Source organism: Nyctibius grandis, chromosome 8 (genome assembly GCF_013368605.1).
Source record: "Nyctibius grandis isolate bNycGra1 chromosome 8, bNycGra1.pri, whole genome shotgun sequence".
NCBI lineage: Eukaryota > Metazoa > Chordata > Aves > Nyctibiiformes > Nyctibiidae > Nyctibius > Nyctibius grandis.
The window spans coordinates 40,328,787-40,465,698 of NC_090665.1; the positions used below are offsets into that span (position 1 = coordinate 40,328,787).

Consider the following 136,912-nt stretch of genomic DNA (forward strand, 5'->3'; position numbering starts at 1 on the left):
TACAGTCCAGCGGTGCTGTGTGATGTTGCAGTCTCTCAGAGCAGTGCTTTTACAGCTGAAGTCCATCCAGCCCATGTGTTGGGCAGAGGTGGCCCATTTGTTCCTCACTTCACGCAGGTGGATGAACAGCTTCCAAACCTGATTTGGCTGAGGACACACAGAGCTCAGCTAGAGCCTCAGCCTAGCTACCTCTCACCTCCTCCCTCCTATGGCTTCGTCCACCTGGGCATGGGTGACTGCGAGTACTTTCACTCACTGCTGGGGTGTACAGGACTTCGAAGAAAGTAGAAAATATGTACAGGTTGTTAACAAGTCACCTCCATCCACAGGTTTCTGGAAGCAGGTGAAAGGGTGAGCAGGAGCAGCAGGCAATAGGGCTGCCGGCCAAGCTGACTCATTGTTTACCGTGGTGTTCCTGCTGCTATAAATTGCTGCCAGCAGTGCTTCACCAGGCTCAGCTCCAGCAGAGCAGGAGGGAGAGGATTTTTACCTGCACCTAGCTCCCCAACAGGCACAGACGCGGGAGGAGCAGAAGAGAAGCAGGCAGGAGAAGGCAGCGTCAGGCATCCTGGACGCAGGGCCAGCATGGTGTCTCTGCTGGACAACATAGCCAGACCTTCTGCTGTCGTTCTGCAGCTGTCTGTGGTGCTTGGTATAATCTTCATGCTGCTGAAGGTGGCCCAGTTCTACCAAGAGAGAAAGAAACTCATCAAAGCTCTGGAGGCATTCCCTGGTCCTCCGAAACACTGGCTTTACGGCCACAGTCACCTGGTAAGGAGGGAGCTTGGCTCAGTCAGGATGGGTTTGTCCCAACAACTGTGCAAGATATCAGTCAGGATGAGACAAAGCACTGGGTGGGATGTGCATGTCCCCTGCTCATGTCCCTTCCTACAGGAGAGGACCTCTGCACAGGGAGTGCCAAGACTTCTGCAGGGCAGGCAGAAAGGGTGCCTAGATATGAGATGTGCATGATTTGCTTGGTGAAAAACAGAGCCATGATGCTCTTGGTCATGTGCTTAAACATGGAGTTAGGTGATTTCCAGGACTTTCATGAAGTTATTTAAATGTGAGCAACCGTAAAATGTCTCTCTTCTGCATTAAACCTTCTACCAATAAGAGTTTCTCCCCCTACAGCCACTTAAGAAGACATGGCCACAAAAGCAGGGTGTTTTACTGCAGCCTTTGTCATCCTTCTATAGTGAAGATATTTTTGCTTTCACGTTGCATGCCCACCTTGCACTGATGAATTTAGAGAACAGGGGTGTACAGCCTTGGTCCTCCTGGCTTGTTCACCAGGCATCCTGGCATTGCCCATGCCAGCTGTAGCTTCTGAGTCTGACACCAAGCCGCTCTGAGCCCAGGCTGTCCTAACACAGCTCGACTGCAGCTGGACCCCAGCTAGGGACTCTCCACAGAGCTGCCTTGTGCTGCAGGGATGTGGCGGCTCAGGCAGCTTTGCCACCTGTGCATGGTCCCTTTGCCATGCCCAGCATCTCCTCCACCTGCAGCATGGAAAGCCTCTCTGTGGCAAGTCCGCCCACTCTCTGCCCATTTCCCAGGAGAGGTTACCTTGCGTGTGCTTTCCCCGAGAGGGCAAGTTTAGCCTCTGCTCTCCCCGGCATGTCCCTCTTTTTCTGCCTGAATTCAGTCCCTGCTTCACTGTCATTTCAGATAACTGCTGATAAAATATTAAATCAGGTTGTGTCATGGGGAGAAGAATACCCCTATGCCTTTCCCAGATGGCTTGGACCAGTCCTGCCTTCTCTAGTAATCCACCATCCTGAATATGCCAAGACCATATTTGGCCGAACGGGTAAGTCTCTATGTCTGGTTTTGGGAAGTCACGTCCTTGACACTTCCCTACCAAGAAAATCATGGGAAACTTGCGTAGAGTCACCCCCTCTGCCAGCTTCCTTCACAGATATTGCAATTCCTCCTTTGCTCCCCTTTGCAAGTTCCCAGCCTGCCCCAGGTTTCATGGAGCAGTTTGTATTCTCATGCAAAACAGTGACCACGCGCCTGTTCCTCCCAGTCCACTGTCTCCATTATCATCGGTCTTACTATCTTCTACGACATCTACCACCACAATATCTGTTTCCCAGTAAACCCAGCAATGTGGGTGAGCTGGCATGACAATGGCTCTCAGAAGACATCTCAAGTCTTCTGCTCTGCTCCTTTCTGTGGAGCATGACGCCAGTGTGTGGTACACACATGGGCGTCTTCAGTAACTCCCATCTATTGTTCTGAACTTTGAGATTTGCCATGGCCATTTCTTCCACACACAATTTTCATTACGCCTTTTGCTGATTTTCTCAAGTCCACTAAGGTCATATTTGTAGAAGACCACTTTTAAACTCTACCTCTAGTGTTAGAGTATTTTACATATTGAAATGAGACTAACTCTACATTGTGATTTAGAGGATTAACTTTAATGTCAATTTATCCTGAGTTTTCTTTTTTGTTATGTTGAATTCATTAATCATTCATACTTTTCTGGTACCTCTTTTGTTTTACAGATCCCAAGTCCGATATACCCTACAAATTCTTGCTTCCCTGGATCGGTAGGTCATTCTCTTCCATTATCCCTTTCAGCCATATTGCACATTTCAGAGGCTTCTCTCTTGTCTTCCTTTATTTTGCTTTCTTCCGTTCTAAAACCAGAGCTTGCAAATGAGAGGCGTTGTTTGAGTGTGAGCATTAGTACCGGTGGTGCCCACCTAGTCATGGAGCACATCAGGTGGCTTTGCCTTGGATCGCAAAGCCTTCACAAAGCAACCTTCCATTTGTTCAGGGACTGAATGCTACCGCGGATAACTGGGTGAGACACACCAAGGACAGGGAGGTTCATGGCTTGCACACAGCTTTGAGGTATCCCTCCAGGGTCCTGCTAACAACTGTCAGCATGTGCTGCAAAAGGCACCCAAGTATTTCATTTAGGGCAGAACAACCCATCTGAGAAAGCGAGTCCTGTGCCACTGCCATCAAGGCTTTGGTTTCAGGATAGATTAAGCATGCACAGACGGTTGCAGTGAAGAACACATGAGCATGCTTCTCCATCCAAAAAAAGCACTGCTGTGAACAGCCTCAGAGAGGCTGGAGAAAAGGCTCCACTGCCAACTCCTCCCACCCCCAGACCCTACACATTAGTCTGTGCTTGGCCAAAAGCAGCAGTGAGGCTCTCAGAGGTATGATCAGACTCTGGAGGAGCTGATTGCCCCTTTTCTGTTTGTGTCTCCAGGGAAGGGGCTGTTGACTTTGGAAGGGACCAAATGGTTCCAGCATCGGAAGCTGCTCACCCCAGCCTTTCATTACGATGTGCTGAAATCTTATGTGGCCCTGATGTCAGACTCGGTCAAAGTGATGTTGGTAAGAGTCACCATTCCTGCTACTTTTACCTTTCAGCTGTGCACCAGTGAAATTAATCACATCTGGGAATGGCTGAGGGAAAGAGACTGGGCTTAGATGATGCCTAGAGTTTCATTGAACTTTTTGTGTAGTTCTGAAGTTTTGAAATTTCTCCCCTCACCTTCCTCTGGCCATTCCACTTGTTCTCTCTTTCATCTACTTTCCAATAAAATCAACCACTGATAGAATACCCTTTCCTAGCCCGGTAATGGTAAACCTGGAAAAAGAAATGCACAGAAGAGTTTGATTAGATTCACAGGATATATAGTGAAGTAGGGGCTCTGCTTGCAGAAAATAATTAGCAGTGTGAACCTGGGAAGAGGGACAGGAAAATATGACCTGATCATAGATGGTAGTTTGTCCCTCCTTACACCTGTCTCCACCACTAGGATAAATGGGAAAAGAAGAACACAGAGAGGAAGTCAGTGGAGCTTTTTCAAGATGTCAGCTTGATGACACTAGACAGCATCATGAAATGTGCCTTCAGTTATAACACCAACTGTCAGACTCAGAGGTCAGCGCCTGAACTTTCAAATCCTGGGAAAGTGAGTATATCTCTTTCTCCCACTCGTGTTGCTAACACCAGCTTTAACCTTGGTCTCCTTACAGCAACTCAGACTATTATATCAGAGCTGTTTATGACCTGAGCTACCTCGTGAGCAATAGATTCCAGACTTTTTCTTACAAGGATGTCTTCTATGACTTGACTCGCAAAGGCCGTGAGTTTCAGGATGTCTGCAAGCTGGCCCACACCCACACAGGTATTTCTCCCCCTTTCTCCCCAGCCCTGTCTCCCAGCTGAACCTCTCCCCGACTTGCATCTGGAGCAGCTCAGAGGAGGATTGCAGCATGCACTGGCCACAGGGTTACACATTAAACACAGTCTAAGCTGCTGACCGAGCAGACAAGTACATGAGGTCTCTGGAGGGGCAGGACACTTCTAACTGATCATTCTTCTGTGCAGATAAGGTAATAAAAGAAAGAAAGATGTTGCTCTCCAGTGAGAAGGAACTTGACAAGATCCAGAAGAAGAAGCACCTGGATTTTCTGGACATTCTTCTTTGTACCAAGGTGAGTGTTTGAAATAATTTTACCAAATGCCAAAGAACATACCTGTGTGCCACCAGGGATGCATCAGCAGGGAACTCACCCCCGCTGGCTTCAGTTGCTGGCAACAGCTTCCCCACTCCAGATTTCCTAGCTCGGGGAAAGGTGGATTGAAAGGGAAGGAAATACAAATGTGTGAGATGCAGAGATTGAACATAAATAGCCCAGGCAGACTTTCATCTTCCTTGTTCATTTTCATTGAGCACATTAATAGTTTAAAATAAGTGAGCTGTCAGAAACCAGAGAAGAATGAGATCCTTGGAAAGGTTACAAGGGGGCCACCTTGCCTGTAGTCCTCTCAAGAGATTTTGTTTCTTACCTTCTGTAGTTTTACCTTCACAGACATCTTCAGATACTCTGGACAGAAGCTGCCATTTGGTGTTCAGGAAGGAGATACACTCTGTGCTCCCTCTGTCATTCTGGAGCCTCTGCTTTCTTTTGTGTCTCGATCTGAAACAAAAGCTGTCCAAACCAAACTGCTGAAAAATGTAACAGGGACCCTTGGTAGGGGATCAAACAGGGTGTCCTTCTGAAGGACTGGGATCTGGTATCCCACCAAAGCCCAACTCCATAGCTCTCTTGACTGCAGAGATGGCAACCAGCAGGTCTGACTCTTCTCACATATGTTGCATATCTTTTCTACTGGCTTACTTCCTAACGTGCAGGGAGATACAAGAGACATCAAATCAGGCCGTTCTTATTGTCGTCCAGGGTTATTTTTATACCCAAAGGAGCAAGTCCAATTAATGTGCGCTTAAGAAGTGTATACTCTTCTCTTTGTTAGGATGCAAATGGAGTTGGACTAACCGATGAGGACCTGCGTGCCGAGGTGGACACGTTCATGTTTGCGGGTCATGACACTACGGCCAGTGGGATCTCCTGGCTCTTCTACTGCCTGTCATTATATCCAGAGTACCAGCAACGGTGCAGGGAGGAGATCCAGGGGATCTTGGGAGACCGAGATACCATTGAGTGGTGAGCTAGGACTTCTTATTCCTTTACTTTGAACTCTTTGACCATCGTAAGAAGGAAACTTCATCCGCCTTATAGTGCATATGCACTGGGGTGTTCTGCTTTTCACGTAGCAATGCTGGCAGCAAAGGGAGGACTAGGAGAAGGAGAAACCCCAACAGGAGACAGGAGACACGGTGGTCCAACCCACCCAGTCCCCATTGCTGGTGTCCTTATTGCTGCCACTCAAACACTTTGCTTTCAGGGAAGACCTTGGGAAGATGACTTACACCACAATGTGCATCAAAGAGAGCTTGCGCCTATTCCCACCAGTTCCTTCCGTGTCCAGATACCTCTCTAAACCTGTCACATTTTCCGATGGACGCAGTTTGCCAGCAGGTCTGTTGAGTTTGTTCATCCTTCATGCTGTTTTGTGTGACAAGCGGGGCATCCTTGCTAGACCTGCTGTGCAGAGGGGCTAGTGGGGCTTCCAGCTTCTCTTCTCTCTCCAAAGGGCTGTACAGGGCCACCACATGTCACCATCACAGCTCTTCTGGAAGGGTGGCTGGAGAGTGTCCAGGGACATGCTCCAGGGCACTGAGGTGTTCACAGAGCTCAAAGGGGACTTGCAGAGTGTTGATACTAGCCAAAAGTAAAAGTTCACCCCCTGGTACCAAAATTGGTCTCAGCTTCTGAGGCCCTTGTTTCTTCCATGTGAGGTTTTCAGGAGGTGACCTGTCTGGACAGGATGGGCATCGTTCCTGCCAGATCTCCTACAACAACCCCTGCAGAGCCCAGGGAGGGAGAGCATTCCACAAATACTTCTCCTGGGTCTTCACTCTGAGGTGTCACGAGCTTTTTCTCACTTTTCTTTTACAGGCTGCCAGGTTGGACTGAACATATTTGCTATTCACAGGAATCGTGATGTGTGGGAGGACCCTGAGGTATTTCACCTTTATAACAAGAAGGGATAGATAGTCTCTGAGCCCGGACATCCAGTCCCCTTGAACAAGGCAGCCTATGCCTCCCTGCCATGTTTTTTTTTCCCCTCTTATTCCAACAGTCCATATCTAAATGCAAAGTTCAAAGAAGTTACGAAACAACCCAAAGGCTTTGAACATGACAAAGTGCTGGGAAAGGGTGTTGAATAGTCTTCATGCATGGTGACACAGAAATACTCAGATTGCTTTCAGCTGCCCTGGATAGACTTAGGTCCCAGCGTGGTATGAGAAGTCCCAAGCCCTCCAGGCAGCGTGTGATTCAAAGCTGATATCTTAAAGGGTTCAATGAAAGAAATAGCTGGGAAACTTGAAGGAGGGTGCACAGCTGCCTCTCTCCAGTGGCTGCCTGGAGAGTCAGCATCAGGCATCTCTGGACTGGAGGGAGTCTGACTTGTTCATTGCTTCCATGGATGATGAAACATCTGAAGGCATCTTAGGCACTGCAGTGGGTGATCTGGATACCTCCAAAGGGAAGATCTGCACAGCCACCAGCACCCTCTTCTCATGCACCCAGTAGCTTTGTAGAGAGATGCCTGTCAGCTGCAGCTCCCCCAGGAACAGCAGAAGCCACATCCAGCAGTACCTTGGGGACCAGGGAAGAACTTGGTGCTGCTCATATCAGATCAAACACTGACCAAACGGCCTTTGTTGCTCCCACAGGTGTATGATCCCCTGAGATTTTCTCCGGAGAACTCAGCACAGAGGCACTCCCATGCTTTCCTGCCTTTCTCTGCTGGATCCAGGTGGGAGTTCCTTCATCCCTCTCCTTCCCTGTAGTCTGCCTTGCATGGGAGACCTACCTCAGAGCGGAGGTCCTGAAGCTAATCCTCCCTCAGTGCCCACGAGCCAAATTGGCTTGGCCAACTCAAGCAGGCTTTCCATGACAGGATCTTCACCATGCTCCATCGTCTCCAGAGCACTTCCCACAACCCAAGCTCTGTGGTCACTGTAGTGTTTCACACACTTTTCTGTGGATTTGTGGAGATGTTTACATTTTCTATTGCCTGCATTGGGAACAAAGACTGCCTTGTTTAGGGGTGAATACCTAGTGCACCTCAAAGCCAATGTGGGTCCAATTCTCTGTGGTTTCCATGCTGTATCAATAGACAGATGCAGGATACCGAGCTCTCAGTAACTTGCAAGAGGAGAGAGTCCACACAGAGCCAAAAATAGCCTTTCTGAGGTGTCTGGCTTTTTAGCTGGATCCACACAGCACTTTCTAATGAAGTAAGCCCCAGTTCTCTCAATCTCATATATGTTTCAATGCTTATTAATAAAGAACAGCAATACCCCACCACAGAGCTGGGTGCATTTTGGTGTGGCATCAGGGACTTCCTAGATAAGCTGTGGCATCATCCTTGCAGCAGCTGGATGTCCCCCAGCTCATGGATGGGCTGAGCCCAGCTAGGGGACAGTCAGGAATGAAGGCAGCAATCAGAGCATTTGTCATCCTCTCCCCAGGAACTGTATTGGGCAGCAGTTTGCCATGAATGAGATCAAGGTGGCTCTGGCCTTGACGCTGCTCCGCTTCGAGCTGTGCCCTGACCCGTCCAAGCCTCCCATGATGATATCGCAGGTGATCCTCAGGTCCAGCAATGGGATACACCTGCAATTGAAGAAGATTCACTGATCCCGTGGGGTACCATAGGTGGGAAAAGAGCTTTCCAAAGGACCACCCTCCACCCAGAGGTTTAAGAGGGGGACACCAAACAGATCCATCCTGGCCACCTCAGACGTCTCCCATGTTAACCCCCGCTGTTACTGAAAAATAGTAACCAAGAAAACTATCCAAATCAAATTATAGTTTAGAAAGCCGACATTGGTTTATTGCAGCTGGGTGCATGGGGGATCTCTCCTCCTAGCATGCACACCTAGGAACAAAAGCATACTCATTGTATACATTATAGAAAAATGAATATTCATAAAATTCCAAGAAAAGCCCACCTATTCTAAGAAACTTATGCATATGCTAATACATTATGTAATTGTCTTTGTGCATGCGTACTAAATTGGGGAAGGGGTCTTGGGTGGTCTCTGGGGGTCTCTAGTGGTCACAGTCCCCCCATAATTGTGCTGTCTGCTGTATGACCCCGCTTCTGCGCAAGCGTGGTCGAGGCCTTCTTGATGACAAGTGCAGGTGGCCTCAAGGAGAAGATGTTGTTCTGATTCTCACTGGACTTATCTCTCCTCTGGCGCCAGAGTTTGTGAATCAAATTAATTTAGACATCACAAAGTTGTTTTTCACAGTCTTCTTTGTCTTTGGCCATTCTTTATAATTAGCAAGGAATTTAACAAAGACTTTGGATTTTCTAAGACTAAGCGCAAGCAAGAATCATTGACGACTCTAACACTGTTATCAGTCCCATAAGCAGACCCTACCTACAAAACATGCAGTTTGCTTCAGAACGCACTGTTATTCTCTCTTATTCCAGCTGAAAGGAAAATTACTGACAGAAAAGTTGATTCTGTGTAAAGGTAGCACGGAGTAGGCCTTTTAGAGCCTACTCTGAGGCCTACTCTTGCTAAACCGTTGCTAAACCGTCTGCTATCACTGCCACTGCTGACCAGGGGGGCACGCTGAGCCCCCTCGCACACACACTGAACCCAGTAGGTCCAGGTCCCATCCTTGCTTGGAGAACAGCACAGCCAAGGGGGTTTCACAGCGTAGCTGTGGCTCAGCCTTCACCTCTGTGAGCATCCTCCATGTCCTGCTCATCTCCTCACCTCCAACCTGCCCTCGCACGCTGCCTCGTTGGACTTCTGTCGCCTGCCTCTTTATTTGCACCACTGCCAGTTCCCCACTCAGGCACTGCAATGAGCAATGCCGGCGTGGGTTGCATGGGTGTCTAAAGCCTGGACACTGCCCAAGCATGTCACCCCTCCCCTGCCTCCAACCCGGGTGTGCCGGGGCAGGAGAGCTCCTCCCTGCAGCCCCACTGCATCCCCACGCACCACACTCCAATTTATTCCTCCTAATCCGTTCTGGGGCTGGCGTTGTGCCTGTCATTACAGAGACAAAAGCCAGAGGGTTTTTCTGCCCTGGCGTTGAACTTCCTTAAGCTGAGGGTGCTCAGGAGCCAGCGCAGGGACATGATACCAGCTGACCTGAAGAAAGTACTCGCTGTCCTCAGAGCGACGTGTGATCAGTCTTGTCCTCCTATCTGAAATGAGAATAAAGCCTCATGGAGATGCTCCCCAAGTGTGGCTTTGGCTTCCTCTGCATTTGGGGGGCCAGGTGGTACAGGATGAGTCCTGGCAGCCCGCAGGCAAGGCTGTGCCCAAGGGTGCAGTGTGTTTTCTCAAGCCACACCGCTGTTTCAGTGGGTTTGCACCTGTGCTGAGCCTGAGGAGCCTGTTTCCACCCCTCCCACGCCGTGGGTCACCAAGCCCTCGCTTCTGCCTCTCGGAGTTTATGTGGTAAGAAAACAACTGAAACACACTGGGGTCAAACCAAACAAAACACAAATCACACACACCCCATGGCGGCGGCAATAACAAAATCAGCTTGCAAAGAAAAAAAGTCCCAAAGGGAGCACAAATCTGTCTCAAACCCTTTTCTGCAGAGGTTGAGAACTGACCACTCAGTACATGAGTGAGCTGCCCAAGGGGTGCAGGCCCAAGGACTGGGCTCGGTTTGGGAGTACACGGACCTACTGTAGGACCTCCCCCCCCCAGCACTGGCTATAGGTGGGCTCCCAGGGGAGACCTGCTGTGTGAGCTGCAGGTCTGCGGTGGGAAATGGATCACTAGGTGGCAGTGGGAGACCCAGAAAAACCCAAAGTCCTCCCTGGTCCCTGGCAAAACCCCCTGGGCTTGGCAGGGAGCATGGCCAGGCCCAGCAGGGCAGCTGATGGGCCCCATGCCTGGGGGCATCCCCCTCCCCATCCCCACCCTCAGCTGTGTGGGGCAGAAGAGCAGGCACTGCTCCGTCACGGTCCCCAGCATGATGGTGGTACTACCCACGGCACAGGGAGAGCTTGTCACTGCGAGAGCCCAGGCACTCAACAAGCATCAGGGGAAACTGAGGCACAGAGGGCTGCACACATGCCATGCCACGGTGAGAGACAAGGCTGTTCGTCCAGATTTCACCCACAGCAACAGCATCCCCAGCATCACTGCGGGCACTAACACAGCTAAACCGTGTCCGTCTGGGCAGCTCAGCTCTGCTTGTGGCCAGACCAGGACAGACAAATCTGAGCATCTCCCCATCTGAATAAACCCCAGCAGCTCCTTGCTCCCCATCTCCACTGCCTGCTGCATCCTCAGTTTGAGAAACAGAACTCTAGGGCTGGATCCAGACCTTCATTTTGACTGACTCAGTACCTCATGGGACAGGGATGCTGTGAATAACCAGCAAGGTGCAGCTTGTATTTATTTTGCAGGGCAGCTGGAGACCGAGTTCCTCTTCTCCCCACTCCCTCCCCTTCTCACCCCAGGAAGAAACTGGGTGCAGGTTGTGTAGGTGCTGATGCCACCACCCTTGCACCGCCAGTGGACTCAGGCTGGTCTCAAAGGTCCGACTCCAGCTCTCCTTCCCAGCTCCAGCACAAGGCAGTTGGTGGGTAGCAGCTTGACGCAGCTTTTCATTACTGGCCTTATTTATCAGATGTTTCAGCCACCCATCCGGGTACAAGCAAGCCTACTCATCCGCTCTCCAGCTTGTGGTCCAAGCAATGAGCTTGAGGAGTGCTTGGCCACAAAGACCTGGCCCAGTCTCCTTGGTGGTGGGTTGCAAAGGAAACTCTGTGACACTTCAAATGTCCCTATGGCATCTTCTGGTGTGGGCATGGGGGGATAAGGCCAGAGCAGGAGAAGTTAGATCTGATGAGGACCCCCAGCTGCTGCCCATCCCTGTGTCTGTACGGTGACATGCTTGGCCTCCCAGCCCTGTGTTTTGAGGCCATCACCCTATTCACTGCCATGACCGAGGCTGCTCGTTTGGTTTCCAGGAGTCCTCCTGACTGTTATGAATGGCCAAACTTCTACTGCTTTGAGCGGAGACCTTCCCTGGAGAAACCGCTCTGGGAAATCTGCTCTGGAAAGAGAGGAGAAACACTGCTATTTTTTATGCAAAAAAAAAAAAAAAGGATCATTATTCCAGGCAGTTCTGACAATAATTGAAGTAATGTGAGTCAAACATTTTGAAGTCTCTCCCCATTAAGAATCGCGCTTAACCCAGGTTTGCATTTTAAAGGACCAAAGCTTTTGGGGGAAGATCTCACAGCACCAATGTATTGTGGACCTGTAATGCAGTGGCAACCAGGAGAAAATTCTTCCCCTTTTCATCTTATCCAGGTCAAGCCAGGCAACCCAAACATCCTCCCCACCTTCAAAAGCTGGCAGTTTCTGGACAGCAGCATGTTCAAGATAACCTCCTCTGCCAAGCCACCGCTAAACGGCTTTGAGAGCAGCAAAAAGCAGCACAAGGAGCCAGGCAGCACCCAGTGACACAGATCTAATCGCCCAAGCATTTGCCCCAAATGTCTCCCTGCCAGGCGGTGACATTTCTGCGCTCTCTCGGCTCTCTCCCTCCATCACCATGGCTACAGCAGCCACCAATCCATGGGCGAGTCCTTCCAGGGTACCACCAAAACCCTCTGGGAGATGCTACGAGAGCCAGCCCCTTTGGCAGGGAGACACTTCGGGGACCCCGGGACAGCCTGTAGCACCAAAAATTCCCCTTTTTCTTCTTTCCCTCCTCCTTTTTAATTTTTTTCTTCTTTTTTGAAGCACAAACAATAGAGCTAAAAGGTTGGGTATCAGGCCGATAATCATGAATGACGTGTCGTTATTACACGCCAACATTCATTATCTCCCACTCCAGCCATGTCACAGGCGGCTGGAGGAGGGCAGATAACGGGGTGCCTTCATGCAGATGGCTTATTATCAGGATGTTCCAGGAGGGGCTTTAAGACAGTTAGTGATGCTGTTTGCCAGTTAAAGATTAGAGACCCCAGAGAATAATTAACAATCCCAAACCCCAGTTTTTCTGCTGGATTCTTCTGCTTTCTCCCCCCTCCCCCATCCTCTTTAATCTATTCACTCTAGCAGGTGTAATAAAGTGATAAGGACAGGCTCCGGGGATGTTTGTTTGGCTACTACGGGTGTATAAACCAACAATGGATGGTATTTTACTTCTGGCTTTCAGCGGCTTGAATCGAGACCAAAAACTTTGCAGCCCCCTTGCCCACACACAGCCACCCCTACACGCAGCGCTGCCGGCTCCCACCTGGGTGGCTGGGCTCCTTCCCCGGCCTGAAGGACCACGATGGTGGGACAGGCTCTCTTTTTGCTTCTGGAGGTCCAAATTGTATTCCTTGGGTGTCAAGGTGCCCGATGCCAGGGCTTAAACCCCAGGCCACAGTGCTTGGGGCCAGGGCTGGAGCTGGCTGTCCCTCCAGCAGCCGTTTACCTGCATATGGTGAGTCTTTGATTAAACCACCTCAGAACAGTTCATATAGCCTCAGGGCCAGGTACTGCTAACCCGCCTTTGTTGGTGGTTTAATGCAGCTATGCCCTTCGGGCTGTGCATGGACTTCAAGGGATGAGATAGATGTCCATCTGTCTAAGCTGCTCCAGGGTTGTGGTCACAGCTGGAGCAGAAACATCTTAAACCTCTGTGTCTAAAGTGCTTCACTAACCTCAGGGAGATCAGGGAAGCCTCAGGATGAAGGAGGCTTTCAACCCTGTTATCTGGGTGTCCAAGGGGTGAGTTGCACCCTCCTAGGCCACAAAGGAAAGCTGTGATACATCTTGTAACACAAAAAGAACACTCTGAATATCTTCTCCCCAAAAAGAAACTATCCAGTACACAGCAGGTCCCAACCCTGAATGTCTTCTTGAAGCCCAAGCTTCAGAGATACTGGCATCACAGAGTGAGGGGTAGGATGGGGTACTCACGAGTCTCCTTCCCCTTCATCGGTGGGTGTGAGGTGACTTGTGGAGGACCTAGTCACCCCCTCTGTGCTGTGTGGAGAGAGGTGCTGGGGAGGATTTGTCCCCCAGGGAAGTTGGCTCAGAGCCCTTCAGAGAGGTCACCAAGGCTGTTGGAGGTGCTATCAGGTACAGCCCTGGTGCTGGGGGGCATCCCCCATCTCACAGAGTCAACATGGCAGGAGCGAGCACCAGGATGCCAGAGGTTGCCTTCCCAGTCACGCTCATCCTGCCAGGGAGGGCTGAGACAGCATTGTGCTTCACAGAGCATCCCTGACCCTATCAGTGAGAGATGAGATATCCTAATTATGGCGGTACAGGCGAGGATCCGGGCCGTATCAGCCAGCACAGAAAGGTAAACAAGAAATATAACAATGGACCCTTAACACTCATTAGCCGTGTCAGATAATACCTCACTTTTTCTCCCTTTGGGGCTTAAAATCTAATTAAGATTTTCCAACAATAAATTTTATTTATGCTCGCTCCCTTTTGTTCTTTCTAGGATCACACCAAGAAGCATGTGTGAGTCGGCTGCACAGCTCGTGGGAAGGCAGCCCTCTTCGCACAGACAACCTCAGGTTGTGCTTGATGGACAAGGGAAACTGAGGCAGGACGGCACCACAAACTGTGCAGAGGTGGAATCCCATCAGGGAGGTAATACATGGGCTCTTGCAAAAGATGTTTTCCCCAGAAGAGTGAACTCTGAAGGGACACTGGCTGGGATAAAACCAAGCACCGAGGTTCCTGGGCTAGCCCAAAACGTGCAGCAATAAAGCCTCATCCTTCTTGCTTGGACCTACAACCATGGGAGGCATCTGCAGGGAAAGAGACACTGAGACCCACCGAGCCCCCAGCACACCTCCACTCCAAACCCACACCCAGGCACTGCCGGGGGAACAGCTCAGGCGTTCGTCACATACTCAGGGTGTGCTCAGGGCAGGGAATAAACTTCTGCTACTGCTCATTATAAGGACGCCGTTTCAAACTCCTTTTGCAACCGAGAGGTAAAAATTAATGGGTTCCCCTCCTCTCGCCACACCCCCGGCCCCCAGCCCGAGTGCTGACGCCGCAGGAACACGAATGACTAATCCCCCCTAAACCCTGCTGAGCGCAGCACTACTGCTCAGCGCCAGGGAGCTTGTTTTTTCAAACCCGCGTGATGTTTGGCACCTGTGAGACAAAAGTCAGGGGAGCAGCATCCATCAGGGGCACGAGTGGGGAGGTCCTGGACCCAGCCTGGGGCTGGCTCAGCCTCCAGCTGCCCAAGGGAAGGTGGTAGAAGGGAACAGCTCTGGCACAATGCTGGGGACCGCAGCCGTCGTGCCTCCGCACCCAAGGGCTTGACCCCTCCAACCCTTCTGCCTGTTTTCTTCTACCCCCATGCAATTTCTCAGCTGGAGCAGTGATTTCTCAATGCTGAGTCTTGAGGGCATTTTCAAAACACTTGCCTATGTGAGGCTCTTTGGGGAGATGCCTTCCAGGGTGGGTCTGTCACTGGAAGACTCCTGTTCTACTCCCATGCCCAAATCTTTGGGTCACCACCAGCTGGGGACACCAGCAGCTTTGCCTGCGGGAAGTGAGACAGCACATCATGGTGGGTGGTGGCACCAGGATCCAGCTCCAGCCCCTGGCTCCACCCCAGAGGGCTCCTGGCAGTGGGAAGTGGCCAGTTTTGGGCTGAGCTCTCCATCAGGACTGTCACAGCTTCTCTTCGGGGAATACCCAGCAGGTTTCAGTGATTTAGGGTAACCGGGCATTTTGTAAGCACCTCCTCCAGGCTCAGGGCTTTTAAGGTCACCAGCAAACACAGAGGAGCAGGGAACAGCCCTTGTAGCAGGAAAGCCCATTCAGGGTTGAAACACACAGAGCAGGAGCTCTGCTAGTGCGAGGCAAAGCAGTACCTCCAGCCCCAACCCCAAAGCTGCCTGCTTCTGGCATCGCTGCCTGCAAACGGGCCTTCAAAGCACCTCCTGAGCAGACACCAGGGCTCCCCCCAGACCCAAACCTACCGCAGCTGCTGTTTCACAGCAGGTCTAATGTTTCCCCTTGCCTCAATGCTCAGCAGAAAGCGAGAGCAGTAGGTGGCTCAGGCACCCAGTGTCCTCCTGCCACCTCCTCTCCTTGCATTTGCACAGCCCCAAGCACAGCAGAGCCCCAACACCACCCTGCCTTCCCCAAACCCAGAGGCTGCTAAAAATATCCCTCTTATAAGTCCCTGCATCCCAACCCATCCCATCCCATCCCTCCCAGTCCTGCTCCACCTGCAGCCCCTTGGCTGCCCTTGATTGCAGAGCCCCTTAACCCTTTCCTCGCTGTCAAGGGGAGGACCCTGCACGCCGCTTGGGCAGCTGATGTCCCAGGGAAAGCCAAAGCATTACAGGTCTCTTGTTTCAACCTGCAAATGCTGCGGCTTGGAAGTGTTTGTTGCTCCCACGGTGTCCCCAGTGCTGTCCTCACCACAGCAAGAAACAGACCCTGGCTAATGAACAGCGCGGCAGGAGCAGGTTGCACCATGGCCAGCTGCCCCAGGGAGAGCCAGCACCACCCCGGTGGGATTCAGGGACCACTGCCTTTCACCTGTCAAGTAGAGCTGGGAAGTGCTGGGTTGGTGCCATGCCTCAGTTTTACCATCTGGTAAATGGAGAGGAATGACATTCATGTCCCCATATGGTCCTTCGTGGCTCTGGGGTGATCCAAACACCGAGTAAAAAAAAAAAAAGTCCTCATCCTTTTTCTCTCCCCTCTTGACACACAGACACCCACAAAAGTTCTCTTGGCTTCATCCAAGTGAGGAAATAAGAGATGGATCCTACCCAGGAGGGATCACGGGGTAGATGGGGATGCTGACTGCTGTCTAAGCACCCTTCCCACCCCCAAGCTGCCTTCCCCAGTGTCCTTCCTTTCCCGAACTGCCCTAAGCACTGCCAGATGCCAGAAAGTCCTTTGGGTGATTAGCAAAATGACCCTCTTTGCTGTGGTATGGGCAACAATTCTCTTTATTGCTCACGGGGAAGATATATACAGGGGAGAAGGTTTGTTCTGACGCTAAAATGCATGGTGTAGGTCATAAAAAGGAGGGTGTAACAGGGAGAAGAGAGCGTATTTTCCATCAGCAGCTCCCTGGATGGCAGCTGGGGGTGTGGGGAGGTCCCAGGCACCCAGCAAGGACCCCTCCATGCCTGGAGCAGGTCAGCACCCCCCTGGGACCGGGGACGTCAGCCTTGCCAACCAGGTGGCGTGACTGCCAGGCAGGAGAGGTGGCACCTCCAGACCTCTCCTGGGGATTGAAGCCCCTGTGGACACCTGCCCCCAAGGCAGAAGAGCATGTCTCACAGGTGGGAAGGGAAAAGACCAGGAGATGGTGATGGCGTGGAGAGGTCGAGAAGCCTCCACGCACATGGGATGCCGGTGCAGAGGGTCCCTGCGAAAACGCCCATCACAACAGTGGGAAGCAAAGTGAGAGGAGGAAGGAGGACAGCCGGCCAGGGTGCCTGCTACATGGCGGTGGTGATCACCCTCTCCTCGGGCTCCAGGGCGTTCTCGTAGGCGTGGTGGTTCTCTTTGGACCTGCATCAGTGGGGAGAAGCACAGTGATGAGCTCGCCCCCAGCAAGACCAGCCTTCCCAAAGCCACTGCTGGGGACCTGACCTTGCTAGTGCTGGCCATGAGCTGAGCAAGGGGCAAGGTGCGGAGGGTGGGAGGTGTCCTCCTGCCAGGAGGAGAGCCAAGCGCAGGGTGGGAATTGCTCTAATTTCTAGCAAGGACTATTTTGACAGTGAACATCTGCGTGGTGACCTCTAGCCAACTTTGGTCGTTTTCACTGTTTGAAAGGTGTGATGTATCATAAGAAAAATGTGGTGTAGCAGGTTGCAACGTGGTGGATGGACCATGAAGATCATCTGCAGAGATGAGAAGAGACCAGGGAGGAGGGGGTACTCCCTCACTGCCTTGCCCTTAGCCCCTGGAGAGGATAAAAGCCCCAAAACCAGGTGCATGGGACATGTGAGACCCTGAGTGGCAGAGACCACAGCTCTGCACATCTGAGCTGTCCCCAGGGGGATGGAGCAGAGCCTGGGAGCTGTGGGTAGGAGGTCTGAGCAAGCCCTTCACCTGAAGTCGGATGCAGTTGTTATGTATCTCCCTTCGTGGCCGTTGGACGTGACAGCCTCTGGCTTGTCCTCAACACTCACCACCGTCTCAACGTTTTCTCTGGAGGGGGAAAAGAGAGGAGTTGAGAGACAGCAACAGAGGGACCGTGCCAGGGAGCAGCTCATGACGGTGACAGGGCAGAGGAAGGGACTGCTCCAACACCACAGAGATCATAATGGACCTGGATGTGTGATCCTGGCCTCAGACAACCAGCTCAGCTCCCTGCCCAGCAGGACGTGGGCGAGAAGGGACACCCTGGCAGCAGATTTGAGGGGCTGTGCCCAGAGGCCGAGTGCCAACCCCCGGCTCTGGAACGGGTACTCCCAGTGCCAGGCAGGCAGTCAGCAAGACTCATTTGTCAATACCTGGGATTGTTTTCTCCCACTAACTGGTTTTTCCAGTCATCTTCTATGTAATGTGTTGCAAAATAGTCCCCTGCTGACACGGAGAGAAACGCCGAGGCTCTGCCAGTGCTGCAGCCCTGGCGCAGGAGGGGTGCACGTGGTGCACGTCCGTGCGTGCAAACCCGAGCAGCTTCCTCTCGGATGCAAGTCCGGATGGCTCGCAGAAGGAGCTGCAGGGCAGGGACCAGGGTTCGACCTCAGCCAGAGCCTAAAGCTCGGCTCTGGAGCAAGCCCACCAACTGAATGGCCCAGGGAGAGTTTAGCCATGGTGGGTGGGTGCAGGTCCACCCTGAGTGCGCACCTCTGCCTCCTCCAGTGCTCACCCAAGGGCGATTTGGGGGGCTTTTCGGAGGAACAGACTGGAATAATGAGCAGCGGCTTGAGCTGATAGCTGCTGTCACAGTGACAGCGCGGAGCTGGCTGCGCGCCAGGCTGCCGAGCCTCGCTGCCCGCTCTTCTGAAGAGAGGCCAGATTAATTAAAACATGCCGCCATCCCCACTCAAGCCCTCCTCAGCATCCTCTGCCTCTGGGCTTGGAAGAGGCAGCCGGGCATGGGCAGAGGTGAGAAACACCATCCCTGCCTCCCGCTCCGTGGGCTGGGAGATCCTCCAGTTTGAGGACAAAGGTTTCTCTTCAGGAAACAAAGACTGCGGTTGCAAATCAGACCATGTAAGTATATTTATACATATTGCACTATGCATTGGCCCTGAATGCATCCCAAAGGGCCCATGACCTGCTGAGCATTGGGGCACACCCCAAGTCCCCACCTCCTCAGCCTGCAGAGGCTGCAGGGATGCACAGATACAAGAAGACTCCAGCACCCTTGGGCACAAAGCCCAAAGCGCCCGTGCCGGTGCAGAGGAACCGGGAACCAGGCTACAGGGCTCTTTTGATCTTCACCCCCTGTTGACTTTGGGCTCAGATTCAAGATCAAGCTACTGCAAGTCAGCCAGTTAGCCTGGGTCAGCTGAGCAGGAGAAGCAGCCAGTGGCTTCGCTTGGCCAGCAGAGGGCAGGAGGTAAGCAATCCCACACAGGCTTTTTCTGATTAATAAGACCACCTCGTTTCCCTGCACCATGGAGTCCAGGAGGAGAGCACTGCCACAGCTCAGCTACGTCCCTCTTCTCCTGGCTCCCCTCAGTGTCTTCTGCTGACTTAGCCCAGTCTGCTTTGCAAATGAAGCTGTTTTGGGCTTGTTTCCCCACAGATATAAGGCACCTGGGAACTGCACCCCCAAATCCATAGGAAACCAGGCTCAGGCCAGCCCCCCGAGACACGTGCCCATGCAAGCCAGCCACGATGCTGCAGCTCTCCCGTCTTTCTTGCAGTAGCATCTGAGTGCTCTGTTTGGAGGTGCCCCTGTGCAGGGAGCAGTGGGGACAGATGGTGTATGCTCGCACCTGGCAATAAGTAACAGGGAGTGGAGACCAGGACAGCGAGAAGAGGACAAGGAGACCAGGACAGGGAGTCTTTGCTCTCCCTGCCTGGCAGTGAACACGGTGTTCCCAGCCCTGGCACGGGGACAGAGGCAGCTGGAGGCGACCCATGCAGAGGCAGCTAAGCCCAACCCAAACCAACCCGCAGGGCTCCCACACTTACACTTTCTTCTTACACCAGAACTTATTGACCACGAAAGCAATGGCCACCAGCACTAGAAACACAACCACTGCGATGACACCCTGCGACCACGGTTGGAGGCTGCCCCGGGCTGCAGAAAGAAAAAGGGGCAAACGTTAGAAATAAAACCTCAAGCTCTATCCAGTTGGACAAGCTTCTCCTGTCCAGCTTCAGCAAAGTCCAGCCCAGAGCTCGGTCCTACAAAGCCAAGCAGAGCATGTTGCTATTAACCCATCCAGGCTTATGTGGGTGGTTGCAATGAAATAAAGTGCAAATACTGGCAGTTCCACTGGTGTCTGCATGTGGAGCGTGGTGCCTTGCAGCTTTGGGGCCCCATATATATGTACATATACATATGCAGTGGGGTGCAGATAACTCTGGGATGGGGAACACAGGGCTGAGGGACATGGCACAAGCATGGAGGGAGGGAGGATATTTACCCAAAGTGGCAGGGGAAAGAAGGCAGAGGGGTTTCAGCAAACTGTTCTCTATCCCCAGATGCTCCAGAAGTCATTCCCTGGTTATTTCCCAAATACTGTTCAGTAAATTAAGAACCCCGCAACAGCGATAGTGTAAAATTCAGTTGTCACTCTCACAGCAAACGCCTGCAGGTGTGGATTTCAGTAAAATCTACTGTTCAACAAGTTTCCAGAGCAGCAAACTGATTTATGACAGGAAATTGAAGGTTGAAGTGTTCAGAGCAACAGCCTCCAGTGCAAAGGCCAGGCAGGGCTGGCGGGGGTCCAGGCTGCTGCGGGGGGCCAGGCGGGTGGCCGGGAGCCGACCATGGCATCCCCAGCTCCCCTGGGGTGGGATGGCTTCATAGATTCATTTTCCTCTAGCCAGAGTCGAGCAGTGATGCGGCCACAGGCGGGAAGGCTACGAGACATATTCCTGTACGTGGGAGGAACTCAAGAGCAGGGCGATGAGAAGAGGGAATCTTGTGCCAGTCCCTGCTGGGACGGCTACTCCTTGCCTCCCACCAGCTTTTGGGCGATGGAGCACTCGGATGTGTTCAAACCCATCCTTAAGTGTTGTCCCGAGTATCAGCATTCGCCTCAGCACTGAAAGGAGACCTTGTCCATGCAGACACTTCCCTTCGGGATTTAATTACTACTTTATTCAGGCACGTCTTTTCCTCTTTCTGGTGATTGAAACACACATGGATGAGGTCCCTCTGCATGGGCAGATGGGGCAGGTAGAGGATGCTCCCCACCATCCCCAGCACCAGTCTTGAACCACTTGGATCCAGTCCCTGCCACCAGCACCCGCAAAGCGGAGCTGCCCTGGCACAAGTACATTGGTACTTCAACCTGACTTGGGAGCTTTACACCAGCTGAACACTTCATCTGTCTCATGGGAGGCAAATCACTGCTATAAACAGCAAATAATCTTTACTAGCAGCAATAAAGGTGGGCTGTGCACTGCTCTGCACGTGCAGACTCCTCATCCACATCCAGTTCCACGCCATCTCTGCTGCTGACAGCCCTCACCTCCTGCCTCTGGTTTTGGGGAGGGGGACTCTCCTTTGGTAAGACCCCCAGCTCCTTGAGTCCTTACTGCAAGAAGCTTTTATTTTTTAAAAAAAAAAAACAAAACACAAGGCTCTTTTTTTCCTCTTGGAAGTGGAATCAGCCTGGCTGGTTGACTCACTGCTTCTGCCAGTCTGGAAAGCGGTGGCACCCGCGGGCAAGTGGCTGGGAGAGCAGCCCCGAACAACGGCCTTCAGCGCCCCCACCTCCCCGCAGAGACACTCACCATGTTTACTGCAAGGTCCCGGGGCCAAAACTCAAGCAGGAAGAATTGGGACGGAAATTCCCTCTTATATCAGCGTGTTTCAGCTGAAATCCCATCCCATGGGCAGGCTGCTGGTGGGGGTACCGGGGGGGTGGTGGCAGTGGGGAAGAGCAGGACTTGGTCCCCTCCTGCCCTCCGTGATGGGCAGGGATGCTCCTGCCCCTGCTGCCCACCACCCTCCATGGGTGCAGCCCCGAACACACCTATTGCCTCCAGGCTGAGCTTTGGCCTGCTTTGCTTCCTCCCTCGCTCTGCTCTTGGCTGTTATCTCAGCCACAATTATTTATTAGTTGTGGTTTATTTTTCCTGCCAAGGCTGGGGTTTCCACCCTAAGTCTCGGAGGGGATGGTCAGATCCAGCCCTCTGTGAGGTTCCTGCTGGGGTTAAGGGAGTTCAAGGTCAACCAGGGAATGAAGTCAACGATGACTGACATCACCAAATTTGCAACTCTTGATCTTCAAGCAGAGGAGGCGAGAAGATAAGTGGTAGGAAACCTCCTCCAAGCAGCCGTGCTCAGGAGGTACTGAATGTTTTTGCAAGGGAAACCTCACTCGGACAGCTGCTTCCACCAGATTTCAGAGCATCCAAAGCCAAAAGGAAAAATACCAAACCAAAATCAAGTGGTTCTGGCTTTGAGAGACCACATAGAGCCTGGCTGCAAGGGGAGATGAGGATGGCAGGGGGAACAGCAAATGCCTCCGCATCGGGCTGAAATACCCCTATGGGCACGGAGAACTTGCATGGGTATAAGAGAGGAGGAACGGGAACCAGGTAGAGGCAAGAGCTTGGTAACATCTTCTCGGGGAGTGAGTATGGGGATGGCAGCCCTGGAGGGCATGGCCTGTCTGGAGCCTCACGGGAGCACAGCTTGCTGCCCTGCCAGGAGTGATGGCCAAAAGGATGAGTCTCACCTGTGGAAACGGGACTGTGTTCCTGGAAAAATGCTTTACCAGGGATGTCCCTCCCAGGGCAGTCCGTCCCTGAGGCTCTGCCACCTCCTCTCTGTTTTGCCCCGCGCAGTGATGGGTTTTCCCCTCCCAAACAAGATCTTCTAAGCCAAACTAAGCAATGTCAGGTCTGCACCCCCACCAGATGTGTGTCTGTGCATCTGCAGCTACAAATGAGCCCAAGGGAAGTGCTGGTGACAATATGAGCCCTTGCACGTGCTGTAACTCTGTTTCCGTACTCAACAGCTGGTTTGAAGACACAGATCTGCTTTTTGATACATCTTCCCTGAGTGCTTGGAAAGCATCTCCTGGCCCCTGTCTTTTCCCCTCCCCGAGGAAGCTGTACCAGGCTCTGACTCCTCATTAAAGGCTTTTTTTTTTTCTCTCTCTTTCCAGGCAAAAACAAATCTTTCAATCCTGCTGATGGTGGAGACCCCAGACTGTTAAATCCTCAGCAAGTTGGTAAACAAATACAGGAAGAGCGGTCAGGGCTGGGGCATCAGAAGGAGAAAGGGGGAGGGAATTTTCCAGGACTTTGGCAGCATCAGATGAGTTTTAATTACTCCTCATTATTTCTAGCGTTAGACAGGTCCTTCCACGAATTTCCTAAAAATAATGTCCTAGCCATAGGAAGTTTCTCTATTAAGTCTTTGGCAAGGGAACAGAAGGGCAATTTGCAGAGGAAAATACTTGCTCCTTCACCTCGGCAGTGATCAAAATTACAGATTAACAGGAAAACCTGTGATCTTGGGGAGCGACCCGGGCGCGGCACTTGCCCAGGGATGAGAGGAAGAAGAAAGAAGGAAAGAAAAAAAAAAAGCCTTAAGAAAACAGATTACTCATCTCGGTGCACAGTGCTGCCGGAGGTAAATCACAGCTGCTCTATCTCTGTGTAAGCAGGAGAAATAAACCTCGGACGGCAGCTTCAGCCTTCAGCAAAACAGGTAGAAAGTCTCCGAGTCCCAGCTCGAGCAAGACCTCCCAACTCACCCGTCCTCATCGCCTGCTGAAGCCAGAGATGAAGCTTGGGTGGGAGCTGGGATGTTTTTTCTCTCCCCAAGAGGCTCTTTCGCAGCTGTCCCTTGTCCCCAAAGCCACCCCATGGAGCAGCTCCTGCCTGCCGGGGGCTCAGCGCACCTTCCTGCCTCCCCCTTGCCTCAGTTTCCCCAGGAGGTCAGGCAGTGCCTGCGCTCACCTTGCTGGCAGCAGGCAGGCTCCAGCTCCAGGAGCAGCCCCAGGAGGAGGAGGAGGAGGCGGCGGCAGCGGGCAGGCATGGCGGCAGGGTGCGAAGGAGCAGCCGAGCGCGGCCCCTCCTCGGCGGGCGCTGTGCTTGGGCACGCCGCCCTCCCACAGGAATGAGCCCTTGGTCAATTATCAAACGCATTAACGAGGGAGGCTGATGCTCACACCGGGTTATTCAAATCCTGCTGCGGGAAGGGGTGGAAGGAGGTGCCTCTTTCTTTCTCCCGCGGAGGCTGGCGGGGAATTTGGGGCACGGTGACTTGAGCCTGACTGTCCCCTTAGGGCGTGGAAGGGGACTCAGCCACAAAACATTTGCATCGGCCCAGGAGGAAGAATCGACGCCCAGATGGGTAAATCTCTCCCCCAGCATGGCTGCAGTGCTCAGGGAACATGACTGAACGGGACCTGGGTGTCCCTCAAGTCCCCCTCCCCGCAGCGGGAGAGCCGGGGGGTCCCGTGATGCCCCAGCTCTGACATCCCTTCCCACCCCACGGGACCCCGGGTCCTGGGGATGCGGGGAGCTGCCCAGCACAGCCCCCGCTCACTTCCCTGCTCTTTTCTTTTCAGCAACTGTCATTAACAACCCAACAAAACGCATTTGTGGCTTAAAAACATCCATTTAATAAACCAGACTCGATGCCGAGTACTGGCTCCCACCTCCCACGCCTTGTTTAATGGAGAGACTGTTAAACCCAGCAAACACGGCGTTCATTTTATTGAGCCTCCAGGGCTGTTTCCAAAATTTCTTTGACACCAGAAGAGGTAGAAACACGTGAAGACCTGCGGCAGATGGCAAAGCTGGCAGGCCCTTCACATCAGCTGGGCGGATGCTGCGGGACAGGGAAGGCGTAGGGCAGGCTCGCAGGTCCCAAATTAAGCAGCTTTGCAGCCCACGCTGCATTTTATGGCTGACAAACCCACCCTGCAGGAAGAATGAAAGCTATTTGTCTTGATGGCTGCGCAACTTCAGTTACTCCTGAAAGAAATTTTAAAATTACGAGCCAGTGATTTCGTCATCGCTCTTCTTGTGATATGTCATGGCATCTCCGTAAGCCCAGCCCCACACCTGAGCTCCTGGTCTCTGGGTCTGGTGGTGTCCCCCTCCAGGGACCCTGCCTGGGCACCGGATCCCCACGCAGGCACCCACAAAGGACCCATGATCAGGAACACACAACATCCTCAGGAATACATCGCCGTGGGTGCAGGATTGCCCCCCTTCATCCCTCCTCTTTCCCCTGGGTCTAGAATAATGTCATTTACCCTGAAAACAAGCCTGAGCTGGCTTGAGCTGCACAAGACTGAAGGCCTGTTCCCAGCTCTCTACCAAATTCCTTTCTGTAGCCAAATCACCACCTGCAACCTGGGACAATCCCATTCCCAACCCTGCTGGGTTTTGCTTACAAACTCTGTAGGACAGGGACTCTCCCACTGCACCAAGCAAGGAAGTGGCACGACGGGGACCTGCCCATAATAAGGACCTGTTAAGCAATCTAATCCTGTTCCAGAGAAAAAGGAATGGCTTACGCAGAAATAAAAATGAGAGTGAACTTTGGGCTCCCCATGGCTTGCTTCCACGTTGTCTACCCAGGAAAGCATGCAGAGCGTGCTATCTTTGCTGCCTGCTTGTTGCTTGTCTCTTAGCAAAAGCCCAGCAAAAAAAAACAAGCTGTTTAGAGCAGAAGGTCCTGCTACTGCCTTTGGAAAATTCAAGGTCTGACACATCTCTCTACTATTGCTATCCACCCCCTAGTCACTCCTGGGGCTGCGGCAGGTCTCTCACAGGGTTCCTCCTGGTCCTCCTCCACATGCATTCCAGGATGTCTTCTTGCTCCAGGGCTCTGCCCAGCCCAGCTCCAGGGAGCCTGGGCTGATTTTCCAAAGATAGGGATGACTCAAGGATCCACCCCTATCCTGCGGTGTGTTGGGGGGACAGGACATGACAGATCAGACCCTGAGATGAAGGCAGGGCTGCTGTGCCTTCCAGACAGGGGTCTTGCTGTCGGCTCCTTCCTGAGAAGCAAATAACACTTTACCATTGCACATTCCCACATTTCTAAGAAATTTAAGGAAATTTAATTATTTGATTGCTTCGGGCTTGCTGATGAGGCCAGGGAATCACTCATTTGCTTATCTCAAAGCTCCCCTGTGCTCCAACGCATCTTCTTTAGCCCTTGGCAGCTATTAAGAAGGTACGTGGTCTTGCTGCGGAAAGGTCCCGTGGCACCTGCTTGGTTGCATATACCTCTGCTTGGTTGCATATCACTGGGTCCAGCCTGGGGGGATGAGAAACAGCAAGTCACTGTAATGGCAGCAGCCTTGTTGCAGGGGCAAAGTTCGACATTTTAGCAAATAATTTGCCATCCATCTTCTCCTTTTGTCATTCTGGACGTGGCTTGGGACCTGCAGAGATGAGAAGCTATGTGTTTCTGCTGCAGCACGCTGGAAATCTTGCTATCTCTCTCATTTAAGCCTTCAGCATCGCCCAGTCGTGGTGAGTCAAAGCCCTACAGGCCCATTTTACAGGTGAGGGAAACTGAGGCACAGAAGGGCAAATCACCTTGGCAGCATTTAGTCAAACCCAAGTGGAGCCAGAGACAGCTCAGTTCTCTCCCAGGGTCCCATGTGAGCAGTTGCCTGTACAATAAGTCTTGCACAAAGCAGGTCTTGGAATTTCAGGATTCATGCTGATATTCTCCAAAAATGAGTGGGTTTTTCCCCGAAGAAATATGATGGTTTTAGTCAAAACTAACATTTGCTCAAAGCAACATTCCTGAGCCTAAAATGTGTTCCTGGGTGATACAGCTCAGAGCACAGATGCCAGTTCCTCTTCAAAAAATGCTGTGGGGCTCTGTGTTTTAATGGAGATTATTTTTCTTTCTCCTTGACTTCCTTCCTTCCTCCCTCCTTCCCTCCTTTTTCCTCTCCATCTCCTCCCCCTGTCTCTGAAAGAGCTATAAAAATAAAGAAAATATATGAGAGCAAGCCTGAACATCCCCTAAAGAAGAGATTGTATTTTGCCTAGGAACAAAAAAAGTTATGATGGTTTGTTACATTTCAATAGCTGCTCCAAAAATAAAAGAAAAAAAAACACAAACCAAATTTTTAATTGCTTGTTTCTTTTGACATTTGCCATCAAAACCAGATATTCCTCGGCTGCCCCAGAGTTCTCTCATTTCCCATTGACACTGACTTTCAAATCCTGCCTGGGATGGATGCTGCCAGGGGAGAGCCAGGAGCTACAACGGCCACAAAAAGGGCATTTCCTTGGCCCAGTGTGGATAAACGGCAGCAGAAAAAGGCAGCCCCTGCTCAGGCTTTTTGTTGATCACAGCTCTGAGCCCCATTTCCCCTCTTTTAAAATGCCTTTAAACAACAATATATTTTCTTATTTATGTGCTGATGAAAACCCTAGTGTCGATGGTGCAGCACGGGGCATCGCTCCGCACCGGCCCCATCCTCCCGCTGACGGCCTCGGGTTCAGCTGGGCCGTTTGCTCCCCTCCTGCACACACACACACAGGGTCACCAAAAAAACCCACCTCCTGGCATTTTGTTAGACATTTTATTAGACCATTCATGAGTCCCCCAAGGCTGATGCTAATTGCAAGCCTTGAATGAGCAGCAGGGAGATGGGGGTAGCATGGTGGTGGCTGTGATCCCTGGTGGCCGTGATCCCTCCTGGACCCACATTTTCCCCTTCTCCTCCCAGGCAGCCTGGATGCCCCAGTGGAGTCAGGCAGGACTGCTCCTGGCAGGAAACTTGCTGGGAGCTGGTACCAGCAGCGGTCTGAGATGGTGCCCAGACATGGCACCAACACGGGGCACCAGGTATGCCCTTCATTTTCACTCAAGGTCTGCTCAGAAGTATCACCATGGACCATGCGTATTTCATGGGACCCTCTGGATGATGTTTTTTACACCAGTTGATTCTTGGCACAGATCTCTGGGCAACATTCACGCCTGCCATCGTCTGTGCTGGGGTCTGATGCTGCTACTCCGCACATCTGAGGACAGCAATGGGCTCCCTCCTCTATCTCCATTTGCACACAGCTGCCAGGATTTGTCCTGTCTGAGCTCCCTGCTCCTCTGTCCCTGGGGTCAATAGCTGCCAGGGGTCTCACAGCACGTTCACATCAGCCTCAGGCCATGCAGCCTTGGAAAATTAGGCTGAGAAAACACCTACCTGATCTGTTCCACCTTGCCCTGGGCTGGGAGGAATCAAACTAAATACCCCTGAAACAAGAAGAAAATCCACCTGCCTTTGGTCTGCCTTATTGCTGGGGGATGAGCCTGCATCCGTAGTTCCCCCTCATCTTTCCAGTCGTTCAGAGGCGTATTGCACCCCTAATCACCTCTGAGCATGGGGGAAAGCACCGCTGCATCACTGGAGTGGCAGACAGCCAGGGTCCCCATACGTGATGCTCAGGAAGGGAGAAGGGAGCTGACTTCGCTCTGGATATTCCCTCCTGCCCAGCGATATCGAATGGAATGAATAATTTACTATCCGATCATCTCTAATCTTCGTCCCATAAAATCAGCAGCAAGCTGGGAGGGTGTTTGAAGCCTCCAGCTGCATTTGCTGATAAGACATGAGGCAGGAAAGATTGGAAGCCCATAAAAATGATAATCTCAGGCTTCACTGTAACTTGGTGGAAGGGTTTTCTCCTGTCCTTTCATTAAGGATGGATTTCATGATCTTCCTTAAATAACAGCAAGCTTTCTCACGAGGAATCTCCCACCCGAAAACTGATTGCATCGTCATTAGGAAATAGGAGGCCAAGAAGCCAGAAAAAAATAGATGGAGCACAGGTAAGTGCAAGGGCCAAGGCCCTGCAGAGCGAATGGCACCTGCCTTTATGGGGTGGGGGGGGAAAAGGGGATTGGAAGTAATTTCTGAACACGGAGAGAAGCTTTAGGCATTGGGGCTCTGCCCAGGAGAGTGGGGCACAAGCACCATGACAAGCCACTGGACACAAGCCTGACCTTGAGTCAGGCTGTGGAGCAAAGCCTCATCCTCCTCGTCCTGCACCTCCTTGGCATGAAGAGAAACATCACGTCTCATTTCAGTCTGGCTTGGTACAGCATCCTTCTCTCTGGCCCCATATTCAGTGTGTCTGGCTATTGCGTGGAAGAAGAAGGGAAGGGAAAAAACCCAACCCATCAATCATTTCCATGTGAATCTCAACCAAGATGGCCAAAAGGAGGAGAAGGAAAGAGCTTGCTGGCTTGGTGGGGGTGGATAGTTTCAGGAAATAGTTATCCCAGATGCCAGAATAGGAGAAAATTAAAAGTGTAAACTATAATCAGATGTTTTTCTTCTGCTAATTGAAATAATGTTTTCTCTGCTACCCACCACTCTATCCCTTTCAGATGCTAATCCCTATCAAACATGGACTTACAATTACAAATTCATAGGCATCTTTCCCAGGAGCAGAAATTGCTTTGCCCTGTAACCTCTAAGATGAGGTCTTAATAGGAATTCACGAGCAGTCGCTGGTAAAGCTTCATTAGCTGGAGAGAATAGACAAGGGCAAGTTGCAGTGCTCCCTAACCACTCTAGGGAAAAATTAATTTAAATTACTTTGTAAAGTAACAAGGCCAGATAATGTGTTTCCTTCTCTGATTATTGTTTTCCGACACCCTAATGCACTCGTAGATTAGGTTGCTTTGCCTGTTGTGATGGTGGTCCATGCTAAGTTGTGGTTTATGGAGAGCAGCAGCCTTGGGAAGGAGAAACACTGACCCCTTGGGCCAGAGCTGGATGGAGACGAGGTGAGGATCTGGATGTTTCCCACCAGGTTGGGTTGCTCGAAGGCCGTTGAGAAGGCAGGCAGCAGCCACTTCAACACAGCCTGGAAGAGAAACCTGGCTATTGAAGGTAACACTTCAGCATTTCCCCGGTTGAAAACTGGTCCAAGCCAATGGAAGGAGTCCTGCTGATTTGGACAGCTCTGGATTTGCTGCCTGGAGGCCAGATCCTGAGCAACACTGAGCCCCCTGCTCCCCAGGGCAGGATCAGCATGGGAAACTTCTTCTAGAAGCCACCATCCCTCAGCAAAGGTACTGGTGTGAGGCTGATTCCCAACAAGCTAAAACCCAAAAGGCACTAAAATATGCTAGAAATCAAGCCTGCACCCCCAGGGTAGGGGGGGCTGTGATTTCACACCCCCCCTCCAGCCCTTGCCAAGCCTCCCCAAAAGGAGCAATAATTCTCTTCCCCTGGCACTAGGCTGGATGCTCTCCATGCTGGGCTGGCGATTCGGTGTGGTTTTATGGCACTTTGCAGCGAGACAAGCGAGGGGCCGCGGGAAGATGCAGCGATAAGGGCTTGGCAGAGGGGCTGCGACTCTTCCCAGCGCCCTGGGCTCGCAGCCGGTCTTCGGTGGGTGCTGCCAGAGCCCAGCATTATTAACCTGCGAGCTGTCACACAGAATGGGCCTGTCTGGCTAAATCCTCAGGGGACACGAACAATCATTCAATGACGAGACAAAGAGTTCAAAGGGCCTTTCGGCAACAAACAGCGCTGATCATCTCAGCTGATTAAATAGGTTCCCAACAGATCCGGGAGTCCTAGGAGACCAAGCTGAAGCTGGGAAGATTTATGGGGAGCTACCTGAATTGGAGAGGGAATATATTGATTTTATTCCTGGCTTCTGAAGGGGATTGGTGTTTTTTTCAGAGCAAAAATAGGGCTGGAGACAGATGCATCGAGACAGAGGAGCAGATAGGTAGGTAGAGGGATGGATGGACAGACTCCCAACCCATCTAATCATTTTCTTGTCCCCACTTACTTGGGGGAAGATGCCCCAAGGCACCCAGACCTATCTTCTGTCATCCTCCCATCCAAAACTGCAACACTTCGAAATGGGATTTTAACCCCCAAGGATGAGGTTTTGTATTACCCCAGCTCCTGCAGTCACTTGAATTTCTTTCATTCCCATCAGCAACCCATTGCTCCCCAAGCCCTGACAAATTCTGGACCACTTTTGCTGGTGATGAGCCCTGTATTTCGACAGCTCTGAGTGCAATTAAGTGCACCCTTGAGTCCTGCTTGGCTTTGCTGTCTTGCAATAGCCAGACCCATCCTCCTAGAAAGCAGAGGAGCATCAGGGAAGGCCATGTCCCATGAGGAGGACATCCTGCATGACTCTGGGTCCCCAATGTGTAGAGAAGACCCTGATTTCAGTAGGAGTCCCCTTCTCAGCACTGTCTGAGGAAGGTGCTTTCCTTCCTCCGGCCCTCACAGTCTTACTGGGGCAAAGGAAGGGCCCCAGGCAGAGAAAGAAGCACCCCCAATACTGGACATCATCCTCAGCATCCTTGAACCTTGGCATTCAACCTGCCAGAGCCCTGCTAGCGGGCACCAGCCCTATGTATTTCCACGCCCATCAGGAAAAGCAGCAAGTTTCCAGGTGGCACCTCTCTCCTCTTCCTTCTCAGCACCGGAGCTTCTGCCTGGCATCCGAAGGGAAAAAAATAACGGGGCCATCAGCAGCGAGTGAAACGCATCTAATAACCTCCACTTCTTTTCAATGAGCTCCAGTTGTTGCTTTACAAGTGTACTCCAACGGCGGCAAGTGCCAAACAAAAGCTCCCCTCTCCTCCTCTGTGCCTGTGAAACAGCCTTATTATTTCAGTGAGCTGCATCTGCTGGGTGGCAGCCGCGATTACCATAACACAGGGGCAGGATTTGGCCTGGATGCTTCACCCTCAATTCTGCAACAGGCGAGAGTGTTGGGCTGGTTGAAAAATAAGATGAAAAATAAAGGAGGGGAAAAAAAATTGAGTGTATGAAGTCACTTTTCTGGCTGCCACCCAAGCAAACAGATGCAGGTAACAGAGAAGATGGGAAAAATCACATCATCTTCTGCTCTGAGCAGCGGCTTCTGTTGCTGGGGAAGGAGGTGGGAGGGACATGGAAAGGCTGGAGGGATTTCATGTGAGTCCAAGGGGTGAATGAAGCATTTCTCGGGGTATGTTGAAGTTGGGGGAGCCTTAACCCATTCCTGAAGCCTTGGGGGCTGCCACAGCCAAGCTGAGTACCGTGAGATGGGGACAGGGAGCCAGGGCTCCCACGGGAGGGATGGGATGGATAGGAAAGGGCTGAACAACTCCGAGATGTGCCATTGTGCCGCAGCAGCTGAGAACAGGCTGCCCTTGAATCCGTCCCTGAATAGGTTTTGAGGACAATAGGTGAAGACCCCTGAGAGATGCTTTTGCCTGGGATGGAGGAGGAGAGGCTGTTTCCAGGACGGGGCGGGCTATTAATTAAAGCTCAATAAATAGCAGGGCATCGACACAGCCACCAGCACTCCCACCGGGAAGTGCGAGCCTTCACAGGGTCACCTTGCCCCTGTGAGATCCCGGGGGACTCGGCAGCCTGTGGTCCCCTGGCAGAGCCAACGGGGAGCTGGCGACCACAGGCACAGGGGACCTGCTGGACAGCACTGAGACCTCCAGGGCCTGGCTGAGCTGGGGGAACTCCAGCTGTCCCAAACTTTCTCTATGCCTTCCTACCCAAAAATACCAAACTCTGCAGGAAAATAGCTCCAGTGTTCAAATATGGTGGTTTTAACATAATGGTTGTGCGTCTATGGTAAGCCCATGAAGACCTGAAAAGCTGATCAGAGTGGGTGGAAAAGGGGGGGAAAGGAGAGAAAGGGAGAAGGGGGAAAACGCTGGAAAGGGGAGAATGGGGACGGGAAGGGATGGGAAGGGAAGGGAAAAAGAGAGGCAAGGAGAGGGGAGGGGAAGGGAAGGGAGGAAAGGAAAGGAAAGGAAAGGAAAGGAAAGGAAAGGAAAGGAAAGGAAAGGAAAGGAAAGGAAAGGAAAGGAAAGGAAAGGAAAGGAAAGGAAAGGAAAGGAAAGGAAAGGAAAGGAAAGGAAAGGAAAGGAAAGGAAAGGAAAGGAAAGGAAAGGAAAGGAAAGGAAAGGAAAGGAAAGGAAAGGAAGAGGGAAGAGGAAAAAGGACAGTTTTTAACATACTTTATTTGGAAAACAGCAAGAAAACATTAAACCCTATTAACGAACCCACTTTCCTCACCCCCCCAACCCCTCCCGGCGCTGCTCTCCCGCTGGGCGGCGCCCTCTGGCGGCCGTGGGCGGCGGCCGGGCCGGGCCGGGGGCGGGCGGGCGGCAGCGGCCCCGCTGTCTGCGGGTGCGGTGCGGTGCGGGTGAGGGTGAGGGTGCGGGTGCGGTGCAGGTGCGGTGCGCTGGCAGGAAGCGCTCGTCCCGCGGTCGGCTTTGATGCGCCGTTCACCTGCGAGCAGGGGCTCCCCGGGACCCGTTCAAAGGAGGCTCCCGCCCGCAGGCGGCTGCCCGGGCAGCACCGGCGGCCGCCTGGGCTCGGTGGCGGGACCCCCGTGTAACCCGTGCGGGACGGGACTCCCGTCAGTCCACGGCACCGGGGGGACATCAGCCGTGAGCTCCCGCTGGCGAGCAGACCCAAGCACGCGGGGTGGTGACGGCGGTTGTCACCATGCTTGGAGCAACGCCACCATCCTTGGGACCAGGTCACCATTGCAGGGGACACAACAGGCTCTTGCTCACACCGCCCCTCGCACCGCTTCTCCAGAGGGCTGCGGGTGTGCGGCTGCGGGGCTTTATCCCAGCCCCCAGCGCCTGCACGAAGCAAGATAGAGAGGGGCAGCTCGGAGCGGGACGGAGCCAGCTGGAGGGTGGCCCCGGGGACGGCGCAAGTTGCCATCCCGCCCAGCGCCTGCCGAGATAGGAGCAACGGCCATCGCCTCTGGCACGCTGGGCAAGCTCAGCCGTTCCTGCCACCCTAGAAAACACCCTGGGAAAAGCATCCGGTACCTTCTTGGGAAGCTTTGGTGTCGCCTGACATGGAAAAAGGGAAAAAAGCAGCTTGTAGCTTGCTAGGACAAAGGCAACCAAAAGTAAAACCATCCTGGCGCTTTATATGGTGGGGACAACCAACAGGTCAGAGTGCAAGGCGCAGGGGATACGTGTGAGCAGGTCATGGGCTTGAGTGGCTTGAACACACATGTTCACAGCCATCCACATATGTGTATTTAGGACTATGTCCTCAGAGGTGCATCCACAGACGTGCCCACATGTGTGGGATGTGCAAAAATGAGCGCATGCACTTGTGAACATGTTTGTGCACCATCACACATGTAAGAGCACATGGGCCATGCGTTTGTGAGCAAGTCAGCATGCACGCTTACCTGTTGTGTGCATGAGCTCGTGCGTGGACAGGAATTTGTGGGGTGTGAGTATGTTTGTGACTTCTTGTGCACACAAGCGTCTGTGCCGATGTGTGACTGCCAACGCACCTCCCGTGATGCCCCACACTGGAGCCGCAGACAGGCTTGTTCCTCGCCTGGTCCCTGGCCCAGCATCCACAGGGCATCAGTTCACCAACCGCACGCCCGCCAAGCCCAGACAGAGCCCTCCTGACCCCGAGCAGCAGCTGCCCACCCACAGCATCCCCAGCAGCACACTGCTAACCAGCCCTGGCTGTCCACCAGGCCACCCCTCTAGCCTCCAGCTCCCATTTCAACACCACTCTCAGGAACGGGGCAGACCTGGAGCTCCGAGGAGCAATGCTGTGTTGCTGGATGGTTGCAAGGCACACGACTGGGAGGGTGTTGACAAGTTTTGTTTTGGTTCCAGCAGCATGTAAAGGGATGTATCGTTGGTGGGGTGCAAGTGAAGTGCTCTGGAGATGGGACAGCTGCTGTAAAGTGTCCCCTCGCTCACATGCCCTCCCAGCCAGCCTTGGATGGGTGGTGAGTGAGACCGTGACTGGACCCTTCAGACACGCAGGAGGACCTTGGTTCTGGCTTTGGTGGGCTCTGGGCAAGCCCCAGGGCTGCAGGGTACTACCCCTGCCCTGGGGGCTGTGCTGCGGATGGTGACAGTGGTGGAAGCAGGACAGGCACAGGGCAGGGCTGGCCCCACTCCCTTCCTCAGGGCTCGGCAGTCTCCCCAGCTAAACCTCTGGGGTCGGACGGTCTGTTGTTCCCCACCATGGATGCAGGGTGAACAGGGCATGTGGGCAGCCATCCTCTCCCAGCCACACTCCAAGCTGTGATGCTTGGCAGCCCAGGGCATTTTGGATCTACTCACCCTGCTGTGCTTGGCTCAGGGTCCCCCATCAGGGAGGACCGCAGCTCCACGGCACCTCGCACAAAGACACACCACCTCTGCTGTCAACCTGCTCATTTCACATGATGCAACTCAGGATGCTCTGCCACAGCTTCTCTGGATGCCCTTGGGCCGGTCTCGGAGCCTCTCCCAGGCTGGTCAGCAAGTCACCCCCTCCTCTTGTTTCCAGCATCCCTTAAGCAACGGGATGCCAGCAGAAAGCTGCCTTTCATTTCGCACCGTGCACACGCTGAGGAGCATGGTACCACCGCGGCCTTGCTGGCCTCTTTGCCAAAAGCCCTTGGCTGCAGGACCCATTCCCACCTTGGCACAGCTGGATTAAGCTGGTGCCATGCAGGCTTTACCAGAGGGATCGGGAGGGAGTGAAGCCCCCAGCCCCACTGCGTGCTGCCGGCCAGGCTCGGGCACATCAAAGCACCGGGGCAGTTTTAAGCGTGCTCCAGACGCTCCCTCCCATTTCCTGCTGGATTCCCGTCTCGCTCCCTGCGCCCGCATCAGCAAAACAGAGTGTAAAAATAGAGGCTGGGCTTCACCAAAACACAATAGTAAATTGTTCCCCGGAAAGGTCTCCAGGGCGGCTGAGAATAGCTCCAAGAGCAGGGGAAAAGGAACGTCTACCAGGGGGGGCAAGTTTGAAAGTGCCTGCCGGACCCCTCACTGGAGGTTTCCTGCATCCCCATCAGGGGTGCGGGTCCCCCTTCCTGAGTCCACGGGGTCTCGGAGCATCCTCAGCTTCTCCCATCCACCCCCAGCCCCTCTGAGCCACGGAGCCCTCCCAGCTACCCCAGCACCAATTTTTAAATGGAAACTGAAAAAAAAAAACAGGGAGCAAGAAATAAGGCACAAGGAGAGGCAGGAGGACCGGAGAGGAAGAAAAGGGCTGGGAGGAGAAATGGGGTCCTGCTCACTGCTCATCTCCTCGCCGCGTGTGACAGCGCGGCATCCCCTGGGCACCGCTGGCCGGCTGCAGCCTTTGTGCGGCAGTGGGAACGTTGGGGACGAGCCCTGGGATGAGGAGCATATCAAGCAGTCCCAGAGAGCCATAAATTACTCCCTCCTGTTGTCACTGGCCCGTAACAGAGAAGAGGCGAAGCTTTCTCATCGGCTGCCCGGGTGGGAATGTTTGGGGCCTGTCGTTTCTGTGAGCATCTTTAATTCAATAATGTGGGAACGCCCCTAATGAAGCAGGTCCTTGCTCCTGGCTTCAGTGGTGTTCCCAGGCAGGGCTGCCAGCGCAGGCTGCCCTCAGCATGGCTTTGCCAGAAAGGCAGTAATTAAAACCAGATAACGAGGCTTGAAAATAAAAGCTGACCAAATTTTGGGTGACTTTGTTTTTTTGTGTTTCTCGTTCCATTGTCCTGGACATACACATCCCTCCTACGCTTTCTTTTTATATTTTGATTCAGTTTTATCTCAATGCCACCTCCCCTCCGTTCTTGCTCCCCAGTGTCATCCGTGGAATATTAAGGGGGATTTTCTGCCACCAGGAGCCTGAATGTCACCAGGTTCCTGTGACACATTAGAGATGATGGTGAACAAAATGCCTCTAAATCCACCTGCTTCAAGTTTGTCAAGAAACCTCTATTTGCCAGAAAATTTCCCACAGTAGGAGACAGATCAGAGCCCCCATCACCTTGTGATGCCACCAGTGATGCCAAAAGGGGTGAGAAATGAACCCCAGCCCCATCTCAGCTGAGGGCATTGCCACCTGCAACACACAGGCTATCGCCCTCCCCCTGCGCCGATCACATCTGTGCAGTGAAACCAGGACCCTCAGGTGCTTTTCTCAACTTTCTCCTCTGTTTTGTATAAACAGAGAAAAAAATAGTTTGTTGGGTTTGTTTTCTTCCCCCATGTATTTGACTCCACAGAGCAGTGCTCATCACCACTTGCAAAGCAGCATGGTTGTAAAAAAAAATTACCATTTGATGGGAAATGAATGAAATTTTCCATTGGAAGACAAGAGTGGGAAGGGCCTTCAAAAATTACTTCAAAAAAGAAAAAAAAAAAGCCGAAGATGCCTGCTGCCTTCTGTGTCATTTGTCCTGGCAGCAGAGCCGCAGCGAGGTCCAGAGGGTGCTGGAAGGAGGATGCTCCTTCCAGCATAGCCAACATGGGGCCACCAGCCACACAGCTGGGGACATGTCCCCAGATCCTGTCCCAACACAGCAGCTCCAAGGGTCTCCCCATCACCAGGGTCTATCAGAAGTGGCCATCCCACAGCAGAGCGAGTGGCATCAACACCTTCCAGCCCTCTCGATAGACTATAGAGATATATATTAAATATATACGTGTAGGGAGTGGTTTGAAACCTTCATGCTCAGGATGTTCTTCCCTTGCTGGTGGCAAAGGCCACATGGCCATGAAGGACATTTTAATTTAAGAAAGAAAAAAAGCAGAAGGGGGAGGTGGAAGGAGAATTGTCCCAGTGAGGGAAGGAGGGAGGGAGAGGGCTGGGAGATGGGAGGGAGGGATAAACCATGGGTGAGCTATCAGCTCTCGCCGGGCTGGCAGCAGGACAGGGGTTAAGCCAGCTGTGCAGTCGTGATGGCGGGACCCCAGATAAACACGCAACAGCCCCACATTGCCCCACGCCCACCCCACACCTTGTCCCAGCGCCTGGGATGGAAACCAGCCATGCCCCGGCTGCGGGGGCTCTGCTCAGCCTGGCTGGGGAGGGAGCCCTGTGTCCCCAGCGTGGGGCTGTGCCCACAGGGCTCCCCGCATCCCACGGGCTGGAGCCTAGGAACAGCCCCCCTCTTTCACCCAGGGGGAAATGTCACCCAGAAACTTTAAAAGCAAGCGTTGGCTGCAGGGCTGGGAGGAGTCAGGGGTTTTTAGCAGGCAAGCTTTTGGGGGGATGCTTTATAAAAGCAAGGGATGCTCTAAAAGACCCTGTTTAGGTAGGTAACGACTCTGAAAATGTTCAAGGCCAGGTTGGATGAGGCTTTGAGCAACCTGGTCTAGAGGAAAGGTGTCCCTGCCTGTGGCAGGGGGGTTGGAACTAGATGATCTTTAAGGTCCCTTCCAACCCAAACCATTCTGTGATTCTATGATTCTATGAAATTAAAGACAAGAAAATACCTGCAGTACCATTGCTGTGCATGTTCTGTGTGCTATGGGTATGGTGTTGGCCATTGTCAGCAGCATGGTGCTGCAGTTACATGTATATATTTTTATATATATATATATAAAATATATATACATACACACATGTTCAATGGACCACTTAGCCTGTAAACACTCCCTAACCAATGCTGCCAGCTCAAATAATTTTTTAAAGTATTTGTGCTCATGGCTGTGACAACAACTTCTTTCTTTTTTTTAAAAAAAAAAAAATAAAAAAGAGGAATTGCTGTCATCGCCTATTAAATTGTGGCCGAACGCTGTGTGTGAAGGGAAGCAGTGTTGCCCCCGGCAGCCCCCTCCCTGCACCGTCCCCCTCATGGAAAGAGGGGAAAAGGCCATCAGAGCCTTTGGGGGGACCCGCAAATAATGTGCTGGGGGTAACGCAGCGGCGGCTGGTAACGCTCGCCTGTGGTGGGGGATTGCTTCACCGCCCGTCTTCCTTCCTGCCGGCCCCGCGCTCCCTTCCTCCCGCTTGCTCTCTCTGCAAAAGCCCAGGCCAGGCTGGATGGACTGAGCCAAGCAAGAAAAAAATTAGTAGATCCTTTTGCAAGGCTTTTTGCTGCTTTTTCATGACTTTTGATGGCTGGGGATGGGCCGTCCTGGCATCCTCACCCCGTAAGGTCCAGGAATGAAATACCAAAGTGGCGACGGATCTGAGTGGAGGGGCGTTAGAGAGGCAGACAGCAAGTGGAGGCTGCTTTGTAAAACTTTATTTAGAAATATTCTTGATATATTCATTATATATATATATTTATATATACACACACATTACAACAAATGTGTTTTCTAAATAGCACATCCACAGTGGGTTGAGACTCAGGGTACCAGGTCTGGTTACTTTGTTTCTGCAGAAAAAATGCAGAAATCCAAGGGGAGGGTGCCAGAGAAAGGGACGGGGCTGAAAAACCCAAAACTCGTAAGGCAGGAATTCACTCACACGGTACGACACTGCCCCAAAGTGCTGTTTCCAACAGAAACAAGGGGCGATGGTCCACACAGCGAGAGATGAAGCAGGCAGGAGGAGAGGTGGGCAGAGGAAATGTACCATTCAAATCACAATTAAAGTACAACTGTACACACTCCAGGAGACCTACGGCGCGCTCTGCTATGCGATACGAGCAGGCGCCCGTGCGCGTGGGGGTGTTGGGAGGTGCTGCCATGGTTGTACCATTTTCCCAACTGTTCAGCTACCAAAAAGACTAAAAAAAAGAAAAAATGTGGGGAATGAGGAATTTCTGAGCGTCAGTGATTTTTCTTGCAATAGTTCAATAAAAAGGGTGTAAAACCCCCACCCACACTGCCCCAGGGTTATTTTGAGTGCTGAAAACCCAGAACGGCTTTACCTGTGTGACAGCATCCCCCTCCCTTCCTGGAGGGCCCTGCCACCCGCCTCTCCTACCCCTAGCACCGGGAGGAGCCCAAACCTCTTCCTCAGCATCACTCTATCACCTGCCGGTGCCTATACCCTGGCCCAGCACTGCAGGAAACCCCCTTTAATAGCAACCCTCATGCATGGGCGATCCAGACCCAGGAAGGAGTTTTCCTCCTTTTCCTCAATTTAAGATGGGGGAGGTTGGTGGTTTCGGAGGATTTGGGGTCTATGCTGGAAACCCTTCCTTGAACCACAACCCCTTCCCAGGCAACTAATTCCACCTAACGTGCCAACCCCCATGCCAGCCTCCCACCTATTATTTACAAAGAGGCAACAAAACCAAGTGGAGATGGAAATGACAAGACTGTGAATTAAGCCTGGACAGGCTGGCTGACACCTGCCCAAATCCTCTTGTACCTCAGCACCCTTGGAAAGGAACGAGTGCGGTGGAAGGTGTCCCTGCTCAGAGGACTTTTTCCCTTCCAAAAGATGGATGTGTGTTTGGTTTGGTTTTTTTTCACTGTAGCGTGGTGAAGCTTTCTGTGCCTTGACATCTCTGCAGAGGGAGAGGAAGGGCTTGGGGCAATCGCTCCATCAGGCATCGGGCGGTGGGTGAGAGATGGGCCTGATGCAGCGGTGATGGCAGGATGTGGTCCTCAGCTCCCACCCACCGCAGCAGCAGCCTCCTGCTCCCCAGTCCTTCCGTTTCCCAAAGGCCCTCCCTGGGGGCAACAGGGATCAGAGGATCGGCTCAGGTCGCAGTCATCAATTCTGCAGCAATCTGAGCACTCAGGAATGGAGGCTAATCCCACCGCTGCTTTTAGCGCTTCCCCCCAAGATTCGGAGAGGCTGTGGGTTCCCACCAGCCTCAGGCAGGCGAGGACCCTCCTAATGCCAGATTAAACCCAGCGCTGGAGTCCAGCCTGCGGGCACTGGCACAGCTGAACCACCACCATTTTCACACAATAAAACCAAAAAATTCAAAGCATACCATTAAAACCCTTTTATAACCCTATGTACATGTGCACTGTTAATGCGTCTTCGACTCCTTTTGCCTTTTTGTTGCTTTTTGAATTTAAAAATCCCCCAGTCCAAGGAGATGCTTCACCAGCAATTTTTTTTTCCCCCTTACCAATTCTGAAATTCATCTTCCTTGAGAGAAGCTCTGGCTCTACAGACACCACTGGAAAAACTCTAGGAGAACACAACAGCCTCGGAGCTCACCCGCTGAGCGTTACCAGCAGAAAAATCAGGGACCAGGAGGGCAGCAGAAAACACCTATGTACCTTTTCATTCAGTGGATACTGCATGACAGTGTTAAACAGAAGTAATCCCATGTCATAAATACAACAACCCCAAACGATCCAAAGTTAGGTATAAGGGAAAGGAAGAAAGGGGGGGAAAAAAAAAGGAGAGAAAAAGAAAAAGTCTTAATCCTTTTAATAGTTCTTTTGCTGAGGGTATTTTTTCACCTCTTTAAAAAGATACAGTCAAAAGCTCTCGGACAGCAGGAACACATAGCCCCAGCTCCTGCTCAGACCAGTTGTATATGCCAAAGGCTGGAGAAATGCTGCAGCGCTGGCAGGTTTCAGCAGTTTCCAGTGCCACGTGGAGCTGGAAAGCGTCAGTGGCCTCCGCCGGCAGTGAAAGAGGAGTTTCGTGTCTCAGCCGGGCGACTGTTTAAAAAGCGACGGTCGTCAAATGGTCTGAAAACCCTCTAAATGCTGGAGAGGTGCTGGCCATGTCTCCTGCCCCTCCGCAGAGTCACATCATGAGCAGTATGTACAATGAAGATGACTTCAATGCTTTTCTTCTTTGTACGATCACGTACCTAAATACCGAACGTCCATCTGGTTTGGTCTTGTCCTCGGCCAACGCGCCGGCCGCTCCATCCCAGGCTGGGGAGAACGGGGAGCCCGAGCCCCCAGGGAAAGGCAGAGTCACAAATCCCACGGGCACAAGCTCCAGCATCCACATGCTCAGGTCTCGCCTCCCCGCTTGGTGCTTCGGGAGCGATGCGGAAGGTCATCACCGCTGCGCGTTGCCTTCTACGGGGAGCATGGCATGGTGCAGGCTCCGCGTGTGCTTCGAATCTAGTGTTTCGTGCTCTTCCGTGAAGCTGTCCGGGCTTGCCGCTCCATCTAAAGAACTTCCACAGCTAGAGTTAGGAGACAACATGTCCTGCAGGAGGTCTTCCTGGACTATCCCAGAGTCTTTGTTCACCTTGCCCCTTTGGTTTCCTTCTTCCTCCTGGTCGTTGAGCAGCTTGGCCAGGAAGTTGATGTATTTCATAGCCAGGCGCAAAATCTCATTCTTGCTCAGTTTTTTGTCAGGCGGGTGGGTGGGGATGAGCTTGCGAAGCTCTGCAAAGGCTCCGTTGACATTCTGCTGTCTCCACCTCTCCCGGCTATTGGTAAAAATGCGACGAACCACTTTCGTGTGAGGACCTGCAATTGCAACCACGCAGAATTAGGAGCAGGGCATAACAGGTCATTAGGAGCAGGGCATAACACAGCCTCAAGATTCGCCAGGGGAGGTTCAGGTTGGACATTAGGAAGAATTTCTTTACAGAAGGGGTTATTAGATATTGGAATGGGCTGCCCAGGGAGGTGGTGGAGTCACCATCTCTGGATGTGTTTAAGAAAAGACTGGACATGGCGCTTAGTGCCATGGTCTAGTTGACAGGGTGGTGTCAGGGCAACGGTTGGACTCGATGATCCCTGAGGTCTCTTCCAACCTGATTGATTCTGTGATTCTGTGATTTATTACTTTGCTGAATAGGTCACTGTTTCCCAAATTAACCGACTTATTTTAGTGACATCAGCAAGGCAGTGAAACAGGAGTTTCCAGCTAACTGGAAGCTAACCTGATGAGCTGAGGTAGCCATAACTTCTGTTCAATACAGTTGAAGGGAAAATGGAGTTGTGTCTTTTTAGATGTCTTCTGAGATGCCGATATTTACCTCTCCAAGGAGGAAGGCTCAGGCCATGACACATGTGCAGAAGGCTGCTATATTTTTAGGGTATCTTCGTTCATCAACAAGCCTATCACCTCAACAACAAAGGTCCTATTAAAAGGTTAGGTTGCAAGACGGTTTTATTTCCTATCCCAAAAGTGTCTTAAGGACGTACCATTGGGATAGGAGGAAATAAGCTTCAGCAGAGGCTTTGACAACTCTAAGATCCAGAGGTCTTCCCTGATGTAGCCCCTGATGTAGGCAGGATCCAGAGCTGATAAAGACTGCAGGACTGCCACCAGCCCTCTGGGTGTTTGTATGAAATGGAGTGGCAGGATTCACTCCATAACAATGAGGTCAGATAGCAATGTGACCCACAGAGTGAAAGCAATTTTTTTTGCTGGAAGGGTGATCACAGGTGGAGGATGAAGCAGTTTCACAGATGACCTGAAAACCACCTGCTCTCTCTGCACATCAGTGCCACAGGGCAAAGACTCCCTATCTGACACTAATTGGAGAAGGGACTTTAAATTGCTAGAGGTGTCCATTTGGCTCAGTTACATGTGAACTTCAGTTAAATCCCTGTAATTTTACAGTGATATTCCTGACAGGGCATGTTACAAAGGATGGACGCACAAAACACGTCAATTCTTCTTTCAGATCATCAGGGTAACTCCTGTTGGCATGAGTGAGACGTTATCTCGGCACGAGTGAGACATTATCTTGGCACTAGGAGAGATCCAAAAGCATGTCTACCCAAAAGTACTGTGCTACAGAAGTAGCAACGCTGTAAATCAGGACTGCAGGTCCTTGGGTCCATGGAAACCAGCTCATGTAAGGAGATACTACCATAAGATATTTTTATTATTATGACCTTTCCATCCTCACCCCCAGGAGACACCAACAGTGGAAGGACACGGTGATGTCATGGAACTATGGGAGAATGATCATGGCAGAAACCCCATAGTATGGGAAGCATCACATACAGTGAAGATCATCACAAAGTATGAAGCAAAGACTTGCAGATGCCACATCAGTACCCCAAAGGACAGGCTGTGGGTGTTCCCATCCACACCATCTCTCCCCTGTAGCCCCCACTCTCAGACATTTGCCTAACTCCTCCCTCCTGGTAGGAGCAAGTTCCTGGCCATGGTGAGCAGTTTAAGCCATAGCTCTGCCATCACCCAGCGAAACCAGCATCCCAGGGGGCATTTAAATGTCATTATTCTTATATAGCAAAACTCTTGGCTGCTTTGACTGTGGCAGAGCGGCTGAACAGATGTGATTTTTGAGGCATCCTAGACAAGCTGCGCCTTGACAGAGTCCACCTGGCACGATGTGAGAAGAGGAATCCCACATTCCAGATGACTGAGCACCATCACACTTTCCTCCTTTCAGGGGAAACTGAGCCTCTTCGGTCCAGCACATCACATGAAATACCCCCCACCGCAGGGTTTGCATGGGGACATGCTCCCAAGGAGACAGATTAAAGCTACCAGCTTCTCCAGTGTGCAAGCAGCCATACAACTCACTTCTCACAGTGTGCTCAGGAGGAGCAGGGAGACCCCCAAAATCACAAAGAGCCCCTGGGATAAGCCAGGGGATGTCAGAGTGAGAAACTCATCTCCAACCTCTAAGATCCCGGTCTGATGCTTTAATAAAGGCAATTTTTCCACTCCCAAACAGCACGTAAATGCCCTTTGTATGAATTAAAGCGTAAGAACTCATGGAAAGGGAAGGTTTCTTGTCCCTGATGGGCACAGCCCACTCTACCACAGAGTCATGGAGAAGGTGGGGGCAACTAAGGGGACCTCAACAACACCGGGCTGCCCTGCACTGTTAATAAGGCAGCGGAGAACATGCTCCAACCTGCTACAATAACACAACAGCTTCAACACTTAAATTCTCTTTCCAGACAAGACAAAGCAACAGCCTTGAATCTAGGAGATGTGCTTAAAACCTTTTTACTCCCATAAGGGTATGAAAAAAAAACCAAACCCTTGGATACTGTTTATTTAAAAAAAAAAAATCTCAAGAGATTTCCAGTCTTTGCAAGCTTCAAACATGCATCTCTCTTCACTGAAAGTTGCTGACTAAAAGGCATCTATTCATAAAAATTTTGAAATCAGAAAAAAGACCTGTTCGTCTTCATCTGGGAGCACCCAAATCAAGCTCTACTATATAACACAAATTCTGACACCACTCATATTTTTGATTCCTGCATCAACAAGATTAAATATATCTTTTAGAAAGACATCAGGTTTTGGGCAAAACATGTCTAACAATGGAGAAATTTAAAATGCCCCATAGCTGTGTTATAATAGAAGAGATTTATTTCCCATAATGAAACTTGCCTCGTAATTAATTCAAGCAGTCGGTTGAAAATTTTTGCCAGGATTTTATTCCAATTGATTGACTGATGCTTTTTAAATTGTAATCAGAGAAAAAATAGTAAAAAGATGAGCTTCCAAAGTTACAGAATATCCTTGCAGATACTTTTTTTTTCCCATTTTTATCTCCATTTACATCTACTTTGTAAGAAGATATTCAGTACACCAAACTTTCCCAAAAATGGATAAAGAAATAGTTGCAAAAAAACACCACTCGTTTGCTTACAGAGGAAACCCAACACCAAGTGCCTGGCAAGACTCTCCTGCCTTTCTGCAGCTCCCGAGGGCTCAGGACCCGCAGGAGCGATACTCCAGCTTGCCGCAGGTGCCACCCAGCAGGTGACCATCAGAGCAACGAGCAAAGCCCAGCAGACAGCACAGACACCTCAGCATGGGATGCACATCCCTACAGACTGCTCCTGTTCAGACACATCATCTGGCACCTATTTTTCCCCAAAAAAATTCTGAGCCCAGTCTTGGAAATTCAAATGAGCCAGAACCTGCAGGATCGGGCCCAATCTATACACCTGTATTAAAGCACATATCCTAAAACTTGGTTACAACCAAATATCTCTGTAATCCTTAATATCGAATTTAATAGCAAGTCGAAAGCTTTAGTCAGACACCGTGATTTGATGGACTTTCACCATAACCGCTAAACCTCCTAACCTAAACCCAGACAAAAAGACCTTCTTGTGCCGGGGGCTGAGACAACCCCTGCCCCACGGGGCTGTGGTCTGAAGGGAGCAGGCAGACGGAGGAGGAGGGCAGAGAGGCAGGGAAAGAGGGACTGATGAACGCAGATAATGCCCTGAGCCCGTCATTTTGTACCGTATTATTTCGGAGTGATGTGGATTATGGTTTGATCTGATTTTAGCTTAGCCGGGTAGAAGGAAAGGGACAGCTGGCTAGGAAGAGGGAAAATTAATTGTCTGGTGATGGAAATAGAGCGCTTAGAATTGCTAAAAAGAAAACACATTTTGATGGATCTCGTTTGTACGGGCTGTTAACTCCGCAGATAACCGTGCCAGCCTTCCAAAGGGCTCTTACAAAGACCCCTTTGCCCGCACGCAGCCTCCCGCAGCCCCAGCCGGCTGCCCGGCAGTAGGCAGAGGGGTCCTGCCCTGCCTTCTCCCTGCCTTCCCTTCTTCTACATTATCCTGCCGGTCCCACAGGGATCCCCACGTCTGGGATCTCTGCTCGGACACCAGGCCATCACCCTCCACATCTGCTCCCGGGCTCTGCCACAAGATCAGACTCGGGATATTTCTCCACAGCAGACCGCAGCACGGTGTGGATATGTACTGGATCAAGCTGTAGACAAACTGGCAAAGAGACCAGCCACAGTCCCGCCGGGACCCTGCAGACCTCAGCACAGGCTTAGTCCTTTGCTTCTAGGTGGTTTAAAGGCAGGTGGGATCTTTCTGCCCAAGGCTGTGGTCTGCGTTAAGAATGTCTCCTGACTGAAAGGGTTTGCAAACACAGCATGTCACTGCAATGGCCCTGATCCAGCCTCTGCACTTCAACAAAGACTTAAATTTAGAGGCTTCCTTTGGTTTTAATCTCTAAGCAATACACAGAACAGGGATGTAATTAACCGTACGCTGAACTGCTTTGCTCCGTGAAAGCAAATCCACCGAGCAGGCTATTGGTCACCAGTCGGGACAGATCTGGGCTCTGCTGTGCAGAGCCTTACCGGGGACAGCTACCCTGCCACCATCCTATGCGCCTTTTACGATTTGGGGTTTTAATCCCACCGTGTGGCACCGTACAGCAACCTGCCCCCTTCAGCAGATGGGGAACCCCCCCCAAAGAGCCAGCGCAGGGGCGAAACACTCTCACCGTCGGTGATCTCCATCTCGTAGGGAGAGGGTCTCCTCTTCACCCGGTTGCTGCCGTACATGGAGAAAGAGTCCGGTTCGCCGAAAAACCCGCTGCAAATTAAAGGCAGAGAGGCCGTGAGGACACACCGGCATCCCCCCGGCACGGCACGGCACGGCCCCCGCGGGGCGGAGGAGGGAGCGCCCGGGGGCGGCTCTGGGCCGGCGGGAAGCCGAGCAGCTCCGTGACCTCTGAGGGAGCTCAGGGCTCACGAAGCCGAGCCCGGGGTCATGCGGCCACACGACACGCGGCCGCCCGGGGACACGCACCGGGGGACGCGGGCCCTGCGTGGGCAGGGGGATGGCAGCGGCGCGGGGCACCCGGGCAAAGCCCACCCCTCCCCCGCGGCTGTCCGCCCCCCAGCCGGCGGGCACGGACGCCCACGCGGGCCGGGTGCCGACCGCAGCCTCCCCCGGGAGAGGAGCTGGCAGCGGGGCGCGGGGGGCTGCGCTCTGCCCCTGCGAGCCCGTTTTCTGGCCTTTGCGCTTATTTGCGGGACTAACGGGAGGACAGGGAGCTCCGCGGATCTAAAGCAGCTTCAACACGGGACCACCGCCTCGCATCTGCTCTGCCCGGGGCATTTCTGCCGTGAATTTTTTTTCTTTTCCTAAGAACGGCAGTTTTTCGTTTCGGGTTATTTTTTCCCCCCTTTCTTCCTTTGCGAAGTTGCATGCAAACCCGCAATGACTAAGCCCCGAGCCCCGCGCGGAGGAAGGGATGCTGCTGCTGCCGCCGCCCCCCTTCCTCCCTCCCCGGCACCGAGCCCCGCAGCCCTTCCCTGCACCCCTCGGGGAGCCGCTCCGAGGGACCCCCGCCGGGGGTGGGATGGGGGAAACACGGACCTGTTGATGGTGGCCAGCGGCTGGCCCAGGTTGTAGAGCATGGCCCTGCCGGGGGGCTGCAGCGGGAGCGCGGGGGGGCTCAGCTGCACCATGCGGGCCTCGCAGGCGGCCTCGGCGGCGCGGCAGGGCTCGGCGCCCGGCGCTCTCTGCATCGCCTCTCCCGCCGCCTCCCGGCTTTTTATGTCCAGGGAGCCCCCCCGGCGCACCAGCTCGATGACGGGCACGGGGGCGGCGGGGGGCCCGGGGGAGGGCCGGCCCGCCTCCTTGGACGCCCCGTTGAGCAGCAGCTGGGGGTCCGCCGGCGCCTCCATGCCCCCGCGGCTGCTCTCCGGCTCGCTCGTGGTCTCCGCTTCCGAGTCGTGCCGCCGGGGGGGGCGGGCATCGCGGGGGTCACTGGGGGGCGGCGGGGCGGGCGGCCTGTCCATCGTCCTGCGGAGAGAGGCAGCGGTGAGGGGCGGCCCCGACGGGGGGGGTACCCTGCCCGGGCACCGCCCCGGTAGTGGTGCTGGGGGAGTGTTCGGGACGCTGCGAGAAGTGGGGGGCAACGAGGGGGAGGGCAGGGGAGGCACTAATCACCCCAAATCCATTGGAGTCTGCCGGCGGGACGGGCCCCGGCACCGCTGCGAGGGGGGCCGAGGGTCCCCGGGGCCAACGCGCCGAGCCGTGCCGCGCTCTGACGTCACGGAGCGCCCCGGCCCTGCCGTGACGTCACGGAGCCCCGCGGAACGGTTCGGCGCTGTGGCGTCCCGCAGCTCCCCGACCTCGCAGGGGGCGGCCGGGCCGGACCCCCCCGACACCCCGCTCCGACGCCGCTCCGCAGCCGCGCAGCGCCCGGCGCGCCGCGGTGATTTACACCGCTATGCGCGGAGGGCTGAGAGCAGCGGGGCGGCGGGCGGGAGGAGGCTCAGCCCCCCCCCGTCTGGGGGATTTCTCCCCGTTTTGGGGGCCCCGGCGGTGTTCGCCGCCCCGCGGAGCCAGCCCGGCCTGCCGGCAGCGGCCTCAGCCTCACGGGCGACCGCCTCTCCTCCCGTTTTTATTTTTTATTATTTTTTTTAAAACAGCAAAATATGCCTGAAGCCACTTTTTGGGGGAGAGGGGGTTAAAGCGGAGTCAATCCCCCCGCGCGTTCGCTGCCGCAGGAAAGAGGAAGGGGCCCGGCGCGGAGCAGCCCTCCATCCGCGGCCGCCCCTTGTCCCCCTTCTCCCATAGAACGAATACTGTCGCGACAGGGCACCTCGCGCCAAGGACAGGGAGCGATATCGCGACTATTGCCATGCTGTTTCTCCCACCACCCTCCTCGTTAGGTTTTTTTTCCCTATAAATAAAGGGCTTCGCGGAGCGGAGCGCTGCCACACAGCGGGTCTCCTCCTCATCCTTCTCGCTCCTTTGCCTCGGGTAATTTTTTTTGTCGTTTCTGCTGGGCTGAATTGCGAGAGAAAACCCTTTTTTTTTGGCCATATCTCACCATATCTTTGGGAAAAAAAAAAAAACAACAACAACCACCCAACCCGAAGCACAAGCTCTCTGCCTTCCCTCCAGCCCTCTCCCCACCAGCCCTCTAGAAAGAAAACCCTAACTGTCTATTCCGATATTGTATAGGAAGAGATTACTCACATGTGTCATATTTAAGTAGGGACACCGTAAGTCTCTCCTGTTTCAACAAAAGCGCTCTCAGTGTCAGGCTGAATTTACTCCTCCCACCTCAAGGTACTTACGACTTTACAGAGAGGAAGGACACCCGCATCGGGATAAAACTGCTAAATCCTGGGAGGAAGAGAAGGGCGGGGGGGGGGGGGGGGGAGAAAAAGAGGAGAGGGTGGATCTCCTGGGCCCGGATTGTCAGAGATCGGCGGAGAGAGGGGTGCAGGGGAGGAGGGAACGGCACCCCGGGGTGGCCCCTGTTATAGGGGACAGCCGGCCACCCTCGGGTTCCCCCCCCGCCCACGGCCTGGCGTGGAAAAAAAAAATAAATGAAAAAGGAGTTAAAAAAAAAAAGACAAAAAATAAGCCCTATATTTGGGGCGAATTGGGTGGTTTTTTGGACACATTGCAAGCCCGGTCTCCCAGGGAGGAAATCCCAGACGGGGCCGGAGACGGAGTTGTTTTTCTCCCGCTGGGCTCGCACCGAGCGGCGGCCGCGGCGTTTCTCCCACGCCCGCCTGGAAAATTTAATTCCTAAAGGGGCAAATTGAATCCCTAAAGGGTCCGGTTACCGGCAGCGCTCCCGTCCGAGGTGTCGCGACGGCCGGGGCCGGGCCGCCGGCGGGGTGAGCCCGCTCCCCGCCGCGGATCAACAGGAAGGCGAGGACGGTGTCGTGTCCCCCGCCCCCCGCCAAAGAAATCATGAAAAATAAGGTTTTCCCATTCGTAAAAAAACGAAATGGTCCCGATGGCCTCTCCTCCCGCTTTCGTTAAAAAACGAAATACACAAAACCGCAAAAATACCCGCAGTGTTTTGCCTTCATTTGGGGGTGATTTCGTTTAGAAAAAACGGGGGGGGGCATTAATTCCCCGCCCGCTAGGTTCTGCTCCGCAAAATCCTTTTGTTTTCCAGCAGCGGATCGGCAGGAAATTTCCAGCCCAGAAACGCACCTCTCCCGCGGGCCTGTTGTAGGGAAATCGCCCCAAACCGGAGGGGCGGGAGGGAGCGGTATATGGGGGGGAGACCCTCCGAGAACAAGCGAACAGGCCCCGGCCGTCGGCCAGGCCGGGTCCTGGTCCCCCCCCCCCCCGCCCCCGCCAGGGAGAGGCTGGGGGCAGCCGGGGGTTCGCCCCCTGTTCCCCCGCGGCCGGTCCCACCCGATCCCTCGCTGCCGCAGGCCGGGGGTCCGGGGGAGTGGGGGTGGTGGGCAGCGCACCCCATATTTTCAAAGGAGAAAGCGTCTTCTCCTCACCTACCCCGCATCAAAGAAGGAAAAAAGATCAAAACCCAACCGCGGAAAAGACTTGGGGTTTTTTTTCCCCCCTCGCCTGTCTCTTAGATGGGGCAGAAGCCCCCCCCAAACACCCCTCGCTGCCCCCCGAACCCCCAGCCCGCCACACCCATCGCCCCGGCCCGCTGCAGGGCCCGATTCCTCTCTACTCACCATTTGCTTTTCATTGGGAAAAGTGAGTGGAGCCATTTTGTGGCCTACGCATCGCGGCTATATTTGTAGTAAGTGTTGGGTGGCTTCAGCTGGGTAGGCTCTAATTCCACATCACGTCCAGTTTCCTATTTAGTATGGAGAGCGGAACACTACTGCAATGTGGCCGAGAGAGATAAAACCCCAGCAGTGGCCCGCCTGCCCTGATAAGCTTCTAAACCCATTATTTATGAAATGATTCATTATTATTTGGCAATTTTATCGAAGGAAAGCGGAAAATTATTGCAGGGATATGCATAGGAATAACTCCGGAATGCATGCCTTCTAGCTTTTTATGTGTGTGTGCTTAGATGCTCTTAAAAAGACACTGCAAAAAAAAAAAAAAAAAAAAAAAGAGTAATAAAAAATTGCACTGTGGTTGCTCGCATCTGAATAGCAATTCTTTAGTTTAGTCCTCTTGGAGGTTATTATGCCCCTGATTTTTTTTTTTTTCCTATTTTTTTTTATTAAATATGGAACACCTACTCCGTTCTTAATTAAATTTAATGAGCCAAAATAAATTGTTGGAGATGCTGAGAGAGAGGGAAGGGGTGTGGGCTGCTTTGGGACAAGAGGAGGTAAATAAAGCACATCGAGAGATGTTTTGGAGAGAAGTGGCCCCATCCAGCCTTCCTCCCTCCACTGTGTGTTTTCGCTGAAGGGCTAAATTGGGGCGAGCTCCCTGTCCCATCTCCCGTGCCGGGGCGGGGGCAGGCCGAGCATCCCTACCGGGCCGGGGGATGCTGGGGTAGGGGAGTGGGTATGCCTCGCCCTTGGGAAATGTGGGGTGTGAGCGGAGGGGAGAGCTCGGCACCGAAGGCAGGGCCGAGCCTGGAGGAGAGGGGTCTGGGGAAGGGGGAAAAGGGCCCTTGGCCGCCCCGGAGCAGCGAGGGGCAGCCAGCGGGACTCGGGGGCCGGGAGCGGCTGCGCGCCCCGTCGGGGCTGGGGCTCAGCCCGGCCGCGGCGGGCTCCGGGCCCGGGGGGACGGGGACACCCCTGGCCTTCGCCAAAGCCGCCGTGCAAACGGAGCGGCTGCTGGGGGACGGGGGGCTGCGAGGGTCGGGTGCCCTACGTGGCATATGCAAGGCGACGGGACACCTCTGAAACCCTCCCCAAATTGCCAGGGGGTCCCTGCAGAGAAAGGAGGGAGGGGATGGGATCGCTGGGAGGGTCCTGGGCCCGTTCCCCTGGACACCCACAGGTAACGCGGTCCGAAAGACAGCGGCGGGGAGCGGTTTTCGATAGCTCGGGGGCTCGACCTGCCCGGGCAGCCGAAAATCAACGAAATCGTTACCGGAGCGGGGCGAGGAGGAGGGGGCCGGGGCTGAGCACCTCCCGGGGCGCCCCCCGGTCCCTGCTGCGGGGTTGCGGCGAGGCTGCGGCCCCCGGCCCTGCGCGGAGCCCGGGGCGAGGGGGAGAAGCCGCGGCCCCGTCCGCCGCCGGGGCGATGGGGACCGGCCGCACCTGCCGGGCGGCCCGTGGGGCGGGGGCGGCGGGGCGGGGGGCGCGGGGGTCGCTATTGTCTCCCCGCCACCTGCACGGCCTCCCGCAGGGGGAAATGCCGGGGCTGTTATTCTTCCTTTCACTCCTTCCCCTCAACCTCCCGCTCTGGACGCGGCCGTGGGAGAGGTTTCCACAAACCCTCCCCGCTCCCCCGCTCGCCCCCGGAGCGCGGCCGGGGTCGGGTCCCGGCGTGGCAGGAGCGCGCACGATGCCGGCAGCGTGCGTGGGGCGGCGGGGCAGGGGCGGTCACGACGCGGTGGAGAGGAGCCCGCCGTGCCTCCCGCCAGGAAACACGACCATTTTCAAGCCGGCTCCTCTAACCAACAGGAAGCGTTAAAGATAGAACAGCCGGGGCTGGGCGGGGGAGATTAGGAAGCCGAGCATCTTCTGAGCACCCAGAGCCGCTGCGGGGCCGTTCCCACCCGCGCCTGCCCGCCGTGGGGTGGGAGCCGTGGCCGTGGTCAACCCACCCGCACCCGCAGGGCTGCCCCTCGCTGGGCACCCCCACCCCGAGCCGAAGGGGGACCCCGGTGTGGCAGGTAACCGGCCCCTTTCCCCACCACTGCCCTGCCACGGGTGGGCTTCCCGGTCACACCGAGCAACTCAGGGCTCACCTCGGCTCCATACTTCCATAAGAGGTAGCAAGCCCTGCAGGAGGGGTGGGGAGCACCAAAATTATACAGACCAAGGGGCACCAGTGACACCCTGAGCAGGCCCAGACCTTCTAATGTTTCCTTTAATAAAGGATAGCCAGAAATAAGAGAAGGAAAAAAGAAGGAAAATCAACAATAAAGCCTTAAACCGTGCTGCCCCTTCACACATGTCATCGCCTGAACAGGCGATCAAGCCAGCACTTGATTTAGGTCCCCTTTGCTCAGGGTTCACAGAGCCAGACCTGGCTTTCCGTGCATTTTTTGACTCCAATCTGTAGTATATGCTGCAGGAAAAAAAAAATAAAAGCCAGGCATCTTGAAATTACTCAGCACTACACTATGAAAGGAAAAGCCGCTTTAGGGAATGGTGGGTTTTTTTGTTGCTTTGGTCAAGTAAATTAATGTTTTACTCACTCAGAAGTTGCTGTCCAGGATTATATGATTTGTGTAACTTAATATAACACCACACCCTTGTCCTGAGCTGCGTGTAAGTAGTTTGGCTTTTGTTTTCAAATTGTTTCTAGCCCTCGAGTATTTGAAGAAAGTCTTTAAAATATTAACCAATACAACTGTCATCTTCCTGCGTTTCCAGACATTTTACAATAGGAAACAAAGAACAAAACCCTACAACAATAGCTCAGAGGTATGAATTGCCTCATTCATCTCACTGGAATGTTCAAAAACATTAACTATTTTTTGACTGATTCAGCAGAAAACGTGCTGCCAGATAATAAGCTTGTGCCTGATCCAGGGGAGATTCAGGGACTGAGAAAGGTTTTATTTTTCAGCACAGCAAAGTAGCACCTTTCCTGAAAGGAAGCAAACATTCTTGTTGATGGAAGAGGCTGCGTGAGAGGAGAAATTCTGACACAGCTTGAAGTGAGCTGCTGCCTTCCTCTCTCTGTACCAGCTCTGAAATAGCAAATGGCTTCTTTCACCCCCAATTCTTAATCCACAAAGGCCCACAAGGGTGGTAGGTGATGGAAAATGCTCTCGTGTCATTGTAATACAGTAATTAGCAATTAGTGTCCATGAACTAAGAGTACAGTCCTTTGGATTTGAACAGGAGAGGCCCTGGACTTCAGTGAGAATGTTTTAATCTGTAGCTTAACACTCTTGGAGCAGGAAAGACAAGGTCAGCACCGTAGGCTGAACTTCTGTTGAGACAATGCCATCATTAAAACAAAGTTTGTTCAAACTCCCCTTAAAGCATGTTGATGCGCTACGGCCAGTGAGAAAACAGATGGCTCGACTGTCATTCCACACCATCCTCCCATCAGGAATGGTGGGAACAGGAACGAATTGCCGCTTCCAGCTCCGCTGTCTCCTTTCCAAGCCCAAGAGGTCAGGACAGAGATGCGTTACACCACAGCCAGGCTCGCTGAGCCGTGTCCTCAGGCGTACTCGCCAAAGGCAGGCAGAACTGTCACAGCCAGCACTGGGCACCTGGGGTTTCCAGCACCAGTGGGTTACTATGTAACTGACAACACGTAGTAACCACAAAAACACCTACTACACCTAAAAACTGAACAAAAGTCAAAGTCGTAACAGAAATGAAATCGTTAAGCAATAACTGACTGAATTATTCAACTTGGGGGATATTATCATCAGGGTTAGGGAAAAGGGCTGTTTCATTAATAGACTGTAGTGCTTGATGACAGAGTATTTGTATGTTAATACAGAATAAAATAAATTATTTTTGCTCACCTCACCACTCAGTATCAGAATTCTTCAAGAGTTCAGTAGCAAGTGACATCCTCACACTCCCAGTTAGCCATTCTAAACAGTGACTGGGAAGTGGCATATGTCTTAAATAAAGGCTACATCAGACAACCGAAGATTTTTTTTTTTAATGGAACCTTTGACCTTTACAAGCAATATGTATTTCTTAAATAAATATAAAACATTAATTCAGAAAAAAAAAAACCACAAAAGTTTTAAAAGTGCTAGTTTTATCAATTCCCTTCCGAGATTTCCTGATAGAGAGTTACACGTGCCATTTTGGCTGAATTCAAAATAATTTTATGCAAAGTAAAGCCACAGTTATACTTCCCTTCCCACCAGACACAAACCCCCACACAGTAATCCAACCATTTCAGCAAATTTCTAGAAATTAGTGCTTTAGCTCTGTTAGCCCTGCTCTGCCACACACAGTATCGATGGCTCACAGTTGGTACAAACAGGTAAAAGTCAGTGTTTTAAAAAAGGAAGCAGAAGAACATTTAAATAAGCATCGTTAAAAGTATATTAAGAGTACATCTTGTGCTCAAGTTGATTCGCCTTTTAGATACTTTAAAATCACGTCTAACTGTAAACAGAAGTGCACACATACTTCAGTGCTGCTCAGCACTGACTCCGCCAGGCATTTAGAGGTGGCTGTCTCCGACCTGGGCTGAAAACTCAGTTCTGCAAGTTTTACGTTGCTACAACAGAGTGACCTCTTCAAAGATAGCTTAATCCTTGGTCTCCTGTAGTCTTTGAGAGAGGTCCCTCTCAGATTTGAACCTGTGGTTGCCAGCCGTCTCAGGGGACGTTCAGAACAACTTTGGCAACTGCCTGAGTTGTTTCACATCAAGAATGGTGCCAACAGAATTAATGCTGTTCGACTGGTTTAATGTTTCAAGGGTTGGACTCTGCAGATTCCCAGGGAAGACCTGAATATCTCCTTCGTCTTTCCTGACAGGTTGTTCAGTGAATTCAACCCTCCCAGGTAACAATTTGGTTTTTGATTTTAAATCCTTTAAAATCTGAACTGAGTTTTCATCTGCTTGATCTGCTCTAGGAGAAAAAAAATCATTTGTAATATTTCTTAATACAGGGCTGTTTAATTCTGGTGGAGAAGCATTAGTAGTCAACACTCTGCTGTGACTTTTGAGATGAATGGGAAGTCTTCCATCAATTCTTTTGGATAATTCAGTCCAGTGGTTGCAGCCATCCAACACAGGGGTACAGTTTTTGTCCAGCATGCTTTTGCTTTTGACAGTGCCAGAATTATCATCTTGAACCAGCAGCTCCTCTTCATCTTCACTACTGTCATTGCCCTGTATCAGCCCATATCTCTTCATGTACTTCTTGGTTGCAAAAGACATATTGCTTGGTGAAATCAAGCTAAGACCCACCATGCTTTTGTCCATATTTCTATGCAAGATGTCTTGGAAAGAGAAATCTGCAGGAGGACTTTGGCCTGAGCGACTGAGAGAAAGTCGAGATAACTGATTTTCACTGAGATACTTGAGTGCTATAGCATTTGCTTCCATGCTCAGATCAACAACATTAGGAGTTAAGCCACACATGCTGACATTGGCAAATGACATATAATTTAGTCCAGGAACCACTGCTTCCGGATTTATGCATGCTAAGATGCTGAAATAAAGCATAAAAAAGTTAGTTTAGCATTACAGGAAAAGCATACATTTCACAATATAATCTGGTAATTTCATTTTGCTTGTTGTACCGATTTCTCCTTCCTTCTGAACACCACAGCTCGATCAGGCTGCTCAGCACCGAGATCCTACATTCTGCACGTACTAAAAAGCAGCTCTCCAGCTACTCACACTGACAGTACCCAAACACTGTGTTAGAGAATTGATGATACTCCCTTCAGATTCAATACTAACCACAACCCTCGTATGAAGAAGAACCCACCTCTCACAGGTTTCAGAGCTGGTTTTGTTTTTAAAGCAGGTTTGAGATCTTGGTCTGTTCTTACTAGTGAATGTGACATTATATGTCTCTGATCCTAAGACTCTAGACACTGCCATCCAACACCAAATGTACATCTAGACAGAAGATACAAGCCCAATGACAGAGATCAAGAACATCTCCTCTTTTCCAGTGCATGCCAATTCCAGGATTTTTACAGAAACTCTGTCAGAGTATGTGTTTCCAGAAGCCTGCAAGGTTCTAGTTTTTGAAGGCACCCTTCAGTAAGGTAAATGTTCATTCATTCTGTTGCCTGGTACACCAATTTCTTGTATACATTAGGTGTTTAGTTTAAAGACTGAAAGGACAAGCTCTGGTACACTAGTAGCGATTATAAATAAGTGCATTTTGTACATGCATCATATACTAGTTCACAAACCCAAACTCCTTGTGTTGAAAGTTAAGTGTCTTCCTATTTCACTGAGCACAGATTCTGAAGTTTGCTCAGGGAGAGTAAACTCCTGGCTCAGATGAACAACCACTAATTATGCTATGGAGCTGCACTGTTGTTTCCTTTTCTACTGAGCTGTAGACCTTTCCTCAGAATTGAGGAACACTGACAGACTCTCCAGCCAGGAGGGTAGCCCAGAAATTCCAGAAAAACACCTGAAGAAATTCAAGTGAAAAGGAGAGAAAGGAGCTTAGAAACTGTATGACTGGAAACAGCTTTTGATTCATAGCTGAAGAGAAGATTAATTGGGAGATGGCTAGATTTTTTTTCTTTACCTAACAGTTACATACTAGTATCAAGACAACAATAAGGATGAACGTGAAGGTGCACCAGGCAGTCAGCCTATGCCTAAGCAGCTACATAAGTAAATTCCTGTGCCTCAAACACCTTCAGAAATTACTTCTGCACCTTCTTCTGTTTCATCAAGGCTGTTTCCCTCCTCAGCCACTGCAGCCTCCCTGTTTCAGGTCAAAGCACTCACAATAACAAGCAATTAAGACAGAACCAGTTTTGATTATATATCAAAGACATGATAACCATTTCACTTATACTGGTGAAGTGCAAGACAAGGGTTAAGAAGCATATATAACTGCTTAATGTTCAGCCTCTCAAGTCCAGTGTTTCTCTGGAATACTTTGACATAGCCTAAAGGACTGAAGTTACTCAAGCAGCTTCGTTATTATTCTAGGGAATTATGTGTTACTGCACGCACAATACTTTAAGAATCACCAGATGCTCTAACAGCTAGTGCTACTTGTGTTATATTTAAATAATCTGAGTTTTGCTAGCAGAGCTCTTAAACCTATCTGAAATACCCATAGCATGAGTCAGTGCTTCATCTTTGCAGGAAATGCGGATCAAGTTGCCAAACAAATCCCCAGTGGCAGCAAACACAGTCCCTTCTCTTTGCTCATTGAGCCAATCTTCATTTTTGGTTAGATCTACAAATTACTACTCAAAACAACCAGTATTTTACCTGGCATTCTCCACTTTGTGTGTATTTTTCTTCATTTTGCCAGGTGAGTCAATTGTCACTCCAAGACTCTTCAGTTGTTTGAGTGTAGCACTAATCACACTCTCTTTATCCACCACTCCCGTGTCAGTCTCTGAAGCCATTTCTGCTGTATCATCAATATCCTGATACTTAGGACCATCATCATTAACAAATTCTGATTTTACAGGCAAGTGATCTTGCTCTTCCGAGGCCTTTAAGAGGTGGTTTACTTGGCCCTACAGAAAAACGGAGCAGGGGAGAGACCACATGGACAAAAACATCGTGATGTGCAGGAGTAGTCATAAACCAAAATCCTGGTTTACTCTTACGCAACTTAAAATACAAGTATATGGGTTAACAGCTTATTCTGACAAAGAAGCCAAATTCAGATTCAGTTCAGAAGCAAACACATAAACTCATAGCAGTGTATTCAAACACTGGAATATCTTACATTTCAAGCTTCCTGTAAGAGTCTGTTCTGAATTTAAACACATCACATACTGATATTCTTCAAGATCAAAGTATCTGCCCTTTAAGGGACTTGAAGGTAAAATGCTGTGCTATTTTAAAGGGCATTAATTTGGGAAGTTATCAACTGACATTATCTTTGAACTAAAGAATTATTATTTATTAGGCAGCATACAGTACTCCACGTATGCATGGAAGAGTGACATACAGAATAACCACCTAAACATTAAAAAAAAAAAATGAAGAGTCACGAACTTGGAACTTTTCTGTAGAGCATAACGTGAACTTGAAAACTGCACACGATTCATTCATGCCAACACCACATCATAACTTCAGCAGTGTGCTGTTTTGACTGCTGCATTCAGTGCAGAATATCAAATTTAAATGAATTACCAGTAAGTCCTGGTAAAGCTTCTGATCCTCTGGCGGATGCCGAGGCAGCAACGAGGCGGGCGGCTCCGAGTTTTGCTCACTTGTTACCACCACATGGTTGCCGGCTCCCTCTGTTGGTTCCTTCTGTAAAGACACGCTAACACATTCTTCCAAGGATGAATTGCGAACAAGTGCTTCGGAAACATTTCCATTTCTGAAAGAGAACACCGAGACAGCTAGATACTTCCTTGAAACAGAAAGCACAAGTATCAGTACCCGGTACCTTATCTTTTCACGAACACCAGAAGAGGAGAAAAACCGAGTATTGGAAACAGATCCTAACATTTCTTGATTTGTCTTGTGCTTGATGCTTTGCTCCTTTCTGCAGTCATTTTCTTTCAAAAGGCATTTGAGGACTGAGGAAATACACCCCACAGCATGAAACTACAACAGCCTGACTAGTTTTTCAAAAGATGATTTGAAAATGGCAATGGCTTCTCTGGACTAGTCAGAATTCAATGACACTCTATGACTTTAATTTAATCTGCTTTAAGGTTATTAACAATTTGCAGTTTGTCTTGTGTTTTCAGCATTTTTATGGACACTTAAAAGCCTTCAGGAGTAGTGTATCTTCCATATATTCTGAAACATGACTTATTCAAAAAGCCATTTTTACCCAGGTGAGTAACTGATAACGAGATTCCTGTGGTAGTTTAAAAATACTTTAAAAACTTCTCAAAGATACTATTACAAGCACACACATGCACAATGCAGAGAGTAGCATGAACTGAGAACAAACACCTAGTTGAAATATTTCTCAACAGCAGATATGAAAGAGGAACCATAATCTATCCTGAGGTTTCCAGATAAAAAGGGTAAATACTCTAGAATGAGTTACAACGCGATGCTCTGCATCCCCTTCAGCTAGCTGGTGTGTGCATCACAAACCTTTTCAGACCAGACATATCAATAGTACTATCATCCCAAAGAGATCCTTAAGCAACCATCCTCCCCCTTCCTGTTCTTCCTCAGGAGACAAGTGCAAGATAAGGGAATTTCAGAACTCGACTGATCAATTGCCTGTGTTGAAAGCGATAAGATTTAAATCACGTGACATACTAGACAGTCAATGTAGGTTATCAGTTACTGTTACACTAGCAATTGTTCATCATTCCCAAAAATGTTCCCCTCCTCCTCAAAGAAATCTAGGTGGTGCTCTACATTTTTACTGTAAGATACTTATACAGCTATTTTACAGGTTTATGAATCTAAGTTGAACAGAACCTGAAGATGGCATCTCTAAAATACAATGTTCAGAAGACTGATTTGAATCACTAACATTTATGGTAGCAGTATATGTTTGCAGATAATACTTTAATCAAGGACTATGAATATTTAAGTTATAGCTTAATTATCATCTTTCCCAATATGATTATTTTAGAAACCTAATTTAACTGGAAGGGTATTCCCCTTCCTTTGGCTTTTTATACTTAAGAGAATATTAGATCATTAAAAGGGCTAAATTGTTGAGCTATTCCCTGTGTAAAAATAACATCCTTATAAATAATTAAAAATATTTTTTAAATCGTTTTCCAAATTAGCCTGAGATTAGTCATTGCACTGTAACGAATCTGAGCTTAAAAATAACTAAAGTAACAACAGTGAAGCTGGTACCTGCATTCCCTTACACCTAATTACTTTGTGTGTAAACACAGAGAAATTCAGGGAACAGTCCCTCAGAATTGAAAGGGTTCTGAATTCTCACAGGGAAAAGCCACTGTAGGAGAATAACGGACTACAGCTGTGTCCCCTTTCCCCCTCAGGATTTAAGGTAAGAAAGGGAATGCTGCCAGCACTATCCATGCTTTTCCAAGTTAAATGCTGTTGCCATCAGCTGCTGCTGATAGGTAGGCTAGCTAAACATGCGTGACTGATAAATGCAGACTCTAAAGGCAACTGTGTTTTGGTGAGCTGTACAATTCGAAGTGTAATTAAAAACTAAAGAAGGCAAAGAACATGACAACTGAAGTCAGGTGACTATTTATAATTCCTGAAAAAAATAATTATGAAAGTAGTAACTTATGAAAGGCAGTTCAGCTTATTATGTGAACACAAGATATTTCTGGCTACTTACTGGAGAGTGTTCTGATTAGTTCCTTCTTCCACAAGATGAATACTGTCTACAAAGCTGGGCATGTCAACCACCTTTAAGGAAGAAGCAATACTTGTGTTACTTGCATCTTGTTCAGCGTTAATTGAAATGCTTATGTCTTCCTTAGAAATCTCTTCATCCTCTTTTTTTCCTTGTGGTATGGAGTCCTCTTGTTTTTCTGAGGCTGTATTCCAAAATAAGCTAGCACCTAGAAGAGAATTAGAGATTTATCCATTTAAGGAAAGTCATTACTATCTTCTGAGACCCTTTGGCTTTGTAAAGCTAGAGGAATCATTTCCTCACATTGAGGGGTTTTTATCATTTTAAAAGTGATTTAGGGTTTAGAACAGCTAAGAGTTGCCAAAACATCAGTGAAGCCCTAGTTTCTTCCAAAGCATGCTTGATGAAAATCAATGGTTGTATTAAAGCATTTTAATGCATCGGCCTGGAGCCAGTTTGAAAATTTCCTCCAGACTAACCACAATATTTTCATGGATTTAACAGGAAGCAATACATTAATAAGTAACCTTACAATCACAGCTGCATAACTTGCTAAAACTAAAACGAATACAGCCTCCCCTCTATGCATGTAAATGCATGACTTACAAAATCCATCAAGAATATATTTAATAGAACACCAGATGGGATAGAAGCTATTATTTTTCAAAACAGTGTACTAATTCAAAAATTTTTTTTCCTTTCAATAAGGCACAATTTAAAATAGAAGACCTTGCTAAAGCTATTGGAAAAATCATTCTTCCACTGATGGCAATCACTGCTGTTGCAGCCCAAAGACAAAAGCAGCTCCAGCCTAAACTTGCAAATAACAGGTAGAGAACTTGGCTGTTTTTTGTATCTACATGCATGTTTGTGTACGTTCAGCACTTCTGCAAAACATTTCCTCCATGCCCAAAAAAATCACTGAAACATCCAGAAAAAGCAACGCCAGTCTATTTTTTAAGAATAAAGCATTACCTGTGCTCACAGCAATGCTCACACTCGTCCTCGTGTGCGAAGCTGGTGAGGACTGTGTTTCCATAGAAACAAGGTCCCCTTGCTTCTCAGGCTGCAGAGCATGGCTAGCCCCAGCTGCTTCAGAGGAACAAGCCTGACGAGCCTGTGCTTCCAATAAGCGCTGGATCTGTAACGGTTATCAGAAAGTTATCATTTGTACAATAAAATATAAAGTATAATAGGCAAAAGTGAATTACTAAGTTAGGCTGCACTAAGATATGGATTCAAACCCAGGCTGCATTGCCACAGAAGTCTGATAACCCTCCAGTTCTCAGCAGTGCGTGCAGCATAAATCAAAACATCAATTTTGATGTCGGCAGAGCTAGCAAAGAAGAGGTTTTAAGCACGCTGGCAGAACTATACCAAGACAACTTGAGAAAAGCCTATTTGCACTACACTTGTTGGAAGTATTCTCCATCCCTTTCATTCGCATACAGAGCCTGTTACTGACTTACCAGCCGAGCATTTATACACCAACTGTCCCTACACCACGCTAAACCAACTTTGTATTAATTACAAAACTAAGCACTTAAATAACAAAATGAAGGTTGCCCAGGCAATCTTCACTCCTATTTGCATCCACTCTGTTCACAGATTAGTTCACAGCTCCATGGAGAAATAGCGTAACAGTAAAGGCTGCATTTAAGCAATAAGGAGATGTTTTCCTCTCTCATGCACAACCTGTGCTTTGAGAGCTTGATTTCACATACAGGAACTCTATCTAAAGCATATTTCAGTTGTAATTTTCTAGTTTAAGCAGGAAAAACATGTATCGTGAGAAACTTTCCTATTCCTATCATTCATCACCAGCAGCAAAATTTAAACTCTGACTCTTCAGCTCCAAATCATACCCTGCAAAATACAGGGCCAACAGTGTAACTCAAGAGGCCGATATTTTGAAGAAGCTTAACCTGGTATCAAAACAGAACTTAGCGAGACCACCAAAGCCCAACTTTCCAGCGCAGCAACAAACAGCTGATGAATCTTGCCAGTCTGCTGCAAACAGACAACTGAAGTTTTCAAAGCAACAGCCTCAACAGCTCAGGAAGCTGCAGGCGAGAAGGTGGGCAAAGCAACGCATGAGAACATTCTGTGCTTCACCTGTATGCTTACAATAATTCCAAAGTCTATAGCCTATGCAGTAAATTTTTTTACATAGACAAGCATAGATGTAAGAAAGCATTTATACAGAAGGAATATCGGTTTGCATTATAAAACAGTCTGCTAAAAGGGAAACCTTCATGTTATGGAAATCTGACAAAAATAAATGCAAAATTTAATTAGGCAAGAGTCAAATAGTTTTCATTTAAGGGATGCCAATTAGCAGAGCTAATCAGGACCCCCCCCTCCATCCCCAAACTGCAGCTGGTATGACAGGCTCTCTTGTTCCAACAAGGATAGACAACAGTTAATTTAGCTCCTTTGGCAGGGGAACTATCAAAGCATAATCACAAAGGGCAGAGGAGAAAGCTGCCATTTCCACAAACCTGAGCTTGAAGTAATTTGAGTTGTCTATCTTGTTCTGTAAGAACCCGGTACGCATCTGGAGATAATCCCATCATTCCATTATCTGATCCTGCTTTAGAAGCTGGCATGTGCAGGCATGGCGAGTGGGCTGCACAAAACTGCGGACTAGAGGGGCTTGTGCTTGAAGGCAGTCTTACTCCAGGCAACAAGCTAGTGTCCAGAGGACAGCTCCCCATTTTCCCATGATATCCCATGTTTATAGGGCTGCTTGTGGTATATCCTGGATTGCAGCAAATATTTGGGCAAATGATATTTTGATGGAGCATTGTGCATGGATTCTGTTGAGCCATCTCTGACTGGATTCCTGCTCCATGTTTAGGGCTGATTTTACCAATTCCTTGCCATGAGTTTATCGGATTATATTGGATGGAAGCAGGCAACAGACAGTTGCATGCACTGGCTGGACAGCAAAGTGGCATTTGAACTGGCACCTGCAGTTCTGGTGGCTTTCTGCAGCTCTGTGGTGGAAAAGCAGAGGTGTAGAGGACTGGCTGCGTAACAGCGGGAAGCTGCTTGGAACTGGATGTTGACGTTCTTCTAATTGGAGGCTCTCCCTGCTGTGCAACTCCATCAGGATTTAATACAAGTCTTTCTGGTGGCTTTCTGGGGTGATGCACAGATGTATCCAGGGAAGGCCCACTACAAGGGGTTGAAGGAGAAGAAGATCCAGAACTTTTTCTTGATTGAGGGCAAGCTTTCTTACAGGGCAACTGTTGCTGTAGTAGAGCTTGCTTTCCTCTGGAAGGCCTTGAAGTGGGAATTTTCTGGTTTAAATGATTTGGTAGTTGCCTCAAAGAGGGATCTCCCATATTAGGAGAAAAGGTCTGCTTGTCTTCAGAGTGCTGGGTGGGGTAATACGTAGATCCCAAGCACCATTTCTTTTTAATAGGCTGTTGTAGTGCTGAGGGTAGACTTTTAGCATTTGAAGTCCCGATAGGCTTCGATGATTCTCCTGATTCTATGAAACTCCCATCCAAAACAAGTGACAGTTCAGGAACTGAAGGAAAGATCCTGGTAACCTGAAGGGACAATTACACAGGCAAGTTTAAGCTAATTTCAAAATACTGTCTTTCAGCTCTTCACATGCAGAATTTCACCAAAGAAAATGTTTTCATTTAAAAACAATATATGACGATTACCAGCTCCAAACCACCTACACATTGAATACTTTTCTAAAGACTGGAGAATCCAGATACAGAAAAAGCAGCAAGATCTCTAGGATCATTCTTAGAAGACAAAATTGCTTTCATATGGTATAATAGCCATGTCTACCAAATGAATGCTCCATGTCATCCTGGAGCGCATTTCAGAGTATGGATCTTTCTCCTTCAAGAAGTGGACTGCATGTTCCCTCTTATTATTCTTAGACCCAGTAGATAGGTGCCACAGAACATATTTTATAATCCACAACTGTCACATCCTTCTAGACCTATGCTGTTTGAGGGGTGCTATTTCATTATATTTGTATGCGCATCAACTAAAAAGGACAGACCAGCAGATCTTTATTTCATTTACCCAGAAACAGACAAGAAAGAGTTTGCTGCCTCTATCTTTGCCTCAGACACCATGGCTCTTCCATTTAATGGCAGCAAGATTCCCAAAGTAGAACTTAATATTTCTATTCTCAAATCCTAGCATATACAGGAATTTGAGTGTCTATAATCCTGGAAAAAAGGGAGGTTAACTAGAGCAGGAGTTGAGACTCTTGGTCCATTTCTTCAGTTCTGTTTTCCCCTGCTAACACTTTGAGATGGAAGCTTTATACTCTCCAGTCCCCTTACAATGAGTTTTGCTGCTCTAAGCTTCACAACTGAGATGCCTAGAACAATTATTTACTTACCTGTTGACTCACTGGGTGAGGACTTGGAATTGGTCTAGGGGATAAATCCTCGTCTTCTACACCAGAGTCGTGATCGCTTGCTGAAACCTTGCTGGGTGAACAGCCTTGGGGAGGACTAAAACCAACATAAATCAAACTAAAAGTGTTTGCTTGTTAGATTTGGCAGCAGTAACATGAATCCTCATGTTTTTCACTGTGCCATCTACAGTGCAATATCAGTATCATTTTTTCATGAAGCAGTTGCTACACATCTCCTCCCTGGTTAGCTAGCAAATTCACACAGCAAACAGTTCTAACATCAAACAGTGAAAATCCAAATGCTGCTTTTGGGCAAAAAGATTCTAACCCTCCCTCCCTCCCCACACCCTCAGACACTTTTAAGTGACATTCTGACAGCAAAGCACTGATTTATATTACAAAAATATATACACAAAGATATTACAAAGTGCTACAGTAAAGACTGCAACCTTGTTTAAAGGAACATAAAGGCCATCTTATAGTCATAGATAAAAAAAATCGATGGATAAATCAGGTTCTTAAAAATCCCCGTGTTTCAACCTATCCAGGTCTTACACCTCTGAAAAGTCAGAAGGAAAAAGGGAATTTTACCAACTTAAGTAGATTTCGGTTAGAGATATGCTTCAAAGAACAGATCTCACAGAAAGCTTAATACAGTGAACTAAGCTCCATCAGTAAGGAAGCCTTTTTAAAAACATCCACTGTATAACCACCAGTATCAAGAGTAGAACTACGAGTAGTTTCTCTTGGAATATGGTCAGCTTGACTGTCTTACTTGAAAAATATTAGCTCTATGAACAAACAAAAGCACATACACAGATTTTAGTGCGAGAAGATCACTGTATGCACAGCTAAACTGAGACATGGCACAGCAGAGGCCAAAAAAACCTCATCCAATAAATACTTATTTTTTGCGTATAAATGACATCTGAAAGATTTACCTTCTGATAGGAAGTTTCTCGCAAACTCTGCTGAAGAACTCAGTTTCTGCATTTTGGTTTTCTGCACTCAACTCAAACTGGATAGGTCTCTTGTCTGAAGGTTCCACATTCTGAAATGAAATTACCTGTATTTGTGAAGCATGAAACTTTCACCTTTTAATCACTGAGGTACTACTCCCAAATAAATAGTTTTAAGGACATTTATATCTGATTATTTGCTGCTTGTCCTCTACTTTCAATTCTCAATTCTTTCACCACTACAAGGAGGCAGGCAACTTCCCTTCCTGTTTAACACTGTTCCCCCTGCTACTCTGTAAAGTAGTTGGCCTAATTATAGCCACAAACAGATGCTTCCTTGCTGTAACTGCTTAGATACTCTTCCACAAGCCTTCACCACTATAGAAAACAGTAATTATTCCAACACTGTTTCACACACCACAGCTGGGCAAGTCCTGGAAACAACAGAAGTGAGCCTCTGTTAACAGGCTTTTAATCTTCAGAAAGCTAAGCTGTACCTAGGCTAAAGGTGGAATGAAGCCCTGAACAGGGAAATTTAATTGGAAAGAGAACAGCACAGGACACATTACACTAGCTGCTTCTCTACTAGAGCATAGGAGCATACATGGAGCAGATTAACAATTCAGCTTCAGGTTCTGCACAAGCCTAGGAAAACACATAAGGAACTGAGATTTCCTAGAATTTCCTCAAACCTGATTAGTAATCCCCCAAGACACCGCATCATGAAATTCTTTCAAAGAGTTACTTTGCACAAAGATAAAATTGTTCCTGCTTTGTTACTGTAGCACAGCAAGAGATCTGCAGATTAGTAACCACTGAATTCCCTTTTGCATTCAACTTCGAGCAAAGCACAAGTTACCTAGCTTTGCTCTCGAGAAAGCACGAATATACATCACCCGTAGCAGCTGTTAGATGTATCCAGCACGCACATCGCATATCAGATTAACAAATGCTATAGGAAATCAGAATCTCTGCTCATAAAGCCAAAAGGTCACTAGTAAGAATGAGCACTAACCAAGTCCAACACAGCACACTACATTCTAAAAGACAGATTCTTAATGCTATTAGAAAACTGAGCAGTTGCTGACTTTGGAGGTCATCTCTCAATTTGAGAGACAAACTCTGAATTTACAGTAATCGCTGTAAAAAGGCAGCTTTATAGAGCTACACACTTTTCAAACACTGCTGTTCCATTTGGGTCATATTATAGTGATTCCTCCTTTAAGTACTTACACTAAAAGTCAAATTTTAAAGTATCATGATGCCGTAGGAAACCAAGACACTTACTTTGAAGAGGTGTACTGTTTCATTGCAAGTTAAGATCTGAAACCCCAGTTCACTCTGTCCACTGTATGGAATGCACTCATAAAACTCTGGGTCCTTGTGTGTCAATGAATAAAGCACAATAAGAAAACTTCCAGATTCCGAAAAAACCCTACAATAGAAAAGAAACACATCTTAAAAAAGCCTTAAGAAACAGGAAGAAGGTCTTTAGTTTCTCAATATACTGAGCAAACTATCACGCAGTTCAGCAAACTGGTGAATCACTGCATTTTGAGTGGTATTGAGCAGTTGGACTTATGAGTGATGCCACATGCAAGAATCAAAGCAAAGCAGAGAAATGGGAATAATTCTTCTACTTTGTAGTTCAAACCTTTAGGATCACTTAGTGCTTTAAATGAATTCCAGGAAGACTTCAATCATACCATAGAAAAAAACATCTGTAAAAACAATAGTGATATTTTTGATAATTCAATTGAAGATTTATTATAAAGACACTAAGTGTTTCAGTTATCCCTAAATATTCCAAAAATGCTCACTAGCAAACGGATTTTTTTTTTTTAAGAAAAATTACATTAAATTTTTTTTCTACAGGTTAAGAACAGTGAGTAACAACAGTCAACATTTAACACAAAAGATCAAGGATAATGAAAATAATGTACATTTCCAGGAAAGGGTAGTACTACTTTCAGAACAATTTTTCTTTTTATAGCACCTGTAATGTGCTTGTTTGGGGGAGGGGGAGTTGGTTTGTGGGGTTTTTTTTTTGTTTCTTTGTTTTTTTAAGTAATATACGTGATAAAGAAAGCAGTAGGAACAGGATGCTTGAAAAACACATTCATGCACAACTTGAAAATTATGCTTACAACATAAGAGTTAAAAATGTATGATGCACAGATTAAGCTGTTAGCCTGCAGAGGTTAATTCTGTTTGCATGGTTCATCAGATCTGCCTAATCCACTTCCAAGATGGAATCAGTGAAAGTTAATGAGAGTCAAGTATCTAACTTGCCTATCTGATAATCTAATTGGGCTCTTATCTCTGTTTGGGCATATTTAAATTGTTAAGGGGAAAAAAGTCTATTCTGTAATTACAGACACATCTGTTCACCAAATGTGGTTTTATTTCATAATTTAAAAGCAAGTGTGGTCGAGCAGAAGAAATTCTTATGCATACAGCATATTTAAAAGTTTCATTTACCTGAAGAGCAGTTTTAAGCTATAACCACCTGAACTCCCTTCCCAGCTTCCGTATAAATAGAACTTGGCAAATGTTACAAGTAAACAGATGTAGAGAATGAGGAATGATTATCCACCAACGTCACAATGAAAAAAAATCAGAACGCAAAAACTATAAAACCAGAATATTTAGTAGGAAATCATAACAAGACAGCATGAGCTGCAAATCAATATGCTTCAATATGTTGGTCAGATACAACCAGGGAGAAAGCCTGTGTCAAAGAAAACACCCACAAGAAAAGTTCAAAACCAAAACCAAAACCCCACCACTGTTTAAACTAGTGTTTCCTGCTTGCTGGTCCTTATTTAAACTAAAATGCAGCGACCTTAATGATGTTAATGTTTACCCTCTTTGTCTTTGAGATAACAGCTTAGCTTTCTAACACTTCAGTCATAGAAAATTTGTGAGGCAGAAGTCAAAACCAGAAAGAACAATTAAAATAGATAGCCCCACCTCCTATATGAATCACAGAATTCCCTCAAATATTTTTGAATAGACACCATGTTGCCCTGCGTTTCGGTGGAATACATTTTTAGGCAGCCAATAGCTTCTATGACTTGTAGAGAAAAGTGACTTGCCTTTCTTGAATTGAAGAACTGAATAAATATCGCAAGCAACAGGCCCAGACTTGAGGACTACAGATATGAGTAACTCCACTCACCCAACTAGAAGGAAGAAGAAAGATCTAATTAGAGACAGTTCCATTACCAAGTTTTCACTATGTAATTCCTCAAACACATCTCAAACCAGTGTGTGTATTAATCTGTACAAACAGAGCCAAACACTTACACTCCAACTAATGGCAGAGCATAAGCCTTGGGATCAGACTCAAGCAGCAAAAGCAATTTTCGTGTCTGGTCCATAGTAAGGTAGCTGAAAGAAAGCAGAAATTGAGGGTTTTTTAGTATTTTGGAAGGAAATCTTTCAGGAAAAATCCTGACGAGACAAATGCAAGTTTAGAAAATGCTGTAAGAAAAGAAGTTCACAGAAAAAAAAAGTTAAAACCATCCTTCATCCATACTTACAGCAACTCCTCAGCTATTCATCAATTCCCTGTGTATCAAAGAATTATCAAGGACAACATTTGCTTAGTATTACGGTATTCACAACAAATCCAGAAGTACAAGTCATGTTAAATTTGAAGAGTAACTTTCAGAGAGGCATTCACAGGGTCTCTCTTCCAATAAAATGACATTCAGTTGCTTCACATTGTTTCCCCGAACTATCCCTAGTTCACCCTACTAAATTAGTTGTCAGAATGGCGACTCCCCAATACCACCTTATAAGCATGACTAACAGAAAAAGCTTTGATTCACATTCATCTGATTTTCATTCTAGAGCCAGCACTGATATTGTTTAAAAAGCTGGATGCAGTTTACAGTCATTATGTTAACTAGAGGTATGTCCCCCCTGCCTCAGTAGGAAGATCCTTCTGCTGAAGTGTCAAAAGCAAGAACTCCTACTGAACCAGTTAAGATTTTTGCCCCATCTCCTGTTTAGAACATTTTAAATTTTTCCAAGTCCAAGAAGTTATGTTATTTTTATTACTAAAATTTTTTTTTTAGTTTGTTTTTTTACTAAAAAGCGAAGTACTGGTTGAGACCTTGCCTACCCACCTGCTTTAGGAAATGCAACAAACTGCCAGGCAACTTTGAGAGCTTTAGCATCACCCTTTACTCACCCACATTTATAAGTTCCTTGAACTTGTGCAATACTCATAGGACTGTTCAAATTTCTTGCTAGAGCTGTGGGAATAATTGGGACAGACTTCACGGGGGTGTATTCCAAGATATTTGCTGCGGTAATGGAAGCCCAGTGAAAATTAAAATGTAGATTATCCAGGTTTTCTGTGAAAACAATGTGAGCTTTAACAGTGAGCAGTTTAGAAAGATCCAGTGATTCTTTACTGCACAGACTGTGCTGCAGACCCTAGAAGTAGGGGAAAAAAAGAGAAAAAAAAGGTAAATACACTAAATTGTCTTCATACGACTACCATAATTCAAGTTGTATTAACACTAGGAACTCAAATCATTCATTATAGCTACTGTTGCAGTAGGCATTGTATAAAAAGCCCAGGTCTCCAAAGCTCAGGGCTATACTGAATATAATGAATAATGTAAAATACACTTGAAGTTAAGCTATGCATATCTTAGCATTGCTTTACGATACATTCAAAAACTGGGATTGCTTAAAGTGTGTAAAAATTAATAACAGGTAACTAGAAGGCTCAAGGTGATCTGTCAAAGTTTTCTTATTCGCACTCAAGAAATTTGTATTTTAACATATGGATGTATCATTATGAAAAAGTTTAGATGTGAAGTAAGCATTATTTGTACTATAAAATACACACAACAACTACAGGCAAATATTTAGAGGAACGGAAGGTGTATTTACTAGATTATATGCCTACAGCAGAGTACAGAAGCAATAGGCACACATTTCAGCTATAACTACTAACCTACATAGACTTCACACACTTTCTTGCAAGCCACTTGCCTAGCAATACTTTTTATCAACAGTTGCACAAATACTGCAACTCATTCAGGACAGCTGAAAAACTTTGGTCAGGCAGCCAGATTTTCGACCAAGATTAAAGACTGTGTGATCCTTAAACATTTGTGAAGGCTAACTGACTTTAATAGTTTCCGATACACTTTTCAATGACACTCGAGCAGCTCATTTTGCATAACCAACTAAAGAGTCTTGCTTTAGCTACAACTTTGCTGTGTTTGAAATTGATGGCGGTTGGAAATCAAACTCTATGCATAGTCCAACGTCCTGCCTAGAAGACAGTTTATTGTTTAAGAGACCCAAAAGTTGCCAAGGGCTGCCTACCTTGAAAGCCAAGCTGATATCTTCAGCACTGTGCACTATAATATTATCTGAAGAAGGTCCCCAGGCATTAACTGTACATGGAATCAAAAAGTCTCCAGGAAGAGACGCAGTTGGAATTTTGCCCGATCCACCAGCAACTTCTCGACCAGGATCAAAGCGGTCTATTGTTAGTGTTATGCCTTCCCCATCTTTAAAATAAATAAATAAAATTAGAGTCCAAGAGCAACAACTCAGGTTCCTTGATAACAGCTTACTCAACCAGCCAACATCGTCCATCTACCTGATGTTTAAAGTTACCTTCATCTACTGCAAGAGTCCCAAGCAAAAAACAGGAAAATACTTTCTTTTCATTCTGCTTAGCATGGCGATAGGCAAGTCGCAAGGTTTTCTCCATCATAGATAACTTTGGGTTTCTAAAAAGAGACAATAAGCAAGTTTAAGACCCAAATTATTTTTAATGCTTTTTAAAAAGGTATGCATATTGCAATAGCTTCCAAAACAGCCCAAAGCCCCAAACAATAAAAAGGCAAAAATTAACAACACTGTATGAAATGTCAGTGGAATTTTAGCTCATGTCCTGTACATCACCCCAACTATTCATATTCAAGAAAGCCATATTTTAACAGGAGCAGCTCCACAGAATGCTCTGTATTATCATCTCAACAAAAATAATTTGGCCTGACTAGTCCAGCAAACAATCATCAGAGGGGAAACAATTTTTCCTATGAAGAATAAATAGCAAGGAGAGGGAAGAGCTTTTTTTTATGGAAAATAAGTAACAAGGAGAGAGAACAAGCTTTTTCATCTGAAGGGCAGCATTGTCACAAGAATTAGAGATGAACACAAGTGAATTATTTTAATAGAACATGGGAAAAGTTAGAAACACTAAGACCAAAACACAGAACCTCTCAAAAGCCTCCTAAGTTTAGAGTAGAGTAGGCCAAAAAGCTTAACTAATTTTGATGTAGTGCACTCTCATTGTAGCACAATATTTGGTGTGGATGCTTAAAGCAGCAGCAGACTGGGCTCAATGACACAGCAGTGCAAGTATAGAGAAAAATTAGGTAATTATAAAATCACTATTTAGTCAAAAAAAGGCAGTAAGTTTGGAATCTAGGGCAGTAAATACACCAACATTATTTTAGCTTGAGATAGCTTATCTGATTTTGACTTGGAAAGAGGTCAAAGTTGAAAGTGAAGCTACTGGTTTATGTGAACACTGTGATGATGGCTCATACCATACCTGCTCAAGACTAACCAAGTGAAGTGCCTCCATATAAATAAAAGTAATTTATTTTAAACTTTTTAAAACTTGGAGGTTTTAATTTTAACTCAAAGAGCATTATGTGGCAAGGACAAGTGGAGGCTCCTCTGACCTGTATGTAAGGGCTGTCCACCCTTATATGCACATATATGCATATACTTGCTCATATACTTGCTTTAATAACTACAGCAAGATTTTTTTATGAAATTATATAGAAATTACCAACTTAAGTAATAAGGATCAGTTTTTACCCTCCATTTGTTTTACTAGTCAGGGTTGGAACATCCTGCCCTAGAAATTCAGATTTGCCTCCAGGTTCATTCTAAATAAAAACCCATCAGAACTTCCCGCATTTTAATCCAGATTCCTGAAGCAAACAAAATGCTTAGTTTTAAGTTTTACTTGAAGCATGCTATCTGTATCCAGTTTGTCAAAAATATCTTTTTTCTCTGTAAATATTTAGAGACAACAAAAACATGGTAAAGAAAACTACAAGTATGTAGTTACTTTTACACATTTCCATGTAGGAAGGAAACTGAAAGAAACTGTAAGTTACTTTCAACTGAGGCACCTCCAACCCACTTGACTGCAATACACCACAGACAGGGAAACTCTTAAATCTTTCCAATGAAAATCCCTATATACTTATAATGAACACACTGATTGTTTCTTTTTCCTTTGTGCCTTGTCATACACTAGACTCAAAAGATAAAATGAGGCTTTGAATAATATAAATTTTAATTTACTTTAACCTTTAGCCACTTAAAAAAGGTTATTCATACCTGTAATAGGTGATGTGTGAGCCAATGACATCACCCATAGGGACTGGGTCCCAAAGTGCACACTTGGACAGAGGGAAGCTGAAAGGGACCATCCTTTCGGAAGCAAATCTGGAAAGATCACAGAGATAAGAAAGGAAAATGGATTAAGTTTAGTACTTCCAAACATCATTTATAAGAAGGAACAAAGGACTAACACTAAGAAAAACAACAAATAGGATACATAAGCCGTTGGTACTTTTTTTGTTTCAAGTCCAGGCCAATGAAGCAGAAACTTTGTCCTATGAAGTTGTCAAGGATATGAACTACAAAGTCAACACAAAACTTTAATTTTCCACCTGACAGTTCCTTCATGTAATCTTGGGATATGTGTAGGCCAAAATATAAGTTCGCAGATAAAGCTCAAGAAAAAGCTGCTCTGGATATATTGTAGGAAAGGAAAAGGTTATCAGTCATTAGAAACTCCCATGGCACACAGAAAATCCTGATTTAGCAAACTTAACATTAGATGAACTTCCAAAAGCCCCGTTTTAGTCACTTTTAAAAGTCAGCATTCAATCCACTTAAGCTTTGAAGACTTCTGAAATAAAGCTTTGGCTTAACTCAAATAATACAGCACAAAATTTGCAATCAGACTTCAAAGAGGCCTGAAGAAATTAGTATGTAATCATGTAAACTTACTTACGTAAGCAGGATTACATTTTTTAAGAGTTGCCTAAACAAAGTATATTAAGTAAAATACAAAACATTTGACAGTCCACATCATTTGGCAAGTATCTCAACACTTTTTAACAAATAAACAAGAACTTCCTTCGCAGGTATTTGAAGCGTCAAACTTTGCCAAGGTGCTTTCTTGGCATTTCCTTAAGTTCCCAGGAAAGAACTTTCTCTGCTTTTAAGGCAGCCCTCTAAGCAACTCACCTGCCTCTCACGTTTCCAGCTAGTGTTAATTGATTCTCATTAAAAGCTAAACGCCCATCAAAATAAATCCTGATTTAGGCTTGTAAAAGGGGAAATTTTTTTAAAGCCCCGCTGTTTTCACTAGTTTTTGGCAAGCACGGATCAGAAACACACCCCCATAGCTCCTTATAACCAGAGCCGCACTCGCAGAGCGGCATCGGGCCCAGTGTGTGCCCGGTGGCCTGGGAGCGATGCACCGCCTCCGCGCCCCTCCCCAGGCGGACCCCCCCAGAACGGATACCTCAGCTCCGGGCCGGGCAGAACGGGGTCCATGCGGGGCGGCCGCTGCTCTGCCCCTTCCTCTTCTCTCTGCCGCGGGGCACCGGCGTGGGGCAGCGCCCAGACTTGGGGCCTACTCGCGACAGCCCCTCCCTCAACCGGGCGCCCGAGGGGGCCTGCCAGCGTCCCCTGAGGGAGGAGGGGAGCGGCCAGTGACACCCCCTCCCCAAGGCCTAACTACCGCCGCGCTTCCTGCAGGGAGGCACCAGGAACCGCCTGCCCTCCCGCCGCGGCGGGACCCCACCGGACCGGGCCCAACGCGACCCGTCCCGCCCAGCTCCGGCGCCTGCCTCGGCCCACCACCGACCCCTCGTCCCCCGCTACCAACGGCCACCGACCAATCAGAAGGCACAACCGGCCGCGCTCCCGCCCACACTGCCTGCTTCGATCCAATCAGAGCGCGAAATGGAAACGGCTCGCTCGACCAATCAAAGCGTACCCCGGGGAACCAACCGCCAGAGCGCGCGCAGGGGGTTTAAAAACACCAGCGGGCTGATCAACGGTCAGCGGGAGGGCGGGGAGCGCGCAGGCGCAGTGCGGCGCGGCGGAGTTGCCATGGCAGCGCGGGGCGCCGCCACCGCCGGGCCGGGCCGGGCCTAAGGACCGCGGCGGCTGACGTGAGTTTCAAAGTAAACCGGCACAACCGCCCGCCTGCCCGGCCCTGCTTGGAGGGTCGCTCTGGCCTTGGCCTTTCCCAGCCGGGTGCCCCGGGCGTGATCGGCCCGCCGCTCAGTTAGGGCCTGCACCCGGGCACGCGCTCGTGACAACTGCGGGGGCCCGGTGGCCGGTCGGGGGTGCGGCACGTCCCTCACGGGGCAGCCCCCGTCATAGCGGTACGGCCCGGCCGCTTCGCCCCGCTCTCAGAGGTCACACGGGGCCAGTGTTCACGGCAGGACCGTGCGCGGCACGTTGCGCATCGGGCCCGGAGGAGGGCGCGTTGCAGGCTGCAGCGCGGCGAGCAGCACAGCGCACCGGAGGGCAGGGCGGGGCGCACCGGGGGGGGCGGCCGCAGCCGCCGGCCCTGCGCGCACGTGCCCGCCCCGCCCCTCCCTATTGGCGCGCGCCGCCGGGGACCCGGAAGCACTTTCCCTCGTCGGGGACAGCTCAGCAGCGGGTGGAGCGGCGGCGGCTCTGCCCCAGCCCCAGCCCTGGCCTCGGTGCCCGCCGCTCCCCGCCTGCTCCACGGCCGCCCTCTGGCCGCCGCCCCGCCGCCGCTGTCCTGCTGCTGCTCCGCCGCCGCCTCCTTCTCCTCATGAAGCCCGTCGTCGTTTTCGTCCTCGGAGGGCCCGGGGCGGGCAAGGGAACGCAGTGTGCTCGCATCGTGGAGGTGAGGGCAGGGGACCCGCCACCGTGGGGGGGTGTGGGGGGGTACGGGACTACGCGTCCCGGCGTGCCGTGGGGCTCGGGCTGCGGGGGCTCCGCGGGCGCGGCCGCGGGGCGCGCTGGGAGGTGTAGGCCCCCCCCCCATGGGGTCCGTGCCTGTCCTTGGGGGAGCGGGTCCCCCTCGGCCCGGCGGCGGCCCCCGCGCCTCCCTCGCGGTCTGGGCTCTTGTCTGGCCGCCGTCCACCCCCAGCCCCTGGGAGGTGATAACTGGCCCACATCTCCCCGTTAGCTGGTGAAGTGGGGGGGGACAGTCCCCTCTCTACCCACTCCGCTCCCCTTCCAGCCCCTGTTAGGCAGCCTAGCCAGGGGCCGGCCTTTTCCCCTTCCCATGCCTTTTTTCCCCTCAACTCCCCGGGATCCCACTCCACCGGTGTGTCTGCCTGCGCTGGCACCCATCCTGGGCAGTGGAACACCCGCTTAGGGCTTGGAGGCCATCTGAGCGTGGTGTTAAGGGCAGTGTTTCGGCCAGGAGCACTGGTTGCCCACTGTGCCTTGGTGGAGGGGCAGGACCGCGGCCCTGGAGGAGCTCCAGACAGCCTGGGCGGTGGTGTGTTGTCAGGCCAGATCTGCAGCCCAGCCTGTGTGGGTGACTGTACACGTCTGCATGGCCACGTAGGTGACTGCGGGGCTGCCACCTCAGGCTGCCGGTTTTATGGCCTGGGAGTGGAGGCGAGATGGTTTGCAGTGGTTGGGAATACATTGTGTGTAGGATCAAGGTCCGTGTCTTCTGAAGCCTGTCCCATAAATGTAAGAGCTGGTACAGTAGACATTGCAGGGCGTTGGCTTGCTGACCCAGTGCCATCTCTGTAAATTGTGAAAGTAAAATGTTAGAGCTAAAATTTTGTTCTATGACAGAATATGATAGAGGTCAAAGGATGCCCTGACCCTATAGATGGTTAATCTTATTCTCTCTTTTCAAGGAACCTAAAGCTGACAGTGTAGGTTGAGAAGACTTTCTTCTATATTTTTCACATTTTCAGTTTTCCAAGTACATTTTTACAGCCCTTTGAGACAGAACAAGGATTTAAGAAAGAAGAGTGAATGCTATGTGGTGTAGTACTGTCCTTTAAAAAAAAAAAACAAAAAACAGGGGTAATAGCATTGTATTCAGGTGGATAATTACAGAAGTGGTTAAGGCTGAGTGCTTCCAAACGTGTGTGTGTTGGATTTGAAGCAGCTTTTTTTCTTTTTTTTTTTCTGAGCAGTTGTATATATTTTTCTTATTGAAAGCTGTGTAAGATCAAAGTTTATCCATATCCACATTGAAAGAAATGACTAAGAACTGTAGCAATGCCTGTGTTTCTGAAACTATTGGTGGAAAAAAACCCCACAACTCCTGGCACAGCGACATTTTCTGTGTTGTCTGTTCTGGTGATGCCCTGGCAGTGCTGTTACGGTTTATCCACGCTGCCGTTATATCCCAGTCCTCAGTGTTGTATAACTAAGTTATGCGAATTTGTTCCAGACTGAAAAATGCCATTACAACTTTAGCTCTGAAGGATTTTAACCTCAAATTACAGACTCTCGTTCAAAACAGCTTATTCATTAAATTAAATTGTGGAATGAAAGGTTCATAGTGCTCATAAAGCCTTTTTGGTAAGGTCAAATTCTGCCCCTGGCACATAGCAAACAAATGAGCTTAAACTGTAGGGGAATCTTGTAGGCTGTCATTAATGGCTTTCACCAAACCATTAGTGTATCCTCAGGGCTGAAGTACCTTGTGTGGCTGCAGGCCTGTGTTTAAAAGTATAAATGCCTTTGGCTTGATAGGCTAATGTAATTGGATAAAGACCATTTTATTAGGAGGAGTTCAAATGAGTCATTGCTACTCAAATTGTATTTGCAGCTAAAAATGAAAGAAGAAAGTTAGCTTTGCTTTTACTGTATTTATTTTCTTTTCTAAGCCTGGAAAAGGAAGTACAAATAATAATAAATGTAAATTTGCTTTAGTTCTGCTAGTCCTGTTCACTGCACGGAGAAAAGTTAATTGAAGTCAGTGGGCTGCCAGTAGAAAGCATGTGGGTCTGCTGACTGACGGATGGCTTTCCTGCTCTCTTGGACACCTCTACGGGAGCTGCTGGGTGAACTTTGAGAGACAGAGGGTCTGATGTAGTTGGAGAGTTGGACTGATGGGAGCCTGGTGGAAAACTTTAGAAAAAGGGAACATGAACAGGCAAGTGTGGATGAAACATAGCTGAGGTACTAGAGATCAGCACCTTTAAGTACATGTTCTTGTCCTGGCCCCTGGAAGCCCCTGAGAGAGCCCTGGTGCGGGTGGTTGAATAGCCTGTAATGCAGTCAATGCTGTCCTTAGGTTGAAAGTATATTTTTGTTCAGATTTTAAACCCCATTGGCAGCTTGCCACAGAGAAGAGGGGCTATAGCTGAGTAATAGAAAACCTCATTCATCCTTCGTGTAAATGGAGTGAATAATATTAGTTTACATTTGGAACGAATCTGACCTGGTATCTTGCTGTAAATCTGAAGTCTGTGCTCAATAAAAAGTCAGTATGAGCTATAAGTACTTCTTGATTGCTATTCATACTGGAGATTTGGGACAGAGCACATCATATGTGGAAGAAGTCTTACTTTGCTGAGGTGACATCTTGTATGATTTTAGCATTAAATGATTTTATTAAAAAAACAAAGGTAGCCATAAGTGTTGGGGATATTACGTACTACCTGGGAATGATTTCTCAAAGAAGTGATATAATTGTTTTGCTGACTATGCTTTACATTCCCAGAAAAGGGAGATGGCTGTCACATGTTTTAGGTGAAATATGTATTTGTCAAGTACTAGCCTAAATCACAACTGCTCAATATGTGTGTGCTGGAGTCCCTCATTCCAAAGAAGGCATAAATTCATGACAAATTAGGACCAAAATGGATAAATTATTTGAGGGAAGAAGGCTCAATAACAAGCGGAAATGGGTATTGACACAGTATATGAAAGGGAACAGCAGGTAAGCGATTAGGTTTCTTTACCTTCGCAGATAAGGTTGGAGGAGACAGCTGAACCAGGCTGGTTTTCTCCGATACGGAGGGAAGACTCGTGTGTACGTTCCCCAAACTCACAGAATTGTCACTGAAATGCAAATGCAGCAGAACTGCTGCTCTGGACCAGTTCCTCCTATTTAGGAAGGGAAGAAGCAGCATTCCCTCTTAAGTTCTTGCCCTCTGCCTTCCAGCTCTGCAGATTAACTCCTGAAACCCTCCACAGCTGTGTGAGGGGGAGTTTGCCATCACCTGGGACTGTTGTGTAGCTTGTGGTGTGAGGCAGAATATTTGAGCAGGTAGTTGAATGATGTTGTTTGAATGCAGGTTCTTGTAGGACAAAATGAATGTGTTTTATTGCTGACTTCTGAACTTTGCTTATAAAATGGTTATGGTAACGTCAAGGAAAAAAAATACATTCTTCAGATCTGCACAAACTATGCTTTCATGTACTTAAATTTTAAATCCTTACAACCTTTGCCTGAAATGCAAAGCTGTTTGGTTGGGAGAAGAATAACTAAGCTGTTTGTCTTTATTCCAAGCAAGATTTGAGTTGTGGGGTTTTTTTTTGTTTATTTTGGCAAGGTAATTCTGTAGGGATTTGGGGTATGTGAGACATCCCTCTCTGTGTACCCAAAATATAATTCACCTCCACCACAGGCCAATCCTGTATGTTTGTGGTTAAATCTAAAATTAATCCCACAAGGTGGGATGCTGAGCCTTCTTTTATAAGAGTGTAAGTTAATATCCAAATGGAAAAAGCTGTTAAGTTGCTTTGGGATATATGATAAGGAGGTTTCCTATGGTGAAGAAAACAATGCAAAGAACAACTCATTGTATCAGAAACACTCCTCTGAAAGTTGCAGTGGATTTAGGTTTTGTGGTCGTGTGTTAATTCTCTTCTGGAAGTCCGCTGAGAGACAGCGTTAACTTCCTTGAAATAAAAACTTCTAAAAAATTGTTTGCTTTAAATTCCATTTCTGAAATCTCTTTCAAGAGTGCCAAGTATTAGCAGTCCACTTAGCCTTAAGTTCTCATAGTTGTTTTTTGGAATATGAGTTTATATTTCTGAACTTTGGAGCTTTTTTTTAAAACATGGTCAGTGATCATATAAATCCACCCCCTGAAGGTTTATCACTATGCTTCCATTTTGCAGAACACAGGCTCACTCACTGGGCATTGAATTTTGGACTTTCCCAAACATACTGGGTGCCTTTTATTGAGCTGAGTGTTCCCGAAGCACTGGGGTGCTCTGTTTGCTCCCCCCTTCTCTGGGGACACTGTCAGTAGGGTCTCCTTTGTGCGTTTTGTTTTGTTAATGTGGTTTTTTGTTTGTTTTTCCTCCCCCAGAGGCAAGAACATATTTCAAACTAAGAAAATGTCTTCAAATTTTTTTATTGGAATAAGCAAACAGAAGGTCTATTACTGCATTATAGTTTATACCCCAGAGTTATAATTCCATGTGCTAATTGCTAATAGGACAGACAAAAGCTTTTTAGGTTAAAAAAGAAAATACGAAGGCTGCAGGCTTTCCACGGTTCTATTTTTATTTTAACTAGTTCTTGCACGGTGCATCTGAGAACATGTAGAAAATTTCAGTTGCTTATTAAGGTTGCCCAAGATATGACAGGTCAGAACTAGGGCAATAAAAGTTTGTGGTTTATGTGTTTAGATCTTAAGCCCTGTGACTTTCATTTTCAGAGTAACAATGATAAGCCAAGATAGGAGTCAAGGTCAAAGTAGTAATTTGTTTCTCTTGCTTTTTCTTGGCTTCTGCTCACTTAAGGAAGTCTCAAGCTGTGTGTTTAGTGCAGAGATGCGTTGCTGGACCACACAGGGCTGAATCAGAAATAAACCTTGTCCCCCCGGAAAGCTGGCTGTGTAAGGAGTCCCAGCAGCAGCTGCTGCACGCTGCTGCTCTGCTCTTACTGCCTCGAGAAGATTGCTAGGGCAGAGTTGGCCTTAGTGTGTGTGGCACAGATATGACCCGTGTGTTTTCAGTGGTACCAGTCGATTTATTGTATTTACTGAAAACAAAGCATGTTCTGTCTGGGGAGTGGAAATTGCAAATCCTGGCTGACAGAAGAAAGCTAGAAGAGGCTATAGGAGAGGGGAGAGAAGGGCATGCCAGGGAGGCTGCAGTCTCAGGTGGTGATTTGGAGATGCGGAGCATACAGCTTGCGTGTCCCAGTTTGTCCTGCTGAATGGTGACTGATTTACCAGGCCACTGTGTGTGACAAACAAGCGAGCAGTGGCTTGCTCTGCTCTGTACAGTACTGCTAAGTGCTGTCCTGAGTAACACCTCTGTGGTGGGATTGATGGAAACTTGAGCTTGCCTTTCCACATCACTGCGATTTCTTTTTTTTTTTTTGAAAGCAAAGGAGGAAGATGTCTACAGTGGTGCCAAAGACAGCTGATTTTTATCTTTTTCATTCACAGTTAATTTTTGTAAAAGATTTGGATTGTGGTTCTCCAAATATAAAAATAGTTTTAAAAGAAACGAGAACTTGCGTAATAGCAACTTAATGATGTAATCTTTTTTTCTTCTTATACAACAGCACACAAATCCACTAGCATAGCAGAAAACATCTCTGAAATAAGTTTTGGAATAGTTAATTCTATATTTTATTTTTTCTTCTCTGTAATCTAAAAATCTGTCCAGACCTTAGACGCTTGGCATTCAAGTATTTGGAAAATTTTAACCTAGTTTCTATTTCACGTCTTCCTTTCAGTCTGACGTTATGAATCTAGCATGTATGCATCCTTCAAGAACTGGAGGAACTGCTTTTTCCTTGTTTGGCAGCCACAGTCCTGCTCCCTTTCTGATTTCGGAGGACAAGAATTAGGCAGTAGTTGCAACAAGTCACATTCTGGGGTTGCATCAAGATGTACTTGGCACTGCTGGAAAGTCACGCTGGCACAACGCAAACCTTGGCAAGACGCGAGAGTGTTTCGCCCCGTTTTTTGTGCAGTTACATCACAGTCTCTTTTGTGAGCTCTTGGGGATGTGACGATTTTCTCCGATCCAGGATGCTAGCTGAGGGTTTATCTTGCCTAAGATGAAAGAAAACTTTGTGCCGTGTACGCATTGATAAAAACTGGCAAGAGTAGCGTGAGCACTGCGTCTCTGAAGCCGCCTGTGTACGGAGCAGCAGCCAAGCCTTTCTCCGTGCTTGTTTGCATTGTTTAAACCAACATGTTTTCTTTGGCTCTTGACTCAGTACAGTTAACAAATAGATGTTTTGCCTCTGAAGGAGAGGTTTGTTTTTCTTATTGCCTGGTTAATCCGTTCTGAAGGTTACTCTAGAATAAAATTTATCTAAAACAAGTCTATTTATACAATGGCACTTTGAAACACTTATATCTCTTACTGTCCTGTTCAGCCATTAAAAACTATTCCAGTTTGCTGTTGCAAAAGACAGAGAATTCCAAAAAATTGTCTGACTCAGTTTCATTTTCATGCACGAAAAGGGAAATGCCAAGGAAAATTAAATGCTTTGGTAATCTTCTAAAACTGAAGGGATTATATTTTCCTCCGGTTTTCTCCTTTGTAGAAACTTGATGTTAAAAATACCATCATTCTTTTCTTTAACTTTAGCAAGAAGAACTATGTGTTAGTTTAGGGTTCAGCAGAGTAAGGTTTCTTGCTTATAAGGAAAGATTTATTCTGGTTTATGGCTTCTGTAGTTCATAGTTAATATTTAGATTTGCAATTAAGTAGGCATATCCAAATGCAATGCACATTAAAGCAGGAGTACAGTGAGCTTATAGAGGATGTCTGTGGAGCTTTTTCTTCACAGTTACTTAGAGCAAAATCTTGCTTCCTTTTTTTTACCAGCTGTGTAGAGTTTGGGAGATTTAGGTAATTATATCCCTTCTTAAATTATGACTGTGGCAGAACTGACTTTCCACGCTTTTGTGGGTGAAATTGGAAAGCAACTGAAATGTTTTTAAAGTCACTTAGTGGGTTGTGTAATATTTCTGTTGTACTTAGTCCAGTAGCCAAGTTTTTAAATCCCAAGTTCACAGTCTTAAAAAGTGTGTAGTCACATTGTTATGCTGCTCAGACACCTTTTTTGAAATTTGCTTTGGATGTTGCTGCAGCCAAGCTGATAACCCTGAAGTTATTTGCTGCTGCTTTTGTTTTGTGTAAAAACTTTAGGATGAGTATGTATAGTTGTACTCTGTTTTGGATGTATAGCTAGCTCAGGTAATCGCCAAGGACACGTCTTTATTGCCTGTTTTTATGGACTGTATTTGGTCAGGGAGCATAGTACACTTGGTTAGTTTTCTTTGGTGTTAAGTGAGCTGAGAAAATGATTGGTTTGTGCTCTGAAATTTCCTTTATAACAATGCGTTTCTCTCTGGTAAGAGTGTATTTGTATGTTTGCACTAGGTGTCTATTTATGATGGTAAATGCCTGCGAAATTCAAGTGTAATAAATGCTTCCCATTGGCATTTTGCATTAACAACTTTTTTTGGATGTAGTTTGAGGTGAAAGAAAAGAGTAATGATGTTTGTTGTTTTCCTGCATACTGGTGTCAAATTGATAGATTTGGACCCGGTTTCTCTGCTCTCTGTTTGCTGTACAAGGTGTGACACAGGGTGGCTCCACTGTAGCTATTTACCTTCATCTGCCACATCATCTTTACTAGCAGTCACTCGTCTGCCCCAAGGGCTGCCCTCGAGTTTGTCATGTTCATCCCAGGGAAGGAGGTAGCAGGGGCAGGCATGTAGGGCTGGGTTTGGAGGAGTGCGTGTGTAGGGCTGTTTGTGTAGCTACAGTGTTAGATGCAGAGTTGTAAGTGATTTGACCAAGGTAGAGGAGGAAGTTGGTGCCAGAATCACAACGGGAATGTAGGGATTTCTGACTTGTGCTGTGCTTGAAGCATTCCTCCAGCTCCAAAGGATCTGGAATCCTTCTTTAAGTAGGTAATTAGATAAAATTACAAACCTATTGTGTAAACATAGCAAGGAAAGGCACTATCTCAGCTTTGTCACTTTGTATACCAAGACTTGACCCAGTAACTGATAATAACAATTTTTAAGTAGTTGAACTATTAGGATGGGGTATAGCTTGTATCTAGTTTGGTGGTTGTTAAATGTCTCATTGCACAGTGTAACATTTCAGGAAGCGCCTTGGGGGCTGTGAGATGGTCTCATTTCCAAACATGACAAAATTACCTTTGAAATCAGTATGCGAATACTTGACCAAAGCCCTGTTGAGCATTTTACCTAAGAATCTCTCTGCTGCTGTGCTTTCTGTGCATGCAGAGTATGCTGTATGGTCAGATTCCACACTGAAGATGGAATAGATACGCCACCAGCAAAATGCTGTTCCCTGTATTTTTCTGTTGTAATGCTGTGTTGGGTTGATGCTGGCTGGACACCAGGTGCTCACCAAAGCCCCTCTATCGCTCCCCTCCTCAGCTGGACGGGGAGAGAAAATATAACAAAATGCTCATGGGTCGAGATAAGGACAGGGAGAGCTCACTCACCATTTACTATCACGGGCAAAACAGACTCGACTTGAGGAAATTAGTTTAATTTATTACCAATCAAATCAGAGTAGGATAATGAGAAATAAAACTAAATCTTAGAACACCTTCCTCCTACCCCTCTCTTCTTCCCGGGCTTAACTTCAGTCCCAATTTCTCTACCTCTTCCCTGCCAGTGGCACAGGGGGATGGGGAATGGGGGCTGCGGTCAGTTCATCACACATTGTCTCTGCTGCTCCTTCCTCCTTGGGGAAGGACTCCTCACACTCTTCCCCTGCTCCAGCGTGGGGTCCCTCCCATGGGAGACAGTCCTCCACGAACTTCTCCAACGTGAGTCCTTACTATGGGCTGCAGTTCTTCATGAACTGCTCCAGCTTGGGTCCCTTCCACGGGGTGCAGTCCCGTGAGGGCAGACTGCTCCAGCATGGATCTGCCACAGGGTCACAAGTCCTGCCAGCAAACCTCCTCCAACGTGGGCTCCTCTCCCTGTGGGGCCACAGGTCCTGCCAGGAGTCTGCTCCAGCATGGGCTTCCCATGGGGTCACACCCTCCTTTGGGCATCCACCTGCTTAGGCATGGGGTCCTCCATGGGCTGCAGGTGGGTATCTGCTCCACCGTTAACCTCCATGGGCTGCAGCCTCTCCCATGGGCTGCAGCCTCACCATGTTGTTCACCAAGGGCTGCAGGGGAATCTCTGCTCTGGTGCCTGGAGCACCTCCTCCCCCTCCTTCCTTGCTGACCTTGGTGTCTGCAGAGTTGTTTCTCTCACATCTTCTCACTCCTCTCTCCAGCTGCAATTATGCAGGTTTCCCCCCCTCTTCTTAAATATGTTATCCCAGAGGTACTACCACCATCACTGATGGGCTCAGCCTTGGCCAGTGGTGGGTACATCTTGAAGTCCGTGGCATGGGGGAAGCTTCTAGCAGCTTTTCACAGCAGCCACCCCTGTAGCCCTCTCCTGCTACCAAAACCTGGCCACACAAACCCAGTACAAATGCGAAGATAAATGTGGCTGACACTGTTGACTGATGTTGACTTTGCACATGTACTAATTCAAGGGAGTCTGTGCCTGTTTGTTTTGTGCATTTCAGAAATACGGCTACACGCACCTTTCTGCTGGTGACCTCCTTCGAGATGAACGGAAAAGGCCAGGCTCACAGTATGGAGAACTCATTGAGAACTACATTAAGGAAGGGGAAATTGTACCGGTTGAAATAACAATCAGCTTGCTGAAGAGGGTAAGGAAAGGGCTATTTTCTTGCTGGTTCACTCTTGCAGGCTAAGCAACAAAGCAGTGGCTGGATTCTGGAAGAATTGCCTTTCCTCCGGTGTGAGTAGTATGAAATGGGAGACACGATGGTGTGCATCATGTACCAGGCTTCTCTTAGCAGTTACTTATGTTTCTTTCTGGCTAGTTGGAGGGCAGTAGGTGATGGCCTCTGATACCTCGAGATCTCTGAGAATGGATTTTTTTTTTAGTAGTTTTAGGGAAACAGTGAAACTCTGTGTTTCTTATTTCCCTTAACTAGCTTTTGGACCTCTTGGGTCAGCTCAGGGTCAGCACTGGAGGGTAGAGGCCTTAAAGGTACTAAGTTCCTGTAAGTTTTATCAAAATAGCCAGGTGAAGGAGAAGAGCACCTGCTAATGTCCCTGTGGAAGGAAAAGCTCCAGCCTTTATCCTTATGAGATGTCCAGAAAACAACCAGAGTATCTCCTTTAAGACAGAAAAGGCTTCTGTTGTTCATGGCACTAAATTTATCTGGAGTTTTTTCATTAGAATGAACTACAGATCCGGGATGTATCTTACTGTGTAACAGCACTTTCCAGTATCTTGTAGAAAATCAACTTTTAAAGCTGGGATTGTGTGTTACGAGATTTTGAGCTGTATGAGGTAGTGAACTCAGTTTGAAAGAAGGCTATGTTGGTGCATCAGTGAATTAATTAGCATGCAGTGAAAGTGGAACAAAAATACATTTTGTAAATCTGCAATAATCCTAAGATAAATGCTTCTCAATTTACCATGTCAACATTTTGGGGGTAATTTAATAAGTAGATAAATGGTTGTATGTGCAGGAGATGATGAATTGAATTCTCTTTTATCAGGCTATGGATCAAACAATGGCTGCCAGTTCCCAGAAGAACAAGTTCTTGATTGATGGATTTCCCAGGAATGAAGATAATCTTCAAGGCTGGAATAAGACTATGGATGGAAAGGCGGATGTTTCTTTTGTTCTCTTTTTTGATTGTGACAACGAGGTAATGAAGTGTATTATTCTGTAACTTCCTTTCTTGCTATATTGTGAGAATCATTCAAGAAGAACATTAAAACTCTGTCAGGTAGTGAATGGACTAGTGTAAGAGTAGAAGGAAAACTTGGTCTGTGAGTTTCAAGGATCTTTTGGCAACTTGTTTTTGCAGATGAAAAACTGCATGTTTTTGAAATAGCAGGCAGCTAATTGCACTTGGTACGTTCATGTGCGAATAAATTATGTTGAAGAAGTATTTAAAGTTTTTATAAACTTTCCTTAGGAATGAAATTGCCTGAAGTACATTACACAAAATCACTAGGTTAATTTTCTGAAAATGTTACTCTGTTTACTCTTAGTAACTGTTTGTTTAGTCCAAAATGGACTTGAGGCCAATGTCTGCTTTAATTCTAAAGTGCTGGCAGCAGCAGTCTTTATTTTCTTAGTTAAGACCTGTGCTATAGGATAGCCAGTAATCAACATTTTGTTCAGCAAGTCATTAGATTACAAGGGCATTTTGACAGTGATACATTATATTCATTTAACAAGTGCCATGATATGCTGTCTTTTTAATATGCCCTTGAGGCATAAAAACTGATACGAGAATCCCAGCACCATAAGCTGACTTTCTTCCTTTTACCCTTTTCCTCAATTTCCTGAGAAATTTTGTTAATTTTTTTTACTTAATTGTAGTTACTTTTTTAATCTCAAAAGAAGAAGTGAGGGGTTATTTTTTTTCTATTTAAAAACTTAAATAAGTTTAAAGGAATTTTTTCACTTGGTGAGGTATTAATTTTGGGATTCTAATTTTTTTACTAGATCTAAAAATAGACAACAAAACCTACGTGATCTTCTGGGTGTTTTTTTACTTTGAGTGTGCTTTGTAGGAAAAAATTATTTTTAACCTGTCCTCTTGCATGAGTAGGATAAATGTATTCATGAGGTGTACATGTGTCAGCATTGCTTACTAAACTTCATGTTTCAAATCTTAGTTCATTGGGCAGCTTTTAGCTATGGTTAGTTCTTCAGTTTTTACTTAGATTTTGATTTTTAAGTATTCCTTATAGTAGTGTCAAGTAAGAACATTTTAACTTATAATAATATGTAGCCTTACAGAATTCTTGGGAGAACATACAGTGACTTTCTTTCAGCGCAGGCATATATTGGTAGTCTAATTTGACATGCTGCTTTTCAGAAAGTCTGAACACATCCTTGAAAATCAGGTAATTTTTGTCTTTAAATGTCTCGAGTTGGACACCCCGTCGAACCACAGAGCTTAATGTTGCTTTTACTTCCACTGACCGCAATCCCATTTTAAGAGCTCCCATTTTAATAAACTGATGAAGTGTAAAGCAGTCATCCTTTTTCTCTGGAAGAATCTAACTTTCCACAGGAATTCTGGTTACATCCACCAGATTTAGACAGTATGTTGTGTGTCAGGCCTATTTAGATTTTCAGGATTTTTGTTTTGTTCCTGCTTTCAAGATAGCACCTTGTGTTCTTGGTTGTGATCATCCTTTTAACGTTTTTTGCAGATATGTATTGACCGCTGTCTTGAAAGAGGCAAGAGCAGTGGTAGGAGTGATGATAATCGGGAGAGTCTGGAAAAGAGGTACTATCTCCAAAACTTTTCAGTTCCCTTCTGTTTATATTTTACTATGTAATGCTTTTTTCCCCTGTGCTTTCTCCTAGAATTCATACATATCTGCAGTCTACTAAGCCTATAATAGATTTGTATGAGAGAATGGGAAAAGTCAGAAAAGTGGATGCTTCTAAATCTGTTGAAGAAGTAAGTATATAAGCCAAAAAACCATGGAGATGACAGTGGCAGGGTACATATTTTTGGCATTCTTCTGAGATGTGTGTATGTATGGTTAGCGTGCTAATTAAGCACTGATGTGTATTACTGAGGGAGGCTGTGGAACTCTCATTTGGACTCTTGAAGAACTGATTAAGATGTAAATAACTTTAAGAAATCAATTAGTTCTGCCTGAACATGAGCTGGACTAAACACATTTTCAGTGTTTGTGTTTAGCAGTGTCTTGCCTTTTTCACTTGTGAGCTTTTGCTTTTCTGAAGTAGTATTGCTCTTCTGTCTGTTTCCCAGAATTGATGCCAATTTCACTATTAAAGAATTGCTGTGGGTGTTCTAAGAAAAACCTATATATTTTTTTAAATACTGTCAATTATTGTGTGTGCTGGTTTAACTTGAAGTAACTGTTTGACTAACACTTCATAAAATTAATATTCTTCTCTCTCTTTTTAGGTTTTTGAAAAAGTTGTACAAATTTTCGACAAAGAAGGCTAATTCCCAGCTTGAAAGTTCATTTAAACTTGTGCTTGAATCTTGCTTGAATAGCTGCTACTGCAGTCCACTCTTTGTAATTGTTTTAAAAGATTTTTTTATTGTTTTTCACATATCCAATGATGATTGGAAAAGCAGTTAATTACAAATGGATCTGTTTTTTAAATAGGAAGTAATTTTTTGTGGCTATAGTATACAAATTCCAGGGTTCTCCATTAGTACAAGTTCAGTCACTCACATGGCAAAACCACAGTTAAAACACCTCTCTGAAGAGACTATTTATTCTGTCACGGTTCTGTGCCCATCATGGGCAGCCCTTATTCCTTATTGTCGTGCGACTATTTTTTTTTTTTAAGGATCAACTAAACAGCAGCATTAAGCAATTTTTCAGATGCTCGGACCAAATTTAGCAGATATTTTTTCAGAATATGATTTTGTCACGAAGTTCCCTGTTACCCCCAACCTGAATTCTCTTAAGTCAAGCTACAGTTAGTATGAGAATCTGTTTTAGCAGTTCTCACAAAACTATTTAATATGCTGTTCAGCAATAGACATACAAAGTACTTTATGGAAAGTGGTGCTTTCTGATGACTCTGGATGTAAACTGTCTTGTAAGTTCTCAAGTACCTGGATGACATGGCCCTGGGCTTTACCTTGTCTTTATTTACAAAAGGTTAAGAATATAATTTCAAAGTCAGGTCAGTATTTCCGTACTCATTTATTTTAAATGATAATTCTGTTGTTAATTACAGCGTGGTCTTCACAAGATGGCAAAACTCTTAAATTGTGTACAATAAGCAAAATCTTCTAACAGTTCTGTCTTTTGTAACAAGTGGAAGGGATTTTCTGTATTATTATTATTATTATTGAAATACTGTGTTACTGAATGCTTTAAGGTTTGTTACTTGGGGAAATATTTTTATGGTTAAACTAGTGAATTTGTTTCCCTAAAATTGTATAATTTTAATAGCTGTTTGTTTGAAAAGTTTGTAAATTATTGCACTTTTGTTATCATGTGGTCAGCTGAGGGGAAGACACCTGCAGAAAAAAGTTCCCTTTCGCTTAAACAAATTGGGTCCTGCTTCATCACGTTCTCTTGAATTAGCCAAGTACAGTCAGCAGCAGTAATTGGGATAAGCAGATAACTAGTTGAAACAAAGTGGTCTAAATGTTTGCACAGATGTGGTGTAATTCTGCCTTTTGTTTAAAGTAACCTTTTCTCTCCTCTATGTAGTATGCATACGTCTGTGGGGGCCCAACCATGCATTCCTTGCATGCCCTAAGCTTTCACTGAAGAAGGCTCCAGAAGGCTTGAAGATGAGTGTTTTAACTAATTTTATTGATAGAGTGGCTCTTCCTACACTAACTGACACTGTAATTGGCTTGTGATATGCTAATAGACGTTGCAAATTACAGGGAATTGCAGTCTGGAAATCTTGGGGTTCAGCTTTTCTTTATTGATGACTTTCTCTGTTTAGGAAAAGCTTTAAATTAAGCCTAGCTTCTAATTAGAATCAGACGTGTTGGTCCTCATCCCGCAATCTGATCTGTGCAGGCGGATTTGTATTTCCAGAAATTCTCATCTCGCTGAGATTCTTGAGGCTGCTGGACTGAGGAAGAGATGGGTACAGAAACAGGGTAGACTACAGTATCTTTTCCAGTATGGTAGGAGCTCAACCAGTGGACTGAGCACAAATAGCTGTTTACTACTGCAGAATATATGGACCATGACTGCTTTTGTGAGTGTGGGAGGTTAATGCTTTTGCTTTATGAATTTCCCCTTAAAAAAAAAAATCATGGAATTTAATTCTTATTGTATAAGTATGCTGACATAGGATAGGATCCAGCGAAACTGCATGTTTTGATATGAAGGTTAGAATCAGGGTTTTTCAAAAAAGACTTCAAACAGGATTCTTTAATCTAATTAGATTTAATTATCTTTAGTTTCAAAGTTTACTGGTTTTTACAAGTTCTGTTCAGAATAGAGTATCTGTTTTCTCTCATCATATGCTTTTCTGTGTATTTAAGTGCTGAAACAAAGGGAAAAAACCCTTTGGAGCAAGTTTTTAGACAAAACCAATGTTTTGGCAATATTGAATTTGGAGTGGATTGTAACGTGTCTGTGCGAAGACTAGATTTTTTTGTCATTTTATTTATTGAAGATGCCATTAAATGTGTTACCAATTCTTTCAAGTTGGACTTATGACTGAAATAAAGATTAAAGGCAATATGCCAATGTGTTGTGTCCATTTAGCAGCAAAACTGTATAAAGAATCTGAGGAGATCCAATAAACTTTGTTCTGTGGCTTAATATGAGTGCTTGGCTTACAGTTATCTGTCACAAGGGATATTTTTCATATGTATCTATCTATATAAAGTATTTTTTAGTGTTAGATACCTCGTGCAGCCGCTTACACACAGGTATGTGTATGAAAGTTCAATTTTCACCATTGAAACCGAAGTCCTGAAGACCCTGTTAAGCACAGGATAAGATCAGACAAATGCCTGTGGAATTGGTACCTTTTCTTGATTATAGAGGTTTATCAAATTACTCTATTTGTATAGTTTTGCAGTGATAATTAATCTGGCACATCTGTGAATGAAAGGGGACTTGAAGTGCACTAGGAAACACAAGCCTATTGTGCAGCTGCTGTTGGAGACACTTTTTGTCTTGACTTCTCATGCTTCCTTGCTCACTCACCAGCTGATTTCCTCCATGCCATTCTGCTGCTCTGCAGCACACGCCTACGTGCTGTACTTGAGACTGTGTTCTTAAAGGAGATCGGCACAGCGTAATACGCTTTATAAAAGAAACTGAGAGGTTGCCAGGCTAATTTTAAAATAAGCCTTTGCATTTTGCGTAAAGGTTTGTCACAAAATGGGTTGTTTATTCCTGTGTAGGTTTCCAGTAAACAACATGTTGAACTTGAAACCTTACTTTGGGAAGATTTGCAGAGCTGGTCTGAAAGGGGTGGGAAAAGCAGGGGATTCTCCAACAGTGGGAGGTATCTTACTGCTGATAAAACTACATAGACCAAATTGTTTTGCTGAAACCTTGCCCTGAGGTTGTAGCATCTCCTTGGGGACTGACAGGGGCAAGGCTCTGGTAGCTTGCCCCAAAGCAAGCTTCCCACTCCCACAAGTGGGAGACTTGAACAGAAACCCCTGCCCAAAATGTGCCAGTTGGAAGGAGTAGGGACAGGTGGAGAAGACCGTAAGCATGCAGTTGAGGATTGCCTCAGTGTAAGGTACTCCCCACTACCAACGTTTGTCCTTAATAAGAAGAGATGGCTCCTGAGAGAATTCCAAGGTCTTGTGCAAAATGCTGTGTCTTACAACAGTGGGGACATCTGTGTGCCGCTGAACTGGGGAGAATGGGAGAGTTAAATGGAAAAAAACCTCAGTTCAGACTGGAGCTGCCAACTGTCGTTACCGGTTGGCAGTTTCTAGCTGCCAGCATTTAGGAAAGTTGCAGCTTAGGGGATTACTTTTCTGCTTAGTTTGAAGTTCAATACCAGTTTGGTCCCTGTTGTGATACAGATGTCTCTGAAAGCTACAATCTGTGACTACTCTGCTGCCCTTCTGCTCGGGGGGACCAGCGCTTGGCCCCTTGGCACACTCGGGGTATTTCTTCAAGACGTGGTGCAGCAGGACTTGGAGACTGGGCACCTGGGGCTGTGCGCTTGCCACAGCCCAAAGATCCCGGGGTTAACAGCTAGTAACGAAAACTGCAAGACGATGCACAGAGGATTCAGCTAATCAGGTAACAAAGGAGACAGTAATAAAAATATTAAGACTTTTGGTTTCATATAATAGCAGTTCTCACACTCTTTTGATCTGCAGACCTTTATAAATATTCCAGTGGAGATAGGGGGGGACAGATGAATTTAATCTTGCCACTCTGCTATTTTTCGTGGATTGCTTAGTTTAAGATGGTGGTTTTCAGCATGTGGTCTGTAGAGTATTTCTGTTGGTAACAATAGGCGTCTTTATTGAGCCTTATAATCTGCTCAGCTGATGCATTCTCTATCCTCTTTGCTTTCTGCCTCTTAAGGTCTTTTCCTTACCTTTCTGAATTGTGGATGCTCTTTGGGATGGGGAAGGGGATGCTCTTACCAATCTCTGTGCCTTGCGAAAAAAACAAAATCTTTAAATACCCTCAGCTGGAGCAATTGGAACCTGTTTCTGCTGAGGAGCTTGGTATGTAACCTGTTACAAAACTGACATAAAGCACATCATTGTGCTTTTTTTTTTTTCAACTACATAAAATCTCAGTGTAGTACCTCTGCTCTTTCCTCCTATATGAGTGAGATCAGATGTATTTGTCTTGCTTCAGCACGGTGCTTAGCAGCAGTTGCATGAAAAAAACCTCCTCAATCACGATGACCTGTTATATTTTTATGGGAGTGAGTGAGATGATTGAGGAAGGGAGGAAAGATGCTTAAAGAAGCTCAGTCAATTCTGCTTCACTGGTCAGACTTCAGCTTTAGATACACATCTGTTCCACACAGCAGCAATGCTTGTATTTAGTCTAGCTATTTCATGATTATGCTGGATAGAAATTAATATAAAAGCACTCTCTGCCTAGAAGTTGCCTATCTCCCCTCATTGTCTCTGTCACCTTGAATTCCAGGGGTTGTGAGGACAGGAATTTGTCTTCAGGGTAAAGCTGTAGAAGCTAAACCGGGCAGGATGAAGACAAATTGAGCCGTGCTTGTGAAGAACAAGATGCACAGCTTATTTCACTCTGGGCAGCAATGCCAGGCTATTTTGTCATCTCGGTTTATAACTGCATTCAGAGAGCAAAGCAGAAATTTTCTCTTCCCCTCAAATGTTTGGCAGAAAGCTTGCTTTTGTCTAAAACGCTTCTTAAGCACTGTGCGAACCATTCAGTCCTAAACCAAATACCAGTTTGAGTTGTGCTTTTTCTTTCAAATTTACAAATAGGAGGGTTTGGTTTAGTTTCTTGTAATAGCTGCTGCAGCAAGACAACTCTTGGAAAATACAAAGCGCTATCCCAAAAGATATTATCTGCTTTATGCTGGAGGGCTTTTTAGCACAATGCTGTTTCTTCGTGGTAAGAAATGGCAAAGATTGCTGGATTGCTGTGCGACTACCCAAGTGTAATGATATGTGGATGGTACATGGAAATGGTGCCTTGTACAGCAGCTCTGCTTGCATAAAGCTGAACTTTTGTGCTCAGCACGCACTTTTGTTTAGTGCCATGAGATGTGAAAAGAGATTTTTGGATAGATTTGCAATTGGATCAAGTCTTAGGAATGAAGCTTAATCTATCGCAAAGGTTTTCAGGAACTACCAGGATTTATCAAGATATTTGGAGGATGCAATACATGGTGGTCCTCTTTCCTGACTGAGCATAGCGCTATCTCTGTTACCACTGTTGCCTTCTAAACCAGAACCAGCTGAAGTCCCCAGCTTTGGTCACCAAGTATCCCGAGGTCCATGTTATGTTCTAACCCAAGTGCCTCTGTCCTTGTCTGAATACCTCCTCTGGTTTCGTTTGGGTATGATGGAAATCATCAGTGCCTTTATTGCAGGGGGATGACTGGCACAATCCAAAATTAAGCTGCTGTCCCACCTCGTACTCTGCACACACAAACTTCTGTGAGAGGGAGATGCTCTCTGGGAGCTGTAGTGGCTTCCTTACTTCCATTTTCCTTTCCAGGCCATGCATCCTGGATGGACAAGATTTCCCAAGGTATAGTAGTATTTCTCTACCCCAAAAGAGGAGATGGTAGCTGGACCATGGAAGAAGCCCTTGGGCACAGAAGACAACAATGGCTTGAAACATCCTGGATGCATTTTTCAAATGAAAGTATAATCAGCAGCCACATTTTTGCTGGGTAATCAAAATGCCAATGGAAAGTAGAAACAGGGATAACTTTACCATGTTCTTTCTAATTTAAAATTTTCTGCGGAAAGAAAGTGCATTCGACCACTTCCTTGTGCCAGAGCTCAGGGTTTTAAGTGCTGTTCCTGATACAAGCGTTGCATTTGGCTTACCATGTGTGACTTCTTGTGAAGCTTCCCTGGGCTCTTGGATGCTGATCTTGCCAGCGAGAGCAGATTGCTTCCAGCAATAAACATCCCACAAAATTATGTATGTTCTTTAAGAAAAGTACTGAGATTTTCTGCTAATTGCAAAAATACATAATGGATGCCTTCAGCATCTGTTATTTATTCTCTGACCAGCTTTCATCCAAAAGTAACCTTTAAACAAACATTAAGACTGGGTGGTGTAACTGTTCCAACATGTCACACACATCTACACTCTCCAGTTTAATTATGTTTGAAACACATGCTTATAGCTGATTTCTAGTGAGAGGAAGAAGTTGTTTATATCTCTAGCTTGGAGACATTTGCAACCTGGAGAAGACGATGCTCGGTGCCAGAGCTGAAAGCGTGTCTGGGGCGTTTAGCTGTGCTCTTTTTGGAACCCAAAGCCCAGCATACAGGATTTTGCTCACACAACAATTGCTTCAATCTACCACAAGGAGGGGTGCCAGGCTCGCAGAGGGAAGGATGCAGCTTCAAAGTGTCATTCACGGGCTGTACGGTGTTTCCCTTGAAAGACCTGCCTTTTTTTAATGGTGTAACACTAAAAAAAAAAAAAATCCCCATAAGGAAATACATTTTTGGATGGATTTTTTTGTTGTGGTGGGATCTGCTATATCAGTATCTTGGCAACGGTGAACGCCATGCTTTTTTGTCAGTTTGTTTAATTGCATCTAATGAGAAAAACTAGATGGGGCCAACTTAATTATTGTGGCTGTTCTATGCCACTACATTTGTGATAGGTTTGTCATCCCATCCTGAACTGACTTTCTGAGCTTTCTTTGGGTGAGAGCTTTCCATTAGCAAAGGAGTCGCACACCTGGTACCACGGCAGAGAAGTATTTCTGGTGTCTCTCCATCCCAGAGGGCCTCAGAAGTGAGATGTCCCCTGGGCTGGCAGAGGAAGCACTAAAAGAGAAGCTGCTGGGAAAAGCTGAGTGGTGAGTACCCAATTCCCTTTCACAGGGGAATTTTAGAGGGAAATGACTGTAGCTACAAAGTCAAAACCCTAAATTGTTTGGTCTGTTGATTGCTATTTTTTGATGGAATCTCCTAGTTGTCCTTCCATCCTACTATTCCTTCCCAAGGACTCTGGTGGAAAAGCATGGGCTAGTTTAGCCCTTCAGCTACAGCTGTGCAGATACTACCTGAGTATCCTTCAGCAATAACAGCACCGTGCTTCCCAAAAGGACCTCAGGGTAGGGGAATGGGAAAAGGCAGGGTGGAGTTAGCATCTTGGCTGGTGGAGGGCAGAGAAGAGGAGTCCGGAGATGCTGACACGGTTACATCAGCAAAGCCTTGTGCTGGGGAACGGCCAGTAATTCTGAGCATGGGGTACAAGCAGGACCGGTACCGGCAGCAATCCCCTACGGAGGCTCAGCAGTGGGGACTTGCAGGACCAAGTCGGAGCAGAAGAGGAAGGTGTCTCACAGGCAGTGCAGATGTTGGAAGAAGGGACAAGAGTTGACTTGGCTTGTGGTTTAACACCTTGTTTTGCTTCCTGCAAAGCCTTGGTGCTGGACAGGCTCTGAGAAGGAGCAGCAGATGAATTAGGTCCCTTAGGAAGGACAGGCTTACTGTGGTTTAGGAGAACTTTACTGCATCAGTTCAATGAATCGAGAGTCATTTAACCCCCCAAATTATTCCAGGTGTTTAGGTCAGGATGTTAAGCACGTTCTGCTGTTTGTCCAAAGTATTGAGAGGAGGTATATTTTTTGATGGAAATACCTCAGTGCTCTTTTTAGGGCATCTGCTCATGGAGGAAGAGAAGTGCCTCAAGAAAAAGTTAACACAGTTGTGGGCAAAGTCTGAGAACCAAAACCAGTTCTAAGTCCAATCCCCCTTGAGGGATATGACATCTCTCAGCAGTCATGTCCAACCTGCTAATGTTGATCTCTGCTGTAGAATAAGACTAGATAACTATGCTTCAGATAACATGTGTTTTTAAAAGTTAAGAAGATCAGTTAATTAAATTCATAAGGCACAAGTGACCTTAATAATAATAATAATAAAAGGCAATAACCTTAATTTTGAAAATTAGTGAAAAAATGACTCATCCATTAACTGATACTGTGTCAGAGATTACCCTGGAGGAGGGAGATTTTGAGTCCCTTTGGGAGAGCAGGTAGGTTTCTGCTGTCTGAGTAGGCACAAGGTCACCACAGCAGCTAACAACAGTAGACAGGAGGTATCTGAAGAGCCTTAATTAGCTCGGTTGTTATTGTTCCATCACGAGCAATTCATTAACTCCTGCCTTATCTACCCTGCTGTCCCCTCTCTGAACTGCACAGCCCCATAAAAATATGAGCTCTGTGAGAAGAAGATAAAAGTGGGGAGAGGAAAGCCCCCACAAACAGCCAAGGAGCTGCTGAAGGGCACAGAAATGGGTAAGGTCGTTAGCAAAAACCCACATGTGACAGTCCTTGGTACAAACGCAGGGTAACCCTCATGTGCTACTAATTGGTCTAATTGGTTCCAGCAGGGAACCCAGCCCAGGTGGGGGAGAACAGGCACTTGCTAACTGGGCTTCTGCTGGTCCCCAGAAGTTAGTGCAAAATTGCCAACTGGAGCTCAGGACTTCACATCTGGGGAGGGAAACACTGGTCCTGCAACCCCTGCATTGGGATCCAGGGAAGGAGCAGAGGTGAGAGCTCTGGGTTTAGTTATTACTGTGTTGGTTTGCTCAGGGGCAAAGCTGCTGGCTCCTTTGGACTGTCTGAGTGGGGCTGGGCTGGGCTGTGTGAGGGGAAGGTGCTGGGGGTGGTTTTGAGCAGTGCCAGGGACATATGGCTGAGTACCTTCCTTATACATCGGTGGGTGTTGCTGGAGGCAGAGTGGGGACAGGAGCACAAAACCTTGGCATCCCTTGGGTAGAGGTGTCCATCAGCTGAGGGGCTTTGCTGTGCTGCCTGTCGGTCCCTTTCCCCACCAGTAAATGCCCCAAAGCTCCCAAGTTGCTGAGGAGTTTGATGTTACTCCAGGGGACTTTGGTGCCCCAAAGCCTGAGTGACTGGAAAGCCTGCCAGGCACTCAGAGAGCGTGAAATTCGGTTAGAAATCATCTGAAGCTTGTATTTTTTTTCTTTGCTTTCTGATTCCCCTTTTTTTGGTTTGTTTGTTTCTGTCCCATAACCACAAGGAGTAGGAAGGTTGTTTTTCCTTTTTAAAGCAGACTCAGATTTCTATATCATCTCTTAGGGCTTCATTTAAAGGGAAAAAAAAAATCCTACCAAAGTCCCTCTAACTCCAGTGTTGCAAGCCTTAAGGAAGCATTGCTAACTGAACTTAAACTGAGAAAATGAGCAAAGGATAAGAGGTGAAAGAGAAATGTCGAAGGTTAAATGAGGTGCCAGGCACCTGCAGCAAGTCAGTGAACCTCACCTGCTGGAGGAGCTGCCCTGGTTTATCAGACTGGTGGCAAGCCCTGCGGGCAGATCAGCATGTGTCCTGCTGAGGAGCTGGGATACTTTGGTCTTTTTTTGGCTCATTTTTAAGTCAGAGCAAGCTCTAAGTAACGGGGAAGTGAGCTGCATGAGTAAAACTTTCCCTCTCCTCGGCTGTGGCACAGGTGATGAAGGTGAGACAGAAAGACCATGACCCCATATTGTCCCCTGCCTATAGCAGCACCAGGCCTGCTCTCTGTCTCACGTGCATTGATGCCACTATGGTTTTTCTTCCTCAAAAAGGTGTTTTTAACACCCGAGAGGGGTGATAGAAATGAGAACTGTTTGCCACAGTACTGAGCTGCTGCTGTGGACCTGCTGGCTCCCTCTCTGCTGCTGCTGTGCCCAGCCATGGGGACAGACCCCTGTTCCCCAGCAAATTAGCAGTCCCAGGCTTGATCCTTGGTGTTTTTAAACCTGTGATGGTGGGAGCAGAGGAAACGAGCTGTTTGTGTGCTTAAAATTGCATGTCCACAGGTACATGGAGGTGGAAAGGAGGGGTTGTGCTGCTGTGGGCAGCTGAGGGAGGAGAGGCTGCATCAGCCTGGCCCCCCTGTAGGACATGTACACGGGGGGATGGGACAGGACACCAGTGGGGTGGCAGTACTGGGCTGCGTATTGTAGGGGTGAGAGCCTGTCTGGGGGATGGGTTCATCAGGTGGGCATCCATGGGGATGTGGGACCCCGGCCTGGGCTCTGCACACCTGGATTTCCCCCTTCGCTGCACACAGACACTTGTGGTCCCTCGAAACCTGCTCCTTTAGGGGTGACAGTACTGGCATCCCATAAGGTCTCCAGGGGTGAAGCCACTGCCAGCTGAGTGAAAAAACCTTTCTGAAAGTAAATAAAGCCCCAAGCTGTCCTGTTCTTTTAAAAGGAGCTGCCTCCCATGTATGACCTTGGGGTGCATGTTGATGGGTACCTGCCGCAAGGGTTTAGTCTGAATCCAAATCCCCTCTCCCCCTGCCTTTCTCCCCTGAAATGGGAGCTGTCATAGTGCTACTCAATCTTTTAAGTCAACCTGAATGCCGATTGTTTCACTTCTTTAGTAAAAAGAAAAAGTCTGTGAATCAGCATGAGGTAGTCTCTCTGTTTTAAGGTGTGCTCTGGCTGACTCTTTGCCTGGTCTCTGCCTTGTGATTCGGATGAAGGCACGTTCCCAATGAAAGGTTTGTTTTAGTGAAAGTGGGGGAGATGGCAGGGCCTACAGGTCTGTGAACAGATCTGGTGTTGAGGCTGTGGTCTCTTAAATTGGGCACCTGTTGGTAGGGAGGGGAGGAACAATGGGCACCCGGGACAGCTGTGGGACCCCCTTGTTGCCCCTCAGGTTGCCCCTCGCCTCCTGGGACAGAGCATGGCTGTGGGCTGGATGAGCGTGAGGCAGGCAGAAATCAGGCTCTTGCTGCTCTCTGATCGAAAACACAACCGTGGAACTGCTTGAAATGCTCGTCATAAGTAACCCAAACCTGCCAGGAAGCTGTTGGGGATGGACCAGCAGTGGGATGTTCGCTGCTGAGCCCTAGCTGGAGAGCATCGGGCTGGTCTGATGGCGAGACATATATCTCTGTTGAGACATAATCCCTCTGCCAGGGATGAAATAAGGTCTCGGAGCAGGTACCTTTCCATGCTCACCTGTGGTCTTTACCCTTTTTGGCCCCAGACCACAGCCTACTTGATGGGGATGCCTTTAAGCAAGTCAGTCAGGGGGCAGTGGTGGAGAAGAGAAGGAAACAGGAAGGGCACAGTGGAAGGGCAAGTGTCAGAGTGACTTGATGCTGTGGTGGGGACACAAATCGATGGAGCATGTACAAAATGAATGGCTCCAGAAGTGACGTGATCAGTCTCCCGGTAAACACAAGGAGGGGGGAACTGTCTGGCTCCAGGACAATACCTGGCGACTTGCGTAGAGGAAGAGCCCTGTCACCAACCTGTGTGTGAGGCTGATGAGAGGTGATCTGGGCAGGTCATTCAGAAAATCTGGTTTGCTGGCTCTGGTGAGGACATAATCGCCTTGGCCTGATGTTATCTGTGAGGCTGTGTGTCGAGGAGGAGGCAAGGAAACAGGCAGGCAAGCAGGAGCCTCTGGCTGGGAGTCGAGCCCTGGGGTCCCAAGGAGGGGTGGTGCCTGGTGGGAGAGGGGATGTGCTTCGCCGGCGCTGGAGAGGGATGCGAGGGGTCAGAGGAGAGCTGGCGTGAGGCTGGGTGCTGGCTTGGCCAAGTCTGGTTTGAGCCCACTCGACTTTATCTGTGTCCTCTCTGACGCTGTGTACAATAGTTTTCAGACCTGTTTCTAAGCACATTGTTTTAATGTGGTTGCTACTGGAGTCTCCCTCCCCAGGAATGACATTTCAGCAAAATCTGTAATTTTTAAGAATTTTCTGTTTTTATCCATACGTGCACCTTTGAAACTAGAGATTAACACGGCACGGATCCCGGCTGGGTGAGGGCTCCAGACACCACTGTGTGGTGAGGTGGTCCCAAATCCCACAAGATCACGAAATGTGCCTCTCTGTGGGAGTTACGCATATAGCTCCTGATGAGTTGAGCTGAATTGACTTTTCCCAAAGGCACCCAGATGTTCTGGGGCACAAAAGAGAGAAGACCCCAAATCTCCCAGCCAAACTTAAACTACCAAAGCAACTTGTCTCCTCTTTAGTCTACATTAACAGGCAACAAACTCGTGCTACCTATTAGCATAAAACCTTGTTCGTATTGGTTGGTTTAACGTTGAAATTGGTGTGTTTCTAGGGTAATCACAAAAATGCACTGGTTTATTATTATTTTCAATGACATTCTTATTTCCAGATGGCAACGTCATGAATAGAAGGGACCTGCTGAATAAACAGCTGTTGCCTTTCTTTGTGAAGAGATTATGTTTTGTTGTGCTTGCAGAAATGACTTCTGCTGCCATGCGTTGCCCTTTAAAAGCAAAAGAATAATAAATAAGCAACAAAAAGCATCTTACTTAGATACGGTGCCTATTTGAAAGAAAAAGTCAGGTTTGGTATCGTGTGCGTCATTCAATTTTTTTTTTTTTTTTTTTTTTTTTTTAGTGCAGTCTGATTAATTCCACATGTTTTCCCCCAAGGTTTGGACAGTAAAACTGCTTGTCTGAGTCATCAACTAGATAAATAATTGGCAACTTCAAGGGCCCATCTCCTAAATCATTCCGCAGTTGCTTGTGGCCCTAACAGAGCTTGGTTGCTTGTGCGTTCGAGTCAGCTGTAAAGTCTAATCTGGGCTTTCACTGGCCCCGGGAGACCAACAAACTGCCGATTACGGAGCCTCATGTCGGCTTGTCTTGGCACATCTGCTGGAAGAACGCAGCGAGCCGCTGGGGAACGTGCGGTCGGGGCTGGTATTTACAGCCGGGGCGGAGGAACCTTCCCGAAATGGGCACCCCGGGGTGCACACCTGGCACCCACACCACCCCTCCTGCAGGGAGATGGTGCGGTCCCCTGTGTGGAGCTGGTGGGGCTTGTCCTTCCTGGTGGGTCTCCTGAACCCACAGCTTGGGAGGTGCTGAACTGACATGCAGGGGTGCCTGGGGATGCCACGCTGGCCTCTGCGATTTAACAGGCTGATCCTGAAACAGGCCATCTCAGTGTCTTTATCTTCTCCAAATGCAGGTATCAGCCTCAGGTCCAACTGGCCTAAGTACAACCCCCACTCATGGGTCCTGCGAAGTAGCTCACCTGGTGGGAAACGAGAAGAACAGCCACACAGGCTGCGTGAATACAGCCCTGTACAGCCTTCTCCTTGCTGGGGTCCGGTGACATGTGAGTATCAGGAGATTTAAGATGGACGTGTACCTGCTGCTTCATACGTGGTGGTTGTCTGGTTTCTGAGAGAGACATGAATCCCTCTACTTGAATAAGAGAGACGTTGGACATCAGCTCTCCTGTGCCAGTTGGTTATTTCTGGCTTGGCTTATTTTTTTAGGGGTGCCACCTGGGTCTTATGGAAATCAGATCCAAAGTGTAACCCCACAGTGGTTGGAGAAGTCCTACTGCTCTCCTGAGAATGAAAAGGGAGATGAACTGGCTGCTCCCTTCCCTGGATATGTTTTTTTTGGGGGTATGATTGCAGTTTAAAATACAAGAAGGTGCCAAAAGGAGGATGAGAGACAGCTCAGTGGCGATCTCTGAGCTTGAGGAAAAACAGTGTAAATCTGAAACAGACACATCGTCTTCAGGGCTGTCTCCAGGCTTCTCAGCAGGAGAGGCACAGCTTCTGCTGGATTGGAAAAATTAAGCAGCCCAAATGCCTCTCGTGAGAGGTCCTGGCCCCTTGGCTTGTATCAGGCGTGTTTGGAGCAAGCATGGTGCCTTGGGAGGGATGCCACTGAGACCCAAGGAAGTCGCTGGGAGTGGTGGGCATGGGGGGAGCAGAGCCCTCCCCCTCTTCGGGTGACATTAAGGAGTTAAAGGTAAGTGAAGTTAAGTTGAAGGAGAATGAATGGATTATGCTTTGTGGAAAAAAATGTCATGTTAACACATTGCAGCGTGAGATGCTGACACCCGTGAACATCAAATCATCTCGTTGAGTTAAAGCTGAGCAAATTGGTGTGCTTTTGTGTACGTGGCCCCATCATGATTTGAGCTACCTTGGCTTTTGTAGTGGCAATTTTAGATATGAGCATCTGAAGCCCACTCAAGTCCTCTTTTGACTGGTTCCTGGTGCGGCTGTTGGGTGCAGACACTGCTGGCAGTATGGACGTCAGCTCAGCTGGGGAGGTGACCGAGATCTTGTGGTGCTAAGCAGGAATCATAGCATAATCCTCCTGTTTAATGCCTATGTTCTCTCTATTAATAAAATGATGAGAAGTTTGATGGACACCTTCCTGCAGGGACTAACCCCTGGTCTGTGATGCTCTGCCTTTGGTCCTCTTTGTGCTTCCCCTGTTTTCCCAGGGAGAGAATTGTTTGTGCAGCTGAGTGCTTTATTTTGGTAGGCCTTCCTCTCATTTTTCTTAATAAGATTTTGCTGCTTGAGAAGTGGTTTCCAGAGAGACGAGCGTGCTCTGTGTCCATGTACAGCGTGCACCGTGGGGTGTCGGCACCATGGGATGTCTGGGGGCTCCCAAGATCTCATCAGATGTCCTGTGCAAGGGGAAAGGAGCTGAGCCAGCCCCTTTGCTGGTGGATATTTTCCATGCAAATGGTTAACTCCCCTGTCCATCCAACTCGGAGGCAGCCTCCATGTATCATTCTCTTTCCTAACCTTCCTCTTGTACTTAATAGATGCTTTCTTCCTTCTCCATGCCCTCTTAACATTTGGATTTGGGTCTAGATCTAGGTTTTGCAGAGAACAGCTCTCTCCTCCATGGCTGTTCAATCGCTTCTCCTCCTCTTCCTCTTCCAGGCCAGGAAGGACTGGTCTGGTTCCTGACCTCCTTGTGGGTCTGGAGGGTCCCTTCATGTACAGTGAACATTTGGAGGCAGAGAAGGGTAAAAAGAAGCAGAGGACTGGAAGAAGCATGTTGGCAGTCAATGCAACTGACCGAGTTGAATTACATGTTAAAGTTTGCCACTTGTCGGTGTGTTGAGTATTTTGCACCATTATAAGATTTTAGGAGTCCCAATGCAGATTTTCTCCATTTTGTTTGCTGAGATGCGTGTGTTTTTCTTGTAGAAAGAAAACTTGCCCTGCAATTTGCTGTATGCATTTATGCCTTTTTTTAGTGGAAAGTGGAAACAAGCATCTGAAGTAATTCTCCTTCTGACAGCAACATCTGTAAAACCTTAACGCTGGAAGGAGGCAGGAACCAAGAGATTTATAACCCCCCACTGAAATATTGGAACGACCTTATTTCCCGGCAATTAGCTTTGCTCAAAACATTTTTGTTTCCTATTAGAATCAATCTACTAACATTTACATTGATGTGTTTAATAGTTGTTGGCCATCTCTAAATTCAAGCAGGCAAGGCAGGAGAGAAGGGGGAGAGCATTTGTAAACTGTGAGAGCATTTGTGTTGCGTCGTGTGTTGTGTTTGTTGATGGTGGTGAAAACATCCATCATACTATGCTCCAGGACGGGGAATGACATCTTTTGGGAAAGAGAATAGAACTGGTCTTCGGCCAAAGCTTTTCTACCACTGCAGTGTATCAGGACTATCTCCAGTGCCTTTGCTGGAGAGTGGATCTTGATTCAGCTGAAACTCATGAAGAGTGGAAAGGTGGGGAGAAAATGGAGTGGCACCTACATGTAAGCTGCTGAAGAAATCAGTAAGGGCTCTGATGGTTAAGTGGTGATGAGCTAGGCTAAGAAGTGGGTGGCTGGGTGGATCATTCCCCTTCTTTAGTGGACCCAGCGATCTTCAGCAGATCAAGGAGCTGGTGACAGAAGCTCCTGAGACCTCTCTGGGGCAGTCTGGGAGTGAGAGTTTCTCACAGCCTTCAGCAAGAAGTGGATTTTTGGTTAAGTGGCTGGGTTTTGGTTTTGGGGGTTTTTTTTTTAGGATGTTGAGAGAATGATGTAATGGGATGAAACTGAGAATCAGATATTTTAGGCTGAGTTGCAGTGTGAGGAAAGCCTAATGTCTGAATGCATTCATAGCCTGGGTTAGAAGTGGCAGTGAATGTTGAAAAAGTATTGTCTTGTAGGAGCAGAAGAAAGAAATGCCTGTTTGTTCCTTGGCTTTGAGATCAGGAAGATAAATGTTGTATCTAGATAAGGTTCTGAGTGGATCTGAAAAAGATTAATGGTTTAATTGTTGAAAAAACATAGTTCTAGGGATGTTGAAACAAAGCTGAGTTTGAAATATTGGGGATGTTTAAGGACAGTGTCTTGTTTCTTTGTTTTGAAGTGATTAACGTGCCTTGAAAATTGAAAGAATAAAAAATGATGATTTTAGATATTGTTAACTGGCTGTGGGATGTCCCTGTGATGGGCAACATGGAGGAGAAGCTTTCTGGGGAGATGCTGTAGCCCTGCAGATGATGGATGGTCACCCTTGGCATTCCACAGAGTTTTATTGTCTATTTACTTTCTGGAGGTTTCTTTCACCATGAGATATCATTTGGGAAGTTTGCTCCAGGTTGGACAGCAGATGGTGTCAACTCAATTTTGTAGACGATTCACTTACTTTGGCTGAAAATGAGTTTTTCCCAGCCTAACTGCTCTGCCAGTTATGCCACAGTTCTCCATCCCCTATCCTGTGCAGTTGTAACTGTTTTATAAGGCTGAGTGTTTAGTTGGATAACCAAATTGTCCGGGTTAAAAACTAATCCCTTTTGGAGGTGCAGCAGTGAACTGTAGTGTGGAGCTGCAGGCATCGAGGATGGCAACTTCTTAACCTGGTTTTGCCTTGACAGCCAAGGCTTTATATAGTTACGCATGAATATTCAGCCATTCAGATCATCCCACCCCACAAGCCATCCCGGTAGGTGAGATGCTTTCCTCAGGCATGTACATGCCGAATTAGCCGCTTACTAGCAAAACCTAGAGATGCGCTGCAGGTGGAGAGGCTCTTTTGACAACCTTGGAGAGCAAAGATGTGTGCCCCAAAGAGGAAATGGTTACCTGCCCTCTCTACTGACCTGGGGACACTGGCTGGGTCCTCTGTGGGGTTTGGGACACCTCTGCTGAATCTGCTTAGTGAGAGGGTGGAGGCTGATGTACCTCTGAGGTATCACAGCAAAGTCCACTTGGTCCATTAGTCTCCATAGATGGCTGGAGCATGACAACACAAGCTGAGGACTGGGACACCAAGACTCCCCTGGTGTGTGGAGACACCAGGGGCTGGGATGAATGCGCCTCTCCTGCTCTTTGCCACAAGCTTGCTGCAACGCCAGCCGCAAAGGGAGGGTGCTGCTGTCAGTCATCAGCCTGTCTCACTCCAGGCATTCCTGGCACAAGTCTCTTCAGGTTCACTCCTTTGTGCACAGTCTGATAATACCTCTTCTGAGGAGCTTATTTGTCTTTTTCTTTCTGAGGGGCCAGGGCAGGTCCCTGCTCCCCGTCCTTCCCTCCTGAGACACAGGCTGAAAAATTCCCCTCCTTGTCAGCTGCAGGCAGGGTCCCTGGCACATGCCTTGGGCTGCCCTGCATGGTCCCTGCACCAGCAGAAACACCACATCTAAGCACCGACAGGAGCAGCGCTGTGGCTGAACACCAAAGGGAGAGGAGGAGGAGGGCTGTTTAGGAATGATGTTGGTTCCCCCAAAAAGGGATAAACTGCCCATGGATCAACTTATGCTGCTTTTAGCATCAGAGGGTGAAGCGCTGAAGTCACTTAATGTAGGAGCTGGTGGGAGGCAAAAGCTCAAGTGAGTTTTATGATGGAGGTTGATGTGTTTCTGAATGGGATGAGCTGCCCTAAGAGGCCCTTTAACATGTCTCTCCCTGTGGACTTATTTCCATAGTATCCACCCCAGACTACCTACCCACCTTAAACAGTGCTGTGGTTAGAGGAGCACCATGGAGGCCTTTTTCCTGAGGACCATGTCTGTACGTTCCCTTTCATCCCCCAGACTGTGAATGTTATCCCTGTGATGTGCTGCTGGTATCTCAAGGGTGATGGGAGGACCAAGCCAAGGCTGGACTGGACTCTGGCAGGTTGTTTAGTTTGGTCCTTGTTCCCAGAGCATCATCTGGTCACAAGTGATGTGTAGCTGGGAAAAAGGATGCAGAGCGGAAAACTGGTCCCTGCGCTTAAATACCTGGTGGGATTTGGGGAAGACTACGCATTCATTTCACACGTAGCACTAAGGATTTGTCCCATGCAAAGCTGTTTTGCTCACAGCTGACCTGGGACAGCTTCCACGTGTCCCCTTTGAGATGGAGGGTGACCTGCCTCGCTCCCCATCTGCGGGACAAAGAGGCTTTTCAGCAGTGGATTATTCTGGTGAACATATAATTCAAGTGTATGTTTTAACTGGAGGATATTGTTCTGTGCTTTTGGGGGGTTCTTTTGTGCCAGAAACTGTCACACGATGTGTGGGAATGTCCCTTTTCTCTTTTCTTGAAGGGCAGGTTACTTTTCACCTCCCAGCTGCAGGCAGGCTCAGCACAGATTTATTTGGGGCCGGGGATGCGTGCGTGCACGTGTTTGGGGTTGGTTCTTTTTTTTTGAAAGAACAATGTTGTGGCGGCTGACAGCTAATCCTAAATTTGGGATACCTGACATCGCAATGAGAAAACAAACCTTCCTGCACTTAAAATGAGCGACAGGCCAGGTTTGGCCCCAGCAACCTTCAGAACTGGTTTGACCTTGCAGCCAGACCTCCTGGGCTGACTGACAGCTTTTTACAGCCGCATTAGAGCTGAGCTGACCTTGTTTATCTGGGGATTCACCTGGGAGACAGCAGACATGTCCAGGGATATTAAGTCTCAAGCTGAAAATGTTTGCTCAGGTATTAGGGGGAGAGTTAATTCAGACCGAATTCCTCCTATGAGGCACCAGCCGCTGCTCCGAGGGACAATGCGCCCCTCGGCCGATGACAGTTGGTTTAGACTTTCTTTAGAAATTGGAGTCTCCTTCGAGTGGAGCCATGTAGAGTCCTTCAACTCACTCTGAATTTCCCTTTACATTTAATATTTTGGGGGTTTTGGTAAATAAGAGCCTGGGTGAAGGTGCAGGATATTCTCCCAGCAGAGGGGTCTTGCTGCTGGCACCAGAAGTGTGTTGGACTGGGTGGATTCACTTTTATTTTATAAAATGTGACACACATGAGCCAACATCTGTCCCAAGCAGCGGTGTGCCTGGTGTCCCCTTGCCCCGATACCCACCGAGCTCTTCCTTCCCACGCAGGGGGATGCGCTTCCCCTGCTGCAGCAACTCAGGAGAGGGCTGGGGACCAGTGGTGCCTCCCCTTCCCTTGTGTGGACCCAGAATGAGAGGACCAAGCCCCGGAGCTGCCCTCCTCCCGCACCCTGAGGATGGGCAAAAAGGGGCACTCAGCAGCCAGTGCTCACACTCTCTGCCCCTGCCTACACAGCCAGGAGCACCCAAGGGGTGCTGCCTGAAGCCTGATCCCCTCCGTTGTCACTCAGGGAACGAAGTCATCTCAGCAGAATGATTTCATCTGCTGTGCGGGTGGTTGCAACCTCTGATTTACACCGGCGTGCACATGCGCTCGGCAGGTGGTACAGCCCTCCTGCAGCATCTCTGGGCTCTGGGGGGGGGGTGTGATTCTGGATGCAGGGAGACCTTGGGATTTTGGTTTTTTTAATTCTTTCTTTGGGCTTGCAGATAACTAACAGCCCTCAATGTGTGTATGACTGCATGGGTGGTCCTGGCTGCATCTCATCCCCAGGGAGGACCAAGTGTTGCCATTCCCTGGGGTCAGACAGACACCTTCACTGCTGGCCTTCCCCAGGTTTCTCTCAGCTGCTTTTTGTGTTGAATCACTACCAGTCCATCCCTTTTCAGATTCCTCTGAAAAGCTTCTTTCCCTCCACTGGCACCATAGTCACTTTTCAGGAGTGAAGGTTTAATGTTCTGGGGTCCCACATGTGGGTGTCTGGTCTCTGCTGGCTGGGGCTGGGCTCACGGGAGAGAGGCAAAGGGTGGCTTGGGCGAAATCTGGAGCTGATTCTTGGTGACAACACAAGCGTCCATGGTGTGACATCCCCCATAGATGGAAGCTCTTCTGGGTGTTGAAGGAAAGATATTTAGCTCATTCCTTCCCATTTTTCCCTGCTGGTATTCCCTGCTATCACCCCCTGCATCTCCTTCGTGGCTCAGGGCTCACCACTGCCCTCCCTCGCCCCTCACATGTGCCTGTTTGGAAATGCTGGAGAAATTGTTCACTCTCTGTATTGCTTGCTTTCACCTTGGCACTGAATTTTTGAGCCCCAGCCAAGGTGAGAAGTTAAAATGGCTGACCAGTGTGGGAGACACAACCTTGTTAGGACCCTCATGGAAGCAAAAGAAGCTGAAGTCTCCAGGGAGAGAAGCCTGAAAGCAGCTTTCTCTGCAGTTTGTGGAGACAGGGCAAGGGATGCTTTTCTTTGACAGTCTCATACTTCCGCAGAAATTTTGGGACCAGATGGGACAATTTGAAATCCCTCATTATAGACTTAACTTCATTCAGATATCACACGTTGTGCTTAAGGATGAAGTTAGCTGCTGCTCTGCAAAGGGACAACCACCAGCTAGCCATTGAGCGTCCTGCCTGGGGCACAGCACAAGAGCTGTGTCCCTTTCCCCTGCATTGCTTCTGTCTGGCTTGGGGTCTCAAGTCCCAGAGGAGTCTTCCCTGGGATTCCCAAAGACCCTCTCCTGAGGTCCCCAATGCCCCCACAGTCACAGATGCTACCCAGATGAAGGAGGGAGGAGGCACAGATGAAAATCTCCCAGGGAGGAGGAGGAGGTGGTGGTGCATCCCACAACTGGAGAAAGAGCAAGAGGACCACTGGGTTATGCAAGTGCCCCAAATCCTGAATATTTGTTTCTCTTCCTCACCCACCCTGCTTTGCCCTCCTCTGTGTCAAGGTCTGGCAGGTATTTGAAAGTAGTAAGTTCCCATGGGCAGGAAAAGCCCTTCGTACCAACCCAGAAAGGACGCTTGTGCTAATTGATGTTCCTACACCTCCCTCCTGGGAGCTGCTGGGAAACATAAGCTGAAAGTGCCCTCTGGATGTGTGGATCCCCAGCACAGGGTGGGCACTGCTGTCGGTCCCTCCTGAGCTGGCCCACCCTCAGTAATGAGCCCAGCAAAGAGGGGAAGCATTGAAGCTGTTTAGCCTGGAGGGCTGGAAATGTGGCTGCTGCAGCGTGAAGCCTCTCTGTGCTGGGGGAGGCTGGAATCCTGCTGCCGAGCTATTTATTTAAGAACAAAAATATTATCATTTCAGGCGTTGGCAGCGTGGAGTGTATCGGCCATTGTATCAAAGATGTGGTTTTAATGCACTTTCCTCCGCTTAAATGCTATTTGCCTTCTCCTTCAGGCAATTGAATTTAAGAAAACTCTGGTTGCCCAGGTTTTGTTGAACAAATTGGCCCCTCCGCACGCAAGTCCCGGGAGGAGCCAGCTCTGCAGAAACTCTGGGAGCTGTCACTTCAGTGCATGGCTGGGACAGGCTGAACGGATTACCCAGCTCTGCATCGTCTGCTCTTTTATCTGTCTCAAAGCAATGGGAAGCCAGGAATAACCCCCCGGGGTTCCTCTGAGCCTGGCAGTTTCTGGAGCCCAGGGTCAAATGACTGTTATTGTAGCTAAAGGTGTTTAACCCCGATTGATTTTGACAAGCTCTATTAGCAGATCCCCCAATTACTTATCGGGTTTGGAGAGGAACGTTGTCGATTTAAGGCTGGACGCTCTAACCCGAATGCTGCTGACAGGACGCAACAGGTACCAAAGCCGCTTCTGCAGGAGTCAAAGGAAAAACTCCCCATCAGTCTTCAGGGACAAGTTCTGACCCTTCTCCAGGGCTTGGCAGCTCTTGAGGGTGTCAGAGTCAGCCCCGGAGAGCAACAGGTTGGAATGAGACATATGAAGCCTCTACCTTGCAAAGCACCGAGCATCCTCGGAGCAGCCCTGGGTTGGGCTTAAAGCTCGGATGACTTGTTTGCAGGGCAGCTGCCTGCATCCCGACACTGGGGAACATGCAGGAGCCACGGAACCTGGTGCAAAGCATAGGAGGGTCCCTGGAAAACTGCCCAGAACAGTCTGTGAGGGTTGTTCCTGCTCCCCTTCAAAACTGATCTGTCCCCCACCTGGTGGAGAAGGGAGCCAAGGGAGTCTGGTACCAGTGGCTGCTGGTGGTGGCTGCAGGAGAGAAGGGAGATTGCTCTGCATCTTTGCATCCTCAAATCCAATATTTATCCTGTGAGGCTGAATTCAGAGCCCCAGACTGTGAATTTAGATTGCTCTGCAGGCTGGAGCTTCTGCTGGGCAGGCAGAGAAGCTGCATGGAGACTTCTGTCTGCAAGAAATATCAAGCAATGAGCTCTCAGAGGCTCGTGTCCCAAAGACACAAGGTTGAGATCATTTGGACGTGAATGGGAGTTATATGCCTAAGTAGTCTCAGAGGATCTGGGCTTAATAGCATTGCTGAGTTTTTTTGTTTGTTTGTTTTTATAATGCAGCAACTGGGAAATAAAAGCATCATCTAAGGAAGGAAATCACTGCATTAGTCTAATATTTTAATGAAGTGCTGTGCAGGTCGTATGTAGGTGTTTGTTGGTGGCAGGCAGCAGCCTGCTTGTCACCCGTCCTGGGGCAGGGAAATGTGGCCGTTACATGTGCAAATGCAGTTTAGCCCGAAAATTGCTTTTGGGCAGCAAAACAAATGGCCCCTTGGAATCCCTGCAAGTTTCACACTTGCTTTTGCATCTTGGTTGCTTAGGGAGGGGAGATGCCCGCTCAGGGAAAACAAACAGCCAGCATCGCCTGCGTGGCTGGGGGCTCATGTGGGTTTTACCCCAAGCCCAGCGAGCGACTGGGGCTGCTGTGAGACTGCGCCAAGTCCTCTGGGAGGTTTTGTAGCAAGCACCTTGTAAAATGCAAATATCTGAGTAGTGACATTCACAAGTAATGTGCCAGGCCGAGGAACAACTGCTCACGTTTTTTGCTGGTTGTTTGAAACTTAAGGATGAACTTAAGGATTTTCCAGAGCCAAAAGCATTGAATCCACTCTTCACAACGCTCATCCCTCAGTTAGTGGGCAGGTTTATGAGCCATTTATTTAAAAGAGACCCTAGTTAATCAGCAGTCTATTTATTGTTTCTTAATCATTTGACAGCAATTCATAACTGTCTTGTTTTCTATTATGGGCACAGTTGCATTAAGTGTGCTCGTTCCCCATGTACTATCTCTGAAATTAATTTTCACTTTGAAAACTGCTCATATTCTTCCAAATAAAGGATCACATTTAAATGGAAAATATTTCTTTGACGATTGTTTTCAAAAGAACCAATTCCTTGCCCTGTTTTGGGTTATTAAAGTATTTTTGGTTTTATTGTGGACGTTTTTAGCTCAGCCTCCAGAGAGCTGGGCAACAGAGGAGGTGGCTGTAGGTGTTGGAAAACGCTCAGGGGTGACTTTGGTGATCGATGTCCTGTGTAACCTTGGTCACGTCACTGGACACCTAGTGGTAAGGAGGCCCTTTATGATGATTTTTGGAAGTTATTAGTTATCTGACAACATGTCTCTCTGCCTGTCTGTGGGGTGTGAATACAGGCTGAAGGAGCTGTGTTGCTCCCAGACCCACCAGCCTACTCTATGCTCTGGTGGGCTCCAAGCCTGATTGAAGGGACTGGATGATTTCATCTCCATACTGGAGCTCATTGACCTCCAGCACAGATTTCATGCCCCGACCTGCTCAGCTTATGTTGTACTTTTCTCCCTGGCACCCAGAGATCCCAAACCACCGAGGTGCTTGTGTCCCTCCATGGGTGCAGAAGTCATTCCTCCTTCTCTAGGCTCTTGGCTGACCTCAGGACTCCTGATTTATGACCGTGTGAGTGTGAGGAGAACAGGACTTTGCCTATACCCGCTGCCAAGCAGGCAACAAAGAGCAGAGGCAGCGGCAGAGCCGGGGAGCTGTTTATGGGGTGCTCAGTAACATCCCATCGACTTCTCAGGGGCTCAGCACCAGCTTGAATCAGACCATTAAAGTGACCTGCAAAGCTTCGTCTTAAGTGTTACCTCTTGTCCCACCAACTGCAATATTCAGGGGAATGCTGATATCGATGAGAAAACCCCTGGCCATGGCTGGGGCAGAAACAAAGTACTTTCCCACTAGGGAAAGGTCATCTGTGAAATTTCACGGACAGTCCTTCCATTCGCTAAATGCCCCTTTCCCCTGGCTTTTTTTTTTTTTTAATGTTATTTTTTTTTTTTTTTGGTGTGTGTAATTGCGTGTCAGACCAAGTGCACTCAGAGTGTGAGCAGGGTCTGATACAAGGAGGGTGAAATGAGATAATCCATGTTTTCATCATCCATAGGCCTCTCTTTTCACGGGCCGTGGGCCGTACTTTATTAGGCTGAGCAGCTCTGGGCCTGCAAGAAAGAGGAGTCCTTTCTCATCCCGATGAGAATAGTGCAGTGAATGGATTCCAAGTGTTTACTCAGCATTTGTCTCGTGGTTTATCAAAGGAATGAGGAGGAGGTGCCGACAGACCTTTTGTCCCGCTGATGTGTTATGACAATGTTCCATGAATATGCAGAATGGCAGAAGGGATTAGAGCCAGTACAATTCCCCTCCGGCTTTTTTTTTTTTCATTTTTTTTGCCTTTTTTTTTTTTTTTGCCTGGGATGTTCAGGGGTTTAAGAGTGACCTGCTCACAGTCAGGGCACTAAACATCAGATTTTCCTGCAGATAGGGGTGTAAAAATCCCACACTTGTCCAAAGCTGTTAGCATCTGACTTGAAGGCTGGGCTGTCTTAGTCACTAGCTGCTCTTTATGAAATTTCGGCTGGCAGGAACTGCCTGGCTGAAAGCTTTGTGTTTTGGGAGACATGGAGATATTGGGGCATAATTAAAACTTGAGTCAATCAGTGACACGTGAAGCCCAGGCCAGTGGTGATGTGACCGCTGCTCTCTGCTCTGCCGCTGTTGGTGTAGGCTGGCAGTGGTACCTTGCTGTGTTTTTTCTGTTGCTTTCCAGAGTCCTGGTCCAGGAGTTCAGGTGTGATTTAGTAAACGGTGCTGACATCAGGCACGGATGCTCTCCATGCTCCGTGTGCCATTTTGGGTGGACAGGTTAATGAGTTAACCCTTGCAACACACCTCTGAGGCAAGTGATGAACACTATCTCTGTTTTCAATATGGGGAGACAGCGGTAGGGTGGTGAGAGCAGGCACATTGCTCCACACCATCAGAGCACCGTGTGTAAATCCAGCCTTTCCTCTAGTGTTTCTGATGCTTCATCTCCAAGTAACTCTGCTGAGCAATGGTCAGAAGCTATTAACCCATTATTAAGGCTGTTGTTAATGCGTTTCTTCTATGTAGTTGAGCAAAGAAGTCCGACCTGAGAAATTACCCTCTGTTGGTTTCCTACATCCCAAGAATCTTTTCTGTCCTACTCACCAAATGGTCTGTGGGGGAGCTCCCCACACAGGAATGATGACTTTGTGTCCTGGTTGGGTCTTACCCTGGGAAGAAGGGTGTTGAACCTGCTCAGCACTGGTCTGATTCTGCTCCCATCCAAGTCATCAGATCAAAGCGCTGATGAGAGCTCTTAAATCCACCTGAAATCTCCCCCAGCCCAACCAGAAAGATGAAACTAGCCTGTTCCACCCTTGCTGCATATGGGTAAACTGTTTGTCTAGGGCCTTTCCAGCAGCTCCTGTCTTTCTGTTTGGGATTTTGATTGCTCTGTGGAGGATCTGGAGGACATTTGGTCTGGGTCAGATGAGAGGTGGGACATAGTCTGCTCTCACCAAGCTCATGGGAATCGCCCTGGCTGTGAGGACCACAGCATCTGCTGTGGGGACATCCAGCGAAGGCAGCCCCAAGAGCGGGGAAATCACTGTCAGTGAGTCAGAGACTCCTTTACAGGGAGATTTGTGCAGCGGTGCTCTGAAGGTGGCCAAGGACATGAGGTTACACAGGGCTGCCCTGATCCTGCCCCCATGGTGTGCAGGGCTCTAGTCTGGATCCTGCATAGAGCATCCCATGGCAGGCTTAGCCTGCAGCTACTGTTGCCCAGAATGGGTGGGAATGGGGGGGGTCTTCACAAGCATCAGCCTGAACAAGGCCTGGGGCATCAGGTCTCTGCAGAACAAGGCACTTGGTGAGCATGGGGTTGCCAAGTTTGTAATTTGAGTGTATGTAGGGGAAATAGCGAAGAAAGAGGCAGAGCTTCCTTGCAAGTCCTGGCACCGGCTGTGTGGAGGTACCGCCTGCTATTGTGTCATGCTCATTCTGCTTGCTGAAGTCCCTTTCCAGCTGCTTGGGAATACAACCAATGATTAGGTTAATTAATTTTGATACAATTATCCCAAGCCCAGTTAGCTGGTGGTCCCATGAGAGCAGTTGGCAATGGCTCCTGCTGACAGAGAGTGCGTGCTGCGATTTGCTCGCTGAGGAGGTTCTCAGTTGGTCTCGGTTTTGATGGAGAAGTGACTACCTGTCTCCAGAGGCCAAGGACTGTTGCCCAGCTGGTGCTGACAACCCCTCCATGGGATCTGGTCAGCACTGGGACATATTCCTGGCAGCTGATGATGAGGGACCCAAAGCACCTCGGGCTTGTCACTCAGGCCAGCCAAACTCTTGAGACTGGCTTAAAAAGAAAAAAGACATTTTTCCTCATCTGCCTGCTTTCACCACCACCAGCAGCACTGTATCTTTCTCTGCCCTCTGTGGGTGTGCATGAAGGATCACGATTTTCACATTGTCCTTTGCAATCAGGACTCTTTGGCTGTTGTGGAAGAAAAAAAAAAAAACAATTAAATGTGAATAAATCCTTTCAACTCTGAGAAACCTGTGATGAAAACACAAGGGTTGGCAGCCCTGGGAAGGAGGCCAACCTCAGTCCCACAGGATGCTTACAGCACAGACAAGACCTGATGAAAAGACCTTCCATCCCCTTTGCTCATCTATTATCCTCTGGGATTTTGTTGACTGCTGGAGGCTGTGTCTGGCCCCCTTTTCCTTAGGGAGAGACTAAGCAGTGGAAGAACAAACCCATGGAAGCTGCCAGCCTCTGGATTTCGTGGCTTTACCAGGCAAAGCCATTAGGACCTGTTTGCAACCAGCTAATTCTGTGGTGGAAGCTGCTGAACTCTCCGGTAGTTGCTGGCACGCTGCTGCCTGCTCACCAGGGCTCCTCTTAACCCCTTCAGCTCCTCAGTTAAGTACCGATCTCAAATATCTCAGTGTTGATGTGCTATTCATCTGGGACTTGAGATAGCTCTTCTGACTTCCACTCTGCCTGAACATGTTTGTGCCTCTTAGGACCGCTTTTTATTGCTGTTGATGTTTTTTCTTTAAAAACATTACGGCAGGATGCAAGTGCCCAGTTCACATTGTTTTGGATGGGAGTTGGGTTCCTAAATTGCTCTTACAAACCTCTCCCAGACTCTTTATGCTGGAAAAATGATGACCAGATCCTGACTTTTTTCTTTTTTGACCCAATCCCAGGCTTGCTCCAGGTTTCCTGTGTGTCTCCCCCTGCCTCAGTTACCCTTCCTGTGTTGTGGGGGACAAGCTGCCCATTTTTGATCTTTTAGGTCTCTGAAGATATGCCATGCCTACTGAGAGATACTCAAGGCAGGAATATTTGTGCAAAGTTTGTGCACTTCAAGTCTGGTGGAAAGAAAATGAATAATATTCAATCATCTGAGTATCCTCCAAAGAAGAGTATGTAGTACAGCAAACTGGCTGAGAAAGGGGAAGGGAGCAGCTGATGCTCAGTTATGTCTCCTGACTTCTTCTGTACCTGCAGAAATCTGTATCAGGCCTGCACCTGTTACCTACAGGAGTTCTTCAACTGCTGTTTTCTAGTTGATGATTTCATGCCATTTTGAAGGGGATTTCTTCCCATAGAACTAAGGAACCCCAACTTCCTCCAAGCCTGGCTCCCATCATGAAGCTCTGCTGAAATAATTAATTCAACATTTCTTCTGCAAGAACAAAACATCCTCTTGATCATCCCTGGGAGAGAAATCCCTCCTTTGCCCTGGCACATCAGCATCTTGGGTCTCAGCTGGCCTGCCATGCTTCACAGACAGCCTTTTTGCTGCTGACCCCTCTCCTCTCAAGCCCATCAGATCAAGCAGTCAGAGGAAAAGAAAGTGAGACAAATACCAAAGCTCTGGCTGAAGTGGAAAAAGAAGAATCTTGTCCTGTTTCACCATGGGTTTTTCATTCAGGAAACTCCACCACAGAGTCCATTATTTGCCCATTCCTATTCAAAAGCTAAATTATGAATGTTCAGAGGAAACTTAACCTGTGTGGTTAAGCCATCAGCTCCATCCTACAGAGTCATGGTAAAAATGTGTTTCATGCAAACAAAAACTAAACACATTCAATACACGTGGTGTAACTCAAACAACATGATGTATGTGGGAAAAGCTTCCGGAGAAACTAATTAGATGTGCCTGCAAAGTCAACAGGAGTATGTTTCTTGGTTCTGTCAGACAGTATTTGAACTCTGGTCCTGATTATGCCACTGGCTTGCTGCTTTACTCCAGATGAGTCAGTCCTTGATTCTCCACTTGCTGTCCCCATTTAGAAATGGGCAAAATAATTTCTGGCCTTTCCCACGGGCATATTGTATTGGATGTTTTTAAAGAAGGGTGTTTGAGGTTGACATCATGTGGTCTCTGATCCATGCTTATGGGCCCTCCTTGATGCTGAGTTGTGGTGCAGGCTCTCTTCCATGCTCAGCTGGTGAGGGAGGTCAATGTCCTGTTTTGTACCTGTCCTGTTTGGTAACCAGGATCCAAGCCAGGTTTCCGGTCCAAATCCATCTCCCTCATTGTTTCTACTCAAGGTGACACTACCAGATGGAGTTGGCCTTATTGCCAACCTTCTAGATGAACCCTGAGACCTCTTCAGCCTGCTATGCTACCAAAAGCTGCAGTTCCTCTTGAGCATCACATTGACCCTTCTGGTCCAGGCTACAATGTGGTTTTGGGCTGGCAACATGAACAGAGAAGAGGCAGGACCAGGAGCAGGGGTGCTTAGGACCTCTCTCAAGTCCACCCCTGTGTGGACCAGTGGGGTTTCCTTCCACAAGATGGGCAAATCAGTGACCTGTGTCACAGTGCCTGGGGTGAGGACTGTGAGCAGGGAAAGTGAGCTGCAGAACAGCCCTGGGAGCTGCAGGCACTAATACAAAAAGCCAACAGAAAGAGGTATGAGAGGGGATTGGAGCCCCAGCAGAAAGGCCAAGGTCCCCGTAGCTCACACTGCTTGGAGGGGCTGGGGAGGTGCAAGTGCTGCTTTTGCAGGAACCAGCCTCCCTAGGTCATAGAGCTGGCCCAAATATACTGCTGACTGGCATCAACTGTTTCTCATCCAAACAGAAGTAATTCAGCAAAGCCCATATCTTGACTAGCCAGGATACAGCTGGGATACCACTGCAGGAACAGAAGTGGTGTGGTCCTCCAGAACAGCTACTCCAGAGCAAGCGGTGATGGATGAACCCCAAACGCTCTACCCAGTCACTCAGCTCTGACAGAAACCACCCAGGACCTGGAAGTTGGTGCTAGCTGTCTACCTACATCAAACACTGCTGTGATATGGAGATTCTCATCTCAGCTGGAGGACCCCAGTGTCCACAGCACTTCAGAAGTGGCAGATGGAAATGAATTAACTGGATCTCTGTGGACCTCCAAAATAAAGAAATGTCTGGGCTGATTCTCCCAGCCCCAAGTACCACCAGGCAGGGGTGATTTTGGCTAGGAGGAATGTGAGACAAACACTGTGATTCATACTTGTCCAGGCTGATTTGAGTCTGAATCATCTCTCTTGCCTTCTTACAAGGAAATGATGTGATGAACACTGGCCTGTCATGGCTGGAGACCCTTTTCCTGCACCACATGCACTTTGAAGTCATTGCATGAGGTTTTAGTTATTGGTCATTTGTGGAGTGGTGTCAAAGGCAGATGAGGTCTTCACAACCTTAGCCAAGTTGTCTCCTCTCCAGACAACCAGCTTCTCCACCAACACAGACATGTGGTGAGATGTCCCCATTTGGGGCAGAAGGGCTGGGCAGTGGCCAGGCCACCCCCTCTATGCCTAGGGAGCATGAAGGTAGGTGTCTTGCTCCTGGACTTGCCTCTTCTCTTGCCAGGCTTTAGGATGCTCAGCGGAGGCATTGTGCTTGGCCTCCAGCCCCTGGCTCCCCATTGGTGCTGGGGTCCTTAGAGACTCCTCTCTAGGCTAGTAAGCAAGTATATGGGCCGGGTGGGAGGATCTCTGCTCTTCTTGCCCCCAGATCACCACCACCATCTCGCAGCTTCACCTCTGCGCCCTGGCTGGGTCGCTCTCCCTGCTCCCTGCCCTGCTCCGTCCCCACCATCTCAGGACACCCAATGTCCTACCCAGCCTCCATCCATCTGGTCCCACCAGCTCATGGGGTGTCCCATACCTCCTGCTCAGGTTTGTGCTCTGCCTGCACTACCAGGAGGGGATTGACAGAGGTGCCTGGCTAGGCTGGGGGGATTAAAGAGCCTTTGTTTCAAAAGCATTTTAAGCGGTGGGAAAAAACAACCTGCCAGCCCAGCTGCAGACTGATCGGGCTGAAGGTACAAGACAGAGGGAAATTTTCCATGACAGAGGTGTATTCCTGGCCTAAGGGAAGGGAAAAGGCTATTATGGCTGGAGTGGATGAAATCACTGCTGGCAGGAGCACTAAACAGAGGAAAAAGAGAGTGGGTAGTGAGCTAGCAAGGTGGGATTTTAACCGTCTGCCTGGGCTTGCAGCTAATTCGTCTGGTAGTTGTAAGAGTACAAACGGCCAAGGAAAAAGGAAAATTTTGCAGTGAAGTCCTTGCCTGGGAGCCCTGGTGTGCAGCATCTGGGGCACTTGGCCATCGGTTCCTTGATTTCATTGAAAAACGCAAGCCTTGGCAGGTTTGGGGCTAGCTGGAGCTGTGGTGTAGGGTCTGTGCAGCAGAAATGTCTCTTGCGTGCATTGGGGCAGAGGCAGGGCTTCCCAGCGTGGGGAGGGCTCAGGCTAACGTGTGGGGTCAGGGAGAGGGAAACAGTGTGGGCAGCATACAGAACACTCCTGCTTCAGTGCCTGTCTACAGGCTGTTTTCCTGCCTGTTCCTGTCCCGTTCTTGTGATCCCCAAATGGATTTGCAAAGGCTTTTCTCATGGATCTGGCTGCCTATTTATACAGTGAAAGCATCAAAATTTGTGAGGAGAGGCCATGAATGAGCCTTGTAGAATGACCCTGCAGGGCACTGAGCTTTAACCACTTACCTCACATCCTCTGAACAAAACCTGGGAAGCCTGGGCAGCGTGCATCAGCGTTTTATTGGGAAGGGACAGTTTTTAAGGAGAATTGGAGGCAGCTGGAAAGCAGGAGACCGAGGTTTCTTGTGAAGGTTTACTCTTGCAGGAGTTGTCCTCGGTAATTTTGTGTGATTGTTTCTTCTGGTTGCTGCACAGCCTGAATCCTTACATTATATAAGGACAGTCAGAGGACAGTCAAAGCTGTGCCCTGCTCAGAGCAGCGTGTTGGTAGGGCATGCTCACCAAGAGATGTTTTTTGGACCTGTGCTGTGGTTGTATTATGACAATTGTAACAGCCTCTTTGGGTTTCCAGAGTATTTAATATTACTTTATAAAAAGAAGTATTTAAATGTTCCTTACTAACTCCAGGCATGACCCACGCTTTGTTCTTCTCAATGTGTTGAAGCCACCAGGCAGGACAACTGAGCCACCAGGGACAGGGACCAGCTCACCCTGGCCCTTGTGCTTGGCCTTTTCTTAGGCTTGGGTTTTAGCCATGAGCTATGGACTTGGGCCAGGAATTCTGTGGTTTTTTTTTTGTCCCCCCCTGTTCCCAGGAAAAGGGAAAAATAAATGTTTATTCACCCCAAATATTGAGGCTTGTCTTGAACAAAAAAAGTGCTGAAGTTTATAGAAGCCAAGTCTCCAAAACTCCAAACCCAATTTTGCCCCTGAATCATGGTTTTCAATAGTTTCAGTCCCTTAGAATCTTTTTTGTTTTCTTTCAAGTTTAAACAAATCGATGCTTCTGATAAGAATATTATTTTTGGTAAACAGGCAACAACAGAGAGGGGTTTTTTTCTCCTATCCCCTTTATTTCCATAGGCATAAAAGAAAACTTCACAGTTCTAATATCAAAATGAATTTGGGGGAGAAAATCTTGACTGGTTATAGTGAAAAGAAAACTTCCCTACAAAGGTGAAAAATAGTTTGCAAGTTTCTTTCTTTAGGAATTTTTCCTGATGTTCCCCAGTTTGGTAAATACTTTACCTATACTTTCTGTGAAGAAAGGATTTTGCCTGGACCTTGCTGCACAATTTCCTACAAATACATTAGTGACTCAAAGAGTTAGTTATCAGGAAGAATTTATTTGCTCTGGTTAACTGCTTCCTGTGTCTTGAAGAAATGGAATAGTTCAAGAAGGGTGTTTAATTGTGGCTCCTTTGACAGAGCAGCTGTGGTGGGAGGGTCTCTCAAGCTTCTTCTGAGGGTCTCGATCTGGGAGTTTGGAGCATGGATGGATTTAGACAGGGATGCGCTGAAGGTGGGAATGGGCCCAACTGCTGTTATTTCAAGGCAGTGGTACTCATGCAGCTTTCAGCCAAGGAAGTCCACGAATGTTTGGTTGTTAGTAACTGATGGGGTATTTCAGGGCCATGCTAAGAGCACCATCAGCAGGTCATGTATCATCGAAGCATCCCCCAGAGCCCACCGCTGGCTCTGAGGCTGGAGGAGGCTTTGGACTCCTCACTGCAGCAGTCCTTGGAAGAGGAACCAGAGAGGTCCTCGCTCCCAGGGCCCCCACCCCCTCTTCATCCTCGCGCATCCCAAGCATGGCTGGGTCATGGATGACTCCGCTTCACGACTAAGGGGAGGGCTCTGCAAACAGGGGCGCTCCAAATGCAGCCCTGCTCAGTGCAGATATCTAGGCTGCTATTTCACTTAACATAGGGCAAAACCACTGGTCTCTCAGCATGGCCCTGTTAAGGGATGTGAGCATCCTGGCCAGTTACCCCCCTACTGCATGCGGTTTATCAGAAGATTGCTTCATTTGAGGGCAAGCAAATGCATGTTTTTCTAACCCACGTGGTTGCAAAGAGCAGCTTGGAAATGTGGCCTGGGTACCACTGATGCAATACCTGCCTGGGCACATGGGGTGCTTGAAACAGCAGCCCTCTGAGGGTGCACAGCCCTGTTCCTCTGCAGTGAAGCAAGTTCACCCATGCTGTAAAGCTATTTGTATGTGTGACATGTCTAAAGGAGGCTGCAGCTCTAGTGCAAAAGAGTTTGGGGGTTGGAGGTGAGAGAGCAGTTGAAATTACCCTGCGTACTCAGGATGAACTGATGCAGAAGGCAGCAGATGCTGTCAACTTACATGTACTTAGTAAATGTGATTTATTCCCTCCTCATCACCTCGTTTTAAAGAGAGATCCAGATCACATTTGTTTGGTAGTTGTCTTTATTATCGTCTTCCACCTTTTTATAAAAGATCTGGGGCAGGAAGAGCACCCTGAGTGATAGAGCATATGTGGAAATCACAGTCTGTCTGTTTTGGCTTTCCTTATTCGATAGTAAAACACAGTTTGTTTCCTGCCTGTGTGCTCCTACCCGCCTCCGTCCCGCTGTTTTATCTGTCTGTCAAAACTAGTTTGACGTCTGGGTCCTAACCCGGTGCAGTTGAGAGGAATTTGAATGGTCCCATCAGCTTTAAAGTAACTACTTACCAGCTGGAGTCTCAGCCAGCCCACAGCCTGAGACAGGGCCAGGGCTTCTCCCACCGTGTATAAAACAACATGAGATCAGGGCCTTGGACTATAAACACTTCACACAGTTGGGTCTTCATACCCCGTTGTCCAGATGAGATGTCTCTTCCTTTGCTAGATGTGATCTCAGATGCAGGCAGCTCCAGACCCAGCCATACCGCTGGGTTTTCATTTCCAACTCCTTTTCTGATGTTTAGACCAATAAAAGAAGGAGAAAGAGAGTGATAAGCAATGGCTGTTTGATATGATTGAATGAGCAAAGCTGTTCCTCCTTTGCACCCCATAACCCTTTTTCCTCCCAAACCCATTCTCGCTAGATCAGAATACATTAAAATCCTTGCATTGACCTGGAAATCTCACCAGCTGATGTCTGCAGAGCTGAAGGTTTCCATCTCCCCCAGGGGGGTAATTTTCTTTGTGCATCCTGGATTGATCTTTAGTGACTCCCTTCTTGGGTGTCTGTCCTGTCGCCGTCTCCAGTGTATGGAAAAGTCAGATCCTCTGGCTGAAATTAACTGGCCACATTCAGATACTTGTCAGATTTAAATTGCTTGATTTAAATGCACAGTCCTGGAGAAATATGAAACTTCCATCCTTTTTCCCTCACCTCTCTCAAGGTGAATGAATGGTCCCTGCCATGCCCTTGATTTGCTTTCCTCCATGAAGATCTGCATCTTCTGTGGAGAAAGGCACCTTTCTCTAAGGTTGCGTTTCACCCTTTCTCACCTGCTCTCTGTCCTCCAGCCAGCACCTACACTCCTGTTGTTGACTCCATTTGGCAGACGGAAACTGAGGCAGTTTACTCCAACAGCAGCTGGTCTGTAGCAGACCAGGACTGGATCTGACACAGCTCTGTTAGACCCACGATTCCCTGCCTGAACCCTGGAGAGTGGAAGAAGAGCCACAAATGTCCGCAGGAAAAATAAAGCAACAAAACCACATGCAGGCACAAGCAGAGGAATGAGCGATGGTGGGAAATAACCTGGTCAGTGAATTTAAAACCAGTAGGAAATGCTTAAAGGAAAGGGCTGAAGAATCTTTTCCAAAAGGCTGGGTGGCTTTTTAGTTTAAAAAGGAAAGGAGGAGGATGATACAACCTGGTTGAGATCACCTACTTGCTTCCATGGAAAAAGACTTTCGTCCTGCTCTGCTATTGGAAATACTTTCAACCATTACAAAGTTGAAGGCTGTGATTTTTACTCCACGCAGGACGTATGGAGGGATCTGCCACTGCATTAATAGCATAGATATTTCCACCTGTCTTCTCAGGACATGGATATGTAGCTACATGTAAAGCCGTGATCTGGCTATAAAAGTCCCCTCAGCTAGTCCAGCCCACCCTGATTCAGCGGCTCCCTTACCTTCTCCGAGCTGGGCTCTCCACAGGCAGGCATCTGGCTTAGAGGTGATGCTCAGCGGCAATGGGTGAGGATGGTGTGAAAGCCCACGGCTTTTTTGGTGCCGATAAAGCAGCCAGCAGTCCCCCAGCTCTGGTATCCGCGTATGCCATGGATTGGGGGGCTGCGGTTCAGCCCAACCGGCTCTGGAGCGCAGGATGAGACCTGAAGAGGTTTTCCCTGAAACCCAGCGGGGCTTTCTGAGTCCAGTGTCTTCCTTCAGCTTCAGCCGTGGGCTCAGCCCCTCTGCAGTGACAGAGAGACCCCCGATTCCCCCGTCCGCCCCCAAAATGCCATCCCTGTCCCGCATCCCTTGCCCACCCCGCGGAAGGTACCTGCGGGCAGCCCCGAGCTCTGCGGACCATTTTCCTTTCTCCCAGGGGAAGAGAAAAAAAACTTTTCCCAGGATTTCCTTACCCGGGAGCTCTCACCAGGCTGCAAAGTAACTAAACCGAGGGGCTTGGTTTTGGGGAGAAACCCCCCGCTGTTGCCACCGCCGCATCTGGGGCCGCCTCTGAGCGTTTTTCCCAGGGAAAAAAAGACAACGAAATCCAAGCGGTGGGGGCGTCCCGGCGGGACGTTACCTGCTCTGCTGCTGGGGGCTGCCCCCGGCACCAAACTCGCCCTGGTCTGGCCATCGGGACTCGTTTTGTTTAGTTTTTTTCCCGGGAGGAAACATCAGTTAAAAAGAAAGCGGAGCGCCCCGGAGAACGGCCCGGGAGCGGAGCCGGCCGCCGCGCTGGCACCAGGGACCCCCGGGGGAGGGACCGCTCGGGGGCATGGCTGCAAAATAAAGCCCTGGGGAGAGGCTGGGGGATTTAACCATGGGAGTCAGGACCCCTCCCCAGGGGCCTCCTCCTCCCGCCGGGGGAGAGGGGCCGGGGCGGGCCGGGCACCGCACGCCCCTCCGAGGGGGGGGGGGGGGGCGGCCGCCCTATATATTGCAAAGCGGCTCGGGACCGACCTCCCCATCGCCGGGAGCTGCCGCGGCGCCTGCCCCCCCTCCCCTTCCCCTCCCTCTCCCCCCTTCCCCTCCCCTCGGGGGGGCTCTTTCTCCCGCCGCCCCCCCCCATCCTCCGAGGAGGAGGAGGAGGAAGGCGAGGGCCGTATATGAACGCGGCCGGCTTCTCCTGCCTGCGAGGCATGTGCACGCTGCCGGCGCCCAGCCCCGCCGCCGCGGCCAGCCCCGGCTCCCCCGGGCCGCCCCGAGGGTCCCCCCCCGCCGTCCAGGCGCCGCCGGTGAAGCCGGAGCCACGGGCCGGGGGGGGCAGCCCTCCCCCCCCGCCGCCGCCGCCGCCCCCCGAGGAGCCACCGCCCGCGGCCGGGGGCCGCCGGAGGAAGCGGCCGGTGCAGCGGGGCAAACCCCCCTACTCCTACATCGCCCTCATCGCCATGGCTATCGCCAACGCCGCCGAGAGGAAGCTCACCTTGGGGGGCATCTACAAGTTCATCACCGAGCGCTTCCCCTTCTACCGGGAGAACCCCAAGAAGTGGCAGAACAGCATCCGCCACAACCTCACCCTCAACGACTGCTTCGTCAAGATCCCCCGGGAGCCCGGCCATCCCGGCAAGGGCAACTACTGGACGCTGGACCCGGCCGCAGAGGACATGTTCGACAACGGGAGCTTCCTGCGCCGGAGGAAGCGCTTCAAGCGCACCGACATCACCACCTACCCCGGCTACATGCAAAACTCCAGCGCCTTCACGCCCCCCCCCGCCGGCCGCCCCACGGCGCCAACAGCACCCTACCCCAACGCCCTCTGCTCTCCCAGCTACGGCCCCCAGCTCTCCAGCACCGTCTTCCACCCCTACGCGGCCGGGGCAGCACCGCCGGCACAACATCCCAGGATGTTCAGCATCGACAGCCTCATCAGCGGGCAGCAGGCCCTCCAGCCCTCACCGCCCACCGAGCTGGGCCACCCATCGCTGGGCTTGCCCGGGGCCGAGCTGGCTCCCACCTGCTCCGCCGGCACCTCCGAGCCTCCCTGCTTCCAGGCGCAGCCCGTCAGCCCCGGCTTGTTGGGCCGAGCTGGCCCCAACACCCTGGCTTACCCCTACGCTGCCTCGCCCCCGCACCTGCCAGTGGCGCAGGGCAGCTACTCACCCGGTAGCCCACAGCTCTACGGGGCTCCCAACAGACTGACCCTGCCAGCCATGCGGCCCCCTGCCTGCGCCGAGCATGGCGAGCAGCTCCTGGGGCTCTCCGCGTCACCCCTCGGACAGTTTGGCTCCAGCAATGCCTACATGAGGCAGCCCAATTTCCCCGCTGGCCTGGAGCGGTACATGTGATGGGGTCGGGGCGTGCCTGGCTGGACATGCCCAGGCTCCTACGAACATCTCTGGACACATAGACTTCTCCCTGCTGCGGGGATCATCTGGGGTGGGGTTGGGGGTCCCCAGCCTTGGGCCGTGTGTGGGCACACACCTGTGGAGGGACCTAATTCCTCTCTTTCTGTGCTTATTTTTAACTGGAGGCAAGGTGATCTATTTTTCTGCCCCATCCCCTCCTGGAAAAGGTGCTCTCTGTCTGCATCTGCCAGGCAGGGCTCCCCACGCCCAGGGGGTGTCCCTTCCACACAGCCGGACCCTGGGGATGCTATCTGTGGCAGGGCACCCCAGGGCACCCCCTCACCCCGGGGTGAGGAGGAGCACACCCAGGAGGTGGGTGAGTGGCATAACGTGCAGGAACTGTCTCACAAGTGGGTTTTCTCCTCTCTTCCCTGGGTGCCTCCTGTGTAACTGGGATGAAAGTTATCAAAAAAAACCCCACTAAACCAATTCACTGGATTTTAAATGAATATTTAAGATGTATATCATTTCCTGCCCCTGTAGGAAAAAAAAACCCACCTTGACTACTTCTTTTTACTATTTTTAAAAATAACTTTTATTGTTAGAAAGGACTTTTTTAAAATAAAGCTTTTCCTTCCAACATGTCCAGTGCTGCTGTTCCTCTGGCTCCGGACAGACCTTGACAAGAGGAAACTATCAGTCTTGTAACTGGTGGGAGACAGACTCGTGCTGCTGTTAGGACACTGCCACGTCTTACATTTTTAGTGACACTTTCTAAAGCTGTCTATTTTATTATGATTTTTTAAAAAGTGAATGGTAACTAACCACTGCCGAGCCAGGCAGAGGCTGCGATAAGCTCTCCGTCACCTAGAAGCTGCAAGGTTTGCCCACGCAGCTCTTATGGGACTCGATCGTTTCCATTTGTGTAGCAGGGTACACATCTTCACTCCAAGGAACCCCTTGCAGGTGAAATTCTGATTTAGCACATCAGATTAGGAGATCGCAGCTTTCCTTCCTAGCAACAAAATCAATTAAAATTCCAACGTGTTCACTGGCTGGGCGGCTGCTCTTTATTTACAGGACTGCCAGGCAGGCTGTCTCACCAGGTTTGAAGGCAGAATTCCGCATCCCTGAATTTTGCTTTTTTAAATTTAAACATCTTCCGGTTAAAAGAGACAAACTAGGATTTTTCTCCTGTTTTTCAAGGGTGTCCTCTGAAGCAGAGTGGTTTCTCGTAGTCCCTATTGCACCTTCTTCCTGCTTAAGGAGGAGTTGGATATCAGTCGAGCTTTGGTGCAAAACCGAGCATCTCATTCCCTGGGTGCTGGTCATGGCTGAAAGCTGGATGTACAGGCGGGTACCCAAGGAGTCAGCTTTTGCCCACAGCTTGGGAGCTTGTGGCTTTTCATTCCTTTATCCCATGTGCTCTGTAGAAACTGAGAGTGGGGTTACTATGACAGGGGGGGGAAGAAAATGCTTTTTTCCTCTTGGCCTCCTTAAAACTGGGGCTTCATCTGTCTCTAAAAACTGGCCTAGCTCTGGTCTGCTGCCTTCTGCTGAGCTGCTGGGCTCCGGGTCTCCTCCCTGGTCCCTCCAGATTCACCTTTTTAGCTTTCACTCTGCTCCCAGAAGCAGCTTCTGTGCTATTCCCTTAGTGACAACCCTGCTTGGAAAGGGTGTTGTGAAAAAACTTATCCCTTAAAATACTTTGGCTCTCTACAGAAGATACCTGTAGACAGAGACCTACCTAACGAAAGTTTGCAACGTGCCGTTTCTGTAGGTAACATACTGTCCGTATGGATGGACTGGAGGGAAGATGAAATAATTGCTTGCAAGGACAGTCAGTAGAACGGACACTTGCCTTAGCTCACATTCATTCCCAGGGCCTGATCCTGCAATGTTTTTCAAACAAAAGCACTTCTGAAGTCTTGCTTAAGTATCCGGGGGGTCAGAGCCCAACACGTGCTTGAAGCACTGGGTCTGTCGGCTTCCCTCCAGCATCACTGGGCACCGGGCTGGGACTCTGCTGGGTTTGCACTGCGAGCAGGAGAGTGTCTGAGGTGAGGGAGAACCAAGTACCGGCGTAAGAGAAAAATGGTGTTGGGTGGAGAGGGGGGGCAGGAGATGCTGTGGTTCTGCCCAGGTGGGATGCACCGAGAAGAGGTGGCCGAGCCGGGACATCTCACGCCAAGCTGAGCCTGTTCCTCCTCAGTCACTGTGGAGCCATGCAGGAGTGGGGAGCTGGTGGCAGAAAGGGCTTTCCAAGTTCCTGGCATCTCTGAGTGTTAACTCAAGTGCTGGTGGAGACAGGGGGGCTCAGGGTGCCTGAAGGGCTGGGCTGTGGCTTGCTCCTGTCCCCCAGCCACCTGCACCCTCCTGCCACAGGGCTTTCTGTAGAGCAGCACCCAGCTCCAGATCTGGGGGGGGGTCTGCAGGAGACCCATCCCATCCCTGTGCCTGTGCAAGAGGGGTCTCTTCAACCAAGAGGGCTCTGGCATGAAGCAAGAGTCACCACAATGGGCTGGATCCCTGAAAACCTGGCGCAGAGAGAACAGACGACCCCATCCTGGTGTGTCAGGAGAAATTCTGGTGTGCAGCGTTGGATTGCACATCTTCCCAGGGCCCGGTATCCAGCCCAGAACCCCCTGCAGTTGGCAATAAGCCACCCTCACCACGGGCCTTACTCTGCCAAACAAGCTGGAAAGCACAGGGAACAAACCTCTTTTCTTCTATAGACAGAAGAAACCCCTTATCCTGTAGATATTAATCTTCACATGCACAAACCTCTGGCACTTGTATTGTGATTGTCATTAAACTAATGCCTTAAGAGTGTCTTCTTGGTTAACTTAATGTATCCCAACTAGGCTTTTAAGCTTTCGTTTCAAAGCTTTGTTTACAGTTAGGGTGAATCTAGCAAATGAGTAGGATTTAAGTGTCATGTAAAGCATGAGCCTTGCTGGGACAGAGTAGTTTCAAGCTTTGTAAAGTTTATACCTGTGCCCTTCATCTGTTTTAGTGTCTTTGCAATGTCTGTTTAGTGAATAAGAGGGATTTGAAGGAAACAGGAGTAATTATCACCCAGATTTCAGTTGTGAAACCAAGTCTCCTTTGAAATCCTCCCCTCTTTATTTAGCAATACCCAGGGAGTTTAGGGAATATTAAGTAACGACAGTCATAACTGTCTCGATCTTGCTCACACAAAAGCCAGAGGCAAAACTTTCTTTGCTCTCCAAGACTGTGGAATGAACGTCATCCTTCAGGGTGATGGCAAGAGGTCCTCTGGACTTCTCACGGTGTGGAGAGCCCCATCTCAAGCCCACAAGACGCAGAGTGGGGGTTTGGAGTCAATCCTGAGCGCCAAAGAGATTTGGGTGGCGATCTGGGCTATCGCCAAGACAGCCTGACTGCTTGGAGAATGGCCCTTTGCAAATCAGGCTGAATTCAGATCCCTCAGGCTGCGTGTTCAGAAACAAATAACCCAAATCAGCTGCCACTTTGAAAAAGATGCTTGTTTTCCTCTGGGAAATACTGTCTGCCCAGGGAGGACTGACGGAGCTGCCACGTCTGTCTGTGTACAACAGCATTCTGCATGTTTCATGCTTGTACCACCTTCCTACAGCTTCCCCCCAGGTTAAAACAAGAAATAAGAAATGCTCTTTCCAGCTGATATTCCCAGGCTATAAATTATGTTTTCCATCCAGCTGCAAACAAACACAGCATTAGCTGAAATTTTAGTCGAAGCACACTTCCCGAAGAAGTTGTCGGTCCCTCTGGTGGTGTTGGATTTTGTGAGGATGCTGCCAGCTGTCCCCTGGCAATCTCAGTGTTGGAAATTTTATACCATAACTAGCTTTTCTTCCATGTAATGCTTTGCCCTTTGCAAATACACACCTTGAAGACAGTCAGAGGTGTCTCTTTGAGGTCAAGATTGAGTCGGTAAAGTCAGACAGTGATGAGGAGACGGGCAGTGGGTACAGAGGGACCAGCTGAGATTGGCTTTGCCAGTTGATAATGAGTTTTTAACAAATTAGTGTCTGGGAGTCGGCACCACTGGAGCACTGAGCTGCACCTCAGGGTATCGGGGGTCTGTCACCATCTCTGCTACGTTATATTTGGGTCCTTCATATTTGGGTCCTTATATTGGGGCAGGAGCGGGTGATGCAGCCGCTGTGTTTGAGCAGGGCCGGAGTAGCGTTGCCCTGCGCCGTGTTACCCCACGGGTGTTGCATTCCGGCGTGGGGGGGTGACGGGGGAGGTGGTGGCCCGGGGTGCCAGCCGCCGTGCTCGGGCCAACACTGACCTCCAGTGGAAAGCCCTGGGAAGCCGCTCCCGGCCCCGCCATGGACCCGGGGACCGGGGGGGACTCCACATGTACTGGCAGCATCCCGGCCGTTGGGGTCGGTCCTGTTCACGGCTGCATGGGGAAGGGCAGGACATCGCGGAGGTTTGGGGTACGGTGAGGATGAGAACGGGGTGAGGCTCGTTCAGGGAGGGTCGTTATTAAACACAGTGGGTTGGATGCAACCTCCAGGCTAGGAAATCCCTGAAACACCCATTACTGACTCTGGGAAGATGTCGGAGAGGAAGGATTTCTCTGGCTATACCCTCTTTTACCTTTTTTCTTAGCATCTGCTGGAGGCCATCGCTGGGGACAAGGTGCAGGGCTGGGTGGTGCTGGTTGTCCCCCTGCAGCTCTTCTCCCTAGAGGGAAAATAGGGAACAAGTGGTGGAAGCACAGTGAGGATCTGGGCCCGTGATCGAAGGTGAGGGGGCAGTGATGAAGAAGCGCTTGTCTGCAGCAGCCAGCCCTGTTGGCAGCCTGACTTTGTGTTTGAAATGTGCTACACGGTGTATGTCAATGGCAGCGCTGGGGGCTGGCCTGACTCTTACAGTGCCCGAGAAGCAAGGCTGCGGTGGGGCAGCAAAGCAGCAGAGCCTGAGAGTTGGCAGAGTAACATCTACCAGCCCTTGGGAGAGCATCCGAGGCCCATTCGTCTCACAGTCTTTGTACTGGGACTGCTGAAGCGGTTATACTGCAACAGTTGGTTTTATGCAGATGTTAAATCAAATGTGCCAGTCCCAACATCAACAAGCAGCCCTGGCTCGTGGCACCTCGGGGTGCTACATGGAGGAAGATGCACCTGAGCCAGTTATGCACATGCCCAGAAAAGTTCATTTTCCATTTGTCGGCTCTGCTGAGTCGAAGGAAACAGCGTACGACGTCTGCAGAGAACGGACCCAACTGTTGCAGATATTTTGAGTGCTTTCGATCTGCACCACAGACATCTCTACTTGGTTTTAAAACTCCTCCAGCTAACCGGGTGCTGGAAACCAAACCCAGCCAGCCTGTGGATCCATTTTCAGGAGGCTTCAAGCAGCTCAATCTGGCTAGAGAAAATTAATCTCAAAAAGCACAAAATTGTCCAAGTACACTGTCACTGGCTGTCCTGGCTCTTGGCTCAGGGCAGGCCATGGGTTTCAGCAGAGGAATTAATTCACCAGCACAGGTCAGGCTAACCCAGATGCTTGGTTATATTCTTTTCAGATGTTCCCTGCTTGAAAGACAAGAGATTGAGTAATGCCTAGGGGACTCTGCTGCACCACACTGTTTTTGTTTTCAAAAAGATGCTTCATATAGAGCTGTAAGTGCTCTGAGCATCCTGTCTGACACTCATCCACAGCAGAGATACATTTGTTGATGGGAAAACAGGAGGCTGCTGACACAATCTCATCATCTGGAGTCTTTACCCTCAGGAAATCACAAGTTTCACCATCCCAAAGACACAATTAGGGAACATTTTGCTGCCAGACCCCAAATGCATCCCAGCACAGCTACGCACTCCCTACACTGTATAAAGATGGCAAAACTGGCTACTTGGTCAAGGTGCTCACTGCAAGTCACCATGGAAGTGATGGAGGTGGAGTATGGTTTTGCCTCCTGCACCGTAGCCAGCACCCACGAGGTGGCAGCCAGGTGACACCCTGGCCAAGACCCTGCAGCCCACCCTCAGCTCTCCTGCCCGGACCCCACCAGCCGCAGACCCTCTCCAAGCAACATTTACTCCTCACTGGTTACTTATTGTCAGGTTTTCCACGGTGTTGGTTCAAGCGCGTATCCATCTCCCCCTGGCTCGAAGCCCTTTCTTTCCAGGCTGTCTGCTGCTTGGATTCTCCCCAAGCTGATGCTCACCCTCTAAGTATAATTGCAATACAAAGTAGTTTCAGAATAGCGTGCAATAGTGGCTAATTATTTGGAACAATTATACATAACAAAGACAGAGCCAAGCAGCAAGAGGGCTTAATTGTCTGGCCAAGCATGAAATAGCACAGGATTATCGCTAACAGGGGGAGGGGAGGACACGAAGGAGAATTGCCCCATAGAATAGGCAAGAATCCAGGCTGCTCGGGAAGGCAAAGTTTATTGAAGAACTTGAAAATTCCCCTTTGAAGCATCTTTGGAGATGCCAGAGAAGACATGAAAAGGATAATGACCCAGAATATGGGCTTAAGGCACAAATCCCTGCACTGACAGACTCCAGGCCTACAGACGCCTAAGCACATGCTTAAATTTTAAGCACATGAATAGTCCCCTTTGACGGCTCACGTGCTTAGAGTTAAGCTCAGGCATAAGTGTTTGTAGGATCGGAGCCCAGATTTTTGTTACAACTAGGCTCTTCTCGGCAATGACAGGAAATAAGAGACCTATAAAGCTCACAAGCTCCTAGGGTGATGCCACGAAGCTCTTCGCTCCACGTGAGCAGCAAGCGCCTGTGACGAGCCATGGGGACATTCATGCCTTCCATCCCTGCCATGGAGCAGGGGGAATAACAACTATGCGGGTGATGAGGGCACCGTGGGTGCTGGTGTGATCTCCAAGACATGGGTTAGGACTTGGGCCTGAAATCCCATGGTTGTGGGGGAGAAGAAAGTGAGGAGGGTGCAAAGTGGAAACAGCATCATTGTTAAAAGCAAAAAGGTGCTGCAGATGTTGTTGGGGTTCAACTTTGCTCGGGAGCACCAGACAGCAGTATCTAGGGGAGCTTCTGAGATGGTGGGAAAAAGCAGGAATAATCTTCATTAAAAAAAAGTGAAGAAAATATTAAAAAAAATCCTGCAGAATATAAGCCAATCAATGCAATAGCAGCTCCTCTTCAAATGTTCTCCACATAAGCATGAACCTGCTTTTTCTGCAGAACAAGGTTTCTCTCATGTGAGATCTTCCCTGCTCTTTCTCCATCTCTGAAGGTTTTTTTTTAGCAAGGCTTCCTGTTTTTATAAGACAGCTACCTGCTGGGCAGTAGCATTTGTCCCTCTGCTTGGACCTAGATCACTGTTTTTCAATTATCTTTAGGGCTTAAAGGATTTGTTTTTATTAGTGGGACAAGAGCCTTGGGCTGGTGACTGCAGATGTCCTATTTGCTGTTGGAGTGGTAGAAAGAGAAAAAGTGGAAGCTGTGGGATACGGATGCTGTGGGCTTCAGTGAGCTGACTCTCACCACAGGAGGGTACAAGACCGATGGTACCCGTTGTCCCACATGTTCCACATCGTAGGTCCCAGACTTACAGATGTCTGAAGGTTTGGGTGAGAGTGTCCATGAGAGCAGCAGTGTATGAAAGCAGTCCAGCCTGGGAAATTAGCCATGAAGGACATTTTTCCTTAGGAAAAATGGGTGGACATACAGATCTGCCCCGTGGGAGGCCAGAGCCCCATCCCCACTGCTGGGCTGTACCCCACACATCTGTATCAGCCCCCCGAGGGCTCTGCAGGGCTGCGCTCCACAGGGTGGGAGCTGCTGGTGGAGGAGGTGACCCTGCCACGGCCTCTGTTAGTGCACCCGAGCCCTCACCTACAGCTCAGGCATTGGCACCCGTAGGTCTGGGACTGCTGCTACCAGCTACTGGAGGGCATTATATGATATACACAGCCTTCTTATCCTGCAATATGTGCAGCCTTCTTACCTTTCTCAGAGGCAGACGTGGTAGAGAGCATGTGCTACGGAAAGCCTCACATTGCCTTCTCCTCCTTTACATCCAAATGCCCATACCAGGGGAACTGGGCAGCTGGCATTGCCTACGGGGAAAGGACAGGCCAATGCATGCCAGTGTGGACTGGGATGGCCCTCGAGCAATTGGGACCTTCCCAACACACCCTGATGCCTCCGTGCATCGCCAGCCCACCACGAAGGACTTGTGCAGCAGCCCGGAGCAGCAGAGCACGGATGGAGGATTTTCTCTGAAGCCAGAGGTTAATTATGCTTTATTGGATAATTTTCAGCTGCCAGTCCTGGCAATAAAGGGGATTTCCTGTAGATGGCAAGCTTATCTCTGCGCTGGGCGGGAAGCCCCACCAGCCTGCTTCCCCCACAGGACCCCCCGTGATGTATTTTCAGGGAGCAGATAACTTACCCCAACACCTCATGCCCTCTCATAATGCAATTTTAACACTGAGCGCCTAGACTGTGCAAAAGCCGGGAAAATGGTGATAAAAAAGGGCATTTCAAAATGAGCATTGGTGAGATCCAGTTAGCTGGGTGATGCTGAGTATCCATCCTGCAGAAATCAGGTCTTTCCAAGTAACCTAAAGCCAGATGTGAAGCATCATCCCGCAGTGTTATTTCTTCTGAGTGGTGCAGCTTCCTCTTCCCAGCACGAATGAGCAGAAGCTCACTTGCAGTACGTGAAAGACGGGGGGATGTGTGTGTACATGAAGCTTCAACACCCCCAGAGTGGCTGGATTAATTTAAATCTGTGTGTTGACGGGCTTTCACTCTCTTGCCTCTGTGCATCTTGGGACAGCAATTTCCTCTGATGTTTTGAAGAAAGTTCACACCAGTCTGGAGATGCTGGGGATGGGTTTCTTGCATGTCCCTTTTACCTACTGTGCACTGCAGAGCGCTTATTTTATAGAGATGGAGAACTGTCCCTTGCAGCCACACCAACACTGCCGCTAAGTCAGCCCGGGATGCACCAGGGCTGTGTGTCCCAGTGCGCAAAGCAGGGATTAGCTTTGGGTCCTGGACCCGAAGGAAGGAGATGTCGGGGCGTGGAAGTGCCCGAGCCGGGCTGTGGGATGAAGCTGGGACCTGGTGGAGATGCAGTGGAGGAATTGGCATCCGCAGCCATGTGCTGGGGGGCAACAGGGCTGAGATTCACCCTTCTGTGCAGATTCAGCCCCAAACTATTACAGTGATGCCTGGTTTGATAGTTTTGCTTCTTGTTAGTGCCACAGATTAAATGTTCACTGTCTGCCCCTCCCCTTTTCTGCCTGGCTGTCCTTTGCTGGATAAGGGGACAGGGTTAAGGTGTTTGGCTCTGCCTCTGTTTCTCTGCATGGGTGAGATACTTCACCTCCCTCCACACACTTCAGGTTGCAAACTTTTTCCACTCTGTTTATTCAGCTCCTTCTCAAGATGGGAACTGAGGAAAGGAGCCCTGCACTCTACTCCTGTGCAGTAGGAACGTCACAGCCTCCAGCTGACTGAAGCATAGTCTTATTTGAAGTCAAGAGGCAAAAATATATCTATGAACCTGTTTGTGGGCAGATCTGTAGATACCAGCATGTATGTGCAGGGCTAATTTTTTACAAGGTTAGAGCAGATTCACCCCAACCTGATCCCCAGCTGGAGACTGCTGGATGCTTCCAAGAGCAAAGAGCCCTGTCCCCAGCCATTTACTACATACAGAAAAACAGTAAAATGGAGTCAAACACTTCTTGTCCCAATCAAGCTATATTCCAGTAATTTTCAGCCTTCTCTGTAGTTTCCCCCTTTGAAGACCCTCTCTCTTTATTGCTCCTGGCCCCCAAGTTGAGGGTCCTCAGCTGGCGTTTCTGGCAGAAGTGGACTTCTGCCAGCTCAGTGGGTATGGTGGGTACTAGGGCTGCTGAACCGCTGAATGCAGAGAACTCAGCAGCAGGGATTTCCTGGGCACGTTTGGCATGATCAGATGCTAACATGGAAAACCTGGACTCGGAAACCTCATCACGAGTTTCTACATCCTTGTGAATCTAGCCGTTTATTTAGGTTCTTGCACTGGTGCACCCCCCCCAAAAAAAATCCTCTTTTATTTTCAGGGGATTCAGGGAAGAATGAAGTGATTTAGCAGGCTTGTTTTCACAGGGATATTTTTCCTTGTGTGGTAGGCACAGTTACCAGGCTGTTCTGTACACGTTGCCTTGTGCCAGAGCATAATTGCTTTCCACATGCATTGGCCTTTGGCTAATGTGTTTTTTATGGCAATCAGGAGAGATGGATTTGGTGAGTCTCAAAA

The 136,912-nt window shown here is 48.6% G+C and overlaps 6 protein-coding genes across 9 annotated transcripts; 3 read left to right on the plus strand and 3 right to left on the minus strand.

Moving 5' to 3' along the window:
* The first annotated feature begins 585 nt into the window (after window positions 1–585).
* Window positions 586–8,094, plus strand: LOC137666247 (cytochrome P450 4B1-like). The gene is made up of 12 exons (XM_068406065.1): window positions 586–771; window positions 1,672–1,813; window positions 2,517–2,561; window positions 3,239–3,366; window positions 3,795–3,919; window positions 4,015–4,166; window positions 4,370–4,476; window positions 5,297–5,487; window positions 5,729–5,862; window positions 6,343–6,407; window positions 7,125–7,207; window positions 7,926–8,094. Exons 1-12 carry the CDS (start codon window positions 586–588, stop codon window positions 8,092–8,094), a joined length of 1,527 nt encoding a protein of 508 aa, XP_068262166.1.
* An 8,762-nt stretch (window positions 8,095–16,856) lies between these two features.
* Window positions 16,857–23,586, minus strand: PDZK1IP1 (PDZK1 interacting protein 1). Its single transcript, XM_068407081.1, has 4 exons — window positions 23,508–23,586; window positions 19,551–19,659; window positions 17,508–17,606; window positions 16,857–16,964 (listed from the first exon to the last, which is right to left on the minus strand). The coding sequence occupies exons 1-4, from the start codon at window positions 23,584–23,586 to the stop codon at window positions 16,892–16,894; spliced, it is 360 nt and encodes a 119-aa protein (XP_068263182.1). The 3' UTR covers window positions 16,857–16,891.
* A 14,978-nt stretch (window positions 23,587–38,564) lies between these two features.
* Window positions 38,565–50,462, minus strand: TAL1 (TAL bHLH transcription factor 1, erythroid differentiation factor). 3 transcript variants are annotated; one of them, XM_068406590.1, is made up of 5 exons: window positions 50,343–50,462; window positions 48,871–48,907; window positions 47,257–47,685; window positions 46,376–46,467; window positions 38,565–41,634 (listed from the first exon to the last, which is right to left on the minus strand). In XM_068406590.1, coding segments are annotated over exons 2-5 (942 nt in total). In that variant the 5' UTR covers window positions 48,873–48,907; window positions 50,343–50,462; the 3' UTR covers window positions 38,565–41,215. The 3 variants fall into 3 exon arrangements, with proteins under 3 accessions (XP_068262691.1, XP_068262690.1, XP_068262689.1); XM_068406589.1 differs by having other exon boundaries at window positions 48,871–49,020; XM_068406588.1 differs by lacking the exon at window positions 48,871–48,907.
* Window positions 50,463–54,483: 4,021 nt separating this feature from the next.
* STIL (STIL centriolar assembly protein) lies at window positions 54,484–74,916 on the minus strand. Its single transcript, XM_068406175.1, has 16 exons — window positions 74,631–74,916; window positions 73,433–73,540; window positions 71,684–71,799; window positions 71,387–71,574; window positions 70,233–70,480; window positions 69,341–69,424; window positions 69,130–69,216; window positions 67,319–67,466; window positions 66,014–66,123; window positions 65,055–65,169; window positions 63,175–64,233; window positions 61,649–61,814; window positions 60,656–60,881; window positions 58,543–58,735; window positions 57,664–57,917; window positions 54,484–55,897 (listed from the first exon to the last, which is right to left on the minus strand). Exons 1-16 carry the CDS (start codon window positions 74,660–74,662, stop codon window positions 55,069–55,071), a joined length of 3,963 nt encoding a protein of 1,320 aa, XP_068262276.1. The 5' UTR covers window positions 74,663–74,916; the 3' UTR covers window positions 54,484–55,068.
* Window positions 74,917–75,770: 854 nt separating this feature from the next.
* CMPK1 (cytidine/uridine monophosphate kinase 1) lies at window positions 75,771–91,404 on the plus strand. 2 transcript variants are annotated; one of them, XR_011048643.1, is made up of 7 exons: window positions 75,771–75,995; window positions 85,634–85,780; window positions 86,646–86,798; window positions 88,324–88,400; window positions 88,481–88,577; window positions 89,055–89,791; window positions 90,328–91,404. XR_011048643.1 is itself a non-coding variant. In XM_068406379.1 (6 exons), the coding sequence occupies exons 1-6, from the start codon at window positions 75,921–75,923 to the stop codon at window positions 89,094–89,096; spliced, it is 591 nt and encodes a 196-aa protein (XP_068262480.1). In that variant the 5' UTR covers window positions 75,771–75,920; the 3' UTR covers window positions 89,097–91,404. The 2 variants fall into 2 exon arrangements, 1 of the variants encoding a protein (XP_068262480.1); XM_068406379.1 differs by having other exon boundaries at window positions 89,055–91,404.
* Window positions 91,405–125,464: 34,060 nt separating this feature from the next.
* Window positions 125,465–126,643, plus strand: FOXE3 (forkhead box E3). The gene has a single exon (XM_068407051.1). The coding sequence runs from the start codon at window positions 125,465–125,467 to the stop codon at window positions 126,641–126,643; it is 1,179 nt and encodes a 392-aa protein (XP_068263152.1).
* Window positions 126,644–136,912: the final 10,269 nt, after the last annotated feature.

Bases quoted from the DNA above. Each gene is read 5' to 3' on its own strand.
- LOC137666247 (XM_068406065.1), top strand. From the start codon at position 586: ATGGTGTCTCTGCTGGACAACATAGCCAGACCTTCTGCTGTCGTTCTG. The intron at 3,920-4,014 runs GTCAGCGCCTGA...GTCTCCTTACAG, and splicing joins ACCAACTGTCAGACTCAGAG to CAACTCAGACTATTATATCA. The intron at 5,863-6,342 runs GTCTGTTGAGTT...TTTCTTTTACAG, and splicing joins TGGACGCAGTTTGCCAGCAG to GCTGCCAGGTTGGACTGAAC.
- PDZK1IP1 (XM_068407081.1), bottom strand. From the start codon at position 23,586: ATGCCTGCCCGCTGCCGCCGCCTCCTCCTCCTCCTCCTGGGGCTGCTC. The intron at 17,607-19,550 runs GTAAGTGTGGGA...TTCCCCCTCCAG, and splicing joins TTCTGGTGTAAGAAGAAAGT to AGAAAACGTTGAGACGGTGG. The intron at 16,965-17,507 runs GTGAAGGGCTTG...CCACTGATGCAG, and splicing joins ACAACTGCATCCGACTTCAG to GTCCAAAGAGAACCACCACG.
- TAL1 (XM_068406588.1), bottom strand. The intron at 46,468-47,256 runs GTCCGTGTTTCC...TTTAATTTGCAG, and splicing joins CCGCTGGCCACCATCAACAG to CGGGTTTTTCGGCGAACCGG. The intron at 41,635-46,375 runs GTGAGAGTGTTT...TTGCAATTGCAG, and splicing joins CGAGATGGAGATCACCGACG to GTCCTCACACGAAAGTGGTT.
- STIL (XM_068406175.1), bottom strand. From the start codon at position 74,662: ATGGACCCCGTTCTGCCCGGCCCGGAGCTGAG. The intron at 70,481-71,386 runs GTAGGCAGCCCT...CCCTACTTCTAG, and splicing joins ATATCAGCTTGGCTTTCAAG to GGTCTGCAGCACAGTCTGTG. The intron at 69,425-70,232 runs GTGAGTAAAGGG...GCTTTCTTTCAG, and splicing joins CAAGGAACTTATAAATGTGG to CTACCTTACTATGGACCAGA.
- CMPK1 (XM_068406379.1), top strand. From the start codon at position 75,921: ATGAAGCCCGTCGTCGTTTTCGTCCTCGGAGGGCCCGGGGCGGGCAAG. The intron at 86,799-88,323 runs GTAATGAAGTGT...CGTTTTTTGCAG, and splicing joins TTTTTGATTGTGACAACGAG to ATATGTATTGACCGCTGTCT. The intron at 88,401-88,480 runs GTACTATCTCCA...GCTTTCTCCTAG, and splicing joins CGGGAGAGTCTGGAAAAGAG to AATTCATACATATCTGCAGT.
- FOXE3 (XM_068407051.1), top strand. From the start codon at position 125,465: ATGAACGCGGCCGGCTTCTCCTGCCTGCGAGGCATGTGCACGCTGCCG.